Source organism: Diplotaxodon limnothrissa, linkage group LG14, assembly GCF_057381915.1.
Source record: "Diplotaxodon limnothrissa isolate DT_005_m linkage group LG14, D_limnothrissa_male_GT1.1, whole genome shotgun sequence".
Lineage (NCBI taxonomy): Eukaryota > Metazoa > Chordata > Actinopteri > Cichliformes > Cichlidae > Diplotaxodon > Diplotaxodon limnothrissa.
This window is the reverse complement of record NC_140609.1, coordinates 26928979-27073157: the sequence shown is the minus strand read 5'-3', so window position 1 is coordinate 27073157 and position 144179 is coordinate 26928979. Positions and strand designations below refer to the sequence as shown.

At 40.9% G+C, this 144179-nt stretch overlaps 8 protein-coding genes and 2 pseudogenes across 10 annotated transcripts; 2 read left to right on the top strand and 8 right to left on the bottom strand.

Annotated features, from left to right (window-relative positions):
- Positions 1–634: 634 nt before the first annotated feature.
- LOC146618981 (extracellular calcium-sensing receptor-like) lies at positions 635–14024 on the bottom strand (annotated as a pseudogene).
- Positions 14025–15942: 1918 nt separating this feature from the next.
- On the top strand, positions 15943–20796 carry LOC146618980 (uncharacterized; annotated as a pseudogene).
- Positions 20797–23597: 2801 nt separating this feature from the next.
- On the bottom strand, positions 23598–34597 carry LOC146618979 (extracellular calcium-sensing receptor-like). 2 transcript variants are annotated; one of them, XM_085370623.1, is made up of 6 exons: positions 34407–34597; positions 33972–34269; positions 33096–33890; positions 32717–32944; positions 32417–32540; positions 23598–24511 (listed from the first exon to the last, which is right to left on the bottom strand). In XM_085370623.1, the coding sequence occupies exons 1-6, from the start codon at positions 34580–34582 to the stop codon at positions 23598–23600; spliced, it is 2535 nt and encodes an 844-aa protein (XP_085226749.1). In that variant the 5' UTR covers positions 34583–34597. The 2 variants fall into 2 exon arrangements, with proteins under 2 accessions (XP_085226749.1, XP_085226748.1); XM_085370622.1 differs by lacking the exon at positions 34407–34597 and having other exon boundaries at positions 33972–34235.
- Positions 34598–57476: 22879 nt separating this feature from the next.
- LOC146618978 (extracellular calcium-sensing receptor-like) lies at positions 57477–61141 on the bottom strand. Its single transcript, XM_085370147.1, has 6 exons — positions 60966–61141; positions 60448–60745; positions 59509–60303; positions 59191–59418; positions 58917–59040; positions 57477–58381 (listed from the first exon to the last, which is right to left on the bottom strand). The coding sequence occupies exons 1-6, from the start codon at positions 61040–61042 to the stop codon at positions 57477–57479; spliced, it is 2427 nt and encodes an 808-aa protein (XP_085226273.1). The 5' UTR covers positions 61043–61141.
- A 4578-nt stretch (positions 61142–65719) lies between these two features.
- Positions 65720–69862, bottom strand: LOC146618977 (extracellular calcium-sensing receptor-like). Its single transcript, XM_085370146.1, has 7 exons — positions 69823–69862; positions 69403–69571; positions 68936–69233; positions 67900–68694; positions 67519–67746; positions 67198–67321; positions 65720–66636 (listed from the first exon to the last, which is right to left on the bottom strand). Exons 1-7 carry the CDS (start codon positions 69824–69826, stop codon positions 65720–65722), a joined length of 2535 nt encoding a protein of 844 aa, XP_085226272.1. The 5' UTR covers positions 69827–69862.
- Positions 69863–78780: 8918 nt separating this feature from the next.
- Positions 78781–82751, bottom strand: LOC146618976 (extracellular calcium-sensing receptor-like). Its single transcript, XM_085370143.1, has 7 exons — positions 82728–82751; positions 82404–82588; positions 81926–82223; positions 80902–81693; positions 80584–80811; positions 80263–80386; positions 78781–79694 (listed from the first exon to the last, which is right to left on the bottom strand). Exons 1-7 carry the CDS (start codon positions 82749–82751, stop codon positions 78781–78783), a joined length of 2565 nt encoding a protein of 854 aa, XP_085226269.1.
- Positions 82752–84814: 2063 nt separating this feature from the next.
- Positions 84815–88002, bottom strand: LOC146618975 (extracellular calcium-sensing receptor-like). 2 transcript variants are annotated; one of them, XM_085371686.1, is made up of 6 exons: positions 87797–87942; positions 87382–87667; positions 86442–87266; positions 86117–86347; positions 85861–85984; positions 84815–85728 (listed from the first exon to the last, which is right to left on the bottom strand). In XM_085371686.1, the coding sequence occupies exons 2-6, from the start codon at positions 87631–87633 to the stop codon at positions 84815–84817; spliced, it is 2346 nt and encodes a 781-aa protein (XP_085227812.1). In that variant the 5' UTR covers positions 87634–87667; positions 87797–87942. The 2 variants fall into 2 exon arrangements, with proteins under 2 accessions (XP_085227812.1, XP_085227811.1); XM_085371685.1 differs by having other exon boundaries at positions 84815–85984; positions 87797–88002.
- A 452-nt stretch (positions 88003–88454) lies between these two features.
- LOC146618974 (extracellular calcium-sensing receptor-like) lies at positions 88455–91914 on the bottom strand. Its single transcript, XM_085370446.1, has 6 exons — positions 91757–91914; positions 91383–91671; positions 90332–91138; positions 90010–90237; positions 89484–89607; positions 88455–89353 (listed from the first exon to the last, which is right to left on the bottom strand). Exons 1-6 carry the CDS (start codon positions 91891–91893, stop codon positions 88455–88457), a joined length of 2484 nt encoding a protein of 827 aa, XP_085226572.1. The 5' UTR covers positions 91894–91914.
- A 4659-nt stretch (positions 91915–96573) lies between these two features.
- LOC146618973 (extracellular calcium-sensing receptor-like) lies at positions 96574–101595 on the bottom strand. Its single transcript, XM_085370142.1, has 7 exons — positions 101562–101595; positions 99386–99545; positions 99020–99308; positions 98165–98920; positions 97835–98062; positions 97628–97751; positions 96574–97481 (listed from the first exon to the last, which is right to left on the bottom strand). The coding sequence occupies exons 1-7, from the start codon at positions 101593–101595 to the stop codon at positions 96574–96576; spliced, it is 2499 nt and encodes an 832-aa protein (XP_085226268.1).
- A 12946-nt stretch (positions 101596–114541) lies between these two features.
- LOC146618972 (extracellular calcium-sensing receptor-like) lies at positions 114542–119063 on the top strand. Its single transcript, XM_085370141.1, has 10 exons — positions 114542–114810; positions 115681–115978; positions 116203–116289; positions 116408–116515; positions 116646–116812; positions 116924–117401; positions 117480–117710; positions 117815–117938; positions 118049–118521; positions 118620–119063. The coding sequence occupies exons 1-10, from the start codon at positions 114542–114544 to the stop codon at positions 119061–119063; spliced, it is 2679 nt and encodes an 892-aa protein (XP_085226267.1).
- The last annotated feature ends 25116 nt before the right edge of the window (positions 119064–144179 follow it).

The following is a 144179-nucleotide window of genomic DNA, read 5'->3' as shown; positions in this document are numbered from 1 at the left end:
CAATAAATTACAGTAATAAAATAAACTACTAACTCTTTTACGCTGTGTCCACACCTACATGGGTATTTTTGAAAACGCAGCTATTTCTATGCGTTTGGGACTGTATTTTGTTCTGATCTTATATCAAGGAAGAGCTTAACTGTTATTGCTATTATCATTAAATTAAGAGAAAAAAGTTAAACTTTTCTGATTTCATTAGCCATGTATCTATGTGTAGCTGCTCTTTGAGAATCATGCATAAAACGCATACATGGACAAAGCAAAGCAACTACTGTAATCAAGACTGTGCTGCACACTAAAATTCAACAGTGGTTGGAGGCCTCTTGATATGGAGAATGAACAGGTTACAGAATAATACATACTCTTACTAATTTTATCTGCAGTGGCATGTCATTCAAATAACAAATTTCCAGAGTTTGACAGAACAAAATAAAAGCACGTCATGATGAATGTGTGAATGACTCAATAACCTTTAGCTATCAGTCACTTGGTATGTTTTTTTTTTTTGTTTGAGTAAATTACAAAGTAAGTAATGAAAATGCATCAGAAAGAAGAAGCAGTTTCTACAAAGCCAGTATCAATGGACTATATCCTGCTGGCAGCTTATTTATATTCTGAAAGGATGATGACCCAATTATGTAAAAATAATAATAACATTAAAATTCCATTTTACTGCATTCAGTTTTGAAAGTGACTATGGTGCCTTCTTCCCCATAATATGTTTTTTTGTATTATTTTCTGGTTTCAGTAAGATGATATAACATTTGGGTATGAAGATGCAAATTAGCAGTCCAAAACTGGAAGCAAGTATAGCAAATATTTCTACAGCAACACTGAACTTCCCAGGAGAGCTAACATATGCTGGGATAAATGTAATCCACACTGCACAGAATATCAGCATGCTGAAAGTGATAAACTTGGCCTCATTGAAATTATCGGGTAGTTTTCGAGCTAAAAATGCAAAAATAAAACATAAAATAGCCAGAAGTCCTATATAACCAAGAACAGCCCAAAAGCCTACAGCTGAGCCGAGGGCACACTCTAAAGTGATTTTATCTTTGATTTCCTTAAAATTCTTAAACGGAAAAGGAGGAGAAGTTGTTAACCAGATGATACAAATATTAACTTGTATAAGAGTGAATGCTGTAACACAGAGTCTCTGCTGTGTCTGCCCAAACCATTTTTTAACATTACTACCTGGACGTGTAGCTCTGAAGGCCATTAAAACAACTATTGTTTTTCCCAGAAGACAAGAGATACAGAGGACAAAGGTGATGCCAAATGCTACATGTCGGAGCATACAGGACCAATCAGAGGGCTGACCAATGAAGGTCAGAGAACACAGGAAGCACAGAATTAAGGAGAAGAGCAGCAGGAAGCTCAGTTCAGAGTTGTTTGCCCTGACAATAGGAGTTTTCCTATACTTGAAGAAAATGAGTATCACAATAATTGTCATGCATGCCCCAAATAAAGATGCTGCAGTGAGCAGTGCTCCCATAATTTCTTCATATGACAGAAACACTGCTTCCTTCTTTATACAGGCATCTCTTCTTTCATTTGACCAAAACTCAGGTAGACATCTCACACAGGTGATAGAATCTGGAAATTAATATTGAAGCAGATGTTACACTTAATGAATACAATTTTTTATGCCTCTGCTATGATATATTCTACTGGTGTTGAATTAGAAGTGCATAAACAACATTATTATTGAATGGCTGCCACACTGTTTTGTGATCAAATGACGATTTAAAGATATAACTTCTAGAGCATTCATCAGAGTTTATGAATGTGGTATACTTGTCCTTTGCATTTTAGAAGCAATGTGCAAATAATTCTAAATATTTAGTAGCAAGCACAAATGCAGAAAGATACACAATTTTACATAATACATTTCCCAAAGTTTTTTTTGCTAGGCACCCCTTTGTTTTACAAGAAAATTTTGCCCCCCCCACCTAAACCCCATCCCCCAGCACAAATAGATCCTCTAACCACACACACCCATATTTTTTGTTTTCAAACTCAATTGCAGTTTATTTCACACCTCAAACATTTAGTAAACAAACAAATACATTAAAGTGCAATAAATTATAGGTAGCAATAAAATGAACTTTTAACTCTTTTACGCTACGTCCACACATACACGGATATTTTTGAAAAAGCAGGTTTTTTATGCATTTATGCATGGAGCTTTTGTCCACAGGTAAACGGCGTTTCGGATCACCGCAAACTGAGATTTTTAAAAACTCCTGTCAGGTTGGAGATTTTCAAAAACTCAGTTTTCACGCAACATCAAAGGTATTTGCCTTTTTTGACATCACGCTGTGCGCCATGTTCTTGTTTACATGAGATGAATTTCTACAATGGCGAATAGAGACAAAATACTGTTAATCTTACTATCTGCAGTTGTTACATGCTTACATATACACACACAGTTACTGTCCCTCCATTTAGAAAGGCAGAGGCGTCAGAATGTAATTATTTTACGTGTAGTTGTTTTTCTTCCTGTGTAATAATATTCAACATAGCTATCAATACATTTTTCAAAAAATGCCTCTATGCAAAATGGTTTTAAAAACATAAACAACTGTGGGATACTGTTTGTCCTTGATTTGGAAAGCCCAGCGCATGCTCCCGACGCATGGGAAACAAATTCTGTCAGGGAGACCTACCTTCGCACTTGTGCAGGTGAAGCCAAAGGTAAGATATGCTTCATCATATTTTCTAGTCTTTGGGTTGGGAAGTTGGTTTGGAAGCATATTTTGCGATGCTTCATCTTCTGCTTTGCGTTTCTGTGGGAGCCCTGTCAAAAACCTGTCCATTATGCTAGCAGTGTCCAAGCGTTCTTTTTTTAAAAAATTCATACCACAATGACACTGCGGTATTTCTTAGGCATGTCCCCCACTTTGGGAACCTCTGTGTTACAAGATCAAACATGTCTCTCTCTTTCTAATAATACATAGTTTTCTATGGCAGCACTTTTTATTACAGCTCGGCATTTGTAAGTAATACCACTCAATTACTGGTGGTAGTTTCTGTGTAATAAGCAGAAACAGAAATACAAAATGCAAAAAACTGCCTTTCTGTTTAATAACATATTAGAAAGTCTTTAGAATCTTTTTCTTCAATTGATCTTTCTTAGTTAACTTCAGTAATTAATTCCTCCAAACCATCAACATGTCTTCCTGACTGCATTCATACAAGACTGCACAAAGAAGTCCTGCTATTAATTAATGTGTCAATCTTAAATATGATCAACCTATCTCTAATAATTTGCTATGTAGGCCTTCAAGCTTATGGAACGCCAGGACTGCCATAATGAATTAATTAAATACACCATTAAATAATTAATTAAATGTGTCAATAATTAATTAAAATTTGAATTAATTAATTAAATAAATAGTTATGACACATGTAATTAATTAATTATTGACACATTTAATTAATTATTTATGTATTTCACATTTTAATTAATTATTGACACATTTAATTAATTAATTATTGACACATTTAATTAATTAATTATTGACATATTTAATTAATTAATTATTGACACATTTAATTAATTATTTATGTATTTTGCATTTTAATTAATTATTGACACATTTAATTAATTATTTAATGATATATTTATTTATTTCATTTTGGCAGTCCTGGTGCCTGGCTCTCATCATGAAATAATTTTATCTGTCAGCCTCACCCATCAAACTCAGGGGGCGGGGTTAACGCTGCCCATGCAGCTTCTCTAACATTTGATTGGTTGCCGTGCAAAGTAAGTCAAAACAGGTCGATCCTAGATAATCGATTGCTTGTGTAGACTTGGGGCAGCCAGGTATCCCAGAATGCAGATCAAATCACAGGCAGCAATGGTGGTGGAGTAATTTTAAAATACCCCGTTTTTCTGTCACCAGCTACACTTTTAACAGTGTTTTAGCCGCGAATGTCGCGCCATACGTCTGGTCAGGTTGTCAACATAGAACATGTTTGCAAAAGTGCTCAGATGTTTTCAGAGATTTTACTAGCTCTGCTAACAATTAGCATGCAGAGTGCACCCAGGGGGTTACGTTAACCGGTTTGTTTACATATTCCACTCTCCGTGTTCCACATGTTGCATTCGCAGATTCTCATTTTCACCGAACGATTGTCTCTTTCCGCCTGGTCTTGTGTCTCTGTGCTTCTGTAACATAAAGAACGAGCTGACATTTTTCTCACGAAACCAGCGATCAGCTCAACAGACCCTCAGTTTACCTGCATGCATCCCCCTCCTCACCTGTCAGCTGTTTAACACCTGCTGCTAAGGAAGAGTACCCAGCCACTGGTACAGATACGTGGACGACACCTGGGTCAAAATCAAGACACAAGAAGTGGAATCCTTCACTGCGCACATTAACGTTGTGGATAAAAACATCAAGTTCACCAGGGAAGACACAAAGGGCAATTGTTTGCCTTTCCTGGACTGTGCTGTGCACATTGAAGAGAACGGCAAACTCAACATCGAAGTTTACCGGAAGCCCACACACACGGACCAGTACCTCCTCTTTGACTCCCATCACCCTTTGGAACACAAACTTGGAGTAATTAGGACCCTACACCAGCGGGCAGAACATGTTCCCTCTAAGCCTGAAGGAAAAAAGAAGGAACACACACATGTAAAGGAAGCACTCAAAACGTGCGGCTATCCTAAATGGGCGTTCTTAAAGTCAGCAAAGAGGCACAGAAAAGAAGACCAGACACCAGCGAGGGAGGATAAGAAGGACAGACGCAACAACATTGTCATCCCCTATGTAGCCGGTGTATCAGAGAAACTCAGGAGAGTTTTCTCCAAGCATGACATCCCAGTATATTTCAGACCCAGCAACACGCTCAGACAAAAACTGGTTCACCCGAAAGACAAAACGCCAAAACACAAACTTAACAATGTGGTGTATGCTGTACAGTGCAGCGAGGAATGCTCAGACCTCTACATTGGAGAGACCAAACAGCCACTTCACAAGCGCATGGCACAACACAGAAGAGCCACCTCCACAGGACAAGACTCAGCAGTCCATCTGCATCTTAAGGATAAAGGACACTCTTTCGAGGATGCCAATGTTCACATTTTGGACAGGGAGGACAGATGGTTTGAAAGAGGAGTGAAAGAAGCCATCTATGTCCACTGTGAGCGACCATCTTTGAACAGAGGCGGGGGTTTACGACACCAACTCTCTGCCATCTATAATCCAGTTTTGAGATCCCTTCCCAGACGCCTTAACGCCCACTCACATCCTGGGCCATCTGCCCTCAGGAATTCGCATGATAAGGTGGGGCCAGGTTTCACAATGAACACACCCGAAACTCTGGCTGATTGGGACCCACACCCAGTTACACACCTAGGCTCAGGCGATTAGAGGATCATCAGGGGGTCCTTTTGTCCCTCTGTGGGGGGTTTCTCCCACTAGGTTTATATCTGGGACTCTACACCATTTGACCTTAGAACTGAAGAAGCTTCTCGGATGAGAGGTGAAACGTCTTCAAGCAACTTAAAGAAGTCCAGACGCTTTTCTTTGCAAGCTCCTTTGACTACGATGACCTGGATGACTGAGAACCTTCACAGACATTTTTCCTTACAGAGCACTTTATAGGCGAGCCAGCTTTATCAGCGGCTGATGTCCAATCACACAGCTTTGAAACCTCAGCTGAGTTTTAGCTCTCAGTGGTTAAACGCTGGACTTCATTCACTCAGGTTCTGTCTGTCGGGTCACGTTTACTTCGCTGTTTTATTTACAACTGAGCAAATCGGTTTGGCTGGGGTTAGAGTTATGTTTCATAACTGCATAGTTTCACAGACGTTTAATGGTTCACTGGCACATGTGTTAGACTGAACTATCATCTAAATATCATCTGATTTTTAATAGTTATTCAACTGTATTCTAAGCACCAGCTGTCTGTTAGAATGTGATTTTTTTTCTCTCTCTGTTGGCAGAGATATAAAAATGCGCAGGAAAATCTGACGTGCATGGCGAACTTCACCGACGATATTTAGGGAGTAATAAAAACACATCAAACATAAATAAACCATTTGCCTGTCCCCATTATTGAGAGCATTTTCTCTTCTTATGTCAACACTCTCTCTCTTTTTTTTTTTTTTTTTGGCTTTTTCGGTCATGTTATGTTTACCTGTCAAAGGCTTGTTACAAACTATGAAACACATCGTGCAGACTTCTGGATGTTAGAAGAAAACTAATACTGCTCATGAAGGAGACTAAAGGCAGGAAGGTGTCCTTTAAAACTAAACATGTTAATAGAACCTCCCTATTTATATCATAGTTTATGATATAGCACGTGTATTTCAGTAATAGCCTGCTGATTTCAGTGTAGTGGTGAACAGTCACACAGCTGACGTAGGCGTTATCTGTGATACTCCTTAACTATAATTTATCCAAGTTAACTTCAGTTAACCATTCAGACAGTTCTTTTGCAATGAAAAACATAAACACCCATGCTGCCGGTAGGTTTTCTCAGTGCCAGCTGTTAACATTATAGCTGCTTATGCAGTAACCATGGTAACCACGGACTCTGAGCGGCTGGATCGACGGAGGTCAGACAACAATTTTACATGTATGATCTTAAAACAGGACACAGCCACTATACGTGCTTGCCTCACATTTGTTTATATCTAATCTTCCTTTTCAAACATTTAAACAGCAGCGAGTCTGCAGCTGAGGGAATACAAACTCAAATTGTCGGAACAGGTTTGCTCGTTTCTTGGATTCATTTGATGATTTATTAAATCTATAACTGTTATTCTAATCTGCTGCTGAGTCTCTTGCACTTTTCTTTATGCTGTATATTTTCACGTCTCTGGAATAGTTGGCAGTTAGATAGTCAGCTGGGAAACTTTGTGTTAACTCATGGAGCTGAGGATATCGTGGATATGCTGACCTCGCTCCGTGGTGTACAGGGCCGTTTACCCTCATGATTAATATTCACAATAAAAATATTAGCCGAACATCATGAAGTCTGTATGTGTTTCATAGCGTCGAACAACCTTTGTACAGTTAAAGCCAGCAGTTACTACATGACAGAAACACCAACGTTATCTCTTTTATGCGTTTATACACAGGTCACGCTGATTACTGAACCAAAACCCAAAGATCAGATGTTAAACAGATTTATTTGCTCTCTCTCCTCCTTAAACATTTTTTTAATGTTAGTTATAATTCAGAATTGGCGACTGAAACACGTAGGACACATAAGAACTTCAGGAAATAAAACACCGATAAATATAACCTCAGTAAAAGAAGTCAGCGGGGGTTACTACAGCTGTGTACCGGGGCCTGCGCTTTGTCGGTGGGATTGCTTGCGAGGCGAGCGGGTCTATCCCATGCTTTGCCGTGAGACTGGGCAGACATCTCCGACATCATCGAAGCACTTTTTGCAAAGAGGCTGTATCTTGACAAACCGACCAGACACATGAAGATTAAACCACTACATTCTCGGCTAAAAAAATATTAAAACGGTATTTGGTGACACACAAACAGGGTTTTTCAAAGTTCAGTTCTGTTAGCTTCCACGTGCCGGTTGTTGTGTGCTAGAAACAATGGCCACCAGGCCAAAGCAATGGTTTTGACTCGATCAGCGTTAACCCCGCCCCCTGAGTTTGATGGGTGAGGCTGACAGATAAAATTTTTTTCATGATGAGAGCCAGGCGCCAGGACTGCCAAAATGAAATAAATAAATATATCATTAAATAATTAATTAAATGTGTCAATAATTAATTAAATGTGTCAAATAATTAATTAAAATGTGAAATACATAAATAATTAATTAAATGTGTCAATAATTAATTAATTACATGTGTCAATAATTAATTAAAATGTGAAATACATAAATAATTAATTAAATGTGTCAATAATTAATTAATTACATGTGTCATATCTTTATTTAATTAATTAATTCCAATTTAATATCCCCTTGGCTTGCTGCCGGTATTGTTGGGGTTTTTCCCGGTGGATGAGAGGGTTTGTTCCCTGCGCCTGTAACCCGTTCCCCTGTGTCGGGGAACGGGTCCTGACCGCTTATGCGCCGAGTGGCAGTTCAGAGTACCCAGCATTCTTAGAGTCCCTGGGGGGGGGGGGGGGGGGGGTGCTGTTGTCCTGCTGGGAGACTTCAATGCTCATGTGAGTAACGACAGCGAGACCTGGAGGGGTGTGATTGGGAGGAACGGCCTCCCTGATCTGAACCCGAGCGATGTTTTGTTATTGGATTTCTGTGCAAATCACAGTTTGGCCATAACGAACACCTGGTTCGAACATAAGAGTGTCCATAAGTGCACGTGGCACCAGGACGCTCTAGGCCGTAGGTTGATGATCGATTTTGTAATCGTATCACCACACCTGTGACCATATGTTCTGGACACTTGGGTAAAGAGAGGGGCTGAGCTGTCAACTGATCACCACCTGGTGGTGAGTTGGATCAGGTGGCGGGGGAGGACGCTGGACAGACCCGGTGCACCTAAACGCGTAGTGAGGGTGTGCTGGGAACGTCTAGCAGAGGCCCCAGTCTGCGAGATCTTCAACGCACACCTCCGGCAGAGCTTCAACAGCATTCCGAGGGAGACTGGGGACATTGAGTCCAAATGGACCATGTTCAGCGTCCCCATTGCCGAAGCTGCTGCATTGAGCTGCGGCCGCAAGGTGGTTAGTGCCTACCGTGGTGTAATCCCCAAACCAAATGGTGGACACCAGAGGTGAAGGGAGCCACCAGGCTGAAGAAGGAGTCCTATCGGGCTTGGTTAGCCTGTGGGACTCCGGAGGCAGCCTACAGGTATCGACAGGCCAAGCGGAATGTGGCTTGGGCAGTGGCTGAAGCAAAAACTCGGGTGTGGGGGGAGTTCGGAGAGGCCATGGAAAAAGACTTTCGGACTGCCTCGAAGAGATTCTGGCAAACCGTCAGGCGTCTCGGGAGGGGAAAGTGGTGCTCTACCTACACTGTGTATAGTGCTGGCGGAGTGCTGCTGACGTCGACTGAGAAAATTGTTAGGCGGTGGAAGGAATACTTTGAGGACCTCCTTAATCCCACTGACATGTCTTCTGAGGAGGAAGCAGAGTCTGGGGATGAGGGGAATGACTCGCCAATTTCCGGGGGCGAGGTCACTGAGGCAGTTAAACAACTCCTTGGTGGCAGAGCCCCTGGTGTTGATGAGGTCCGCCCCGAGTTCCTGAAGGCTCTGGACGTTGTAGGGCTGTCCCGGTTGACATGCCTCTACAATGTTGCGTGGAGATCAGGGGCAGTACCCCTGGACTGGCAGACCGGGGTGGTGGTCCACATCTTTAAGAAGGGAGACCGGAGGGTGTGTTCCAACTACAGGGGGATCACACTCCTCAGCCTCCCTGGGAAAGTCTATGCCAGGGTGCTGGAAACAATGCGGTTTTCGTCCTGGTCGCGGAACACTGGACCAGCTCTTTATCCTCTCAAGGATACTTGAGGGTGCATGGGAGTTTGCCCAACCAGTCTACATGTGTTTTGTGGACTTGGAGAAGGCATTCGACTGTGTCCCTTGGGGTGTCCTGTGGAAGGTGTTGCGGGAGTATGGGGTGTCTGGCCCATTGCTACGGGCCATTCGATCCATATACAACCGTTGCAAGAGCTTGGATCGCATTGCCGGCAATAAGTCGGACTCGTTCCCGGTGGGTGATGGGCTCCGCCAGGGCTGCCCTTTGTCACCGGTTCTGTTCATAATTTTTATGGACAGGATTTCTAGGCGCAGCCAAGTGGCGGAGGGCTTTCACTTTGGTGGCCTCAGAATCTCATCTCTGCTTTTTGCGGATGATGTGGTTCTGTTGGCTTCATTGGGTGGGGGCCTCCAGCTCGCACTGGAACGGTTCGCAGCCGAGTGTGAAGCAGCAATAATGAGGATCAGCACGTCCAAATCTGAGGCCATGGTTCTCAGCCGGAAAAGGATCGGGGATGAGTTCCTGCCCCAAGTGGAGGAGTTCAAGTATCTCGGGGTCTTGTTCGCGAGTGATGGGAGAAGGGAGCCGGAGATCGACAGACGGATTGGGGCTGCAGCTGCAGTAATGCGGACGCTGCACCGGTCCGTCGTGGTGAAGAGGGAGCTGAGTATAAAAGCGAAGCTCTCAATTTACCGGTCGATCTACGTCCCTACCCTCACCTATGGCCACGAGCTGTGGGTAGTGACCGAAAGAACAAGATCGCGGATATAAGTGGCAGAAATGAGCTTCCTCCGAAGGGTGGCTGGCCTCTCCCTTAGAGATAGGGTGAGAGGTTCGGCCATCCGGGAGGGGCTCAGAGTAGAGCCGCTGCTGCTCAACATCGAAAGGAGCCAGCTGAGGTGGTTCGGGCATCTGACAAGGATGCCTCATGGGCGCCTCCTAGGTGAGGTGTTCCGGGCATGTCCCACCGGGAGGAGGCCCCAGGACAGACCCAGGACACGCTGGAGAGATTATATCTCTTGGCTGGCCTGGGAACGCCTTGGTGTTCCCCCGGATAAGCTGGAGGAGGTGGCTGGGGAGAGGGAGGTCTGGGCCTCTCTGCTTAGGCTGCTGCCCCCGCGACCCGGCCTCGGATAAAGCGGATGAAGATGGATGGATGGATAATTAAAAATTGAATGGGAGGGAGAGTATTCAGTTTTCAGGCCCCTGAAACCACCTTCTATAGAACCAGCTTCCAGTTTGGATTCAGGAGACAGACACTATCTCTACTCTTAAGATTAGGCTTAAAACTTTCCTTTTTGCATATAGTTAGGGCTGCATCTCGTGACCTTGAGTCCTCCCTTACCTATGCTGAAATAGGTGTAGGCTGCTTGGGGATTCCAATGATGCATTCAGTAGTTCTTCTTCAGTTACCTTTCTCACTCCCTATGTGTTAATAGACCTCTCTACATTGAATCATACTTGTTATTAATCTCAGGCTCTTCTCCACAGCTTATCTTTTATCCTGTCTTCCTTCTCTCACCCCAACCGCCCCTCCCTGAGCCTGGTTCTTCCAGAGGTTTCTTCCTGTTAAAAAGGTGGTTTTCCTTCCCACTGTCACCAAAGTGCTTGTTCATAGGGGGCCATGTGATTGTTGGGGTTTTTCTCTGTATGCATTGTTCTAGGGCCTACCTTATAATGTAAAGTGGCTTGAGATTACTATTGTTTTGATTTGGCATTGAATTGAATTGAAAAACGCAAAAGGTGTTTCCTGGTAGTCATTACTATTCTTTAAGTGTGATTATTAATATGTTATTAGATAGAAACAGGCAGTTTTGCATTTTGCAGCTCTGTTTCCTGATTATTACACAAACACTCAAACAGTAATTGAGTGCTAATAAATTAGAAAGTACCATATTATTACATTCTTGTTTCTGCCTTGTTACCCTACTATTTCCACTTTTTTACCAAGCTGTAGTTCCACATTATTACCCCTAGATTTTGGGACTTACTATCCATTTACATAAATTTCAGCATTTTATTATTATATTATGCTACCATGATATTACTTCGATATTAAGTGGTTATCACTTTATAAGTGAGCTGTAATAACAAATGCAAACATATATACTATTCTGTGGCAATGTGTTAAATATTTTTTAATATTTCAATCAGGCAATCTAGATGGAGATTATCTCTGCATAAAAACATTCATCAAAATGCTTAAATAGTTCTCGTATGGCGTTCCTACATACATAACTTTGCTTTGTAATGCACCAAAGTTAGAATGAAATATCACCGCACCTGTAACGTTGCTGATTTCTCCCTCTGCACATCTTATACAGTCATAGCAGCAAACAGGCCTTCCTTTCTGGAGTACCTTGTGTGTTCCTGGGGGACATTTCTCATTGCAAACTGACACAGGCACCTGAATGATCAAGAACATTTAACCGTGTATAGACACTGAGAAAAAATTGTGTCTATGGTGTTCTATGTCAAACGATTTCTTAATTTTGAAGCATTAAAACCAAAATAAACAATTTAAGTACATATACATACAATAAAAAAGGAATTGTATGATAGCTTACCTGCTTTGAGTTTCTTGCCCAAATTAAAGACTTGTTTTGCAGTTTTAGCTGTTTCTCTGTAGTTAATGATATACCATAAAGACCAACTATGACAAACTCCACAACGCCGTTTTCTCTTGGCTGCCAGTTTATAATGTCATACTTTGCTGCTGGATCTCCATTCTCATTAAAGTAAACTTCATCTCCTTCCTTAGTTGTGAAATGGATCTTTCGTATGTGTTGCAGAACCTAAGAGGTATGTCATAATTCAATTCATAGCATGACAAAGATATTACACACCTACTGACTGAAAAATATGCAAGAATCAATTTTTAATTAAAAATCTTAATGTGAACACTGTCATGTAAATTAGCAAAAAGCTCACCATAAATGGATCTAGCTGCACATTTTTGTTACATGTTTTATTACAGCTGAGGATATTGTGAAGTGCATGGGCCACTGCATACACTCCTTTGTAGACATTGTTAAAGATAGGCATGAGAGACATGTCAATGAAGTTATTTTGAACTCCAGTCATATCTTCATGTCCAGTACACTCTCTCTGAATGTCTGCTGATGACTTCAACTCCTTGAATTTACAACTAAATGTTGTCTCCCAGAACTCAGTAAACAATTCATTATTAGATGGATTAATTGGCTTCTTATTCAGTATGAACTCTCTCAGGCCAGTGACATGTGCTTTGGGAATGGAAACACCAATGGCACCATCCAGTATGTGATGCATATCCATTTCTGCTGTTTGTGAATCAAATATCCAAGACTCACTGCCTACCCACTGGTACCCAGATAAGTTATGGTATGAAAACTCGGGTAGCAGGACATTAAAATCTGCGCGGGCAAGGAATGCAACAATCACCTTGGAGGTTGAAGCCTTTATAATTTCAATTATCTTTTGTATTTTCACATATGGATCTGTCCTAAAAAAAGATACAGAATACTCCAGACAGATGCCCAGCTGCTGTGCAGTTTCTGTGAATGTGGCCATGCCATTATTTCCATAATCATTATTGGATCTGATAGCTCCAACCCAAGTCCATCCAAAATACTTGACCAAATGGGCCAGGGCTCTGCTCTGGTAGTAGTCACTGGGTATTGTTCTGAGGAAGGATGGGTACTTGGTTTTGTCACTGAGACAAGCACATGTGGCAAAGTGACTAATCTAGAATTAAAAATAAAAAAAATATAAATGAAAAAGACACAGAATGAAAAAAGATGAAACTGTTAAAAATAAAACGTTCAAATATAATGCAAAATTACAAAAAGAACAATTCTACTCGGTACTTGTACATAAGATGCACCAGGCAAATATATATAATACCCACCACTGGAATAAAAAAAGGTCCAATGACAGTAGCTACTGCTACGGTTGTAGAAGAAGATGTTGTTCCTATAATGGCCTGCACATGTGCAGGTCTGGTACATGATGTCTTGGATGGTACAGACACATTTTCATTACCATTAGCCAAAGCTAATGTAACTCCTACACTTCTGGCAACAGATCCACAATTATCATAGATTTTATAACCCACAGAGAGTCCTGACAGTAGGTCTGTACTGTTATTAATCTCCTCAATGGCAAAAAGCATAGCCTGGGCAAACTGCAAATCTCTGAAATTTAAACTTAATTGAGACAATTATGATTAATTTGCATTGCATTGTGTTTCTTAAAGCAGACATAAATAATCTGGATAAATCTCAAAATATAAAAAAAAGCATTTCAAATTAAAGCATTCAATGGAAGGAAATGAAATAACTGAGAAAATCAAAATACATTTTACTCCTCTTTTGATAGCCAACAGATTCCTTAAATGTAAATTGATTTGTATTGTGTCATTTACCTGATACATTGTAGTGGCAGAGGTTGGTTCATGTAGGAATCTCTTCTGTCTTTCCAGCTTGTGTGAAAAGAAAAGATAGCACCCAATATAATATCCCCATTCTTAGACAGCAGTGGGTTCTCAGGATCTCCTCGCTGCCTGCACACTGGCTCCTCAGCATGAGAGAGAGATGCCACCAACAACAGATGCAGAAATGCCCATCCATGCTCTGGCAATCTCTGTGTCGATGTCATTTCTTGAGCTAAACTCTTAGTAGCATTAAAGCACCACAATGTAGATGAAGGTATTTATACCTTTTGGTGCAGCAAAAGAAAAAATAGAATAGAGACAGATCATTCCCATTTGATGTACAGGTTCAGCAAACGGAGGGACTCGCCCAAATTTGCAATTTAATGTTGGTTCATATACAGAAAATAACGATACACTGTTAGCCTTTGCAGTAATTTCCATAGCTTAGTACTGCAAAATCAACAGTAAAAAACTCTAAAGGATGTTAGCAGTTTAGTACTGTAATTTGCATGTAATTGTGGGAAAATTCCATGAGATTACATTATTTTTACGGTAACTCACCGTACCCATGGAAACAGCTGTAAAATACAGCAAATGTAACAATTGGTGATGTTACTGAGATTACTATTACACCATCCGGATTTCTGTTGTTTTCTACTGTAGATCTAAGAGTAATTACTTAAATCCTCATTCAGAGTGTATTACTATAAAATGCGATTCACTGTGAAAGTAGTATAACATATAAACTACAATATACAGCGTAATTTTTAACTGAAGGAGTAAGTTACAGCCACACTAAAATTTAATTCCTTGAACTGAATGGAACCTCATATATTAATAAATGTATTTGTTTATTCAAACAATGTGAAACATTATTAATACTGTAAGGTTAGTATTGTGATAGAGTCGAGTATATTTAATTATACTCTTGTAGACATTATGACATTATGCTAGTACATTTATGGTGAACAAAAAGTACATCTAAAAGTTAATTTCAAGAATACTGTTATGTACTAAAACGGGGGCCAATATAATCCCAAGAAGCATTATTAGTATACGTACTAGGTAAGGTATACTTGGGAAATATAATTGAAGTATACTTATTTTTTGTATGGCCAGCAACAAAAACTAATGGCTACATTTAGAGTAATGTTTAAAAATGACTTCATTTAGCAGGGTGTTCCTTTGTTCTCTTCTTATTCTTTCTTATACTGGACCTTCATTTGGTTTGTATAAGGTGGTACTTTTTAAGACACCTCTGCCTAACTACAGTGAACTAACCTAATAATATGCTCTGGTCATCATTTTACTCAAGTTAAGGTGTCACATCCATGAAACTTACACCACTAACCAGCATCAGTCCTACAACTTCACTCTCAAAATTAATAAATTCTGGGACAAGCAGAAACTGTATTTTTAGCGGTGCATTTTGTGGCAGGCCAGACTGCTATTAAATGCACTCTCCTAAACAAATAATTCCTTTGTAGCACCACTTCGTCTTGGTTCAGAAGAGATGTCCTGGATATACGTGATAATGTAACACGGGTGTTTATGTTTGTTCATGTTTAGCGCGTTGGGTTGTGTTTTTAAAGCGATTGTTACGTTTTTGAAGCTTTGTAATGCGACAGGTGCGATAGCCGACACCACACCTTCACCTGACGTACAACGTGACGTATGACGCACACGTCGGGTATTCACTTTCAAAACAACAATGGGGATAGAAAATATTGCTCGAGGTGGTTAATGCTCCTTTCGCTGGTTGCCAACCACCATTAAATAACAACAAGAGGAAAATATTGATCTGTTTCTCAAGTTTTGCACGTTTAAGTCGCAATTCAGACTCAAACAAAGCTGCAAAGCAGGAGAACAACATAACCATCAACTATTGATGAATAGATGGTTAACATGTGCAACTTAGAAGTAGTCAGAGTTAACTGGATGTTCAATCGGGTTAAATGCAAGGTTGATTGGATTATATCTGAAGATCGTATGCTATTCGTGATAACTCTGCTAGACTCCAAATTGCTCGTCCATGCGGGAGTATCTCAAAATTAAATGAAACCATATAACACTTTTTCCCTAAAACGGACTGACATGGAACACATTAAAGTTGGATTGACACCAGCTAATCAGTCTGAAGGTAAGTGTTTTTTTCTCTTATTCGAGAGAAGTCAGAAATGCGTTCTTAGTACTGTTTGTTTTGACTTTCAAGCTACCCTACCAGGATATTTTCAGTCAAATGCTAAGAAAAAATGTCAATATCTATGAATGTGGAGACTCAAGAGACTAGTTAGGTAATAGTTGCCAATGGATTTATGAGACTTGATAGAAACTTGGACGTTTGCAACAGGTGAATCGGTGAACTACCGAGGTTGCGCCCAAATGCTTAAAGCTGTTAGCTGGTCAGTGTTTTCAGGTGTGCTTGTACTACCTGTACGGTGCGGGGTGCTGACTAAGTCATGTTAAACCCATTAAAGAGTCGAGCTCAAATATCTTTTCATTTTTGTGCACTGCTCTCTTGTCGGCACACATTTTCTGTTTATTGAAGCCTTTTGTGAATAATTTTGATCATGTAAAAACTGGGAATTGGTCCCTATTGACAATACTCTTACTTTTTGCATTGCATATGTCATTTAGGAAAGGTAATTGGTCACTGAACTTTTTGCAACTATGTGTATTTCTAAATTTTGTGGCATCAGTGCACGCAAATATATATTGTTCAGTTTGCATGTTAAAAGCCACAAACATGTAGCTAACTATAGGCTTTCTTGTGGAACTGAGAACTGCCCTGCCACTTTCAGAACATTTTCTGCCTTCATTCACATATGCCTAGGAATCACAGAACAAGAAGGGAGACCACTAAGGAGGAGTTTTATATGTTCACTGGTGACCTCGGCTGTCAAGTTCCTGGATGTGGGTATGCTGCGCAAAACTTCACAGCTCTTTGTGCCCCTCTCAGATTTCATATCAAAGATGGGGGAGAAAGTATTATGTCCATTTGAAGGTTGCTCTAAATACTTCAGTGTCCGAACATCATTTTCCAGCCATATTTCTCGAAAACATAAGTAGACAGTTCAGCAGTCAAGGCAACAAGAAATTGGAGGATTTGCCATAATACAAGGAGAGGACACAGTTAATCTATTAGAAGACAGTTGACTTTGTGTCATTTAAAAATGCAGGCTAAAATGCTCTTGCCAACCAGCACTATACAGAGCATCATAGAGGATTTTCAGGATCTTTGCAGCTGTAACAAAAGTAGACACTGAATCTAACACCATCTCTCTTTTTTTTAGATGGCAGACCAAAGAATTTGAATGACACCATTACTCTGGAGCTTGGGAATGATTTCCACTCCAACTGTCCCATGCAATCACAAGAGGAGACAGAGGTCATCCAGAGGACAGAAGTATGGTTAGAAATTGTTGTGGAGGCCATGCAAGTTAACTGCAGAAACCCTAAACGTGCATCTTGTGAAGAGGTTGCTAAGATCATTATAAACAGATACCCTCAAACATTTGCAGATTTTACTGAAAAGGGAGAAAGACTGGGTTGTGGATATTATTCACTACTAAGAAGCATCAAATCTAGAGTTCAACATGTTAATCGAGATAATACAACACATAGACTTCGTCAAACAAAGAGAACCAGGAATGAGGAAGACTGCAGTCCCAACAGTAATGCAACCTCACATAAAAAAGTTAGATGCCTTGCAGATAGCTATGGCTGTATAAATTGGCAGCCAGTTGAACTTCCTCAGGGGGAAACGCCAGCTTCTTTAGAGGAAAAGAAACACATCTTGTTAACAATTTTTAATTCAGAAGGACCTGGAGCTGTGGAGAGACCTGATGTGGATGACTTCATGTGCATCACATATATTTCTCAGCGGCAGCTTATCAACAGTTGTCCCTCACTTTCAGTAGCTGAAATTCAGGAGCAGTGGCCATTCTTGTTTACTCGGAAAGGTCTTTCGAACCACTTTTACAAACTCACAGGCATCGATGTCAGTGAGTGCTTAGGTCAGGCCCTCGTAACCAAAGGCAGAAGGATTGTTAACTATTTCTCCACCCAGAAGCTCAAATGGAACCTTGGTATAAGGACACTCATCCAGCAGATAGAAAGTGAGGGAGTTTTGACCAACAACAAGGTTGGCACAGCAGCCATACTTCTCATGATGAAGTATTACAAGGAAGATGAAGACTCCCTCTTTGTCTTAGCAAATGTAAGCTTTTTTCATACAGCTCTACAGGGAGTGCAGAATTATTAGGCAAGTTGTATTTTTGAGGAATAATTTTATTATTGAACAACAACCATGTTCTCAATGAACCCAAAAAACTCATTAATATCAAAGCTGAATGTTTTTGGAAGTAGTTTTTAGTTTGTTTTTAGTTTTAGCTATTTTAGGGGGATATCTGTGTGTGCAGGTGACTATTACTGTGCATAATTATTAGGCAACTTAACAAAAAACAAATATATACCCATTTCAATTATTTATTTTTACCAGTGACACCAATATAACATCTCCACATTCACAAATATACATTTCTGACATTCAAAAACAAAAAACAAAAAACAAAAAAATCAGCGACCAATATAGCCACCTTTCTTTGCAAGGACACTCAAAAGCCTGCCATCCATGGATTCTGTCAGTGTTTTGATCTGTTCACCATCAACATTGCGTGCAGCAGCAACCACAGCCTCCCAGACACTGTTCAGAGAGGTGTACTGTTTTCCCTCCTTGTAAATCTCACATTTGATGATGGACCACAGGTTCTCAATGGGGTTCAGATCAGGTGAACAAGGTGGCCATGTCATTAGTTTTTCTTCTTTTATACCCTTTCTTGCCAGCCACGCTGTGGAGTACTTGGACGCGTGTGATGGAGCATTGTCCTGCATGAAAATCATGTTTTTCTTGAAGGATGCAGACTTCTTCCTGTACCACTGCTTGAAGAAGGTGTCTTCCAGAAACTGGCAGCAGGACTGGGAGTTGAGCTTGACTCCATCCTCAACCCGAAAAGGCCCCACAAGCTCATCTTTGATGATACCAGCCCAAACCAGTACTCCACCTCCACCTTGCTGGCGTCTGAGTCGGACTGGAGCTCTCTCCCCTTTACCAATCCAGCCACGGGCCTAATCCATCTGGCCCATCAAGACTCACTCTCATTTCATCAGTCCATAAAACCTTAGAAAAACCAGTCTTGAGATATTTCTTGGCCCAGTCTTGACGTTTCAGCTTGTGTGTCTTGTGCAGTAGTGGTCGTCTTTCAGCCTTTCTTACCTTGGCCATGTCTCTGAGTATTGCACACCTTGTGCTTTTGGGCACTCCAGTGATGTTGCAGCTCTGAAATATGGCCAAACTGGTGGCAAGTGGCATCTTGGCAGCTGCACGCTTGACTTTTCTCAGTTCATGGGCAGTTATTTTGCGCCTTGGTTTTTCCACACGTTTCTTGCGACCCTGTTGACTATTTTGAATGAAACGCTTGATTGTTCGATGATCACGCTTCAGAAGCTTTGCAATTTTGAGACTGCTGCATCCCTCTGCAAGATATCTCACTATTTTTGACTTTTCTGAGCCTGTCAAGTCCTTCTTTTGACCCATTTTGCCAAAGGAATGGAAGTTGTCTAATAATTATACACACCTGATATAGGGTGTTGATGTCATTAGACCACACCCCTTCTCATTACAGAGTTGCACATCACCTAATATGCTTAATTGGTAGTAGGCTTTCGAGCCTATACAGCTTGGAGTAAGACAACATGCATGAAGAGGATGTGGACAAAATACTCATTTGCCTAATAATTCTGCACTCCCTGTATGTTTAATGCTGTTGCTTGCTGTCCTGTTATATTTTTTTTATTTGTTACATAAAATGTCTTGGTCCTTTTTCTGGCAGGAAACATCTACCAGGATGTCCCTTGAAGCAGAGAGCAACCTGCCCATCACCCCAAGGCTGATTATGCTTGGTAAGAAGTCATTTATGAAATAGAGCTGATTAGACCATATTAGAATTTCTGTTTGGCACAGGAGCTTTTCGTGGACACAGGTATCCAGTGTCTGTTTTGTTAGCTCAAATTTCTGTAATTTCCTTTATAAACCAAGGTTGTTGGACAAGTGTCTCAGTGAATCCAGCAAAGTAACAATATCAAATTTCACAATACATATTACTGATCAACGTAGTAGTCTAGCTACACCAACAGCAGAAATACTGAAGTCAATACTGTAAAGTTTAACAGCAGCACAAACTATGAACTCCAAAATAACCATAGAGTTGATTCATCTCTGGTAATTTAACTGGGCTGACTGTTTGTTAGGTGTGTTTAATGTGCAGAATAATTCCCAATTATGTACAATTATAATATGTTAAAACGGACTTATGTACATAAGGCCATTAATAATTAACAGTACGTAGCTATTTGCTTTATGACTATCTAGACAGTGTGAAGAAGTGAAGTATTGAAATTATTTTATGTTGCATAATGACAACATGTTGCCCCTATACATTTAAGGACAAAGTTCAATGACCGCCACCTGCTGGATGGTGAGTGCAGAGGGGCGTGTAATTGTTGAGCTGGACAAAGAGAACACCTTTGCTGATGCAATGTCAGTCTCTGACATTGATGTATTCAACCTGGAATACCAGGAGTCAGCGTGTGCAAGTTTTTTGTAAGGATAAACCCTGAAGAGGGAACAAAATGTACCTCCAAGGTTGGGACAAGCAGAAAGACTGGGACCACTGTGAAGCGAAAGGTTGTTTACATTAACCCTCATGTCACAACTTTCCTCCAGCGGCTTACTGAATTTGAGTGGAGAACTTCAAATTAGGTAACTGTTGCCATTTTTAGTGAATTTCTTGTATAATTTAAGTGACCAATGTGTTGTTACCTGTGTCTCCACAGATGATCCATGGCCCATGCTTTCTGGACATTTACACAAGACGAACAACAATGAAGACAAGCTCTCTTGCCATCTTGCAAGACGCTGTCTCTGTCCAATAGGTTTTTTGAGTGCAACAGTTTTGATTTTTTTTCCCTTCTTTTACCTGTTTGTTAAAAATTATTTCAGCTACTTACACTTTAATTGTCACATGTATTGGCTCACCCTACAAATCAATGAACTCAGTCCACAAAGCAAGATCAGGGTTCAGTGCAGGTCAGTCAAGTTCCTTCACACCACACACGCTCATCCATGTCGTGGACCCTGTTTTGTGCAATGATTTGGTGGTGTGAGCCAGTATTTTGGACAAAGTGTATATAAAGGCAGAAGTGTGGGGCTTGATATTATATTCATTACAATTCACTTTATTTGTATGGTGCCAACAAAATGAATGCCAAGGCACTTCAAAACCCTACAAAATATAACTAAGAAAACCCAACACTTGAGCATATGTTGTCTGCCATGATATGGATATGACATAATATCGTTATTGTTTGTACAACCATCTGAGAAAATAATGTATTACATGGTTTAGTAAAAACAAGTGCTTCCTCAATGAAAATGTTTTCAGTTCTTTTTAGTTTTTGATTTTGGAAATGTGTATTTCAGCAGGGAAAAATCAGTGATAATAAATAAAGTGGTGTAAAGCACATGAATTATATTTTGTGTGTGTGTATCTATCTATCTATCTATCTATCTATCTATCTATCTATCCATCCATCCATCCATCCATCCATCCATCCATCCAATTTTTTTTTGGAACCCTCCAGTCTCTTACAGTATGTTACTGTTAACTGAAATTTCGGTAAAATTACGACCTGTTAAACGGTAAATGACCGCCTGTTGGGACACGGTATCCTCTAGCAGAGATGAATATTTTTGGTACTGATGATGCGTGATAACGGTAAGTTACTGGTTAATAAATTGCAGTTTATTACCTTGCAGCGGGCTTACAGTGGCATACCGTGAATAAACAGTAGTATACCAATTTTTTAATCACAGTATGATGTTACTTTGTTGACGTAATTTACGACATAACGACATAACGGTATCTCACTGGCGTCACTGTTGCCAGTGAGATACCGTAAAAAAGGCTACGGCGTGTTACCATAATTTGTCCAAGAGTATTATACCACACCAGCAAAAAACTGTATCATCCTGCAGAGCAGTAAGCTACCGTAACACAGCACAGTGAGGCCAGTATGTTACCGTAAAGTGGCGATGAAAAGTCTAACAGTGTATACAAAGGCCCATTTAAATATAAATTAACAATGGAAAGAACAATTCACTACAAATAATGTACTAAAAAAATCTTTTTCCTATACAGTACTTTTATACTCTTAGAACTTTATACAAGTTACAGTCATCCATTCACTTACACTTTCACATCTGTGATGCATAGATGTGATATTAAGATCTGTCATCAGTCTGATACTAATTCAGTCTGAAGTTAATAGGAAATGGTAAGGAAAATTTACACCATTGAACCCTACTCTAAAAACATGTCATGGACTTAACAATGTCTTTGAAGTATGGTTTAAGAAAGTGTTTAAAGATTTTACAGCATGTGTAGCGCCATCTTGTATCAGTACAGAACTTGATATCACTGGGTTGGTTGGTTGGTGTTACATTTTTTGCTTGGTGTACTGAAATAGGGCAATCCACCTGTGGCCCTAATGCTTGGGTTTGTAGACCCACTTTGCAAATGACAGTTGTGTGGATAAGTGCGTCTTTGCGCCAGCTGCAGATGAAGAGGTAACAGAGAACAAAGGCAACAGCAAATAATCAGCAGTTTAGAGATATTTCAAACATCTGACACCAAAAGATTTATTTGTTTATTTACTGTAACTTGTGTTTACACTAAAAACTCATCTTTTAAAGTACCACATATTATATTTTAATCCTATACAAAGGAAGAGCTTTACTGTTATTGCTTTTACTGATATAGTAAGAGATTTTTTTTTCATCCATCCATCCATTCGCTTATCCTTTTCAGGGTCGCGGGAGCCTATCCCAGCTGTCATAGGGCAAGAGGCGGGGTACACCCTGGACAGGTCGCCAGTCTGTCGCAGGGCCAACACACAGGGACAGACAACCATTTGCACTCTCATTCACTCGCACATTCACACAATGGCAATTTGGATTTTCCAATTAACCTATCCCCTCAAGCTGCATGTCTTTGGACGGTGGGAGGAAGCCGGAGTACCCGGAGGGAACCCACGCAAACACGGGGAGAACATGCAAACTCCACACAGAAAGACCCCGGCCTGATGTTGGAATTGAACTCAGGACCTTCTTGCTGTGCGGCAACAGTGCTAACCACCGTGCCACCGTGCTGCCCCAGATTTTTTTTTACTTTCCTTATTTCATTTGCCATATATATGTGTAGCTGCTCTTTGAGAACCATGCATTAAACACATACATGCACAAAGCAAAACAATTGATGGAGTTGCATTGTGGTGCGCACAAAAATTTGATAATGGCAATGGAAACCTCTTGAAAATGAAAATGAACAGGTTATAGAAGAACAGGTACTCTTACTGATTTTATCTGCAGTGGCATGTAATTCAAATTTCAAACTTCCAGGGTTTGACATAAAATAAAGACAAAATAAAGGCATGCCATGATAAATATATGATTGACTCAATAACCTCTAGCTATCAGTGCCTTGGTATGCTTTTTTTTTTACCTAGTTGCAAACTAAGTAATGAAAATGCATCAGGAAGGAGAAGGAGCTTATTCATATTCTGACAGGATGGTGACAAACTAATTTGGGAAAAATAATAAGAGTAAAATACCATTTTACTAAATTCAATTTTCAAAGTGAATTTGGTACCTTCTTCCCCATCATATTCCTTTTTGTATTTTTCTCTGGCTTCAGTAAGATTATATAACATTTGGGTATGAAGATGCAAATTAGCAGTCCAAAACTAGATGCAAGTATAGCAAATATTTCTACAGCAACACTGAACTTCCCAGGGGAGCTAACGTATGCTGGGATAAATGTAATCCATACTGCACAGAATATCAGCATGCTGAAAGTGATAAACTTGGCCTCATTGAAATTATCGGGTAGTTTTCTTGCTAAAAATGCAAAAATAAAACATAAAATAGCCAGAAGTCCTATATAACCAAGAACAGCCCAAAAGCCTACAGCTGAGCCAAGGGCACACTCTAAGATGATTTTATCTTTGAATTGTAACAAATTCTTAGATGGAAAAGGAGGAAAAGTTGTTAACCAGATGATACAAATGACAACTTGTATAAGAGTGAATGCTGTAACACAGAGTCTCTGCTGTGTCTGCCCAAACCATTTTTTAACATTACTACCTGGACGTGTAGCTCTGAAAGCCATTAAAACAACTATTGTTTTTCCCAGAAGACAAGAGATACAGAGGACAAAGGTGATGCCAAATGCTACATGTCGGAGCATACAGGACCAATCAGAGGGCTGACCAATGAAGGTCAGAGAACACAGGAAGCACAGAATTAAGGAGAAGAGCAGCAGGAAGCTCAATTCAGAGTTGTTTGCCCTCACTATAGGAGATTTCCTATACTTGAAGAAAATGAGTATCACACCAATTGTCATGCATGCCCCAAATAAAGATGCTGCAGTGAGCAGTGCTCCCATAATTTCTTCATATGACAGAAACACTGCTTCCTTCTTGATACAGGAATCTCTTCTTTCATTTGACCAAAACTCAGGTAGACATCTCACACAGGTGACAGAATCTGGAAATTAATATTGATGCAGATGTTACAAGTTGTTAAATTTAATGAGCACAATTTCATATGTGTTTGCATTTAAAACATCCATGAAACATCCTACTGATGCTGTACAATTACAAGGTGATAAACAATATGTTTATTAAGTTAAGCACACAGGTATACTGGTTTGTGATCAAGTAAGGATTAACAGATGTGATGTCTAGAGAGGAGACGGCATGCATCCCACTTTGGATGGAGCAGCTCTCATTTCTAGAAGTCTTGCCAAATGTATTAATTCCCCCCAAAACCTGACTATCCAGAGTTGGGACCCAGAAGCAGAGTTGCAGTCTTACACGCCTCTTTGCAGCTTCTCTCCTCCCATTATTCCCCAAAACCCCATCTCCTCAGAGACAGTGTCAGCTCCCAAACAGACAAAAAAACAAACTAAAAACCGGCAAAAAACAACTTAAACATAAAAAATCGCAAAGAAGGGACAATAAAATAATGCGCTTCTACAACAAAGAGTAAAACAGTAAAATGTGGATTATTAAATATTAGGTCTCTCTCTTCCAAGTCTTTTAGTCTGTTCGTACATTAATTAATAATTGATTAACAAATTGATTTACTCTGCCTTACAGAAACCTGGTTACAGCAGAATAATTACGTTAGTTTAAATGAATCAACACCCCTGAGCCATAGTAACTATCAGGGCTGAGGGGTCGGTGTGGCAGCAGTTTTCCACATCAACTTATTAATCAACCAAAGACCAAGACAGACTTTTAATTCATTTGAAAGCCTGATGCTTAGCCTTGTTCAAAACTCAAAAAACAGTCTTATTTGTTATTATCTTCCACCTGGGCCTTATACAGAGTTTCTGTCTAATTTCTCAGACTTTTTATCTGATTTACTGGTCAGATCAAATAAAATAATTATTGCTGGTGATTTTAACATCCATGTAAATGCTAAATATGACAGACTCAACACAACATGTCTGAAACTAGCACCACTGAATGAACAATGGGCTGGGAGGTCCATTCCTTGATCATTAATATGCAAATTCTCATGACCATTGATCAATCAATCAAATTTATTTATATAGCACATTTAAAGTCCGAAGTACACCAAAGTGCTTTCCAGTAAAACCATGATACAGGTAAAATCACAATATGAAATATAAATTACAGATATAAAATATAAAATAATTACATAATCTAAATGCAGAGCCAGATGTAAATTATCCTAATTAGCCTCGAATGCCAGGTTAACACCAGGCTAAGCAAAGAAACCCTCCCTCTCCTCAGCCACCTCCTTCAGCTTGTCCGGGAAAACACCAAGGTGTTCCCAGGCCAGCCGAGAGATATAATCTCTCCAGCGAGTCCTGGGTCTGCCCCGGGGTCTCCTCCCAGTGGGACATGACCGTAACACCTCATCCAGGAGGTGCCCAGGAGGCATCCTTATCAGATGCATGAACCATCTCAACTGGCTCCTTTCAATGTGGAGGAGCAGCGGCTTTACTCTGAGCCCCTCCCAGATGGCTGAACTTCTCACCCTCTCTAAGGGAGAGGCAAGGGAGAGCAATCTCGTTCTTTCAGTCGCTACCCACAGCTCATGACCATAGGGTGAGGGTAGGGACGTAGATCGACCGGTAAATTGAGAGCTTCCCTTTTACGCTCAGCTCTCTCTGCTTCCTTCTCCCGTGACTCATGAAGAAGACCCCGAGATACTTAAACTCCTCCACTTGGGGCAGGAACTCTTTTTCAGCCTTTTCCAGGTCCATGGCCTCAGATTTGGAGGTACTGATTTTCATTCCTACCGCTTCACACTTGGCTGCAAACCATTCCAGCACGAGCTGAAGGCCATCACCTGATGAAACCAACAGAACCACATCATCCACAAAAAGCAAAGATGAGATTCTGAGACCACTCAAATAAAAGCCTTCCGACACTTGGCTACGCCTAGAAATTCTGTCTATAAAAATTACAAACAGAACCTGTGACAAAAGCAGCCCTGGCGGAGCCCATCACCCATCTGAAATGAGACCAACTTTTTGCCGGCTATGTGGACCAATCTCTTGCAACAGTTGAATAAGGATTGAATGGCATGTAGCCATGGGAGAGATACCCCATACTCTGTTAACATCTCCCACAGGACACTCCGAGGGACATGGTCGAATGCCTTCTCCAAATACACAAAACACACGTGGACTGGTTGGGCAAACTCCCATGCACCCTCAAGTATCCTCGAGTGGATAAAGAGTTGGTCCAGTGTTCCATGACAAAACCGCACTGTTCCTCCTGTATCTGAGGTCCAGCTAACGGATGGACTCTTCTTTCCAGCACCCTGGCATAGACTTTCCCAGGGAAGCTGAGGAGTATGATCCCCCTGTAATTGGAACACACCCTCTGGTGGGAACCACCATCCGGTCTGCCATTCCAGAGGTAACGCACAACATTGAAGAGGTGTGTCAGCCAAGACAGCCTTAAAAAATCCAGAGCATTCAGGAACTCAGGGCAATTTTCTCAGTCGAAGTTAGCAGCGCTACACCCGCACTATGCACAGTGCAGGTAGAGTACCACTTTCCCCTTCTGAGTCGCCTGACGGTTTGCCAAAATCTCTTTGAGGCAGTCCAATATCCGTGCAGTGACGAGTCCCGAGCCATGTTCTGCTTGGCCTGTCCGTACCTATCAGCTGCCTCTGAAGTCCCACAGGCTAACCAAGCCTGATAGGACTCCTCCTTCAGCCTGGTGGCTCCTTCATCTCTGGTGTCCACGATTTGGTTCAGGGGTTACCAGCATGACATTCACCAACCACCTTGCAGCACAGTGCAGTGATTTTGGTAATGGAGGTGCTGAATATGGTCTATTTGGACTCAATGTCCACAGATTCCCTCAGAATGCTGTTGAAGCTCTGCCAGAGGTGTGCATTGAAGATCTTGTGGACTGGGGCCTCTGCCAGGCGTTCCCAGTGCACACTCACTATATGTTTAGGTCTGTCCAGCGTCCTCCACCTGATCCAACTCACTACCAGGTGGTGATCAGTTGACAGCTCAGCCCGTCTCTTTACCTGAGTGTCCAGAACATATGGCCGCAGGTCTGGTAATACGATTATAAAATCAATCATCGACTTCCAGCCTAGAGCATTCTAGTGCCACGTGCACTTATGAACACTTATGTTCGAACATGGTGTTTGTTATGGTCAAACTGGGGTTTGCACAGAAGTCCGCGGTTAGGTCTAGAGAAGCTTTTCCTCCCAGTTATGCCCCCCGAGTCTCACTGTCATTGCCCACATGAGCATTGAAACCCCCACCCCAAGAGGGACTCCAAAGGGCTGGGTACTTTGAACTGCCACTTGGCACATAAGCATAGATGACGGTCAGGACCCATTCCACGACCTGAAGGCGCAGGAGTAAACCCTCTTGTCCACCGGGAGAAACCCCAATGTACAGGCAGCAAGCCAAGGTGATACTATGGATACCCACCCCAGCCTGCTGCCTCTCACCAGGGGCAGCTCCAGACTGAGAAACTCTCCAGGTCCGCCAGAGCCTCCGCTCCTGGCCGCCACCCAGCACCCAACCCCTACCCCATCTCCTGCAGGTGGTGGCCTGCAGGACGGTGGACCCATGTCCCCTTTTTGGGCTGTGCCTGGCAGGCCCCATGGGCTAAGGCCCATTAACCAGACACCCTTGGGCACCCTCACCGGGCCTTGCTCCTGGGCAGGGCCCCGGTAACCCTATCCCGGGCAGGGTTAACTGTTCCCTTGATGTTCTACTCATAGGGGTTTTCTGAATCACTCTTTGGTCCCTCACCCAGGACCAATTTGCCATGGGAGACCCTACTAGGGGATACAAGCCCCCGGACAACATAGCCCCTGGGGTCCCTGGGACACATAAACCCTCCACCACGACAAATACAATTGTAACCATTGGAGAAAAAAAATTTACTCATAATCATCTCAAAGATTGTAACATTATCTACAGCTACTTTCAGTACCACTGGTACTTATTTTGAGTATTTTTCTCCAATTGATCTTTCTGAGTTAACTTCAGTAATTACTTCCCATTTGCACATAGAAGCCCTACCATTAATAATGCATCAGTCTTAAATATGATCAACCTATCTCTAATAATCAGCTATGTACCACAGGCCTTCAATCTGCCAATAGTTAAACCATTACTTGGAAAGACATCTCTTGACCCTGCTGGCCAATCTCCTACCTTTGTTTCTTTTCAAAAATTCTTGAATGAGTAGTTATCAAACAGCTAACTGATCATCTACAGAGGAATGGCTTATTTGAAGAGTTTCAGTCAGGATTCAGTGCTCATCACAGTACAGAAACAGAAAGCTTTAGTGAAGGTTACAAATTATCTTCTTATGGCCTCAGACAATGCATTCATCTCTGTGCTTGTCCGGTTAGACCTCAGTGCAATGTTTGATAATGTAGACCATAATATTCTATTACAACGATTAGAGTGTGCTGTAGACATTACAGGTACTGCATTGCAGTGGTTTGTATCATAGCTATCAAGTAAACGGAGAGTCCTCTTCACACAGTAAGGTCAATTATGGAGTTCCACATGGTTCTAATTGTGTTTACATTACACATGCTTCCCTTAGGAGGTATAATCAGAAGGCATAGCATACATTTTCACCGCTATGCAGATGACACCCAACTTTATCTATCCATGAAGCCAGATACCAATTAGTTTGACCGAAAGGAATGTCTTAAAAGACAAAGACCTGGATGACCTCTAATTTTCTACTTCTAAATTCAAATAAAACTGAGGTTATTGCACTGGCCTGAAAATCAAAGACATATGGTATCTAACCAGATTCTTGTTCTGGATGGCATTACCTTAGCCTCCAGTAACACTGTGAGGAAACTTGAAGTCAAATATTAAACAAATATGTAGGACTGCTTTTTACCATTTGCTCAATATCTCTAAAATTAGAAATATCCTATCTCAGAGTGACACTAAAAAACTAGTGCATGCATTTAGTACATCTACGCTGGAGTATTTTTAATTGGTTTGTCATTAGGATGTCCTAAAAACTCCCTGAAAAGCCTCCACGTAATCCAAAATACTGCAGCAAGATTATGGACAGGAACTAGAAAGAGAGTGTACTGTATATTTCTCCAATATTGGCTTCCCTTCCCTGTTAAATCCAGAATTGAATTTAAAATCGGGCTTCTCATTTTTAAGCTCTTGAATACTCAGGTCGCATCTTATCTTAATAACCATATCACCCTATTAGAGCACTTCACTCTTGGACTGCAAGCTTACTTGTGGTTTCTGGAGTATTTAAAAGTAGAATGGGAGCCAGAGCCTTTGGTTTTCAGGCTTCTTTTTCTACTTTTGAACCAGCTTTCAACAACAACAACAGCCTCAAGGCAACAGTTGTTGCAATTTAGAGCTGTATGACTAAAATTGAATTAAATTAAATTGAGCATCCATCAGTGTTTGTGATTGTGGCATACTTTTTATTTAAATTTTACAAGGAGTTATAATAGATTTTCTATACTTTCCAGATATTATTCCAAATATTATTTAGTGTTTAATATTTAGCCTCAGTGGTGTTATCAGATAGAGAAAAACATTTATTGAGTATTAATCACCATTAATTGTATTAACTCTAAGTTTAGAACAAAGGATTGTGGTAAATATTAAACACTGACTATAACTGAGAGGCTAACATAAGAGTTACTTTACAGAAAAAAAGCAGACTATGTATAATCATGGTTTTGTAAGGCATTAAAATATATTGTAATGGACTGGATTACAAGTTAATCCAATTGTTGTGTTATTACTGTTTTCAGAATTGCCACACAGTTTTGGCAGATATGCTCCACACCTGCAAAGAAGTAATTTACTGAGTATCCTTGAAGGTGTAATAGTCTAAAACAGGAGTCTCAAACTCAAATGAGCCACGGGCCACTGCTGGCACCACCATCTCATTGGAGGGCCACTTTCATGTTCAAGTAGTACAAAAAACCCAAACAAACCAGAAAACACCCACTAATATTTCCTAAAATGTTGTATTTTGTTTGTTTGTTTTAAATTTCAAATATTGTATAACAAGACAAAACTGCAAACATGAAAGGAATTCTTTTTCTCACTCTTAACTGAAGCCTTTCATTGAACTACCAAATAAACAAATTGGTACGCTCTTTCTGGCCAAACACGTGACAGCACTTCTGCTATAATTTTGTTCATATTTAACAAAATAAAAATGCAGACGTAAGTGTACACATTAGTTTTTGACTCTCATTGAACTGGCACAGCCAATCCTTCCACGTGTGTGTACTCTCTTGCTACCTCAGCCAGGTCAACGGCTCCATACCGTAGTAAAGAGACCTCTGGCTAATATGTCGGGTTCTGTGTTGGGCTCATAGCCAGGAACTAGCTTTACTGTCTGGGTCAACTTTGCTAGTGAGAGACAGAGAGAGGTGTTGAAAGGCTGCTCCAACTGAACTCTATTGTTTCGGAGGAAAACACGAACACAGCGTACAGTCTAGTCTTAACAGCTTACTTACAACTGGGCTCGTCAAGCATTCTTTTTGGCTGGAGTGGTTGTTATTATATTTACATGCTTCCATCTCCTGTTTCTGGTCGGTGAGAACTCATACTTTTTGACTCCCCTTTTTCTCCCTCGCTCACACTCACACACATAACGGAGAGGCAGTCCCACACTATCTCCCTAAAGCACAGACTACACTGGCTACATTCTTAAAGGGCAATACCTGTAACACTCTGCTCACATTGCCTTCATATTAAATTATGTTTTGAATAATAATTTAAATTCTTCACATCAATATGCAGTCCGCAAGTAGAGGGGCCGCAAGTTTGAGAACCCTGGTCTAGAGGCTGTTAAGCCTGTCAATTATATCAGCTACCTATGACAGAGAGTCTGTAGAACAACATGTGTTACTGTTCCAAATAAACTCAGAAACAGAATAACCGACTGTCTCTGTCTTCTGTTGGAGAGACACTACAATATAAATAAAAAGACCTGATGAAATTTGGCACAGACTATATCTTTATATTTCTATTTTGACTTGTAAGTTGTGCATGTTATTGCGGGTCTCTGTGTGTAAAATTTATTATTATTTCTATTATTATTATTAGCAACAACAAGACTAAATACAACGTCTTGAATAAACCTGTTCTTTTTTTCCATGTAAACTTTTATCTAATTCTTTTTATCAATTCTACTTCATGACCGAGACATGGATAAGCAGCAGAAAATGAATGGATGATTTCTTCTTCATCATATTGGTTACTAGTTTCATGTATTTTAAATTATGAGTATATATGTGAAAAAATGCACATATAGTTCTATGCAGCTCTGTAAAAATCCAAAACCGTCAACTGAAACAATGCCCAACATAAATCTGTCTCCTTACTGTTGAAATGTTATGATTCTGTGACTATTAGTTAAATAGTTTTACTTCGTTTGAGAAGGAAATCGAAATTACGGAGCCCCGCAGGGGACATGGGAGGGATCTCGCAAAACTTTTGCGAGATCTCGCAAAAGTTTTAGCCGCATTCTTCCCGCTAGCTCGAAGCTAACGGGAGGTCGAGACCTACTACAGCCGGGAGGAACACCGCTTTCCCGGCACATCGTGCCTCGACCTCCCGGTCGGCTTCGAGCCGGCATCCGAAGAATGCGGCTAAAAGTTTTGCGAGATCCCGAGTTTCTTTTGCGAGATCTCGCAAAACTTTTGCGAGATCCCGAGTTAGTTTTGCGAGATCTCGCAAAAGTCCGTCTTAATTTTTTTTTCTCCCATGTCCCCTGCAGGGCTCCGTACTAAATGCATATTATGTCTGCATAAAAACAAACATCACGATTATTAAATAGTTCTCGTATGACCGTCCTACATGGCTAACTTTGCTTTGTAATGCACCAAAGTTAAAATGAAATGTCACCACACCTGTAACATTGCTGATCTGTCCCTCTGCACATCTTATACAGTCATAGCAGCAAACAGGCCTTCCTTTCTGGAGAACCTTGCGTGTTCCTGGGGGACATTTCTCACTGCAAACTGACACAGGAACCTGCATGATCAAGAAAATTAAACTGCATATGGACTTTAAGAAAAAAATGAAGTTCTCTGTCAAACAATTTCTTAATTTTGAAAGATCAAAACCAAAATACTGTAAAACAAATTAAATACATATTTATAAATTGAAAAAAATAAAACAAAAAACCCCAAAGTTGTATGAATGTGTACCTGCTTTGTGTTTCTTGCCCAAATTAAAGCCTTGTTTTGCAAATTTAGCTGTTTTTCTGGAGCCAATGATGTATCATAAAGACCAACTGTGACAAACTCCACAACGCCGTTTTCTCTTGGCTGCCAGTTTATAATTTCATACTTTGCTGCTGGATCTCCATTCTCATTAAAGTAAACCTCATCTCTTTCCTTTGTTGTGATGTGAATCTTTCGTATGTGTTGCAAAACCTAAGATAACATGCCAAAACTCAGTTACTTGCAATAGAGATATCTTGGACACCTAATGGTCAAAGATTATGAAAGACAAAATATTTTTTTAATTATGACAACAATGTTCGTGCTAATGTGATTTAATCTTTTAAGTTGGTGTAAAGCTCACCGTGAATGGATCTAGCTGCACATTTTTGTTACATGTTTTATTACAGCTGAGGATATTGTGAAGTGCATGTGCCACTGCATACACTGCTTTATATACATTATTAAAGATAGGCATGAGAGACATATCAGTGAAGCTGTTTTGAACTCCGTTCAGATCTTCATGTCCAGTACACTCTCTCTGAATGTCTGCTGATGATTTCAACTCCTTGAACTTACAACTAAATAGTGTCTCCCAGAACTCAATAAAGAGTTCATTATTAGATGAATTCAGTGGCTTAACATCCAGTATGAACTCTCTCAGGCCAGTGACATGTGCTTTAGGAATGGAAAGACCTATGGCACCATTCAGTATGTGATGTATATCCATTTTTGCTGTTTGTGAATCAAATATCCACGACTCAGTGCCTACCCACTGGTACCCAGACAAGTTATGGTATGAAAACTCATGTAGCAGCACATCCAGATCCACATGGGAAAGGAATGCAACAATTACCCTGGAGGTTGAAGCCTTTATAATTTCAATTATCTTTTGTATTTTCACATATGGATCTGTCCTAAAAAAAGATACAGAATACTCCAGACAGATGCCCAGCTGCTGTGCAGTTTCTGTGAAGGTGGCCATGCCATTATTTCCATAATCATTATTGGTTCGAATAGCTCCAACCCAAGTCCATCCAAAATGCTTGACCAAATGTGCCAGGGCTCTGCTCTGGTAGTAGTCACTGGGTATTGTTCTGAGGAAGGATGGGTACTTAGTTTTGTCACTGAGACAAGCACATGTGGCAAAGTGACTGATCTAAGAGAATAAAAATATTTTTTAAACATTATATATATCTTTATATATATATAAAATGTATAAAGAAAGAAGCCTACCCACCACTGGCAGAACAAATGGTCCAATAACAGTAGCTACTGCAATGGATGGAGAAGAAGAGGTCTCTCCTATTATCGCCTGCACATGTGCAGGTCTGGTACATGGTGCCTTCGGGGGTACAGACACAATTTCATTTCCATTAGCCAAAGCCAGTGTGACACCTACACTTCTGGCCACAGATCCACAAGTATCATAGATTTTATAGCCCACAGAGATTCCTGGCAGTAGGTCTGTACTGTTATTAATCTCCTCAATTGCAAAAAGCATAGTCTGTGCAAATTGGAAATCTCTGAAATTTAAACTTGAGACATTTACAAATAATTGGAATTGCATCACATTTTCCCTTAAAACTTGGAAAAAACATTTCAAAGGATGTTTAAAGCCAAGAATTGATGAATTTCTTAAATGACTGTATTAAATTCATTTCTTATCATTTACCTGGTACATTGTAGTGGCATTGGTTTGTGTGTGTAGTTGTCCATTCTGTCTTCCCAGCTGCTGTGAAAAGAGAACATCCCCCCTAATATAAAATCCCCATCTTTTGATAGGACTGGGTTCCCAGAATCACCTCTCTGCGTGCACACTGGGTCCTCAGCTTGAGAAAAAGAAGCCATCAATAATAATTGGAGAAGTGCCCACCCCTGCTCTGGCCATCTGTGTGAGGATGCCAAGTCTAGAGCTAAACCACTTAATGCCATTATAAATGCCTTCGTGTAAATGAAAGACTTGCACTGATATTTATACCTTCTGGTGCAACCTAAGATGTAATAACAGAAGAGAGATGATGCATTCTCAGGTTGAGGAAGAGGAGGAACATGTCCAATTATACAATTTTATGGAGGTTACTTTTTGTAAAAGAAGGAAATGCAGTTTAGGTGTGTAGGTATGTAATATGTAGTTATAATACAAAAAGTGATTCACTATAAATAAATATGCACTGAAAAATTATGAAATTATAGTGGCTTCTTCCTACAGTAAGTGACAAAAAAGTTGTTATTATTACTTTCTTAGAAAACACATACTTATTTATTAATTCAATTAAAATAATTGAGCTGCCTACTTTATTTACTTCACTTTATATTGTATTTTCAGGCTGCTCTGAGAGCTTTGTGTAAGTCACATTCACCCATTCACACACCTACATTCATATTAGTGATGCAATATTATATATCAATCTTAAAACAACTGTATTTCTCACAGTTGGGCAACTGATGGGTCAGATCGATTCAGTTTGATGTTTTTCTGTGTTTTCTACAATAAAGATTACCAGCAGTCTACCAGTTGCTAGAAGGGGAGAAGCTAATACTAAAAAATCGACAGTTTGGAGGTATTTCAGGCTGTCAGTATTAACAATTTCACTTTTTCTTTATAGTAATTTGTGTTTACAGTGGTTCCCTCTCCAACTGCAACAACTAGCTACCAATTTGATTTTCTTCACTTCACCCGTCTTTTGTCTGTGTGAGGAAGTAAAATCACAATGAAACTGAGAAGAGAAAGAGTATAAATTTAGCAATAAAGACTCACACTCTTAGTTGCAATGAAACACTTAAAAATAAAAATTACAAAAATGTAATTTTAACGATTGCTTTCTTAAAAAAAATTTCTAATCTACTTGTGTTCATAAAGTGTAACAGCAACTGCAATATTTTATATCATTACAAAACAGCATAGTACCTTATTCCACATCTTAGTTGTATTTCACACATAATGATAAAATAACACTGTTAATAACATTTAACCAGAAAGAAAAAAATATAATTCTTGTGTTTAATCCAGGCTAACTTTCTAAAGCACCAAATTCTGCTGCATCCATTTTTCTGTTTTCTCTTTTCTTCTTTCTTTTCCAACAATGCCTAGCACCCTCTTTTGGTCATTTGGAAAATTGTGGTCTTACACCTACCCTACCCTACCTACCTACCTACTAGCGTAATTTAATACGTTATAATAATATACAACATAATGTTTTATAGTATTTCTGGTTACACAATGAAAATTGTTTACATAGTCACATTACTAAAATTTTTTTTAACACATACTGTTTTGAATGTGAATAAATCATAAAGCAACAATCTGTTACATTTAAAAAAATTAATAAATAAAAGAAAAAAAAGCATCAAAGGACTTGAAAGTGTGCATAAGACAACTAAACTGCGTGCTGACAGAATTATTTCCATGGTAATGAAAAACTGAAGACAACACAACATCTAACCAAATTAAGAAAGCTCTCGAGTAGGTTGGTGCATTATTATTAGTGTCTAGGAACGGGACTTAAGAACAGATTCCCAGAAGTCCAGTTCCTTGGAACTGTTAAGTCTGCTTGTCTCTCGATCCCGTTTATTGATTCCACTTGTACTTCTGCTACAGTGAGCTAATTTGAGTTTCTGCTCCAGAGAAGGAAAATAGCGGCACAGTCTACAGTATGGATATGTACATTACTTTTATTTTTATCATACAAAAAGATGAGAGCACAACAGTAATGTGCAAACATTTTCAGAAAAAAAAACAATACAATTTTGACTCTTTGCTAGCACCTGCACAGTGAGCATCATGTTGAATATTATTACACAGGAAAAAAACAACTACAGGGAGTGCAGAATTATTAGGCAAATGAGTATTTTGTCCACATCATCCTCTTCATGCATGTTGTCTTACTCCAAGCTGTATAGGCTCGAAAGCCTACTACCAATTAAGCATATTAGGTGATGTGCATGTCTGTAATGAGAAGGGGTGTGGTCTAATGACATCAACACCCTATATCAGGTGTGCATAATTATTAGACAACTTCCATTCCTTTGGCAAAATGGGTCAAAAGAAGGACTTGACAGGCACAGAAAAGTCAAAAATAGTGAGATATCTTGCAGAGGGATGCAGCAGTGTCAGAATTGCAAAGCTTCTGAAGCGTGATCATCGAACAATCAAGCGTTTCATTCAAAATAGTCAACAGGGTCGCAAGAACCGTGTGGAAAAATCAAGGCGCAAAATAACTGCCCATGAACTGAGAAAAGTCAAGCGTGCAGCTGCCAAGATGCCACTTGCCACCAGTTTGGCCATATTTCAGAGCTGCAACATCACTGGAGTGCCCAAAAGCACAAGGTGTGCAATACTCAGAGACATGGCCAAGGTAAGAAAGGCTGAAAGACGACCACCACTGAACAAGACACACAACCTGAAACGTCAAGACTGGGCCAAGAAATATCTCAACACTGGTTTTTCTAAGGTTTTATGGACTGATAAAATGAGAGTGAGTCTTGATGGGCCAGATGGATGGGCCCGTGGCTGGATTGGTAAAGGGCAGAGAGCTCCAGTCCGACTCAGACGCCAGCAAGGTGGAGGTGGAGTACTGGTTTGGGCTGGTATCATCAAAGATGAGCTTGTGGGGCCTTTTCGGGTTGAGGATGGAGTCAAGCTCAACTCCCAGTCCCACTGCCAGTTTCTGGAAGACACCTTCTTCAAGCAGTGGTACAGGAAGAAGTCTGCATCCTTCAAGAAAAACATGATTTCCATGCAGGACAATGCTCCATCACACGCGTCCAAGTACTCCACAGCGTGGCTGGCAAGAAAGGGTATAAAAGAAGAAAAACTAATGACATGGCCACCTTGTTCACCTGATCTGAACCCCATTGAGAACCTGTGGTCCATCATCAAATGTGAGATTTACAAGGAGGGAAAACAGTACACCTCTCTGAACAGTGTCTGGGAGGCTGTGGTTGCAGTTTTCAAAAATACCCATGTAGGTGCAGACGTAGCGTAAAAGAGTTAGTAGTTTATTTTCTTACTACCTGTAGATTACTTGTATTTGCTTATTTGTTTACTAAATGTTTGAGGTGTGAAATAAACCACAATTGAGCAAAATATGCGTGTGTGTGGTTGGAGGATGTGCGTGTGCGTGCGAGGGGGGCGCGAACATTTTTCTGTAAAACAAAGGGGGGCCCAGCGAAAAAAGTTTGGGAACCCCTGGCCTAACCTAACATATGAAACAGGAAAAGGCCGCCGTGTAATCTCTTTATTTCAAAAAAGCATGTGTATTCTGAATACCACCTTTTTAAACTGTAAATGTAACAGAATACAGTTACTCATATATTGTATTTTAAATACATAACGGCGGTACATGTATTCCGTTACTCCTAATGTAAAGAGTCACTTTGACCATGAGCACCACAGCAGCCATTGTGTTCCAGTCCAACACAGTGCTTTATTTTGAATCCATTACTGCTTACCCTGCACTAAACTCCATGCAACCTTTAAATAAAAATCTACCTGCAGCACGTCTTACAACATGAAAAAACATAATGTCACATGTACAGACACAAAGTCCAAAACACGAGGACTTACTAATAAGGTTTAAATTTCCAATAATCAAATACCAATCAGAATGTCTCTTCTTCCTCTCCTGTCCTGTCTTTCTTATCTTACTCTATATCAAACTTTTTTCGTTAGGCCCTCCTTTCTTTTACAAGAAAAATGTTTGTTTTTTTTGAAAACGCAGCTTTTTCTGTCATGGTTTGCTGTGTGGCAGGCAGGAGAAGGACCCAAGATGCAGACTCACAGACATGGGGATAAACTCAAAAAACACAGCTTTATTGCTGGCCACGAGAAGTAATACAAAATAACCTAAAACTGGGAAAACTAAAGCATGAGCTGTACAAGGAACCGAACCACGGGGAGAATTACACACAACATGAGGGAGAACGCGACGCCGAACAGAGGGAGACTCAGACAGAAATACACAGAGGGTAAACGAGGAAAGTGGGCACACACGGGGAACACAGGTGACACTGATAATCATAACGAGACAGGGCGGGGTGAACTGAACATGACATGTACCGGCACAGAGGTTCAGACAGGAGGAGAGAGAGCACGGGGAAAACACAGACATAACGGGCTGGGGAAACATGAAACAACCACAAAGGGAGACGAGGGCTCATAAATACATAGAGGGCACACAGGGGGGAGAGAGAGCACGGGGAGAACTTAGACATAATGGGCAGGGGAAACATGGAATAAAACATAAGGAGAGACGAGGGCTCACAGATACACAGAGGGGCACACAGGGGGTAAAAGCCATGAAGGGAAAACACTTAGGGAACAACACAACAGGGCAACTCACAAAACATGGCCTAAATAAGGAACGAAATACAAAAATACAAGGAACTAAGAATACTGGGCCCACATGGCCCAGGACCATGACATCACCCCCCCCTAAAGGGCTGGCTCCCGACAGCCCAAACCCGAAAAACAAAACAAAAACAGAAAACAACCCACCCAGGGCGGGAGGCGGGGGACCAGGATGGAGGGACCAGAACGGGAAACAAAACAAACAACAGAAAACACAGGAGCACATGACCATAGTCCAAATAAAGTTCAGGGGGCCGACCCAGAGCCCACAGGCACAAGAGTTCACGGGTCACACGGTCGGGGGGCCGACCAGGCGGGTGGCACAGGTGACAGAGCTGGTCCGGAGGCCGGCCGTGCGGGAAGGCAGCGGCGGCGGCGAAGGAGACGACGGAGCAGTTCAGGGGGCCGACCGCGCCGAAGGCAGCGGCGGCGGCGAAGGAGACGACGGAGCAGTTCAGGGGGCCGGCCGCACGGAAGGCAGCGGCGGCGGCGAAGGAGACGACGGAGCAGTTCAGGGGGCCGGCCGCGCCGAAGGCAGCGGCGGCTCTCCAGTCTCAGGCGTGCTGGCCGTGGCCTGGTGGGCACAGGACCAGACGAGGCAGGACCAGACGGTGGCGATGCGGGGGCCGGACCAGGCGTCGCTGCAGAGGCTGGGGCCGGACCCGGCGATGATAACGACGCGGATGAAGCTGGACCAGGCGAAGCACAGGCTGAGGCTGGGCCAGACGAGGACGAAGACTCTGAGGCTGGAGCTGCAGCAGACGAAGACTCGGAGGCTGGAGCTGCAGCAGACGAAGACTCGGAGGCTGGAGTTGCAGCAGACGAAGACTCGGAGGCTGGAGCTGCAGCAGACGAAGCACAGGCTGGAGCTGCAGCTGACGAAGCACAGGCTGGAGCTGCAGCTGACGAAGCACAGGCTGGAGCTGCAGCTGACGAAGCACAGGCTGGAGCTGGACCAGGAGGAGCAGAAGCAGAAGGTGGCTGGGTGGGCTCCTCGGGCCCTCCAGCTGACGTGACGCGAAGCGGTGGCGTCGCCGCAGGGTGCCAGATAGGCACACCTGGGAGTCCAACAGCAGACGCAGGACAAACAGTTATGAAGGCCCCTGGCTGGACTAGGAGCTGAGGAAACACAGGCTGCTGAGGCACAAACCCAGAGAGAGAGAGAGCAGGTAAAAAACAGTCCATAGGACTTAACAGCTTAACACAAGAAACCATGAAGTGGACAGTGGTAGGGACCACCAGTTCTGAGCCAGCAATCATTAGGTTCCCAGAGTCTACATCAGTCCGAAGGGGCTCAGAGGTTACTAGCCCAGTCTGTGTAGTCCTAGGAGAGGTCAACATAAGCTGGTTGGACTCAACCGGTGGTAGTGTGCGGCTCAGAGGAGCTGGTTCGACCATACGGAAAACAAGGACCGCCACTCGATCCACAAAAACAAAGCTTAGATCACCAGGAGCTGACTCCTGGAAAAACAGTAGATACACAGATATGGACCTAACCATTGGCACCGTGGTAGCATGACTGTGGTGTGTTGGATGGACGTGTTTGTTGGAACCCGTACCCGCAGTGATCTGTGGCTGCAGAGTGTTAACCCTATTGAGTGGAGAGACAGATACAGGTGAAACGGTACGTGAACCATTAACTGAAGCAGGTGACGCTTCAGGCTGAGAGAGGGTGGTTATGACATTGTTCGGGGCCAAAACCCTATCTAGTGACGAGTTCATAGAGGCAGGAGAAAATGGTGTCACATAAATCCTGACCCCAGCTTCCATCTCCTGAGTGGTGGTTATGGTGCTGGAGCAAAACAGTTCAGAACCACCTGGTTTGTTATCTATGGGGAGACAGGAGACGTGTTGCGACATTACAGTGTCCTGGTCACCATGATCTGCTGTTATGTGTGCATCTTGGTAACATGCTAGGGGTTCATGACCAGTGTTCACAGTCTCTGGTTTGTGAAAAGCAAGTGTAGCTAGGCACACCGGAGCACTAGCTATGCTTTCGTTGCCTTCATTCAGTGACTGATGGAGGAGCAGGGCCGGCTCAGGAGGGAAGAGAGAAACCACAGGCAACTCAGATTTAGTTGGAACTGCAGACACGGAAAGAGACACCAAAGGAAACACCTCCCTACTGCTATTAAAACCAAAGGCGGTGGGAAACCTTGTCAGTCTGTGAATCGAGTCTGTGGTCCCTGCCGGGTTGAGTGAAGCGGGAGCGGAACTGTCTCTGGCCTGCGGCTCGGTGAACGGCTCATTGCTAGCCACCTCACCGGCTAAGTCCGTAGCCTCCTCACATGCCTTCTGCTCAGAGGTAACTTGGAGCGACTGGACAGTTTCACTCACCTCCGAGCGTCGGGCGATGCGGTGGCGACGCGAACGCCGTTTTCTTTTGGCCGTGGGCCCCGTAGACGTGGGAGATGGAGGCTCCTGAGGCGTCGCAGCGGCTGAGGAGGCGGTAGTTAGCGGAGTGGCAGGCGGAAGTCCCAGGCAACTCCGGGGGCCCCCAAGGGCTAGCCGTGTCCCGCGGAAAACCTCATCGTAGGGGGGAGCGAGCCATGGCTCCTCTCGTAGCTCTTCCTCCGGTTGCGCGCATACGGCGCGCTGCCGCTCCTCGAGGTCGGAATCCGCGCCCCCCACAGCCACCTCGTGTTGCTCAGTGGAGGGCAGAACGGGCCGTGGCGGTGCGCGACAGCGGCGGGAACGCCGTTTCCTCTTAGGGGCGGCCGTGGGCTCAGCCTGGCCTTCCGTGGCGACCGGCTCCTCGCCCTCAGACCACATCCGTGCCAGGCAGGAAGCAGGAGACGAGTAGCCCGATCGCGGCGGCGAGGGGGGGTGGTCGGTCTGTGGTGGGACAGCTGACGAGAGCTCCTCCTCGGTGATAAGCCAGGGCTTCCAACGGAGCTCGTCCTCCCGATACGCCCGTAACACCTGCTGCCGCTCCTCTTCACCGAAGTCGCTGGCCTCTGGCATCTCCGTGCGCCACGTAGTGTAGACAGGCGGTGGCGGAGATGTAGAAGCCGATGAGAAGCGAACAGGCGGCGTAACGGTGGTGAGCCCCATGGTCCCGATCCTGACCGTTTCTGGTTCTTTCTGGGACAGCTGCCCCGGACGGATGCCCACGGCGGACACAAGAAAGTCCCGGATGTGGGGGCGCAGCGCGCCGAATAGCCACGGGAGCCCGGACACCATCCGCTGAAGACGGACGGCTACGGTCTCCCGGTATTCGCCTCGAGGTAGCGTCGCCCATTCCTCACAGTGGTATTCCACCGTGTAGACCAAGTCGTCCTGGAGGTCCGCGGAGGGGTTGTGAGCTGCTGGGTCCAGTTCGGGGTCGCGTTCTTCTGTCATGGTTTGCTGTGTGGCAGGCAGGAGAAGGACCCAAGATGCAGACTCACAGACACGGGGATAAACTCAAAAAACACAGCTTTATTGCTGGCCACGAGAAGTAATACAAAATAACCTAAAACTGGGAAAACTAAAGCATGAGCTGTACAAGGAACCGAACCACGGGGAGAATTACACACAACATGAGGGAGAACGCGACGCCGAACAGAGGGAGACTCAGACAGAAATACACAGAGGGTAAACGAGGAAAGTGGGCACACACGGGGAACACAGGTGACACTGATAATCATAACGAGACAGGGCGGGGTGAACTGAACATGACATGTACCGGCACAGAGGTTCAGACAGGAGGAGAGAGAGCACGGGGAAAACACAGACATAATGGGCTGGGGAAACATGAAACAACCACAAAAGGAGACGAGGGCTCATAAATACATAGAGGGCACACAGGGGGGAGAGAGAGCACGGGGAGAACTTAGACATAATGGGCAGGGGAAACATGGAATAAAACATAAGGAGAGACGAGGGCTCACAGATACACAGAGGGGCACACAGGGGGTAAAAGCCATGAAGGGAAAACACTTAGGGAACAACACAACAGGGCAACTCACAAAACATGGCCTAAATAAGGAACGAAATACAAAAATACAAGGAACTAAGAATACTGGGCCCACATGGCCCAGGACCATGACATTTTCTATGCGTTTGGGACTTTCGTCCACACATAAACGGCGTTTCGAATCACCGAAAACTGAGATTTTTTTAAAACTCCTTTTTTGCGTTTACGTGTGAACGAGGAATACAGAGTTCGTCACACAACCTCAAAGGTGTGTGCCTTTTTTCACGTCATGCTGTGCGCACGTTATTGTTTACATGAGATGAATTGCAGAATGGCAGATAGAGACAAAATATTGTTACTGTTAATCTGACTATCTTCAGGTTTTACACGCTTACATATACACACGCAGTTACTGTCCCCCCATTTAGAAAGGCAGAGGCATCATGGTGTAATTATTTTATGTGTAGTTGTTTTTTTCCTGTGTAATAATATTCAACATTGCTATCAATACATTTTTCAACATATGCCTCTCTGTGCAACATGGGCTTAAAAACGTCAACAACTGTAGGATACTGTTTAGACAGACGGGACAAATCGTGACAGGATCAGCCTGATATTATTTGTATCCCACTGTAACTTTACTGTATAAAGACTTAACATCTCCAAAATGTCAGGAGTAGTTAGTTATTACAACAAGTGATTGTGAACTAAAAACCAAGAATGTGGGATACTGTTTGTCTGTGATTTGAACAGCCCAACGCGTGCTCCCGACGCAGGGAAAACCAATTAAGCAGGGGAGACCTACCTTGGCACTTGTGCAGGTGAAGCCAAAGGGAAGGTATGCTTCACAATATTTTCTAGTCTTTGGCTTAGAATGAAGTTGGTTTGGAAACATATTCAGCTATGCTTCATCTCCTGCTTTGCGTTTGTGTGGGCGCCCCGTGCTAGCAGTGTCCAAGCAATTGTTTGTTTGTTTTTTTTCCTTTTTTGACCAGCCCACAACCCCCCCACCCTCACCTTCACTACAGAGTCCAATCCCCACTCTCCTACCTCCCTCGCTTCCCCCCCTTCCTGACACCATGACACCCCCCTCCTCCAATCCCTCTCTCAGCAGCAAGACATCTCCCCCCCTCCCCTCTTCCCAAACATCTCCCAGTGTCACAGTGGATCAGGTCAGGAGACAACTGAGGAAGCTTCGCCCCAGAAAGGCAGCAGGCCCAGACAAGGTGTGTCCTAGGATGCTAAAGGCGTGTGCTGCTGAACTTGGGGAGCCGCTACAACGAGTCTTCAACCTCAGTCTGCGACTGGGGAGAGTGCCCGCCCTATGGAAGACATCCTGCATCGTCCCGGTCCCCAAAAAGAACCGGCCCAATGAGCTGAATGACTTCCGACCGGTGGCACTGACGTCACATCTTATGAAGACTCTAGAGCGGCTCTTCCTCAACAACCTCCGACCACAGGTACAACATGCCCAGGACCCACTACAGTTTGCATACAAGGCGGGTGTCGGAGTGGAGGATGCCATCCTGTACCTCCTACACAGAGCCCACTCACACCTGGATGGGGGAAAAGGCACGGTCAGGATCCTGTTTCTTGACTTTTCCAGTGCCTTTAATACCATCCGGCCCTGTATGCTTCAAGAAAAACTGAACAGGATGGAGGTGGACCCCTGCCTGGTGGCTTGGATCTCCGACTACCTCACCGACAGACCACAGTACGTCAGGCTGAAGGACATCACGTCTGACACTGTGGTCAGCAGCACAGGAGCACCACAGGGAACTGTGCTGTCCCCTCTTCTCTTCACCCTGTACACCTCTGACTTCTGCTACAACTCTGAATTATGCCACATTCAGAAGTTTGCAGACGACACAGCCATCATGGGGTGTATCTGGGATGATCAGGAAGAGGAGTACAGAAGTCTGGTGAGGAACTTTGTCGCATGGAGTCACACAAACCACCTGCAACTCAACACCTCAAAGACTAAGGAACTGGTTGTGGACTTCGGGAGGTCTAGAGCAGGTCCACTGCCGGTTCAGATAGAGGGGGAGGAGGTGGAGGTGGTCAACAAGTACAAGTACCTCGGGCTGTGGGTGGACAATAAACTGGACTGGTCATGCAACACAGAGCACCTGTATAAAAAAGCCCAAATCCGACTGTACTTCCTCAGGAGGCTGAGGTCTTTTAACATCTGCAGGAAGCTCCTGAGGATGTTTTACCAGTCGGTGGTTGCTGGAGTACTTTTCTATGCTGTGGTGTGCTGGGGGAGCAGCACAGCAAAGAAGGACTCATCCAGGCTGGAGAAACTGATCAGGAGGGCTAGCTCTGTGGTCGGCATGAAGCTGGACACTCTGGTGACAGTGGCAGAGAAAAGGACATTAAAGAAACTGATGGACATTATGGACAATGCCAGGCATCCTCTGCACACGGCCATTAACAACCAGAAGAGTCTGTTCAGTGACAGGTTGCTTCTCCCAAAGACAAGAACTAACAGACTTAAAAACTCCTTTGTCCCACACGCCATCAGACTGTTTAACTCCTCTCTGGAGGGGAGAGGGAGGGGAAACAGGAGGACAAAGGAGGGGGGAACAACTAAGCTGTAGTGCCTCTTCACCTCACTGTGCAATACCTTTTGTGCAATACTTTTGTAAATAGTCAACGGTGCAATAGACTCAATACTTGAAATGTGCAATTCACTTGTATTTTTATTTTTATTCCTATTTATTCTATTTATCCCCTTCGTATATTTTATTTATATTGTCTCTGTATTTATATATATGTGTGTGTGTATAACTCTGTAACTTCTGTCGGTGCTGTGCTTTTTTGGAAATCGAATTTCCCAGAGGAACCCACCCGAGGGATTAATAAAGTTCTATCTTATCTATCTTATCTTATCTTATCTTATCTTTTTCATAGCGCCGCCTCCCCCCCCCCTCCTGCAATGGCTCGGGCGGGCTTTGGAAAGCTCTGCTCTACAGTATCTCTGAGTGAAGTTACTTCTTTTTCTTTTTGCTCCCTGTGAAATAGTGATGGTAAATTTGATTCTTTTTACTGAATCGAGTTTTAATGAATCACTCACCAAAGTGAATCTGTTTTTTTGAGTCACTGAGTCAGTCGACCAGAGAGTGCAAAAAATATACATTTTCACTCAAACTTAATTTGTTTCTCTTTTCATGTAAATCCTACTGCTAAGATGAATGATTCTAAAAGAAAACAACTATTTTATAGAGCAAAAAAGAGCAAAAACATTTCTAAAATTAAGCAATTTCGTATCAAAATTGCTTAATAAACATTTATTTATTTTTATTTTAATATATTTTTATTTTTTATTTTATTAGTATTTTCCTTAAATGTGTTAAATATATATTTTCTCATCTAAATGTCCACTGAGCTGTGAGCCAGGGGGCGGTAATGTGCCTTAACAGTGGTTGCCAACCAAGAAGAAGAAGAAGCTGTGAGCCAGGAGGGAGGGGGTGAGTGATTCGTTCGCTCTATGATTCAGCACAGGAGGGAGGGGGTGAGCGAGTCCTGAGTGATTCGCTTACGATTCAACACAGGAGGGAGGGGGTTAGCGAGTGAGTGATTCATTCGCTCTATGATTCAGCACAGGAGGGAGGGGGTGAGCGAGTCCTGAGTGATTTGCTTACGCTTACGATTCAGCACAGGAGGTAGGGGGTTAGTGAGTCCTGAGTGATTCGCTTAGGCTTACGATTCAGCACAGGAAGGGAGGGGGTGAGTAGCTCAAATGTGCTGTTAGCATGTTAGCAGAGCGATGCTACTGTGAACCGAGGAGCTATTTTCTTGATGTGAGCTTGTACTCAGGGTTTTTTCTTCAAGTTCAGAGCAGAATTTTTTTTGTTATGTTACTGGATGTTGTGTTTTTCTCCACAATTTTAATTATAAGCTAGATACATTGCTGCTAACAGCAACAGGGATGAGTCAGTGAGTTAGTTGGGCTTGTGAATCATGATTCATGAGTCAGTAAAGTGATTCTCGAGTATTGAACGATTCGTTCATGATTCGCGCATCACTACTGTGAAATACAGCTGCTGTAAATTTAGCTAGCAGACACACAGTGCAACAAACAGAAATGCTCCATTTGAAATTACCTGCTACTTTTTGCTCCTCTCACTCCTATTTTGAAGCGCTAGTTGAATGCAACTGTACGTTGGCCCCTAGAGACAAAGCACGTAAAAACTCCAAAACACTTGCAAACTAAAAAACACATGCAAACTCCAAAACACGTACAAACTCCAAAACACTTGCAAACTAAAAACACATGCAAACTCCAAAACACGTACAAACTCCAAAACACTTGCAAAATCCAAAACACTTGCAAACTCCAAAACACGTACAAACTCCAAAACACTTGCAAAATCCAAAACACTTGCAAACTAAAAAACACGTACAAACTCCAAAACACTTGCAAAATCCAAAACACTTGCAAACTCCAAAACACGTACAAACTCCAAAACACTTGCAAAATCCAAAACACGTACAAACTCCAAAACACTTGCAAAATCCAAAAGACTTGCAAACTCCAAAACACGTACAAACTCCAAAACACTTGGAAAATCCAAAACACTTGCAAACTAAAAAACACATGCAAACTCCAAAACACGTACAAACTCCAAAACACTTGGGGTTTCTGGAATATTATGTTTTTGTTCCTGCAAACACTTTTTATGCAGTTTTTGCAAAGCTATATGTGGAAGGAAACCGTGACCTAGGACAAGCTGATGGCATAAGATGTAAGTACAACTCCTCCGGTTTCATATGCAAAAAAAATTATTGCGCTAGCTTATGTGGTTGCAGTGCTACCGCGATTTAAAAATAGTTATGCAAAACAGAGCGTGCCCGCTCCGACTGGTTTTAAAGGGTTAAGAAAAGTGTTTTGTGTAATTTGTGTAATACATTACTTTTGTAACGGTCATGGGTTGGTGACCCAGTGTTTTGTGTTATTATTAATATTTGATTTCATCATAGTTTATTATTAATTGTGTGGTTTTTTCCCATATTACTAACATGCCAATTTGTTTGTTGTGATTTATTATCAGCCAGACTCATATTTGCTTTAAATGACAAATTTATTTAAGACGGAGTGATTTATCTAAGTCTGGGATGGTATGTGTTAACGGCCGCTCATAGATCCTACCTGCCGGATCTTCTTTTCATTGATATCGCTGTTATGACTGATGAAGCCGAGCTGGTGAGTTTCTGTGTTAACCAAGTAACGTGTTAAAGCTATAAATATGACTATTACTAAACTGTACTGTCATTAATAGTGTTGCTTTGTTAATGTTGTATGGTTGTTTTATTTTGTGTCTTTCAGTTGATTACCTGGCATCTGTAAAGGCACGGTTACTGTACTGGTGTTAGTTTATGGTTGTGGAATAAACTTATAAAAGGCAGCAATCAGATGTCCGAGCCTGAGTACGACACAGTTTCATCAGTTAAAACACACCCTTACGGTGGGAGTTTGCTAAATTAAAGGTAGTTAACTTAGTAAAAACCGTACAGTAATCAACACTTAGCCACCCCCCGCGACGGAGAAGTGGAGGAGGGTCTGTGTCGACTACGGAGAATCCAGCAATTAGACGGAGCCCGGCCGATCGTCACGGCCGATCGACGTGACTTCGTTCTCAAAACACCGTCAAGCCCTCGTACGTGAGAGACTGTGTGTGGATTTCTTTGCTGGGACTATTAGGGCGCTGGCATAGGATAAGCCGGCCGCCGAAAACGAACTTTTAATTCAGTTACTAGCCGCTAAGCGACCGGAAGTGGGTCGCCGCCATCTTTGTTGAGGGCAAAGGAATAACGCCGGTAATAAACAAGAAGGAAAAGTCAGTATGGCATCCCGAGAAGAATTAAAGAAAAGGCGGTCCTCTGCGCAAGCAGTTTTTACTAGGAAAGCCAATTCCATTGCCTTTAACATTGACCTTCTGACTGAACATGACCTCATGTGTGAAAGTAGGACACTCAAAGACAGTTATAGTGAGGTTTGTGATAGCAGTTTTGATTACATCGCTGCTATGGAAGAAGAAGATGCAAGTGGGCTTGCAGCAGAAATAGCTGAGGTGGAGAAGAAGCTGCAGGACTGCCGCTCAAAATACCAGACCACAGAAATGAAGCTAAAGGAAGCGTCATGGTCTCGTTGTGCATCAGGTCAGTTTGACAGTCTAAGAGTTGACCTAAAAGATATGATTAGCCAGGTGGAAGCGCTCAAAACGGGTCAAATAAAACAGGATCAGTTTGATTCAATGCTCCCTGCTGTGGAAGGCCGAGAGGAAGCTCTGAGTGAGTTTGTGCATAAGTGGGATCGTTATGTTCCAGAGAAAGAAGTGAACGTTATGCGAGCTTGTCTCAAAGAGTTCAAGGAAAGGAGGAGAGTGGCTATGGTGATGCTGGCTACCACCCTAGATGGAAGAAGGAGATCTGGGTGTGGCGACCTTAGAAGCAGGACTAGCAGTGAAGGTGAAAGCAGTGATGAAGGTGGCGCTGACGGTGGAGTGACGACCAGCACTAGCAAGCCCAGTGGGCCCGCTGCGACCGGTGGAGATGATGGCCCAGCGCGTGCCAGTGGTGCGCTAGATGCTGACGTGCACCCTGCTGCATGCCAAAGTGCCGCAGTGGGCAGTAGTAACCAGGTTATTGATGAAGGTGGCCCCGATGGAGCACGAGCTGCAAGTCCTTCCATTGCAGCCCTTCAAGCGCCACCACAGGGACCACTATACCAGGGTCTGGGGAGTCCTGTGTTCAACCCTGGCCTCTCAGGCACGCCACAGCAGCTTCGAGGAGTGCATGGTGTGAGACCCAATGGCGCTGGGGCAGGACAGAGCACGTCTACCGTCTCTCAAGGATCACTCGGAACAAGGATCGCACTCGCACCCCTGAGCCTACCAAAGTTCTTTGGGGACAGGAGAAGCTACTGGCGCTGGAAGAGTAACTGGGGGATCCTCCAAGCGTTAGCGGAACCCACAGGTTCCCCGGAGTGCAGGCTCTTCCACCTGATGGACAGTATTGCTGATCCAGTAAAATGTGAACTTAGGCTGTCTCACTGCCGTACAGCGAGTGAGGTTTTCCGAGTTTTAGAGGACTGTTATGGTGACGTATCACAGATAGCAGATGACATTGTACTTGAGCTACAGGAGTTACCGGGTGTGCGCAACAACAAACCCAGAGAGGTTTTACAGTTGATCCAAGCTGTAGAGAGGGCGCTGTTGGACTTAATAGACCTAGGTTGTGAAGATGCCATAAAAAATCAGTTAGTGATCCGGTCACTTGAGAGTAAGCTGCCGGACAGTATGAAAGAAAGGTGGCTTTTGTACCGATGTGATCCTGTCAATGATGTCAGTCCACAGAACCGGTTTGATAAGCTATGGCAGTTCCTGAAAGATCAGAAGACAGTTCTGGTGCAACTGGAGCAGTTGCAATCCATCAGACAGTCTAATACTGCCAGGGCAGCCGATCCGAGCCCCCGCGAGAAACCAAAAGAGAGGCCTGATCGGAGGATAGAGAGACGTTCGTTCACCAAGGCTACTGCGAGCGAGACGAGAGGTGAGCTGTCACAGAATCCTTGCTGTTTGTGTGGCGAAGAGGGTCACACAGGGCGTTTATACCGCTGTAAGACGTTTAAAAAGGCCAACCCGTCAGAGCGGAGAGTTTACGTGAAAAAGACAAAAGTATGTCCCAGGTGTCTGGACTCTCATGGGAGTGATGACCCGTGTAGTAAAAACTTTCTGTGTCGTAATGAAGGATGCAGAAGGGGTGATGCCTCATCGGATCACCATTTCTTCCTGTGTCTTAAGATCCCAACTAGGAAAGATGCAGCTAGGCAAGGGATAAAAGGGGATAAAAGGAGAGAACCCCGAGGCCCGACGGAAGAGCAAGAGGCTGTGTTTGCTGGCCTAGGTCTGTCCCCGGAGCAGCTGGAGGCTGTTCGAAGGGCTTGCACAAACAAAGTAACTTCAAAGTTGTGGGCTGGCAGAGGCTCAGAAGATGAGAGTTGTCTGAAGGAGCTCCCGGTCCTCATGATGTTGTTGGACGTCACCACCAAGAGGGGAGACTGGATTGGAGCACTCATCGATTTAGCCTCTGACACGAATTATATCACCCACGAGGCAGCGGAGAGGCTTGGTCTGCCTGGTGAACCAATCACCTTAGTTGTTCATGGTGTTGGTGGCATGGAGGAAAAAGTAGAGACAAAGAGATACCTGGTGAGCATAAAAGTAGCCACAAAGAAGGGAACATGGCGACTCCATGAGATGGTTTGCTATGGATTAGAAGAGATTGCCAATGTGGGTCACGTCGTGGACTCGGGGCGCCTGGAGAAGTTTTTCCCAGGCTCCGTCGAACCCGGGGAACTGATTCGCCCGGAAAAGATTGAGCTACTCATCAGCACCCGGGAGGGTCGTCTAGCCCCCCAGAGAATGATGAGGTGCGGTGACTTGGTTCTGTGGGATGGTCCGTTGGGGAAAACCATCAGTGGTGCACACCCAGATCTGTTTGAAGATGTGGAGGTGACTGCACGACTCTCATCGACCCATTTTGCATGCTCCATGAGGGCGGAGTCTCAGAGAGTTGTGGCCCTCCATAACTGCTGCCCAAAACCAAAGAACGGCGTAGAAGTCGGTACCACGGCTACATCCAACACTGAGATCATCAAATGGCTGCAGTGGGACAGTATTGGTGCCGCCTGTGATCCCATGTGTGGCGGGTGCCGCTGCGGGAAGTGCGCCCCTGGAGGGAAAGAAATGTCACTTGCTGATGAAAGAGAGTTGGAGATCATCAGAGGAGGTCTAACCTTCAAGCTGAGTGACAATCATAGTGACAAACCCCATTGGGATGCTAAATATCCCTGGAAAGAGGACCCTGCGACCCTGCCTAACAACCGCAAAGCTGTGGAGGCGACTTTCCTGAAGTCAGAAAAGCGCCTCGAGAAAGATCCGCTATGGAAGGCAGCTTATGCTAAGCAGGTGTGCGACATGCTGGCTAGGGGGGCCGCTATCCAGCTTTCCCAGACGGTGTTGGACGAGTGGAAAGGAGCGGTGTGGTGGATAAACCATCTGATGGCGCCCAACCCACACTCCAACACCACGCCGGTGAGGCTCGTTTGGGACAGCAGCCAGGTGTACAGAGGTGTTAGTTTGAACAGCATCTTGATGAAAGGCCCAGATGTCCTGAATCCCATTAGGGCAGTGCTGCTCCATTTCCGGGAGGGAGAGCATGCGGCAATAGGGGATGTCTCCAAAATGTATAACTCTGTATGGCTGGAGGATCAAGAGGTGCATGTTCACCGCTTCTTGTGGAGGCATTCCCTGGAGGAGGACATCAAGGATTATGCTGTGGTGCGTGTGAACATGGGTGACAAGCCTGCAGGTTGTATCGCTCAGGTTGCCATGCGAGAGACTGCCCTTCTGCCACAGTTTGTCAACAGAGTGGAAGAAAGACGTGTCATTGAAGAGGATACTTACGTGGATGACATCCTTGTGTCCCACAACGACCTTGAGAGACTGAGCGAGATCCTTGAGGGGGTTGAAACCATTCTCAAGCATGGTGGGTTTTACCTCAAGCCTTGGGTGCGGTCTGGCTTTAGTGGGAGGCAAGGTGCTGTTCCTGCCGAACCAGAAACCATCATGTTGCCCAACCAGCTGCGGACCGAGGACAACAAGGCCTTGGGTGTGGGTTATCTCGTGGAAGAAGACAAGCTCTTCCTCATGGTGGCTATTAACTTCTCCGCAAGAAAGAAAAAGATGCGTACTCAAGTAGACCTCACTGAGGAGAACATAGGGGAGAAGACGCCAAATCCCCTCACCCGCCGTATGCTTCTAAGTCAGGTAGCAGGGCTCTATGACCCCCTTGGTCTGGCGACGCCCCTGAAGCAGAAAGGTGTTATTCTTGTCAGAAGAGCCTTTCAGGAGGCCGGGATACTGACTAAGGATACGTGGGATAAGCCGCTGTCTAGTGAACTACGTGGGAGAGCGATCAAGCTCTTTGAGGAGTACGCGCGGCTGAGTACCATCACCTTTCCTAGGAGTATTACACCATCCGGCTGGGTGGGTAAACCCTGGGGGATCACGTTCTCTGATGGAAGTTGTGACTCATACGGAGCGGTCCTCTACCTGCGCTGGGAAACATCTGGAGGGGTTAAGACCCGGCTCGTGGAGTCCAAGGCCAAATTGACTCCAATTGAACAAAAGGGAGATGCTGTCAAGGCAGAGATTTGTGGAGCTGTTTTTGCCACTCGCCTGAAAGGTTACTTTCTGAAGTACAGTCGGTTGGAAATAGATCGTTGGTACCATTTTCTGGACAGTCAGACTGTGTTAGGTGCCATCCAACGGGAGAGTTACGGGTTCCAGACCTTCTTTGCCAATCGAGTGGGAGAGATACAGAAGGCTGGGCCTGTGACCGACTGGTGGTGGCTTCCTGGCCAGTTCAACGTGGCTGACCTGGTCACAAGAGGATGTTCCCCTGAGCAGCTTGGTGAGGGCTCTTCATGGCAGACCGGTCCCATGTTCCTAACCAAGCCAGTAGAGGAATGGCCCATAAAGTCAGCTGCAGAGGTGGCCTCTGGGACTAGAGAAGTCGTCAGTCGACTCCAAAGAAAGGCTTTTTCTGCCATCTTAACAAGGTCGCAGGAAAGGGCGCAGACTACTCCAGATGGTTTTGATAGCGTCAAAGCCGTGGTCGGCGGCCGAGTAAGTCCAGAGCTTTTACCATTCAGCAACAAGGTTACGTCTTTTGAGACTAAGGGGTCTCCTTCTGTTGCTTCTAATGTCTGCAGGATCAAGGAGTGCTGGGGTTCAGCCTTGATAAATCAAGTAGATCTTTCACGGTTCAATTCTCTAGCCAAGCTCTGTGGGGTCATAGCTTATGTCCACAGAGCCTTGCGCTTTTGGTTATCTGGCAGGGGTCGAATTGCTGTAGGATCAAAGTGGGAGGCAGTGCCCACGGCTCAGGAGCGAGTAGAGGCGTTTCAGGACTTATGCCTCGCCGCCCAAGCAGGTGTGACTTTCCCTACGACGACGCTCAACCGCCTGGTTGTGCGCAAGGGTAAAACAACGGGGCTCTTGATGTGCTATGGTCGGATTCAATCCGTTGAGGAGGAGAGGTCCGGGGTCCCTTTGATCCCCTACAAGTGTCGGTTAAGCTCTCTCCTCGCTGAGGACGCCCATCGTGTCAACCACGAAGGTGTTTCTGCCACCCTTCTTCGGATGAGGAAGAGGGGCTGGGTAGTTCAAGGTCCCAGGATCGTACGGAAGGTGATTGATTCGTGCGTAAGTTGCAGAAAATGCAGGGCCAAGCTATGCACTCAGGTGATGAGTGATCTTCCTCCCGTACGTACTACGCCAGCAGCCCCTTTTGAGTACACTACTTTGGACTTGTTTGGTCCATATTTTGTCAGAGACTCAGTAAGACGACGAGTGAAGAAGAAAGTTTGGGGCGTGGTTTTTAGCTGTATGGCCTCAAGAGCAGTTCATGCAGACATAGTTGAAGATCTGTCAACTGAGGGCTTCCTGAAGGCATACCAGCGGTTTACTGCCCTGAGGGGTCACCCCAAGAAACTCTGGTCTGACCAGGGGACCAATTTCGTGGGAGCTAAACCTGCGCTGAAGGAGCTCTATGATTTCCTTGCGGGTATCGACAAAGACGAGATCCAAAGAAAGGCAGCCGTAGTTGGGTCTGACTGGATGTGGGAGTTTAGTCCAGCGGACTCCCCACACCGGAATGGAGCAGCAGAGGCAGCTGTTCGCGTGTTGAAAAGGGCGTTGAGTAACGTTGGTGAGGAGGGAAACTTGACTGCTCTGGAATTCCAAACCCTCCTCTATTTGGCGGCCAACCTCACCAATGAGAGGCCTATCGGGGCCAGAGCTCAAATTCAGGAAGAAATTGTAGATGTGTTGACACCAAACTCTTTGTTGTTGGGTCGGGCAGGGCCCAGGGGCGACAACATGGGTTTTGAGTTCCCTGCCTACCCATTCAGTCGTCTACGTGCAGTCCAGGTGGAAGTGGACAAGTTTTGGAGACGCTGGAGTCAGTTGGCCGGGCCGCACCTGTTTGTTCGGCAAAAATGGCATGCCCCGGCGAGAAATGTTTCTGTTGGGGACCTTGTCTGGGTGGCAGATCAGAACGCACTTAGGGGTCGTTTCAAGCTGGGCCGCGTGGAGGAGGCAGATCCGGATCACCTAGGTGTTGTTCGAGATGTCAAAGTAAGGATTTGTTGTAGTCGTCCCATCAACTGGTCTCAGGCAAGGAAGGACAGGGAACCATGTCATTCCACCATTCTCCACAGGGACGTAAGGAGGTTGGTGGTGTTACTGCCAGTAGAGGAGCAAGAGGAACGTGGTTCATCCCCCTGAGTACCCAGGAGATACTTGCAGATTGGGGACTCTTGGGTGTGGGGACCAGGCCCAACCTGTTTAAAACACTGTTATAAGACTTTTTGTTTTCTATATTAGTGTTTATTGCTACTGGTTATTGTGGCCTACTTAGTCTGGCACGTAGCCCAAGTGGGAGGTGTGTGGTTTTTTCCCATATTACTAACATGCCAATTTGTTTGTTGTGATTTATTATCAGCCAGACTCATATTTGCTTTAAATGACAAATTTATTTAAGACGGAGTGATTTATCTAAGTCTGGGATGGTATGTGTTAACGGCCGCTCATAGATCCTACCTGCCGGATCTTCTTTTCATTGATATCGCTGTTATGACTGATGAAGCCGAGCTGGTGAGTTTCTGTGTTAACCAAGTAACGTGTTAAAGCTATAAATATGACTATTACTAAACTGTACTGTCATTAATAGTGTTGCTTTGTTAATGTTGTATGGTTGTTTTATTTTGTGTCTTTCAGTTGATTACCTGGCATCTGTAAAGGCACGGTTACTGTACTGGTGTTAGTTTATGGTTGTGGAATAAACTTATAAAAGGCAGCAATCAGATGTCCGAGCCTGAGTACGACACAGTTTCATCAGTTAAAACACACCCTTACGGTGGGAGTTTGCTAAATTAAAGGTAGTTAACTTAGTAAAAACCGTACATTAATAGTCTTTTTGGTTTATGGTATTGTATTTCTAGCTATCTAGTTCTTCTTTGGGGTTTCTAGTTCTTGGGTTTTGTTCCTGTGCCCCTCATGTTTAGTGTAGGCGTAGTTCTGTCTTCATGTTTATTTTCTTGTTCCCCAGTTAATCCTGTCCCCGTGCTCCATGTTCCCTCTGTTCAGTGTCAAGTCCATGCCTCTGTGCCTGTCATATGTTTCCTGTTTTCTTTTGATATTCCCTGTACTGTGTGCACTGTGTCTGGTTTTGCTTCCCTTGTCTCGTTAGGTCTGACTTGTCCCAGTTGTGTTACCCATATGGAAAAGATATATATAAATCTTATAAAGTTTGTATCTGTCTTGTGTGAAACTTGTATGAAAAGCATATAAGTGTGAAAACAGATATAAGATCCCTTGAAAAATTATATAATGAAACTTGTATGTTTTGGATACTTACTAAAACAATATATGAAAGTAATGCGAAAGTGGCCACTTTCATGAGTAAATCACGTAAGCCTTATATGATTTACTCATGAAAGTGGCCACTTTCATGAGTAAATCACGTAAGCCTTATATGATTTACTCATGAAAGTGGCCACTTTCATGAGTAATCACATATAAGTTTTTACTATTTCTTTTCCGTATGGGTACCACCTGTTCCCCATCCTCTTGTTGTCCTGCTTGTGTATTTAAGTCCTGTGTTTCTTTCTGTTAGTTGTTGTGTTGTACCTTCATTGTGCTGCGTTTTCTCCTCTGTGCTTATGGTAACATTCTGGTTCTCTGTTCCTGGTTTTCTTTTCTAGTTTTCCCAGCTGTCTGATTAGAGTTTTGTGCTTTGAGTTTCTAGTTTGAGTTATCTTGTATTTCATGTTTGAGTTTTTCTAGCAAATAAAGCTGTCGCTTTGAGTTTAATTTTTGGGCCTGCATTTGGGTCCTTCCTCCTGCCTTTCACAGAGCGCACACCATGACAACTTTTTTGAGCAATGACTCTAACAACACTCACAATAAAGAGGAGAAATACCTCCACGTGGACAAACTTGTGCTATGTCTTTGATATCCTGCTTTGAGATGGTGGTGACTCTTAAAGTAGAGCCAAGTAGAGTAGGTTTGGGAAAGCTGAAGTCAGCTGAGAGTGAAGAAGTCACTTGGATGAGTGACAAAACATTTCTCCTACTGAAAACACTATGTCCAATGAACAGAATCAACTTTTTGATAGTAGATGGTAGAAGCAGTCTGCATGCCTACATGCATGGTTATATACACCTGTGATTGAAACACCTAAATTCAATAATTTCGATGAGTGAGCGTGAATACTTTTCGCAATATGACCATATTAATGTCACTGGTATATTCATATGCATTTTAAAAATACAATCTTTGTAACCGAAGGATGAAGTGAACTGTTGTTTGAATATCCAAACCATTGCTTACATATTGTTTTATTTATTTTTTTCAGAAAGATGATTATGGAGCTCCCTTTCCCATCATGTTCTTTTTTGTGTTCCTTTCTGGTTTCAGTAAGATGATATAACATTTGGGGAAAAAAATGCAAATCAGCAGTCCAAAACTGGAGGCAAGAATAGCAAATATTTCTACAGCAACACTGAACTTCCCTGGAGAGCTGACATACGCTGGGATAAATGTGATCCACACTGCACAAAATATCAGCATGCTAAAGGTGATAAACTTGGCTTCATTAAAATTATCAGGCAGTTTCCGAGCCAGAAAAGCAAAAATAAAACATAAGAGAGACAAAAGTCCAATGTAGCCAAGCACAGCCCAATAACCTACAACAGAGCCCAAAGCACACTCTAAGGTAATCTTATCTTTAAATTCTTTGAAATTCTTAAATGGAAAAGGCGGAGAAATTGTTAGCCAGATGACACATATGAATACTTGTATAAGAGTGAAACCTGTAACACAGAGTCTCTGCTGTGCAGGTCCAAACCATTTCATTACATTGCTCCCTGGACGTGAAGTCCGGAAAGCCACTAAAACAACCATTGTTTTCCCCAGAACACAAGAGATACAAAGGACAAAGGTGATGCCAAATGCTACATGTCGCAGCATGCAAGACCATTCAGAGGGCTGACCAATGAATGTCAGAGAACACAGGAAACACAATGTCAAAGAGAAGAGCAGCAGGAAGCTCAGCTCAGAATTGTTTGCCCTCACAATAGGAGTTTTCCTGTATTTGAAGAATATTAATGCCACACCAGTAGTCATGCATGTTCCAAATAAAGATGCAGCAGTCAGGAGTGCTCCCATAATTTCTTCATATGATAGAAACACTGCCTCTTTCTTAATACAGGCATCTTTTTTCTGATTTGGCCAAAACTCAGGGAGGCATCTCACACAGCTGACAGAATCTGCAAATTGATAATGAACCAGATGTTACACTTCATGAGTAGATTTTTCACTTTTCCCCAAGTGCATAATTTTCAGTGTTTACATCTACTTTATCCTATATCATTTATACAATTACTCTAGTAAGCTACTGATGTCACACAATCATAAAGAGAAGAAGCAACATGTTTCCTGACATTTCTTCACTTTCTCATCAACATAGCAGATGATGCATTTCTTACATTGCTCCAGTTTCTACTCTGCACCTAGCCAAATATAGAGCATACAAAAATGAAAAGAGATCAACCTACAAACCCATGTTATCTGCTGAGTTGACTGTTTTGTTATATTTTTTTTATTTCTATTAACGTTGAAGATTTGGTGTCACCTGGAGTTGACTCTTGAACTGTGAAAAGACATCTGGCATAGGTCTTTTTGTCTGTTTCTTTTTTATAAGGTGTATAAGGTGTATTTTACTGGCTTTGGGGGATATGTGAATTAAACAAAAATGCAAAGCCTGCCTCACTAACTTCTAAAGTTTCTGTTAGAGCACAAAACCTGTAATGTTGCTGATCTCGCCATCTGCACATCTTATACAGTCATAGCAGCAAACAGGCCTTCCTTTCTGGAGAACCTTGCGTGTTCCTGGGGGACATTTCTCACTGCAAACTGACACAGGCACCTGTATGGATAAATGCACAATGACTACAACAAAAGTCCCTGTATCATTTGAGCTTTATTTTTCATTGCCTCAAATTCAAACCAAATTCAAACATTCAAAATTGAAATTGTAGCTTTTAATTACGGTTTTAATTATTTTCTAATACCTTACCTGCTTTGTGTTACTTTCCCAAATTAATGAGTTATTTTGCAAAGTCAGCTGTTTGTCTGGAGAAAGTGATGCATCGTAAAGACCAACTGTCACAAACTCCACAATACTGTTTTTTCTTGGCTGCCAGTTTATAATTTCATACTTTGCTGCTGGATCTCCATTCTCATCAAAGTAAACCTCATCACCTTCTTTTGTTTTGAAATAAATTTTTAGAATGCGCTGCAAAATCTAAGAAGACAAGCAGTCTGTTAATTTATTGAATCTCATTTTGTAACACAGACAGCACAACTGCTACTTTTTGTTCAAATGTAACCTCACCATGAATGGATCTAGCTGCACATTTTTGTTACATGTTTCATTACAGCTGAGGATTTTGTGAAGTGCATGGGCCACAGCATACACTCCTTTGTAGACATTGTTAAAGATAGACATAAGTGACATATCAGTGAAACTGTTTTGAACTCCAGTCATATCTTCATGTCCAGTGCACTCCCTCGGATTTTCTGCTGTTGAGTTCAACTCCTTGAACTTACAACTAAATAGTGTCTCCCAGAACTCAATAAAGAGTTCATTATTAGATGAATTCAGTGATTTTACATTCAGTATAAACTCTTTCAAGCCACTGACATGTGCTTTTGGAATTGAAAGACCAATGGCACCATCTAGTATGTGATGTATATCCATTGCAGCTATTTGGGAATCAGATATCCAAGACTCACTGCCTACCCACTGGTACCCAGTTAGGCCATGGACAGACAGTTTATTTATTAGCACATCCATATCCATGTGTGAAAGAAAGGCAATGATCACCTTGGAGGTTGAAGCCTTTATAGTTTCAATGATCTTTTGAATTTTTTCATAGGGATCTGTCCTAAAAAAAGATACAGAATACTCTAGACAGATGCCCAGCTGCTGTGCAGTTTCTGTGAATGTGGCCATGCCATTATTTCCATAATCATCATTGGTTCGAATAGCTCCAACCCAAGTCCATCCAAAGTACTTGACCAAATGGGCCAGGGCTCTGCTCTGGTAGTAGTCACTTGGTATTGTTCTGAGGAAGGATGGGTACTTGGTTTTGTCACTGAGACAAGCACATGTGGCAAAGTGACTGATCTAAAAGAAAGGAAAAAGAACTCATTCACATGGAAAAACACAAAGAATGATATATATTGATAAAGTGGAACAATAAAGGCAAATGGTTTTTGTTGGGGGTTTTTTTTTTCCAGAAATTCTTACATTTCTACCAATCCTACCTACCATTGGTATATAAAATGGCCCAATTACAGTTGATATTGCCATGCAAGGAGATGAAGAAGTCTCTCCCAAAATGGTCTGCACTGATGCAGGTCTGGTACAGGGTACTCCAGACACTGCAGAAAAAATTTCATTACCATTTACTAAGGCAAGTGCAACTTTTATACCTCTGGCAATGGAGCCACAAGTATCATACATTTTATAGCCCAGAGAGACTCCTGGCAGTAGATCTGAACTGTTGTTAATCTCCTCAATGGCAAAACGCATAGCCTGGGCAAACTGGAACTCTCTGAAATTCAAACTTGATCCAAACAGTAAATAATTGATATAATATTTAGTTTCACATTGAAGAAGACACAGAACATTGTTAAATGTCACTCAGTTAAAATCAATCCGTCAGTAACACAACTGAAATACATGAATATCTAAACCAGAATGAGACAAAAGACCTGACACCTTTTTTTTTTTTGGAGACCACTTTTAGATATTTCAAAATTGAATAAATTTTTGCAATGTTATACCTGGTACATTGCAGTGGTAGTGGTTTCTGCATGTAGTTATCCTTTCTGTCTTTCCAGCTGCTGTGAAAAGAGAACATCCCTCCTAGTATAATATCCCCATTCTTAGACAGTTGGGGGTTCTCAGGGTCCCCTCTTCTCTTGCATATCTCCTCACTATGAGAGAAACACGCTACCAATAACAGTTGTAAAAATGCCCACCCCTGTTCTGGCCATTTCTGCGTAGATGGCATGCTGTCTGGAAAACCTAAACCACTGGGTGGCATTATATGGCACTGTATACAGTAAGACTTGTATTTATACATTTTAAAGTAGCAAAAATTAATCCCTGTGGAACAAAAAGGTGGGGTGAGAGGAGTAACTCTGTGATATACTATAGTCTTATTCAAAATATATTCTATATGTGCTTAAATCCCAAATACGTATTTGTTATCAATTTTTTAATTGACTGAGATACAGTTTAAACTACATTTTCTTTAACTTTAATTAGACTCAAGAGAATCTGATTTAGTGCTGGCTCAAAACAACAACCTGCTTTCTGATTTAGGGCTGGCTCAAAACAACAACTTGCTTTGTTATCTTATATGCAATGTTTTTCTAAACAAAGGAATATCCTGCTAGTGTTGTAGTTTAGCTTGTACTTGTCTGCTGTCTGGAGGCAGAAGGGTTGCATGTCTAATCTGCTAACAATAAATAACTTTATCAGGGTTAAATATGCGTGTTTATGCATATTTGTGTGTTTGAGCCTTGTTCAAAACATGAAGCTTGAGGTGAGAAGGACAATTAGGATGTTGTTGGCCTTCTCTCACCCTTCTGTATGATTCTTCATATATTGAGTCTGTTCTGTTCTTTAAAATAAATACAACCTGTAGCCACTTCTAACATGTTTCCTTACATATTGTAACGCACTCGATTACAAGTTAGTTGATTGTTGTGTTATTGTGTTCACATTGCCACTCACTTATGGCATAGCTGCTCCACAGTCTAGAGGCCGTTAAGCCTATCAGTCATATCAGCTAACTATGACAGAGTAGCAGAGCATGCTTGTGGCTGGCTGAGAGCATTTGGGGAGTGGGAGCATACTTGCCAACCTTGAGACCTCATAATTAGGGAGACATTCAAAAGGGCTGTTGTGGGGCCATCTCACACTTCATCCATGGAAGCCATGACAGTGGGATTAAGGAGGTCCTCAAAATATTCTTTCCATAGCTTGAATATTTTCTCAGCTGAAGTCCGCAGCGCTCCACCAACACTATACACAGTGTAGGTAGAGCAATCGCTTTCCCCTCCTAAGTCGCCTGACAGTGTGCCAGAATCTCTTTGAGGCAGTCCGAAAGTCTTTTTCTGTGGCCTCTTCGAACTCCTCCCACACCCAAAATTTTGCTTCAGCCACTGCCCAAGCCGTGTTCCACTTGGCCTGTTGGTAGCTATCAGCTGCCTCCAAATTCCCACAGGCTAACCAAGCCCGTTACCATGTTCAAACACGGTGTTCCTTATGGCCAAACTGTGTTTTGCACAGAAGTCCAACAACAATCAGATCCGGGAGGCCGTTTGCGCCCCTTCAGGTCTCACTGTCATTGCCCACATGAGCATTGAAGTCTCCCAGTAGGAACACAGAGTCCCCAGGTGGAGCACCCTCTACCACCCCACCCAGGGACTCCAAGATGCTGGGTACTCTGAACCGCCACTTGGTGCATAAGTGCAGACGATGGTCAAGACCCGTTACCCGACCCGAAGGCGCAGGGAACGAACCCTCTTGTCCACTTGAAGAAAGCCCAATGTACGGACAGGAAGCCGAGGAGATACTAGGATACCCGCTCCAGTCCACCACCTCTCTCCAGGAGACTGGTTCTAGAGCCCAAGCCGTGCATTTAGGTGAGCCCGACTATATCCAGCTGGTACCTCTCAACCTCACACACTAACTCAGCCTCTGTCCCCATCAGAGAGGTAAAATTCAATTTCCCAATTGCCAGTCTTGGTATCCAGGTATCAGTCCGCCAGGGCCTCTGCTCCTGACCACCACCCAGCTCACAATGCACCCATGACCCCTACGGTGCCTCCTGCAGGACGATGGGCCCATGTCCTTTTTTTGGGCTGTGCCTGGCCAAGCCCCATGGACTAAGGCCTGGCTTGCCCTTGGGCACCCTCCCTGGGCCTGGCTTTAGGGAGGGGCCCCGGCAACCCTATCATGGGCAGGGTGAACTGTTCCCTAAGTGTTCTTCTCATAGGGGCCTTCTGAATCACTCTGTGTTTGATCTAATCCCTCACCCAGAAGACCCTAGGTGAGGGATTTCCAGGTACGTCGAGGCCTGTGTATTTTAGCTCTGTGTTTGTCTTTGCTCAGTGTCGCGTCGTACAATCAGATTTTGCCTGTGTGTTCTAGTTTGTGTTTTTCCCTGGTTTGATTTCTGTTTTCTGCAGTCAGTGTTCAGTTCATGTTTTGTTTTTATCGCCAGCTATAAAGCTATGGTTTTCAGCGAGTCCTGCTTTTGGATCCTCACCTCTGCCTACCCGCACACAGAGCCCTGACAGAATGAAAAGGAAATTAACAAAACAGGCCAAGCAGATGGTCACAACACCTATGGATTTGAAGACTAAGATAAAAACATGCAGTAGCAGCAGCACTGGCATCACAACAACAGCTGAATCCACCAGGTCTTTGGGGGCCCCCTCCAAACCAGCCCACAATGGATTATCAGCAAATACCATTGCGAGGAAGATGAACTAATGATTTTATATGTTATTACAAATTACTTTTGCTACAGTGAATGAATGTCATTTCTGTTAATCATCAGCCTAATAATTAGGTCTGATCTTGTCATATTGCCTTGACCTGACTGTCTCATTAATGCTGTTGTTACTGAACATCACCAGCAAATGCTATTGTATCATTACTGAGAGAAATCATGATGTGTAAAGAATTAAAAGGTTTACACTGCATGATTGCTTTGCACATGAGTCACACCCCTGCTAAATGTTATGTTCTGAGTTCTTTGTTTTCAGAGCGTCCAACATGACCACACCACCCAACTAAATGCCAAAGGAGGGTAATTATACATGTTTACTATAATGCAACAGAGGTAGGTGAAGTGCAGCAAAGCTTTCATGGTTTAATAAAATAATAAACATTGTGAATTGGTCCAATACCAGATACCTATTTCCAAGTCTGATCTATTGTGGTTCTGTGGAGGAAAAGACTTGGATTTCCTGCTTGGATGTGGTTAGGAACCTGTACAATGGTAAGACTAGTGCTTCCAGTGACTGTAATAGGGTACTGGTCAAACCTAACTCCAATACTTTTGTGGTTAAGATGATTCCTCAATTTTAATATTGATTTCATAAAGATTGTGATACAAATTGGTGTTATTGAAGTTCTAAGATGTGTGTCTAATGAGCATGTGTTACCTAATTAAATTGTAAACGTGTTTACATTCATCCTGTTGGGGAATCCCTAATAACATGTGGACCACACTATAATATCCAATTGGCTAACTTAATCTGATGATAACATTGCAGGTCCATTTGAAAAATTTGTTTTCAAGTCAGTGAGGGTGGTATAGAACAGGAAGTCCTTAGACTTCCCCTCTCCGCTCTTGGCGTGTTTGGTATTGTGTGCTGCACTCTCATTCCTAAAAACATAGCTTCAGATGCCATTGTTAGAGTATGGCAGAGGACCTGAAAAGTGAAGACGACAGTCAAGGAAGCCAGAAGGAAGGTACTGAGAGAGGAAACTTCGGTTTTTTGTTCTTTTTCCCTCCAACATTCAGGTCATCAGGCTTGTCCAGAGGACCTCATTTTGCACTCTCCTGATGGGAAAGGATGATGGCCTGTAAGGTCCATTAACTTTTATTAGAAGAGTGACAAATTTTTCTCACCTTCTGGGGACTTCTGAAACAGGTTTAAGAGAGGAAGACCACTCTGGTCCAATATCACATTGATACCAAGAAAGGACATGAGGCTTTAAGATGGATTATGGATTTACATGTTAAAAGGTGTGAAAGTAGAGATTTGTTTTAATTTTTTTAAACAAATTTTTAATATGTGTGCCCCATTGTCTTACATATTACAATTACCTCACAATTTTTATCACGCACTTATATTTTATCTAAAATAACACATTTATATCTTATCTTTTATTACACAAATCGGTGTTGTAGAATAGAGTGTTGAAAAGATAATGTCACGCCCATCCAAAACCAGACTGCTTAAAAAATACCACAAGGAATAAGTTTTCTGTTTAGACAGTCGGTGGTTTTTTATCTGTTCTTCTCATTGCAGAAGGAGATATCCATACCAGGGTGTATGGTGATCCATGGAATGGACCCAAGGCAAATAATGGGAAACAAGTCCACGACCACAACCTCCCCCGAAAAATTTTGGCCAATCAAATTAACATTTTGTTTTTCTATCTCATAATAAAAGTGTTTACTACCTGGGTGCTCTTTATTCGTACAGATTGCTGAGCTGTCTTCTCTCATAAGATTGAACCCAACAGTAGTGAGAACTGTGCACTATGAATTAAGTGTGTGTCAATCATAATATACTCAAAAAAAAATTTATTTTATTGAATCATAAATGTTAAAGTCAGGCATTGTCTGAATGTTTGCTTAGTCATTCTGACCACACGCTAAACACCTCAGACAAGATCTGAGCAGTGTGCTATGTTTGCATTCTCTGCTGGTACAAAAAAAAAAAAAAAAAACAGCACAGAAGCACACACACAAACTTAATATTTTAATTAAATAACTTATTTATTTTCATGATGGTGGTCGTGGAGCACCCTTCCCCATCATGTTCTTTTTTGTGTTCCTTTCTGGTTTCAGTAAGATGATATAACACTTTGGAAAAAAAATGCAAATCAGCAGTCCAAAGCTGGAGGCAAGAATAGCAAATATTTCTACAGCAACACTGAACTTCCCCGGAGAGCTGACATATGCTGGAATAAATGTGATCCACACTGCACAAAATATCAGCATGCTAAAGGTGATAAACTTGGCTTCATTGAAATTATCAGGCAGTTTTCGAGCCAGAAAAGCAAAAATAAAACATAAGACAGACAAAAGTCCAATGTAGCCAAGCACAGCCCAGTAGCCCACAGATGTGCCCAGAGCACACTCTAAGGTGATCTTATCTTTAAATTCCTTAAAGTTTTTAAATGGAAAAGGAGGCGAAACTGTTAACCAAATTATACACATGATAAGTTGTATAAGAGTAAAACTTGTAACACAGAGTCTCTGCTGTGTAGGTCCAAACCATTTCTGAACATTACTACCTGGACGCGTTGCCCGGAAAGCCATCAAAACAACCATTGTTTTCCCCAGAACACAAGAGATGCAGAGCACAAAGGTGATCCCAAAAGCTACATGTCGCAGCATGCAGGACCATTCAGAGGGCTGACCAATGAATGTCAGAGAACACAGGAAACACAATGTCAAAGAGAAGAGCAGCAGGAAGCTCAGCTCAGAATTGTTTGCCCTCACAATAGGAGTTTTCCTGTATTTGAAGAATATTAATGCCACACCAGTAGTCATGCATGTTCCAAATAAAGATGCAGCAGTCAGGAGTGCTCCCATAATTTCTTCATATGATAGAAACACTGCTTCCTTCTTTATGCACGTGTCTCTTCTTTCATTTGACCAAAATTCAGGGGGACATCTCAAACAGGTAACAGAATCTGCAAATTAATGTTAACACAATGTTAGAATTCTGGAGATTTACTAGATTTATGCGTTTGAATCTACTTTACAGCATATTATACTCACTAGCACACTAACTATTACTCTACATTGGTCAGGCTACTGCTAAAGCTACACAATGAGAAGATGAGAAAAAATGCGTTGACAATGCTTTTGCACAGTCAATATGAAAAATGGTAAATAAGTCACTTCAAACATCGTTGACCATTTTTCAGTAAAACTGACACTGTTTCTGAACAAACTGCAGCATCAAGAAATTACATGCTGTGGTATAAAGCAACTGGTGCTGGAACAACAGCGAAAGTTATGATAGATAGGGCAGGTTTTGAAGCAGGGAGTGTGCTCATATTATTCACAGTAGGCTGAAACAGCCCCATATTTCACTCTTCATTTGCTTTATGTATAGAAAAAAAGAGCAAAATTATTCAAATTTCTGAGGGGTTTCCTCAATGTTGCGAAAGAATGAAAAAATATGCTGGAACATGAACAGTTATATTGCTTGTAGTTCATTAAAGTTTTTTATTGAAATATTACCACACCTGTAGTGTTGCTTATCTCTCCCTCTGCACATCTTATACAGTCATAGCAGCAAACAGGCCTTCCTTTCTGGAGAACCTTGCGTGTTCCTGGGGGACATTTCTCACTGCAAACTGACACAGGCACCTGTATGGATAAATGTACAATAATAACCATGGATAAACTGCATGTATGATGATCTTTACAATCATTTCTTAATTTTATATGCATATTTTATATTTATATGCATGAAGTTCAAATGTTTTAAAATAACACCTGGTTATAATTAATTCTTTATTCTTAATAAGCTTATTATTTGTACTCATTGTTTATTGATCACTCACCTGCTTTGAGTTTCTTGCCCAGATTAAAGAGTTATTTTGCAGAGTCAGCTGTTTGCCTGGAGAAAGTGATGCATCATAAAGGCCAACTGTCACAAACTCCACAATGCCGTTTTTTCTTGGCTGCCAGTTTATAATTTCATACTTTGCTGCTGGATCTCCATTCTCATCAAAGTAAACCTCATCTCCTTCTTTTGTTTTGAAGTAAATTTTTAGAATGCGCTGCAAAATCTAAAAACATATGTAATAAGGCAGTTAATACACTGACGGATATTTAATAGATCTGCTGGCTTAATGACATTATCAACATATGTTGTCTTCAAATTTAAACAATTCTTCTTGTAACTCGATTTGAACAATAAAATTTTAGATTTTTAGGCTCACCATGAATGGATCTAGCTGCACATTTTTCTCACATGTTTTATTACAATTGAGGATATTGTGAAGGGCATGGGCCACTGCATACACTCCTTTATATACATTGTTAAACATAGGCATGAGAGACATGTCAGTGAAGCTATTTTGAACTCCAGTAAGATCTTCATGTCCGGTACACTCTCTTGGATTTTCTGCTGTTGACTTCAACTCCTTGAACTTACAGTTAAATAATGCCTCCCAGAACTCAGTAAACAAATCATTATTAGATGAATTAAGAAGTTTCACATTCAGCATGAACTCCTTCAGGCCAGTGACGTGTGATTTGGGAATGTAAAGACCAATGGCACCATCCAGTATGTGATGTATATCCATTTTTGCGGTTTGAGAATCAAATATCCAAGACTCACTACCTACCCACTGATAACCAGTCAGATTGTTGAGAGAAAACTCATGTAATAGCACATCCATATCAAAGTGGGACAGAAAGCCAACAATCACCTTGGAGGTTGAAGCTTTTATAATGTCAATGATCTTTTGAATTTTTTCATAGGGATCTGTCCTAAAAAAAGATACAGAATATTCCAGACAGATGCCCAGCTGCTGTGCAGTTTCTGTGAATGTTGCCATGCCTTTATTTCCATAATCATCATTGGTTCGAATAGCTCCAACCCAAGTCCATCCAAAGTACTTTACTAAATAGACCAGGGCTCTGCTCTGGTAGTAGTCACTGGGTATTGTTCTGAGGAAGGATGGGTACTTGGTTTTGTCACTGAGACAAGCACATGTGGCCAAATGGCTGATCTAAGAGGGGGGGGAAAGGCCATGAAAAAGACAAAGAACGAGATAAAATTAAAGATGTTACAAGGAATAATAATGACAATAGTCACATTGACCATTAAAAATGAAAAACATTTTTTGCACACATCCACATTTAATTTCAGTTTTCACTGTGTTAAGCACATTATATCCCCACAAAGAGGCCTATCTAAAATGAGTCACATTTGTGTTTCCAGAAAAAAATATTTTTAGCTATTCTACCCACCATTGGTATATAAAATGGCCCAATTACGGTAGCTATTGCCATGCAAGGAGAGGAAGACGTCTCTCCAATTATAGCCTGCACTTGTGCTGGTTTGGTACAAGGGGCCTCAGGTGCTGTGAAAATAATTTGATTACCATTCATCAAGGCTAGTGCAACTTTTATGCTTTGGGCAATGGAACCACAAGTATCATACATTTTATAGCCCAGAGAGACTCCTGGCAGTAGGTCTGTACTGTTATTAATCTCCTCAATGGCAAAAAGCATAGCCTGGGCGACCCGGAATTCTCTGGAATTCAAACTTCATTCAAACAGTGAAAAAGTTGACAATAGATTACTAACACATAAGATACTGAAATCAGTCAGTTATATTAATAGGAAAAAAACAAGAAACAAGAAAAAAATGTTTGGGGTTTTTTTCATCTTAGATCATTCATCCTTTCTAAATTTATTTTTATAATGTTATTTACCTCGTGCATTGAAGTGGCAGTGGTTTCTGCATGTAGGTATCCTTTCTGTCATTCCAGCTACTGTGAAAAGAGAACATCCCCCCCAGTATAATGTCCCCATCCCTAGATAACTGGGGGTTCTCAGGGTCCCCTCTTTGCATGCACACAGATTCTTTAGCCTGAGAGAAAGATGCCACCAGTAACAGTCGGAAAAGTGCCCACCCCAATTCTGGCCACTTCTGAGTAAATGACATGCTGTCTGTAAAAACTGAACCACTGGGTGGCATTGCAAGTAACCTAGTCTAAGTGAAACATGCAGACTTTATTTATACATTTTGAAGCAGCAAAAATGAATAACAGAACCATCATGCTTCTTCTATGTGGAAGGAAAAGGAGGGGCCAGAGGAGTGGCCCTGCAAAACACTACACTACTATACAATATCATTATTGATTGAATCAGATGCAATATAACATTTATAGTTTCAATAGGTCCATGAAGATTCAAGAAAACCTTTATTATCTTTTAAGATTATATTTGGAAATGTTTTAATTTGATAAATGAAACCATATGATCTCCTTTCTTTCACTGTTGTATTTTCAATCAGTTTTTCCAATATTTGCACAACGAGCAAACAGGAAGAAAAAAAAATCAGACATGTTTATATTCTGGTTTCAGTTTGTGTACAGTGAGGAAAAACAGCCATCTACAGTTTTTGAGGAGTGAAGCTATTCAGTTCTATTCAGTTCAGTTGATATTTATTTATACTCTTTCTCTGCAATTGATCTCTCTGGGTTAACTTGAGAAATCACCTTCTCCAAACCATCAAAATTTTTCAGACCTTATTCCTACAAGACTGCTCAAAGAAGTCCTACCACTTGTTAATGTTCCAGTCTTAAATATAATCAGTCTATCTCCATTAATGGGTTATATACCACAGGCATTTTGGGGGGCAGTGATTAAACCATTACTTTAAAAGCCATCACATAACCCAGCTGTCTTAACTAAAGACACCACCAGGTTCAGCAGACACGTCTCCTCCTCCGTCGGCCCTGGTCGCAGCCATTTCGCCGCCGCCTCCTCCAGCTGACGAGCCCAAGTGAATGGCTGCTCCCCCGCTGACATCCAGCTTGCTTGAAACCGCCTCCGGTGGTCCTCCGGGGTAAGCCCGAGCCGATCTAGCACTGCCCTGCAGACATTGACGAAGACGCTCGGGGACGCAGGGGGCAGGCTGAGGGCCGCCATCTGCGCCTCCCCTGGCAGCAGCGGCAGCAGCCTGGGAGCCCACTCCTCCTCAGGCCACCGGCAGGCAAGCACCGTGGCCTGGAATGTCTCAATGAATGTCAGCGGATCCTCCCCATCACCCATCCGGTCCAGCATCACCAACAGTGGGGGAGGCTGAGGCGGCGCAGCCGGACCTCCCAGCGACTGTTGCAGCGCCGCCGTCTGCTGTACCGCTTGCTGGCGAAGCAAAGACAGCTGCTGGTCCTGGACCGCCGCCTGCCGAGCAGACATAGCAGCCAGATCCTGCATTATCTGCCCCAGAATCTGCAATGGCTGGACAGGTGGCTGGGCGGCAGGCTGGGCGGCAGGCTGGGCGGCGGGCTGACCTGGCAGGGGTCCGACATGGTAAATGGTAAATGGCCTGTATTTATATAGCGCTTTACTAGTCCCTAAGGACCCCAAAGCGCTTTACATATCCAGTCACCCACCCATTCACACTCGCATTCACACACTGGTGATGGCAGCTACATTGTATTTAAAACAATTCTGATCATTTAAACATTAAATTATTGGTACATGTGGTAATGCTAAACAAGACTTTGTTCATGAAATAAGAGAAATGTGGAAACAATGTGCTCAAGCACATGTTCTTATGTTTCAGGTACATGGGCCAGACGTGGCCGTCAAAAAGGCCAGGTGGGTCTGGTACCAGGTAGTTTCTTGAGCACACTCACACCCGTCACCTTGATTCTGGGAGGGAAGAACCCATGTTATGTGGACCAGTACTGTGACATTTCCACCACTGTGCAGCGCATTGCTTGGGCACGTTTTCATAATGCTGGACAGAGTTTGGTGGCTCCTGACTACATTTTATTTTGTAGTCAGTACATTTTATTGTGATGTAGACATCACGGCGTACACCTGGGTTTCGACACCACTTGTGACACAGGACCCACATACACACACGTCTGGGTTGTGCTTGTAACTGTGCTTTATTCAAAATACAGTGTCTTTTCCTCCTGCGGTTTCCGGGATCAGCCTTGGACGCAGCCACTCCGTCACTCCCCGTGTGTCAGCTCCTTCTCAGTGCCAAAGACATAAGACAGGTCTCCCTCATTAAACAGTTCTGCACACCTGTTCCCTCCCCACCTCCGTGCTGCCCTGTGCACTCACTGCGCCACCCCTCCTTTGCAGCAGGGCAAAGACAACGCCCCGCCACTGTGGATTTAGGGCATGTCTTGCTAGATATCAGTTTAGCGCTCGATGCTGTTGATCACGGTATTTATTACAAAGATTAGAGTATGCCATAGGAATTAAATGTACAGCATGGCAGTGGTTGGAATCATGTCTATCTAATAGACTCCAGTTTGTTTTTATAAATGGGGTGACTTCTTTACACTGTGAAGTAAATTATGGAGTTCCACAGGATTTCATGCTATGAAAAATTCTATTTATATTATGCATGCTTCCATTGGACAGTATCATTTTAAGGCATTGCTATGCAGATGATACCTAGCTCTGTCTAACTATGGGGCAAGATGACACACGCCAGTTAGTTAAACTGTAGTAATGTCTTAAAGACTTGAAGACCTTGATGAGCTATAAGTTCCAGGCTTGAATTTCTGTGTAAATGGTAAATGGCCTGTATTTGTATAGCGCTTTACTAGTCCCTAAGGACCCCAAAGCGCTTTACACATCCAGTCACCCACCCATTCACACACTGGTGATGGCAAGCTATATAGTAGCCACAGCCACCCTGGGGCGCACTGACAGAGGCTGCTGGACACTGGCACCATCAGGCCCTCTGACCACCACCAGTAGGCAACGGGTCAAGTGTCTTGCCGAAGGACACAACGACCAAGACTGTCCAAGCTGGGGCTCGAACCGGCAACCTTCCGATTCAAGACAAACTCCCAAGTCTTGAGCCACGATCGAAGCTTGATAGGCTTCACTGAATCATGGATGCACCCAATGACAGTGCATCTATGAAAGGCTTCCACACTGTTCAGGCCAACTGGACAGCACTGTGAGCAGTAAGCAGAACGAAGAGGGGCTTGTCATTGTTGTTAACAATAGGTGGTGTAACCCTGCTCAAATAAAAATCAAAGAGCGGATTTGTTGCCCGGAAACTGAACTGTGCACTGTTGGACTCAGGCCATATTAATTGTCCAGGGAATTTACCCAGTAATCTTGGTGGCTCTTTATGTTTCTCCCTCTGCTAAACCCACAGCTGTATGTGAGATTATCCACTCTGCTATAGCCCGATTACAGACTCAGGCTATGTCCACACTAATCATTTTCTCTCCGTTTTGGCCTCTCGTCCAGACTGAGATGGCATTTTCGCTCATGGAAAACGCAACGTGTTGAAAACGCTCTGGATAACGCATACAATTGGAAACGGTGCTTTCACGTCGCAGTGTTGTAACAGTCACAATGGTGTGTTGTCTCTTTAAGACAACCCAAGTCGAGGGTTAATGTTGTCATCTATATGCGCCACTGACTCTCTCTGTGATTGTGTGGACATGTGCTTGCATGCTAGTGCATGAGGAGGGACGGATGTTATGTTTTACCTCTCCAGACACCTTTGTTTGCAACGTTATGGGTTGTACGAACACTCTGCGCTATGTTTGTTAAGCTGCAGCCGTTCAACCGGGCTTATATGGTTGATGAAGAGAAGGTATATTAAAGAACACGCTGTGGAATTCCCAATGCCAGTGTGAGTGTGTATTCTTTTGGCTACCCTGCTAAGTGTTTTGCCGCCTCATGGGGCTACATTACATCCTGCAACAGAGGTGTGGACTCGAGTCACATGACTTGGACTCGAGTCAGACTCGAGTCATTAATTTTATGACTTTAGACTTGACTTGAAAAAATGTTCTAAGACTTGTGACTTGACTTGGACTTTTACACCAATGACTTGGGACTTGAATTGGACTTGAACCGGTTTACTTGAAAAGACTTGATATTTTACCCCAAATATAAAATTTAACATGCATATTATATAGAGATTGAAAATGTGACGTCATTCACGGGTAGAACCGCAAAGGATTCTGGGAACTCGTGGCAAGCGGTACTAGCGCACGCAGGCTTTCAATTAAAATCAGTTATACAGCGATAAAAAGAAACACAAAAATGTCAAGAAGCCGTTGTATTATTAACTGCAATAGCCGGTCGCATGACAGCCACGGGAAGCCGACGGGTAAAGAGATCGGTTGTTATCGGATTACGTCGTTGAAGAGAAATTGTTCAAGCCATGTTTCCGAAGTAACAAAGACGCGACGGATGGCCTGGATTGCAGCCATTCAAAGATCAAATATAACGTCCCAGAACACTCCAGCTCACAGGTTAGTCTGCTCCAAGCATTTACACGAAGGTCAGTGTTTTTTTAGTAGTTAATACGTCATTTTCATAACATAATTAGTGATATAGGTTACAAGCAAGTCTGGCGCTGAACAGAAATTGTCGCGCTATGCTCCTTTATTTATTGTGCATAAATAGTGAATTGTCCTGACACAATATTGCGTTTCGCTTCTGTTATTATGGTACATTGACAAAAACATATACTTTTATTCACAGGATAAAACAGGTTTTTTGTATCACTAATTGCCCAGTACGATTACAGCATACAATATTGTTGTCACTGCTACATTTCTGTGATGGGTACCAGAAATTATTTCCACTACTAATTAATTACCATTGAGCTCAAAGGTGCTATTAATAAACGGTTAACAAATGTGTATTTATGACGACAATTTGTGAGACTGGTAAACTTATGATACGTACGATGGTCTTTCGTTCTACACGGTGCATTTCAAGGTCCTGCACCCATCCGTCGGTAAACTGTACCTGGGCTTGTTGCAGTGACCGGAAGTTACTAAACTTCACGAGTGTGTGCACTCACTCCAAGAACCGTATGATTATAAATATGCATATAAATATGCTAAGATGAGATAGCTGACTTCATCTAACTAGCAAATGTTTTCCAGGCTACGTTGGTGATACAGTTTTTTTTTAATGTGTATGATATTTTTGTCATGCGATTTTAAAGCTGGTCCTACAACCGCATCCAAGAATAACATGCGGCTTATCTCAGAACTGTCGGTGAAAATTATTCTTGGAGCTAGGTTTAATTGAGCTGCATTTTAAAGAGGTGCAATTTCACAATTTGTGTATATTTTCTAAGTTCACTATTTTGTCATGTGTTGAGAAAAACACAGATTTTAAAATTACATGGTCTAATATTTACATTTAGCATATAACTGCAACATTATTTTTCCGTATTTTTTTTTTTAAAGACTCGAAAGGACTTGAAATTCAAAGTTTCAGACTTGTGACTTGGCTCGGACTTTTACACCAGTGACTTGAGACTCGACTCTGACTTGCCTGACATTACTTGAGACTTGACTTGAGACTTGAGGATAAAGACTTGAGACTTACTTGAGACTTGCAAAACAATGACTTGGTCCCACCTCTGTCCTGCAACACCTCGACCGCCCAGGAACTTATGCCAGGGTCCTGTTTGTGGACTTTAGTTCGGCTTTTAACACCATTGTGCCTGAACTTCTCTCCTCCAAACTCTCCCAGCTCAGCGTGTCACCAGCTACCTGTCAGTGGATCACCAGCTTCCTGACAGACAGAAAGCAACAAGTGAGGCTGGGGGAGATCACCTCTGAAACTCGGTCCCTCAGTATTGGCGCCCCTCAAGGATGTGTCCTCTCACCACTACTGTTCTCCCTCTACACTAACGACTGCACCTCCAAGAACTCGGCTGTTAAACTCCTAAAGTTTGCAGATGACACCACTGTCATTGGCCTCATTCAGGATGGTGATGAATCTGCATACCGGCAGGAAGTTGAGCGGCTGGTACTCTGGTGCAGTCAGCACAATCTGAAGCTGAACACTCTTAAAACTGTAGAGATGACAGTGGACTTCAGGAGACATTCCTCAACTCTGCTCCCCCTCACCATATCAGACAGCCCTGTGTCGACTGTGAAGATCTTCAAGTTCCTGGGTACAACCATCTCCCAGGACCTGAAGTGGGAGACCAACATCAACTCCATCCTCAAAAAGACCCAGCAGAGGATGTACTTCCTGAGACAACTGGGGAAGTACAGTCTTCCACAGGAGCTGCTGATCCAGTTCTACACTGCGGTCATTGAGTCTGTCCTGTGCTCCTCCATCACAGTCTGGTATGGTGCAGCCACTAAACAGGACAGGAGCAGACTGCAGCGGACTGTACGGGCAGCAGAAAGGATCATCGGCGCCCCCCTGCCCTCCATCCAGGATCTGTACCTCTCAAGAACCAGGAAACAGGCAGGGAAAATCATGACAGACCCCTCACACCCTGGACACAGACTTTTTGATCTGCTGCCCTCTGGCAGACGGTACAGTAGCCTGCAGACCAGGACCACCCGACATAGGAACAGTTTCTTTCCCCTCGCCATCTCCCTTCTAAACAGTTGACCTGTCGCACTGCTCCCACTGCCAGACTGCAACTGCACGTTATGTACATTCTGTAGTATTCATTCCACCTCATTTGATTTCTGTACTTTATGTATATAAGTTCTTTATAGTTGGTTTACACAGCTTTGTGTATGTATGTGTATGTATGTGTATATATAGACACGTTTGCGTGTGTGTGTGTGTGTGTGTGTGCGCGCGCGCGCGCGCGCGCGCGTGTGTGTGTGTGTGTGTGTGATTTACATTGCTGTGCTTGAGAGCCACCATCTACCGGAACCAAATTCCTTGTATGTGTCTCCACATATACTTGGCCAATAAACACGATTCTGATTCTGAGTTGTTTTGTTTGCTACGAACTTTGACAGCCCTATTAAAGATTAATATCAGTCTGTACATGCTGCTGATAGCTTTTCTTCAGATTCTTTAATTCTCACTCGCTTTTGCAACTTTGTACTTATGTGTTACTCGCAGCAACAACTCCACCTCATTGTTAGTCCATTTAAAAAACTCAGTGCTTTTCCTCAGCATTCTGCCGCGAAATTTTAAAGAGCCGGAAAGTAAATAAGTGGCAGAATAAATGCGTTTCATGCATGTGCATTACTGGAAGGTAAGTGTTTTCGGCTGTTTCAATGTGGACACACAACTCTGTGAAAACCACTGAAAACGATAGTGTGTACACGGAGCGTTTTCAGATGAAAATGCCATTTTCAAATCTATACGGGCTAGTGTGGACGTAGCCTCAGCACCCGAGTGCCTTCATTGCTATCTTTGGTGAGTTCAACCATGTCCCCTAGGGCGCTACACAGCCAACTTACACACTATGTGGTTTGTCCCACCAAGAGGGAGAGGAATTTGGACCTACTGTATGCTAACGTCAAGGATGCATGCAGTTCTTCCCCCCACTGGGTAGGTCAGATGATCACCATATCCACCGCTATGTGCTTATGGTGAAGAAGGAGCCTGTGACTACTAGGAGTATTAGGAGGTGGTAGGGAGAGGCTTTAGCAGAACTACAGGGCGGTTTTTGAGATGACAGACTGGGAGACACTCTGTGAACCCAAGGGTGAGGACATCAATGGACTTAATGAGTGTATCACTGACTACATAACCTTCTGCACCAACTCCATTGTCTCAGCTCAAACTGTCCATTGTTACCCAAATAATCTTATAGAATTCAACATTAGGTGAGAAGGAAAATGGTGATATTTTATTAAGCTGTAAGTGGCATTGTCTCCTACCTTCTGTATGTCTCGTCATACCTTGGGTCTGAACGATCAGTCACAATTTGTGAATGAAAAGAAATTCCGTTCTTTGAAATCAACAAAACCTGTAACTACTACTAAAAAGTTTCTTTAAATATATTGTCGACCTGTAAAACCAGCACCCCAATACAGGAAGTCTGGATTGACTCTGTTTAAAACCTACTGTGTATTACTCAGTAGGTTGTGCAGAGCTTAGAGCCGATGGGTGAAGGGACTTCCTCCAGACTAACTGCCTCTAACCCCCAGGTTTCTACCCTGCCTACTCTGATAAAAAAAAAAAAACCCTGGAGCTAAAAGTAGCCTTGCAGGCCCAGTATTTACCAGCAACACCTGTTGCGGCAGCTTTCATCTAGATCAATGCTCTTGGAATATGGCTGAGTTTGATTAGTGGTCTGAACAGTTTGCCCCAGGGGTCTGTTACTTTTAAAAGGCTGGAGTAACCTGTAGTATTTATACTAATGTAGATTAATACTCAGATTTTTAATATTACTGTTTCACAGTGGGTTAAAAAGGAAATGTCCGCAATTTACTTTTTAAATGTGGGATATTTTTATTAAAGCAATTTAGCAGGAGCAATGAAAAAGCAGATTCAAATAATATCAATTGAATATTAATATTAATATTATCTCTTCAGTGTAACTATAACCCATTAGGAGAGGAGCCAAGTCCAGTAGGAAACAATGGAAATGCAAATCCTCTTGCATGTATACTCTAACACAACAAAAATGAGCAGAAAAAAGTCAAAAATTATAAATCAAATTAGTGAGTCCACAGACCGAATCTTCAGATGATGTTGTCTGCTCATTGCGAGAACTAGAAGAAGACACAGCTCCAAATGTTCCTGGGTACCCCCTTTTATACTCATTTGTCAATTTGATTTGCATACCCCTCTCTCTCTCCCTCTCTCTAGACATCCAATCACAGATTCTGACATACAATCACTCAATGTCAGTCTCTCTGAATTTTCACCCGCTTTTAATGAGGACAAAGGTTACTTCATTAATATGAATTCATCACATTTTTTTTCTTTTCTATTTGCTGCTTTAATAAGAAAAGTCAATAATTCCATGTGAATGTTCAGTTACATATTAATATTCTCACTTCATGTCTTGTTCAATTTATGCTATTATCTTCAGTCAGATTTACCATTAGCTCAATCTCACATGAGCCTCCATTTCAACATGATCTTCTTTTAATTCATGTACAAAGGAATACTTTTTGTCACTTTTTCTCTTCAAAACTCTCTGTTTGTCAATCATAATATGGTCTCTTTTTTTAAATTAAATCATGCATGTTAAAGGCAGACATTGTTAAAATATTTGCTTAGTCATTTTGACCAAGCATGTCTGAGCAATGTGTTATGGTTGCATTTTTGCATTCTCTGCTGGTACAAACAAACCAAGCACAGAAGCACGTACACACACACAAACAAAATAATTATTTATTTATTTATTTTCATGATGGCGATCGTGGACCCTTCCCCATCATGTTCTTTTTCGTGTTCTTTTCTGGTTTCAGTAAGATGATATAACACTTTGGAAAAAAAATGCAAATCAGCAGTCCAAAGCTGGAGGCAAGAATAGCAAATATTTCTACAGCAACACTGAACTTCCCCGGAGAGCTGACATATGCTGGAATAAATGTGATCCACACTGCACAGAATATCAACATGCTAAAGGTGATAAACTTGGCTTCATTGAAATTATCAGGCAGTTTTCGAGCCAGAAAAGCAAAAATGAAACATAAGACAGACAAAAGTCCAATGTAGCCAAGCACAGCCCAGTAGCCCACAGATGTGCCCAGAGCACACTCTAAAGTGATCTTGTCTTTAAATTCCTTAAAATTCTTAAATGGAAAAGGAGGCGAAACTGTTAACCAAATGATACATATGATAACTTGTATAAGAGTAAAACTTGTAACACAGAGTCTCTGCTGTGTAGGTCCAAACCATTTCTGAACATTACTACCTGGACGTGTTGCCCGGAAAGCCATCAAAACAACCATTGTTTTCCCCAGAACACAAGAGATGCAGAGCACAAAGGTGATCCCAAAAGCTACATGTCGCAGCATGCAGGACCATTCAGAGGGCTGACCAATGAATGTCAGAGAACACAGGAAACATAATGTCAAAGAGAAGAGCAGCAGGAAGCTCAGCTCAGAATTGTTTGCCCTCACAATAGGAGTTTTCCTGTATTTGAAGAATATTAATGCCACACCAGTAGTCATGCATGTTCCAAATAAAGATGCAGCAGTCAGGAGTGCTCCCATAATTTCTTCATATGATAGAAACACTGCTTCCTTCTTTATGCACGTGTCTCTTCTTTCATTTGACCAAAATTCAGGGGGACATCTCAAACAGGTAACAGAATCTGCAAATTAATGTTAACACAATGTTAGAATTCTGGAGATTTACTAGATTTATGCGTTTGAATCTACTTTACAGCATATTATACTCACTAGCACACTAACTACAGTATTACTCTACATTGGTCAGGCTACTGCTAAAGCTACACAATGAGAAGATGAGAAAAAATGTGTTGACAATGCTTTTGCACAGTCAATATGAAAAATGGTAAATAAGTCACTTCAAACATCGTTGACCATTTTTCAGTAAAACTGACACTGTTTCTGAACAAACTGCAGCATCAAGAAATTACATGCTGTGGTATAAAGCAACTGGTGCTGGAACAACAGCGAAAGTTATGATAGATAGGGCAGGTTTTGAAGCAGGGAGTGTGCTCATATTATTCACAGTAGGCTGAAACAGCCCCATATTTCACTCTTCATTTGCTTTATGTATAGAAAAAAAGAGCATAATTATTCAAATTTTTTGAGGGGTTTCCTCAATGTTGCGAAAGAATGAAAAAATATGCTGGAACATGAACAGTAATATTGCTTGTAGTTCATTAAAGTTTTTTTATTGAAATATTACCACACCTGTAGTGTTGCTTATCTCTCCCTCTGCACATCTTATACAGTCATAGCAGCAAACAGGCCTTCCTTTCTGGAGAACCTTGCGTGTTCCTGGGGGACATTTCTCACTGCAAACTGACACAGGCACCTGCATGAATAAATGTACAATAATAACCATGGATAAACTGCATGTATGATGATCTTTACAATCATTTCTTAATTTTATATGCATATTTTATATTTATATGCATGAAGTTCAAATGTTTTAAAATAACACCTGGTTATAATTAATTCTTTATTCTTAATAAGCTTATTATTTGTACTCATTGTTTATTGATCACTCACCTGCTTTGAGTTTCTTGCCCAGATTAAAGAGTTATTTTGCAGAGTCAGCTGTTTGCCTGGAGAAAGTGATGCATCATAAAGGCCAACTGTCACAAACTCCACAATGCTGTTTTTTCTTGGCTGCCAGTTTATAATTTCATACTTTGCTGCTGGATCTCCATTCTCATCAAAGTAAACCTCATCTCCTTCTTTTGTTTTGAAGTAAATTTTTAGAATGCGCTGCAAAATCTAAGAAGACAGGCAGTCTGTTAATTTATTGAATCTCATTTTGTAACACAGACAGCACAACTGCTACTTTTTGTTTAAATGTAACCTCACCATGAATGGATCTAGTTGCACATTTTTCTCACATGTTTTATTACAATTGAGGATATTGTGAAGGGCATGGGCCACTGCATACACTCCTTTATATACATTGTTAAAGATAGGCATGAGTGACATATCAGTGAAACTGTTTTTAACTCCAGTAAGATCTTCATGTCCGGTACACTCTCTCGGATTTTCTGCTGTTGACTTCAACTCCTTGAACTTACAGTTAAATAATGCCTCCCAGAACTCAGTAAACAAATCATTAGATGAATTAAGAAGTTTCACATTCAGCATGAACTCCTTCAGGCCAGTGACGTGTGATTTGGGAATGGAAAGACCAATGGCACCATCCAGTATGTGATGTATATCCATTTCTGCGGTTTGAGAATCAAATATCCAAGACTCACTGCCTATCCACTGATAACCAGTGAGGTTGTTGAGAGAAAACTCATGTAATAGCACATCCATATCAAAGTGGGACAGAAAGCCAACAATCACCTTGGAGGTTGAAGCTTTTATAATGTCAATGATCTTTTGAATTTTTTCATAGGGATCTGTCCTAAAAAAAGATACAGAATATTCCAGACAGATGCCCAGCTGCTGTGCAGTTTCTGTGAATGTTGCCATGCCTTTATTTCCATAATCATCATTGGTTCGAATAGCTCCAACCCAAGTCCATCCAAAGTACTTTACTAAATAGACCAGGGCTCTGCTCTGGTAGTAGTCACTGGGTATTGTTCTGAGGAAGGATGGGTACTTGGTTTTGTCACTGAGACAAGCACATGTGGCAAAGTGACTCATCTAAGCAAAAAGAAAAAAAGAAAAGAAAGAGAGATTATAGTCACACTGACCATTAAAAATAGAAAAAAAATGTTGCACACATCCACATTTAATTTCAGTTTTCACTGTGTTAAGCACATTATATCCCTGCAAAGAGGGTTATCTAAAATGGAAAAATACAAAGAAAGCAGAACTTTTAAAGAGTCACATTTGTGTTTCCAGAAAAAAAAATATTTTTAGCTATTCTACCCACCATTGGTATATAAAATGGCCCAATTACGGTAGCTATTGCCATGCAAGGAGAGGAAGAAGTCTCTCCCATTATAGCCTGCACTTGTGCTGGTTTGGTACAAGGGGCCTCAGGTGCTGTGAAAATAATTTGATTACCATTCATCAAGGCTAGTGCAACTTTTATGCTTTGGGCAATGGAACCACAAGTATCATACATTTTATAGCCCAGAGAGACTCCTGGCAGTAGGTCTGTACTGTTATTAATCTCCTCAATGGCAAAAAGCATAGCCTGGGCGACCTGAAATTCCCTGAAATTCAAACTTCATTGAAAAAATGAAAAAGTTGACATAAAGACAATAGATTACTAACACATAAAATACTGAAATCAGTCAGTTATATGAAAATTGAAAAACAAGATAAAAGCAAGAAATAAAAGGATGAATTGTTTTATGTCTTAGATCATTTATCTATTTTAAATTTATTTTTATAATGTTATTTACCTCGTGCATTGAAGTGGCAGTGGTTTCTGCATGTAGGTATCCTTTCTGTCATTCCAGCTACTGTGAAAAGAGAACATCCCCCCCAGTATAATGTCCCCATCCCTAGATAACTGGGGATTCTCAGGATCCCCTCTTCGTATGCACACAGGTTCTTTTGCCTGAGAGAAAGATGCCACCAATAACAGTTGGAAAAGTGCCCACCCCTGTTCTGGCCACTTCTGTGTAAATGACATGCTGTCTGTAAAAAATAAACCACTGGGTGGCATTGCAAGTAACCTAGTCTAAGTGAAACATGCAGACTTTATTTATACATTTTGAAGCAGCAAAAATGAATAACAGAACCATCATGCTTCTTCTATGTGGAACAAAAGGAGGGGCCAGAGGAGTGGCCCTGCAAAACACTACTGAATTATTGTAAATGTCCTCTCTGTATTACCATGCCCATAAATTACCATAAATTCATTGTTTTCAACTTTCATTGATTCGGATGCAATATAATATTTATCATTTCAATAGGTCCATGTAGATTCGAGAAAATCAGACGTTTGTGAGCCTGATAAAGTTAGCCATATGATTTCCTTTCCTTTTACTTCAACATTTTCAATTGGTTTTTCAATTATTTGTACAATAGGCAAACAGGAAGAAAAATTTCAGACATGTTTTTATTCTGGTTTATACAGCTTTTGAGGAGTGAAGCTCTTCAGTTCAGTTTAACTCAGTTGATACCTAGTATGATACCTAGTAGTTCACTAAGCGTGAACCATGTCAGGCCCTGGTGCTGTCCAACTCTTCATACTGGAGACCCTGTCTTGGATATCTGCCACTGTGATGGTTACTGGTCCCTGTCTCAGATCCCCTAGCCACTGAGCGTATTTTAAGTCGCGTCCTTCTCCCATATGTTCTTTCAGTATTGTTCCGACTCCATCATCCTATCTTTCAAGTCAGTTCCTTTCGCACTGATGATGTCTTCCCCCTGACCTGTCATCCTGGCTACCCCTTACCATAGCATGTGCATTGTACCTTGTCAATCTCTAACGGTAAGTATACGGTAGGCTTGCTTAGTATTATTCTTATAATTCTCAATTCTTATAATTTGCTTTGTTTCTTGTTTCTTGCATTTTACACACCACTGTTCCTTGTGAAGTTTGCACACAAGAATTTCACTCACATGTACAGTGTACCAGTAATGTGAAGTGACAATAAAAGTGATTTGATTTGATTTGATCCTGGACAGGGAGGAACGCTGGTTTGAGCGGGAAGTCAAGGGAAGCCATTTACGTGAAAAGGGAAAGACCATCTCTGAATCAACTCTGAATTGTACTCATGGCCATTGATCATTGGTCTTTGATCAATGGTCGTTGATCAGTAGTTGTTGATCAATACAACTTTTGTAATAAACCATCAAGATTTCTATTGGACCCTATTACTACAAGACTGCTCACAGAAGTCTTACCACTACTTAATGCTTCAATCTTAAATATGATCAGTCTATCTCTATTAATGGGCTATATGCCCTAGTCATTTTTCAGGGCAGTAATTAAACTATTACTTTAAATGTCATCACGCGATCATTTGAACTAATTGAAGGCCAATCTCAAGCCTTCCTTTTTTCAATTATTTAAAAAAGATTAGTTGTTAAAGACCTAACTGATAATCTGCAGTGGGATAGTTTATTGAAAGAGTGATAGTCATGTTTCAGAACTCACCACAGTAAGGAAATAAACCTCGGCTCCTGGTGGCTTTCTCATGATGCATGTAGTGTTTTTTCTGCACACACTATGTGTTTATACACCACTCTGCATTTAATCATTAATTATAATGAATCTCTGACTCTCTTCCACAGGTTGTTTGTTAAAGAGTGTTTTTTCCTTATCACTGTCACCAGGTGGTTGTTGAATTGTTGGGGTTTTCTCTCCATTATTGCAGGGTCTTTACATTATATTATATAAAGTACCATGAAGTGACTGTTGTTGTGATTTGGCACTATATAAATAAAACTGACTTGAATTGAATGGAATTTTGATACATACACAGTCTTGGAGTCTGTCATTATTCACTTTTTATGGGTGCGCAAAATAACACAACGGAACATTCAGAATTTATCAAAACTTTATTTGTACAAATATTAATTAAGGGAAAGAAAAATGTAAAAAAAAAATCAACGGAACTTTTTACATGGAAAAGAAATTACAGATTTTGTTGGGAATATTTAATATACGATATAGAGCTTGTAGGAAGGACTATAGTTATTTGCTTCTTTCTTTCCTTCTTTCATGTAGTGAACCAGCATTTGTTTTTGAAACAATTAATTGCTGTGTTTTCTTAGATGTCAGTGGGTTTTGAATTATTTGAACAATATTTAAACTATAGAAAGGACAGATTCAATTTTGGTTTTTTTTTTTAGCAACCTCTCAGATCGTTCTTGAGGTCCCTTTACTCATCAGGTGTTTCTTTGTATTGTTTTCAGGTTTTAATAAAATAATGTAACACTTTGGCAAAAAAATGCAAAATAACATTCCATAGCTTGAGGCCAGAATAGCAAATATTTCCACAGCAACTGTGAATTTCCCAGGAGAGCTGACATAAGCAGGTATAAAGGTTAACCACACTGCACAGAATATCAACATGCTGAAAGTGATAAATTTAGCTTCATTGAAATTATCAGGCAGCTTTCGAGCTAAAAAAGCAAGTACAAAACATAACATAGCCAGCAGCCCTATGTATCCTAACACAGTCCAGAACCCTAGAGGTGATCCCAGGGCACATTCAAGTATAATTTTATCTTTGTAGTAGTTCATATTTTTGTAGGGGAATGGTGGATTTATTGCTAACCAAACTAAGCAAATCAAAATCTGTATGAGAGTGAATGCTAGAACACTCAGTCTTTGCTGTACAGGTCCAAACCACTTCTTAACATTACTGCCTGGAAGTGTAGCCTTGAATGCCATTACAACCACTATCGTTTTCCCCAGCATACAAGAGATGCAGAGCACAAAAGTTATGCCAAATGCTGTGTGTCGAAGCATGCAGGACCATTCGGAGGGCCGGCCAATGAAGGTCACAGAACACAGGAAACACAGAGTCAAGGAGAAGAGCAGCAAAAAGCTGAGCTCAGAGTTGTTTGCTCTGACAATAGGAGTGTGTCTGTATTGGAAAAATATTAGGGCTACAGTCATTGAGATGCACGCACCAAAGAGAGAAAAGGAGACCAACAGTATACCCAATAATTCTGTGAACGTGAGGAACTCAATAGCTTTCATTTCACAATTATTTCTCTCTTCATTGGACTTGAATTCAGGAGGGCATTTGTCACATTTCACTGCATCTGAAAACATAAATATCTTCATGATGTACACCACATACATCTTTAAATAGACCAGTAAAGTGCTGGCAGTGATTTTGCCCAACAGAAACACAATGAGCACAAGAGTAAAGGCTAGAAATCCAGCTGTCTCACTTGTAGTGTTGCTGAACTCCCCATCAGCGCAGGTGATGCAATCAAAACAGCAGATTGGCTTGCCCTTAACAAAAGCCTGACGGGTCCCAGGCAAACAACTCTTACTGCAAACAGACCTTGGCACCTGCATTATAGGGACAATATTAAAAACAATTTACTTCCAGATTTACAATTGTATACATTTAGTGTGATTGTAAAAGATCAAGCGTCAGAACTTTAGGGTTAGAAAGGAACAGTATTATCTGTGTTGTTTTACCTCGAAATTCTCTCCTGCCCAGATGGCTCTCACACCTGCTTTCATCTTAAACTCCTGACCCTCAGGCTGGGATGCATCATAGTAACCAATTGTCTTAAAAAGTATGTAACCTTTTTCACCCATCTGCCAGTTCACCAATGCATAACGTGCCACAGGTTCACCTAACTCATCAAAGACCACTTCTTCACCAGTCTTAGTTGTAAAATTGACCTTGGTTAGGTAATGCAGTACCTACAGACAAACATTAATGTTATCTGACTATGTAACAATAGTCATTAAAAATAACATTTTGCATTTAGACACAGTAGTTTCTTTTTATGTTTACCTGCCATGGTTGTACATTTTCCGTATCAGCACAAGTATTGTTCTTAAAAGGCTCCCTTTCATCTTTGCAAGTAAATAGCATATGTAGAGCATGAGCAACAGCATATGTGGCTTTGTACACATTATTTAGCAGGCTGGCATCTGACACATCTGTGAAACGTGTCTTCACATGCAGGAGAGACTCCTTTCCAGTGCAGGCTATTGTCAGATCTTCAGCATGAGTCTCTGTTTGAGGAGACAGGTTGCACCTGAACACTGTCTCCCACAATTCCACAAGGCCCTGATTCCCAGGTACGGTGGAAGGCCTGCTGCTGGCTAGGAACTCTTGCAGTCCAGGAATGTGAGCATTTAATGCTGCAAAGCCAACTGCCCCCTGAACCACAGCGTAATTTACTGGAGAGGCAATATAACGGTATGTGATCCAGCCTTCACTCCCAACCCACTGCAGGCCTGTCACATTTTGAGCATGAAGCTCTTTAAAAAGTATGTCAAGGTCTGTGCCATCAGCAAATGCCACTATTACCTTAGAGGTGGATTTCTTTATAATATTTACCACATCTAAGAACCACTTCCTTGGATTAGTTCGGTAAATGGCCACTGAGTACTCAACACACACACCTTCCCTTTCTGCTGCTTCCAAGAAAGTGGCCATACCACCATTCCCATAATCATTATTAGTTCTGATAGCTCCTACCCAGGTCCAGCCAAAATGTTTCACAAGCTTTGCTAATGCTTTGCTTTGGTAAATGTCACTAGGTATGGTTCTAAAAAAAGAAGGATAGTCTCTTCTGTTGCTAAGACATGCACAAGAAGCTGAATGACTGATCTGGAAAACAATAACATGGTTAAATGTCATATTGAGCATTGAAGACATTTAATGAAGATTATTGAATCTCAGGAAGTTTATGTGTGCATTGAGCATGCATGCCCCCAACACTCACCACGGGTATATGGAATGGTCCCATGGTGCGTGCAATGCCTATCGTGGAGGTGGATGTGGTTTCTCCTATGACAGCATGTACGTTGGAAAGTTTGTTACAGCTCCCTGCTCCACTTTCATATCTATTCATCAAGTTTAGTGATGCCCTAATAGACAAAGGTATACTGGGGCAGGAATCAAAGATCCTATAACCAAGTGTCACTCCTGGCAGCAGCCCTGAGCTGTTATTAATTTCTTCTATAGCAAACATCATAGTGTATGCATACTGAAGCTCTCCTGGGTCCAGTCTGGACAAAGAAGAAGGACCAAAGTTTTCATAGCAGAAATAAGCAAAGAGGAAGATTATATTTAAAATATAAACAAACAACCCATATTGTAATAGGATTTATAGATAAATTATTTCATCCCAGTCTTACCCTTCACACTGTATTTTTCCTGGATTGACTTCAAAAGTTGGATAAACAGTGATGGGGTTCTGATGGAAAGAAAAAATTCCTCCAATGTTGATTTCTCCCTCCTTAGAAAACTGAGACAGTTCTTTTGTCCCATAGGTCTGACACACAGGCTTCCCTTCTCTCACAGCCAGACAGGAAAGAAGTAGTAGGTTGGCTATCAGCAGCATAGTTCCTCAGCTGAATGCTTCCTAACAAATGCTCAAAGATAAGCCTCCTCAACACTGCTTTTAATATGACTTTTATGTCACAAAGCCACAGGGACTTATGGGTGACAGCTGTGTTTATTGTCTTTGTCTCTACCAATGATATTGGTTCTGCTGTGACTGACCAGTGAATAGGGATGTTAATGGGCTTAGAGGGCCTCCTACGAAAGTAATATCTTTTCATTCAACATAACCACTCTTTATACTAAGTTATTATTGTTTATTACATATTCCATCTGTGGTTCACATTTTAACATCGTACTAAAGAGTAAAACATAAACAAATGCAATACATATTTGAATTACTGGTTTCCAGGACCAATATATAAAGTAATAAATTGATCAATGATTGTATACAAATTAAAATAAACAAATCTTAAAGATGGAGTAAGCAAACCCTTGTGCATTTATTATTTTTTAATGGTTTCTCCCCATCATATGTCTTTTTGTATTTCTTTCGGGTTTCACTAATAAAATATAACATTTTGGAGCAAATATACTGAAAAATAACCCAAAGCTTGAGGCCAGAATAGCAAATATCTCTACAGCTACAGTAAATTTACCAGGAGAACTGACATATGCTGGGATAAAAGTGACCCAGACTGCACAGAATATCAACATACTGAAGGTGATGAATTTGGCCTCATTAAAATTATCAGGCAGCTTTCGAGACAGAAAAGCAAGGATAAAGCATAGCAAACTGAGAAGTCCTATATATCCTAAAACAGCCCAGAATCCTAAAGGTGAACCTAAATTACACTCTAGTATAATCTTTTCAGTGGCATGGACTGTGTTTTTGTAGGGGAATGGTGGAGCAAAAATTAACCACAGCACACAAATCAGCAGCTGGAGTAAAGTAAAGCTGAGCACACTTGTTCTCTGAAGTGCAGCAGAACACTGAGGAACTGTTTTTGCTGGCCTTGTAGCCTTAAAGGCAATCACCACTGTTATAGTTTTAGCCAAAATGCATGACATACACAAGGCAAAGCTTGCGCCAAAAGCTGTGTGGCGTAGCATGCATGACCACTCAGTAGGCTGGCCAATGAAGGTCAGAGAACACAAGAAACACAGAGTTAAGGAGAAGAGCAGCAGGAAGCTCAGTTCAGAATTACTGGCTTTGACAAGAGGTGTGTGACGAAACCGAAAGAAAACACATGACACTGCCAATGTTAAACTTGCTCCAAACAATGAGAAAGCGGCGAGTAGGCCCCCCATAGTTTCTCCAAAAGACAGGAACTCAATCACCTTTGGAACACAGTGGCTGCGATCTTCATCCGACCAGCACTCCAGCGGACATAGTAAACACACTGCAGAATCTGAGTAGAAAGTGTCAAACATAAAAAAGTATTTTGATACACCTAATACTGAAATAAACACTTCCTAGTAATGTATCAACTTATTAACACTTTTTTACATAGTAAAAATGACAGGAAATTTTCTACACACTGTTTGAGTTGCTAATCTCTCCAGCAGCACAGGCAATACAGGAAAAACAGCAGATGGGTTTGCCTTTAATTGCAGCCTGGCGGAAACCTGGCGGACAGCTCTCACTGCAGACAGACAATGGCTTCTGTAACAACACCACAACTCAAAGGTCACAGTTTGTTCCTCTTGTAATCCACATACTGAATTTAGATTGTTCAATTTATTTCACATTAATAATATTGAAGAAAGAAAAACATACAAACATGCATTTAACCTTCAGACCATTATTTTACTCATTATTCTGCATCAGAGGGGAAAATTAACATAAAAATAGTTCTGAAGCTGTTATGTTAACATTGTTATTGAAAATTAACATTGAAAATTAAGGATTATACATATCTGTGTATGTGGGAGAGATTGTTTTTATTTGCTAAAGTTCAATATTAAAAAACTTTCTGAATGACAGTTTTTATTAATAAAATTTTAATTTTAATCAACCTGCAAAATAAGTATTAAATAAATATTCCTTGCTCTCAAATAGACTTACCATTCGGGATTCAGAAACCCATGTTATATTGATTCCATTCACGGCAAGCTGACTTTCATTTGGTAGTGAAGCATCATAGCTCCCTACAGCCACAAAAATTATATCTCCTGCTTGGTTTCTCTGCCAGTTCACAAGTTCATACATTGCTGAAGGGTCTCCATTTTCATCAAAATATACTCTTTCTCCCGACTGAAGAGTGAAATTGACATCTTGGAGGTGTTTCACAATCTACCAATCCAAAACGAGGGTTGGTAACTTAGCATATATAGAATTCTAGATCAAATAAATACTTTTTCTACGATTTTGTAAGGTAATGTCTTACCTTTTTTGGCTCTAAATGATCCTTCCATATACATGACTGATTCATGGCTTTAGCACTTTGACCACAATTTAACAAGTTATGCATAGCATGAGCTATGGCATACACAGCCTTGTACACATTGTTAGATATCCTTAGTTGTGATACATCCGTAAAAGGATTGTTTATGTCCTCTAACTTCTCAGAGCCAGAGCACTGAATCTGACCAGGCAGCCTGGATTGAAAACTGCAGCCAAAAACCGTTTCCCAGAACTCTCTTAGCACACTATTCTGAGGATCCTGACTTGGGTTAACCTGTAAAAGAAATTCTCGCAGGCCTGCAATCTTTGCCTTTTTGATAGTGAAGCCCAGAGACCCTGTCAGTATGCCAGAGTACCTCTTAGTAGTCAAATGACTTGCTGTTATCCACGATTCACTGCCCACCCACTGCAACCCAGTCAAGTTCTGCTTCAGAGCTTCCTCCAGCAAAATGTCCATCTCACCCTGGGCAAGAAAGGCAATCAAAACTCTTGCACTGCCACTACGAATCACTTCAATCACCCTTGCAACCTCCTCACTAGAGTCAGTCCTTGAAATGGCCTCTGAATATTCAACACAAACCCCTTCCTGACTTGCTGCTGTGATAAAAGTTGCCATCCCATTGTTGCCATAATCATTGTCACTTCTGACTGCCCCAACCCATGTCCATCCAAAATATTTTACCAGTTTTGCCAGGGCCCTGCTCTGATAGTAATCACTGGGGATGGTTCTGAAGAATGAAGGGTAATCCTTTCTGTTACTCAGACAAGCACATGTGGCAAAATGGCTGATCTGAAATGAAGTAAAAGAGAAAAACAAAAACAAATTGACAAGTAAGTGGGAAGAGATTTACAGTTGGGTCTTCAGAGACAAAACAAAATGTTGTTTCTGGCTTGTAACTAAATTTAATGTAAAGCTTGGAAGCCTTAAATCTAAGATTCACATAAACCTGTAAGTGACCAAAAAAGTTACTAAACTTCAATTTTTGGAGAGAGTCACATTATAAAAAATTGACACAAATATTATAAATACTTACTACTGGTATTTGGAAGGTCCCACAAATTTGTAGCATCACAATGGTTGAGGAAGACTCAGAAGCTCCAATGATGACATGAACAGATGAATGACTGCTGCAGGTTTTCTCTGCTGTCCTTTCCTGTCCATTTAGTAAACCCATCACTGCACGTGTTGAAGGCAGTGTTGAACCACAGCTGTCAAATATCTTATAACCAACTGAAATATTAGGCAGTAAAGTGCTGCTATTGTTGATCTCTTCTACTGCAAAAATCATTGTTTGGGCAAAACAAAATTCTCTCAAATTTATCCTGAAAAGAGTAAAAAAAAGTGTTTTAAAAAGTGTAATGTAAAGCTCTTCAAGTCATGAACCCTGCAAAGGGAAAAAAGACAAACCTGGAGCATGTGAGAGTTTCTGGAGTATGAGTCAGGGAGAACGAAGGCTTTGAGATTTGGCTATGGATAGAAAAAGCTCCTCCAATAGTAATATCCCCTTTCTTAGTCAAAAGAGGAACCTCTGGACTTCCCAGCATTTCACAGAGAACAGTATTTTCCTCTGCTCTGCAGACTCCCATAAATAAACCCCAAAATAACACTCTGAATGTGCAGTCATACATCTTTTACAGACAACCACACTCATGCATGTACAGCCCTGTACTCTGTTTTGATATTACTGACCAAGCATGTGTATTCTTTAATGGGCAGAGCTTTATAGAGCTATAATTGATGAAGCCTGAGGTCCTCCTATCATATCACAGTATGACATACATTGTCACACTGTTTTGCGATTTTTATGGGAGACAGCTTTTTTTTTTTGAGTCACCCTTACCAGAAAATGCATATATTTTAAGCTGTCTTCTTTGGAAACATTTGATATAATAATAGTGTAAATTGTTTTGTAAATTGTGTAAATTGTTATAATAGTGGTAATTGAAACGATTTAATAATTTAAAAACATTAAATTTTTGAATGACACAAGACTCCACGTGGGACCATACAACTCAACACACACAGAGCTAGATATTCTAATTCAGCTGCACAGTTTTCTTTATTAATTGATGGTTCAAAACAGGAACCATTTGGCAGTGTGATAAAATCAACACAATTTAAAATAAATACTTAATACTTAAACAGCTGTCAAACTTCTATTTAAGATATTTTAGGTGGCAACATTCCATAACCTTTGTGGTAACTAAATAAAGACTCTAAACAAGACATATATGTAAATATTTGTTTTGTAAACACACTCACACACTCACACACTTATATAGACTGATTAGTAACCCACTGGCAACCAAAAGTTGCTAGTGAAATCTGAAATTCATGAGTAGTTACTGGAGATTGCTAGCAGTCATGAAACTGGTCACAAACCGTTATGGCACTGCAGCATACGTAGCTACGGCTGGCTAGTTCCCACATTTGAAAGTTAGTATGAACGATAAAGATAAGCAAGTGACTTGCCAAGCTCTAGTTACACTGGGAAAAGGGTGAAGCAAACCAGTATGGGGCGTCGTTTGTAAACTGAAACATGCTGAAATTAACGGCAAAATTTTTCCACATATAGCTTAAAACCTTACAAAAACATGTTTTTTCGAGTCACTTTTACAACATTTACTAAAACATTTGTAACTTTTTATATTTAAAACACAATTTTAAATGTTAAATCTACATGTTAAATACTAAATCTAAATATTGTATTTAAATTTAAATGTTAAATCTAAATGTTACGGGAAACTAAATATTTAGCTAACATGCAAATTTATTGTACAGGTCAACAGAAAACCAAAATAAAAGCTTTACAAAAACCTCCGGCGCTAAAGTGTGCCGGTAGTGGTCAGGTTGTTTGTCTGCTCTTGCCTGACAGTCACATCTAACCGCCATGGGCTGCTTCACTTCTTGCCTACCAACATGTCCAGCGATTTAGCTGAAAACATCGAAAGAGCCATTTTGTTGGCCATCCAAAGGTTCAGCAGTAGTCACACTAAGCAACTGCAGTGTCCACTTTACAATCACCGCAGCATATGTCCAGCTAAATCTCTGGACATGCTGGTAGTTAATTTCAGCATGCTTCAGTTTACAAACGGCGCCCCATAAACCAGAAACAGAGAACATTTACCTTTAAAGTTTTACCTCTTGAAACATGTTGATTATAGTTATGAAGCACAACCTTTACTTTGAGGGCAAATATTCTACATTTCTGGCCTGCATCACACTTTTTCAGGTTTCGCTGTATGTCTGAGAGTACATGGTAAATGACTACTAACAGGTTGCTGCGTTTGATTCAAAATGTGGGTGACTGTGGCAATCAGCTAGAGAAAAAAGCAATCACAAGGAGCTTTACAACTGAAATCATGTTTATAAGTGAGTACAAAATGTATTGTTGACATCTTTGGACTTTATTGTAACTCGTTCACATAGATACTGTAGTTAGTTGCATAGCCACTGTGACTGACAGGTGTCCTGACAGCAGTGGTGAGTGAAATGTTAGCATTATTATAGCATTAACACAGAAGTCACATTAATCTTGAGGTTTTAAAATGCAGTCCAAAACTAATGGGTGACATCATGGTATCATAGTGGCGATGTCTATGGCTGACATTTTTTCTCTCTTTTCTCTCTGTGTGGACATGTGTGTGAGATGGTATCGTAGAAACCCATACTTTATCCACAATAGCGTAAACAAATTTTAAACAGATTTTGTACAATATCCCAATATTTTCAGAATTGGGCTTGTATGATAAATACTAACACTGAATATGGTCCGTAAACTGTTGTCTGATATACAGTGGGGCAAAAAAGTATTTAGCCAGCCACCTATTGTGCAAGTTCCCCCACCTAAAATGATGACAGAGGTCAGTAATTTGCACCAGAGGTACACTTCAACTGTGAGAGACAGAATGTGAAAAAAAAAATCCATGAATCCACATGGTAGGATTTGTAAAGAATTTATTCGTAAAGTAGGGTGGAAAATAAGTATTTGGTCAATAACAAAAATACAACTCAATACTTTGTAACACAACCTTTGTTGGCAATAACAGAGGTCAAACGTTTACTATAGGTCTTTACCAGGTTTGCACACACAGTAGCTGGTATTTTGGCCCATTCCTCCATGCAGATCTTCTCGAGAGCAGTGATGTTTTGGGGCTGTCGCCGAGCAACACGGACTTTTAACTCCCGCCACAGATTTTCTATGGGGTTGAGGTCTGGAGACTGGCTAGGCCACTCCAGGACTTTCAAATGCTTCTTACGGAGCCACTCCTTTGTTGCCCGGGCGGTGTGTTTTGGATCATTGTCATGTTGGAAGACCCAGCCTCGTTCCATCTTCAAAGTTCTCACTGATGGAAGGAGGTTTTGGCTCAAAATCTCACGATACATGGCCCCATTCATTCTGTCCTTAACACGGATCAGTCGTCCTGTCCCCTTGGCAGAAAAACAGCCCCATAGCATGATGTTTCCACCCCCATGCTTCACAGTAGGTATGGTGTTCTTGGGATGCAACTCAGTATTCTTCTTCCTCCAAACACGACGAGTTGAGTTTATACCAAAAAGTTCTACTTTGGTTTCATCTGACCACATGACATTCTCCCAATCCTCTGCTGTATCATCCATGTGCTCTCTGGCAAACTTCAGACGGGCCTGGACATGCACTGGCTTCAGCAGAGGAACACGTCTGGCACTGCGGGATTTGATTCCCTGCCGTTGTAGTGTGTTACTGATGGTGACCTTTGTTACTTTGGTCCCAGCTCTCTGCAGGTCATTCACCAGGTCCCCCCGTGTGGTTCTGGGATCTTTGCTCACCGTTCTCATGATCATTTTGACCCCACGGGATGAGATCTTGCGTGGAGCCCCAGATCGAGGGAGATTATCAGTGGTCTTGTATGTCTTCCATTTTCTGATGATTGCTCCCACAGTTGATTTTTTCACACCAAGCTGCTTGCCTATTGTAGATTCACTCTTCCCAGTCTGGTGCAGGTCTACAATACTTTTCCTGGTGTCCTTCGAAAGCTCTTTGGTCTTGGCCATGGCGGAGTTTGGAGTCTGACTGTTTGAGGCTGTGGACAGGTGTCTTTTATACAGATGATGAGTTCAAACAGGTGCCATTCATACAGGTAACGAGTGGGGGACAGAAAAGCTTCTTACAGAAGACGTTACAGGTCTGTGAGAGCCAGAGATTTTCCTTGTTTGAGGTGACCAAATACTTATTTTCCACCCTAATTTACGAATAAATTCTTTACAAATCCTACATGTGAATTCATGGATTTTTTTTTCACATTCTGTCTCTCACAGTTGAAGTGTACCTCTGGTGCAAATTACTAACCTCTGTCATCATTTTAAGTGGGGGAACTTGCACAATCGGTGGCTGACTAAATACTTTTTTGCCCCACTGTACCTTGTACTTTTCTGTCAGTGAGGCTGTACTGTGTCCAACAAACTTGATCAGTGCTGAGGAGTGATTGTTTTTAAAAGGTTGAGTGTGAACAGGTCATGCCTGAGAAAGAGGCCTGGTTCACAAGTGCATACTGCAATATTTGAAAAAATTACTTTTAACATATTAAACACAGAACTCAGTTCAGAACTGATTCAATTTAATTTTATTTATATAACAGCAATTCACAATAACAGTTGCTTCAAGGTGCTTTATATTATAAGGTAAAAAGACCCTGCAATAATCCAACAATTTGCAGGATCAGGTTCAGGTTTATGTGTTTTTTCAAGCATTTTTATTTTGTAATGACAAAGCTTTTTGACTCATGTGTACATGATAAAGGTTTGCAAATCAGAAGGCATTGTCTATACTGTAGACTATACCTATGCTAATAATAAAGTGTGACAAGTAGTTTTTTTTAGTTTAATTTATTCATATTAAACTAAAGAACGTTATATTCACTTAATTCCCAATTTAATAATGAACCAAAAAAAGTGTATCAAATTTTTATTACACATTTTTATTGTTGATTGTTATTGTTAATATTACTGACAGTGTTAGAATTAGTACACTATAAAATTATCAAAATCAATACAAAAAAGAAAACTCTACATTCTACAGAAAACATCGTACATTCACTTTGTACAATTTTTTGAAGATTTTTGAAAAACTAGAAAATACAAATACAATACATGTGAAAATGAATGTCACACCAAAACGTAAGGGTAAGTAGTGAAATCAAAAAGTATACGACTAAATGCATTTGAAATAAAACTGGTGCCTTGATTTATTTTGATTGTATTTTTCCCATCAAATGTTTCTTTGTGTTCAGTTCAGGTTTAATTACAATAATATAGCATTTTGGTGCAAAAATACAAAAGAGTAGCCCATAACTTGATGCCAGAATAGCAAATATTTCCACAGCAACTGTGAATTTTCCAGGGGAGCTGACATAAGCTGGTATAAAGGTTAACCACACTGCACAGAATATCAACATGCTGAAAGTGATAAATTTAGCTTCATTGAAATTATCAGGCAGCTTTCGAGCTAAAAAAGCAAGTACAAAACATAACATAGCCAGCAGCCCTATGTATCCTAACACAGCCCAGAAACCTACAGGTGATCCCAGGGCACATTCAAGTATAATTTTCTCTTTGTAATGATTCATATTTTTGTAGGGGAATGGTGGGTTTATTGTTAGCCAAAGAATGCAAATCAATACCTGTATGAGAGTGAATGCTAGAACACTCAGTCTCTGCTGTACAGGTCCAAACCATTTCATGACATTACTCCCTGGAAGTGTAGCTTTAAAGGCCATCAGTACTACTATTGTTTTCCCCAGAATACAAGAGATACAGAGCACAAAAGTTATGCCAAATGCTGTGTGTCGAAGCATGCAGGACCACTCGGAGGGCTGACCAATGAAAGTTAGAGAACACAGGAAACACAGAGTCAAGGAGAAGAGCAGCAGGAAGCTCAGCTCAGAATTGTTGGCCTTTATCAGTGGAGTGTCCTTCTTGATTAAGAATAGAGCAGCCACTATCAAATTAAGGAGAACACCAAAGAAAGTAAAAAACACAATAATCTTTCCCATAAATTCTGTGAAGGAAAGAAACTCAACATTTTTTAATATACATGCATCTCTGTTTTGATTGGACCAATATTCTCCAGGACACTTTTTGCAGTCATTAGAATCTGTAATGAAAATAGTGTTGCCGTTATTGGTATTAAATCAGTGTAACTGTAAATCAGTAACTGTACCACAGAAGACTTAAACATGACACATAAAATGTAGAAAGCAAACAGTGTATGCACGTTGCTGTAATTCAGGACTGTGATACCTGTGGTGTTGCTGATTTCTCCTTCTGCACATGGCATACAGTCATAGCAGCAGACTGGCTTTCCTTTTTGAAGAACTTTATGTGTTCCTGGATGGCAGCTGACACTGCACACTGAGACAGGCAACTTCAGATCCAATAAAGAGGAATATGTGAAAGTTTTTGAAGAGACGCATTTTTAACTGTTGTTTTATCAGTTAAAATATTTACCTCTTTGCTTCCTCCAGGCCACACAATGGCTTCCGTTTTAAGAACAAACCTCTGACCAGGAGGTAGAGAAGCATCATAATAGCCAACTGGTATAAACTGAACAGATCCATCTGGTCCATGCTGCCAGTTTACCACCTCGTACCTGGCAGCAGTTGCTCCAGTGCTGTCAAACCACACTCGATCCCCATTCTTAATAGTAAAGTTCACTTGCTTTAGGGACTCCACTACCTGAAGACCAGAAAACTAAACTGTGTCATATATTGCCATTATATTAATATCACTATTTTGATGTACAAAACAAAGAAAAGTTTAGTCATTAGTTTAGTTTACCTGCCTATGAGTAACATGAACTTTCTTGTCACACCCTTGAATGTTTGAGCACTTTAGGATATTATGCAGAGAATAGGCTACAGCATAGACTGCTTTGTAAATGTTACTGGAGTATCTCAGCTCTGCCACATCATCATCATAATCTATCAGCTCCATTAGATCCTGATTTTCTTTGCAAAATGTAGTATTTATCATACTGTCCTGGTTTGCCTCCTTACACTGAAATTCTGTCTCCCAAAAGCCTTTGACTAAAAAATCTTCCATGCCACTGATATTAGCCTTTTGCACTGCAAAGCCCAGTGAGCCTCCCAATACAGCAAAGCTGGTAGGAGTCACAAGGCTGTTAGCAGTAATCCAGGCCTCCACTCCAATGAATTGTCTGCCAGTGATGTTGTGCAGACTCAATTGCTCCAGAAGGTTGTTCATCTCTACATGGGCCAGGAAACCAACAATAACCCGGGCAGTGCTCTTACGGATCACATCAACCACTTTTAGAAGTTTTTCTGGTTCTGCCCTGTGAAACCTCTCTCTGTATTCCACACATACTCCTTCTTCTTGGGCCGCAGCGAGGAAGATAGCCATGCCATTGTTACCATAGTCACTATCACTATTGACTGCTCCAACCCAGGTCCAGCCAAAGTGCTTGACCAGTTGAGCGAGGGCTCGACTTTGATAAAAGTCACTGGCAATGGTTCGAAAAAAAGAAGGATATTCTGTCCTGCTACTCAAACACTCACAAGTAGCTGAATGACTTATCTGAGTACACACAATAGAAAGATGCAAGAAAGAGAGACAGAATAAGGAAAGTTTACATTTCATATGCATACATGGAATATCCATCAACATCCCTCTTACCACTGGTATTTTAAATGGTCCAGTAGTTTGTGACAGAACAATGGTTGAAGAGGATTCAGACTCCCCAATAATAGCATGCACAGCTGATTGGCCAGAGCAGCTCTTTCCCAGCATCCATTCATCACCATTAATCAGGGCCATAACTGCACGCATTGAGGACAGTGTTGAGCCACAGTTGTCATAAATACGATATCCAATAGAAACATTGCGAAGAAGAGAACTGTTTTTGTTTATTTCCTCAATAGCAAATATCATCGTCTGTGCAAATCGAAACTCCCTAAGGTTGACACTGAGAAATGACAAGGAAATATAAACTTGTGTTTACTGTCACAAAACTCAGTATTTTTGTTAATAGCATAAAATTACCTGGAACACCTGAGGCGTTTGGGTTTCTCTGTAAAGACAAGTGAAGGCGATGTTATTTTGCTGTGGATGGAAAAGGCTCCACCGATCATAACATCTCCTTCTTTTGACATCATAGGAAACTCTGGACTCCCCAGTATTTGACACAGAGAAGCTTTCTCCTCTACAGTTTGAAATGCAAAAAATCCAATGAACACTAGCCCTGTTATCAATGACAACATCTTCTATGTATGCATTATGGTGGGAAAAAGCTACTCTTGTCTGGGTTAGAGCAGAATTTTATCTTAGACCATGGCAGGATACGTTAGTTTTTACCAACCAATCAGAGACAGGAAAACTTTCATTGGGCCTCGTCATGATATTATGTGTTGATAATGATTTGTTACAATTTTAGGTTTTTTAGATTTCCAAATTTATATTAAACAAATGAAACAAATTATAACTTCAGACCAACAAACATAAAGTCCAGTGGATATCAATGCATAATTATACACAATTTGAGGATTTAACATAAAATATTAGATAAAACTTGTGCATTTTGAAAAAAAATCCATAAATACTTAAAATTTTAATTTAATCCCACTATGCAAAGTGATGTCAGAGTAACCTTTTTAATATGTCACTTTTGGACATCCAGTTTTGGTCCACTGGAGGGGTTGTTTTGTAATGCCAGGTGACATTTTTTTCTCAACGTCTACAGAACATCTAGTGTAGATGTCTGTAGGACCTCCATGTACAGGCTATTTATAGTCAAACTGTGGTTGTTGTGGACATCTTCTCAATGCCAAACTTAACAAAACTTAGCCTAAAGCCTAAAGCCTGTTTAAATGTTGTTTTTATACTGTTGTTATCCGGTCTTTAAGTCTGACGTCACTAGCCGTGTCTGGGCTCAAACTCCAGGTCCATAAATCAAATGATCACTGTGGCATCACTGAGAGCTGAAAAACTGTCTAAAGTTTTTCATCTGTAATAAAATGATCAGTGTTCTGCTCTACCAGGTGTAACAATTGAGTTTAACATCCGGGCATCCATGAAAACGGAATTTATGACATTTAACGGAGTTAGAAATTAGCAGAAAGTTAGCTCGCTAGCTTCCATCTAAATACTGACTGATGGATTTTGGAAACAAATTCAAACGTACGGCTCTTCTATCACATCCAACATAAATGAAGTCAGAACAGCAGTGACGTTTGTAGGGTTACTGAAGTTTGGCTAGCTGGTATATAATGATTTGCTACGTGACCGCTAGTGACACAGCTATGTGAGCATAATAATAATAATAATAATAATAATAATAATAATAATGGATTGGATTTATATAGCGCTTTTCAAGGCACCCAAAGCACTTTATTCATTCACTCTGGCATTCACACACACATAATATAAACAAGCTAACTTTTTTCCACTCGATAAAAGTTAACGTGAGTGTTCTCGGTGGTCAGGAACAAATGTAATCGCATGGCAGGATGCTGTAAAAGGACCAAACTTCAGCCAGGAGAACAACTGAGATAATCCATCCATAATACAAGGTTAGTCATTCATATACTGCTGCATGGGCTGGGCTGTAGTTACATCCTAAGGTTTTAAAAACTGAGCTTAAATAAATGATTAGCAGTAATGAAAGCCGAGGGAGGTCAACAGTGATCACTGACTGTTTTAGGAGCTTTTTGAGATTAAATAGAAGAAAATACATAACATTAAACATGTTAACAACACAAAAGCCATATTAAACACAGACTACTTTAGGCCCGGAAGCAGGATTCGTCACGTCATCACTTAAAGACCGGATAGTGTCAGTAGTCACATATTTTCAGAGGGTAAAGGACATGTTTTCTATAGACTACCAGTTAATCTTTTTGTTGCTTTGTTTACACTTTTGTATCCGTCTATAGCTATCATTTGTGGCTGAGACAATCAAATGAAGTTATTGGAAAATGATCTGGAACAGTATGCCACCTTCTGAAATGGGTCTAGATCATAACATTTATGTACAAAGAAATGCAGAGTGATCAGTGCACATCTCCAAGATGCCGCAGGCTCTTGAAGCTAAAACAAAAGTGAGCAGCTGCTCGGTGGACATGTCCCCAGCTTCTCACAGTTTGGAAAATGTGCGCGTTGACAAAGACTGTCGAGCAGATAGTCCAGTTCATACATATACACTTTCACAAACTTCTCCTACTTGTCATTGCAACTTCTCTACCAATCACAACCATGTTCACTTCCTCTTACAACCATAAGCTCTTTGTAATAAAACACATTTGTAATTAAAAAATGATTTAAAAAAATGTATAAATAATGTACATTTCCTGCACCTGTCATAGACACATAATGTCCAGAAATATTACCCAGTCCAAAGCTCAAACGTTGAACATCATATTGACGTCCAAGTTTGGACGTCCAAGATCTGGACCTGCTTTGGACATTAATCCATGACCAGAATTGATGGACCCAATATAGATATGATGTTTAGTGGGATTTGATTTATGAGTAAAATGTACTATTTGGCTATTTTCACACAGAGTTATGGCCAGCAGGCCTTGATTTCAAAATGTAGAGATGATGAATGCTACCGTATGTTTAACTTGAAAGTGTTCAGATACCCTTTCTTTCATTCAGTTTATTTTATTTTATACATATGATTGTACACACTCTGTTTGCTGTAATGAAAATAATGAGAATATATGTCTTCAAAAAACAATTACAAGAGTATTTTATCCATACATGTATTTGTGAATATCTTCAATTATACCCGATTTACTTATTCCACTGTATTAACAGTGTTCCAATAACCGCAGTGCTAAAACAATAATATATAGATCCATATCATTGCAAATGAAAAACAGAAGTTTACAAGTGAATTAAACACAGACTTGTGAAAACACAAGTAATACCATATCTTGTGTAACTGTAGCTCAATAAGATTACATTTTTAGAGTTAGTTAATTTATACATCAGTGTACATACAGTTCCTCAAAATGTAAAGGTATGAAAAGTGGGGACCATAATTAAATATAGTATATGGTTTGCAGTTGTTCATCTTGGGGACTTATACAAACAAGGCACTTCCATTTTGCAGGGCTTCAAAATGCTGCAAAGTTTTAATATTGACTATTTTAGATCACATAGGAAATTTGTGTTCCAGCATACAAATGGTAGTATTACTGCTGAACACTGTCATAACCGTGTACATTATTCCTGGTAATGTGACCCAAATATCTGCCTTTTTCATTACACTTAATATTGTAACATGACATACCAAGTAAGTCATTTTTTTCAGAAAACAACTAGTGCAGTAGTTTTCGATAGTAACTATTGTTTTTTTGTAAACTGTTATGAACAGTTGGGGAAGATGATTTGAAAGTCTTTTTGACTAACAAAACCTCAGCTGGATGAACATAGTGATGTGGAATCCTACATCTAGTAATCTAGAAATCTGGGCTAATATGTTGTTGTTTTTTTAATCGGTCAATTTCTTTCTTTCTTTGTTCTGTCTGCTTTGAACAGAAAGTTTGAATGTGAAATAAAAACAAAAGAAACAAACAAAAAACAACATTATATATTGCATGGGGATTTACACATAATCATTCTTGATTTGAATTTGTGCTAAATGCTTTTGGCATGTTTACCTTGTATTTTCAGTTATTTCCCTGTGTGGCACTTTAAGAAGGTATTGCATTTGGATTAGGGGATTAAAGTTACACTTTTGACAAGGAAGCAAAATAAACAATTTAGCATAACTGATTTAGCAGTGTATTGAGCCTTGCAATAATTAATTTTGTTATTGTTGCCTTTCAGCCAAAGGGATGTTCAGTAGCAGCTGGTGTGCCTCTTGGGCCCTTTTGAATTACCAAAAGATATTGTTAATTTTGTTTATGCAAAGTTAAATTGGTGTTTCAGTCACGGTTGTTTACCTTTGGGTATTGATTAAGTTCAAACACAGGTGCTGAAGTGCAGGTGCCTAAGGCCTGACCATGACCTACACCTGTGGCTCATCCCAGTAACAAGCACAATAACAAACTGAGAAATTCCCTCCAGAATACACTCAGCTCACACACCTATCCTCTTAGCAGATACTTGTTTCCAGGAGTGTTGCATCATGATACCCTTATGATGTCCACTGGAGAGCTGGTGCCGTCAAGGCCAAAGTCTATGATTGATCTTACTTTTTGAACTTGATGAAATGAATGAAAGTCAGAAGGTAACTTCGTATATGTTTTTTTTTAGTGTCAAAAGACATATTATCAATCAACTGGATCTGAACTTTTTATACACCTAGGCTTATTCTCTTTGGTATTATGAGGGTTGTTGCAGGGTAGGTTAGCAAAACATTGACAAATAATAAATATTTAAGCTACATTTCGATAACAATCCAAAAACGATCTGCTTCCTTTGGTACACTTATGTAGTATTTATAAGTTTGTAGCAGTGCAGCAGATGATTATTACCTGTGTTCTTTTTTTAATGGGGATCAGGTCAGATCTCTGTGCAGTCCAGTGATGTTCTTTATTATTACTAAATGATCTTTATATTCAGGAGAGCATTTTAGTGTTGCAAGAGTGAACGGCCTACACTAAAGTGTTAGAGTTAGTCTTGGAAGGTCAGTATTACCATAACAGGGAACTTAGAATACAAGTCAGCTAAATTATGGGGTAGAACATGGAAAGAGAGAAATAAATAAGAAATTATAAAAGCTGAAACCTAATTTTGTTCTTATACAGAACACATCTGGGACAGCAATACAGTATGTAGTGCAAGATTTAAATCAATGAAAATAAAAGAAAAAAAGTAAAATACTTTTCCTAACAAATTACACATACACACAATCACAAATCAGTGATTTCTTTGTACCTCCATTGGATCACCATACCATGGACAATACTGTCATCTGCTGGTAGTATTGTGGAATTACTGAAAACCATACTAATTCCAGTTATGGTGTATATTTTGCTGCTGCAGTAGCAGCAGCAGCAGCAGCAGCAGCATATTATTATTATTATTATTATTATTATTATTATTATTATTATTATTAGTAGTAGTAGTAGTAGTAGTAGTAGTAGTAGTAACTAAAAAACTGTATACAGCCAATATTACTAGTCCATACACACACTGTAAGGGGACAAAAATGCATATAAATACAAACATATACAACAATTACAGAACAAAAAGTAGACCAACACATGAGGGAAATATAAAGAAATTCAACATAAGCACAGTGACAAGTTAAATATATATATATATATATATATATATATATATATATATATATATATATATATATATATATATATATATATATATTTATTTATTTATTTATTTATTTATTTTTTTTTTTTTTACGTGGCATGGCCACAGACACACCAATATTGACACTGGCTGTGTGTTCTTATTATAGATTGAAACTTAATTTCTTAATTTCTTAACCTCAATGATGATAAGCCCTAAAATTCAATGTTGTGTCTTTAATTAAAACCAATTAAGGGACTTGTTCAGTCAGACTGTGCAATGTTTAAAGACATTGCAAAAACACCTAAGAGTCACATCTCAGACTCTATAGGCCCAAGTTGGCATGTTAAGTATTGAAGTTCATGACAGTACAATTAGAAAAAAGCCTTAACAAGTATGGCAACACCCTAATAAACCACAATACCTCTGGAATAATATCCTTTCAAAAGCAGAGAAGAAAATGGAAATGTCTAACCATAATGCATGTTTGTTAGAAACCAAATCCAGCACATCAGCACAGACGCCTCATACCACATATCAAGCACATTGGTAGAGGGGTGATGTTTTGGGCCCATTTCACCACAGAATCTGAGCACATTGATACCAAAGTATTGTAGAGTCTAATGTGAGATCATCTATCCGAGAGCTAAAGCTTGGCCTAAACTACATCATGTAACAGAGCAGTGATCCAAAGCACAGCAGCAAATCATAATGCCTGAGAAAGTAAAGAATCAAGGTGACAGACCTCACCCTGGCCAGAATGCTATCACTGGGAAAAAAAATGCCCACAAATATCAATAATCTGAAGCAATAGTGTTAATAGTATTGGGTTGAAATTCCTCTTCAGTGATGTGAGGGATTGGTAAAGATATGCAGAACATTACTTCAAGTTTATGTTGCTAAAGGTGGTTCTTGAGTCATCTTGATAGTTTCTGACTCATTGTTTGTTCATTCTGGGATAGTTTTTGTTAAAAACAAAAATGATATACTGTATGTAATATGTATGTTAGATTATTTATTGCTGTGTACCTCAAAATGTGTTGAAATAATTTTTGAACCTGGTAAGGACCAGATGGTTTATTTATTTTTTGTTATGTCCAGATACATAAAACCTTAGAACTGAAAGAAGATGTACTTTCTTTTCTCATGACTCTATAAGGTCACAGTAGTTTCTCTTACAGGGACAATCTTAAGAGTAAATCCAAATGTTTGCAAAATATCACTGGGCTTCAGGTATAACGGTGACATTCAGTAATAATGAGAAACATCTTCTGATGTGAAGTGCAAACTCACAAAAGGACTGAAATCAAACAATTGCTTTGTTTGCCAAAATTCAATGGAACCAATAGGGGTACTTGGTTATGGTCATCTTTGGCGGCAAGTCTTTTCCCACTGCCCTGATTTCTGCTGCATACTAGGAGATAGTCACAGGCCCAAGTGTCCATATCAAAATATGACATTTACCAAAGAATTGATGATGACGTGTGGATACTTTTTAAAAGGCTGCAACGAGGGAAATTCTAAAGATGACTGTGCTCATAGAAGAAAAAGACTATATTTCCCAGTTCTGCCTAAAAGGTTTTACAGCTAGATAACTGAATTACAATTAAATTGTGGGTAGATGACAATCAAATAGAAGATATTCAGCAGAATTAGAGTTACAATGAAGTCTGAAAGTCATGATGGAGATTTGAGTGGCCTGAATACAGCCAATGTTATTTGAACTCATACTGATATTTTTAATCCTTGTAAACCTAATGAATATAAATATATATGTACAGCATTAGCTTGAACATAAATTAGATAAACTACTTTGAAATGTAATGTTTAATTTCAAATTGTGAAAACAATGACACCCTTGAATAGAAACCTTTATACTTTGTATACCTTTGTACTCAGTATGTGTGTATGTTTCTTAAAGTTAACTTAGAAGAGTTTTTTTTTCTTCTCTTCAATATTAAACTAATAATTGCAGGTGACAGTAACTAATGTCTCACTGCCATCTCACTAATTAATGGCATCAATGCTAATTGTTTTGAGAGAAACAAGGTAACCTTCAATTAAAAAAATTCTAAATTAATTAGTTTTCAACGCAACACCTGGTGAACGCTTGTTTTCTATCCTAAGGGCCAGATGTCATCAGTCTTGTCGAAAACACTTGCTTGTCTTTTCTTGCCCAGTTTGCCCCTTGTCTACCTCTCACCCCTCTGGGAAAAAGGTAAATTGGCAGGTTTAGGTTGATGTCATAACATAGTTTCCCTTTCATAATATGCTCACAAACAAGTTTAAGTGCTTCCCAAGTGCACACACTTATGCTTCAATGCATGTTGTTATTCATTCAGATTAAGACAACACATGTTGTTTTCATCATCTACAAGTTCACAAACAAGTGACATGCAAACATCAAAAAAACTTGCCACAAGTGAAGGATATTTAAAAACTTTTGTGTCTGTGAATATGTGTGACATATTTCATGTTATACATAAGCGTATGCATATATATTTTAAATCGTATATTATATCTATACATTTATAAGATGGCACTGAGTCTAAATTGTGATGTGACCACTACCCCTTAAATGACTTTTATCGAGCTGCACCACACCAAATGCTCCTGGTAGACAGCAACAACCTTCTAGCATAATTCTGGTTGGATAACTGACAACTCTTTACTTTATAACTTTATCAGTTTCAAAATCACTTTTGATGTTTGTTGTCTTGGAACAACCAGTTGTTTTTAAGTTGAAGCTGTTGATTTGAGGTGATGTTAATTATTTCATTGACTTTGTGCAATGTACTAGCAAAATAACCCGAGAGCATGATACCACCACCATGCTTAATAACTGGTACTCGTACTCCAAAAATACCTCTTGTCAATTTGGCTAAATAGTTTGATCTTTTTCTTGTTTGACCATAAAGCATTTCTCCCAGAAATCATTTGGCTTGTCAATTTGGGCAGCTGAATATTGATTTGAAAGTGGCAATTTTGAACCATTCAGTCCATGGTTATGTAAAACTGGCTTCTTGTGGACAGTGACACTACTTTTTCAGCAGTTTCTAGTTTCTGGCAGGCTTGGTGGTTCCTGGGTTGTTGCTGAACATCCTAACCAATTTCCCTTTCTTCTTATTGTGACATTTTGGGTCTTCTTCCAAACGTTAGCAAAGTGGTGCTCTATCCAAATAGCTTGTACAACTGTGTGTATGCCACCCAATTGTTCCTTCTTACTATAGCCTGTAGTATGTATAGGATTTGAGATATGAGATTTATTTTAGGAAAATCAAAAGTTGTGGTGTTTAACTGAAGTTTGCTTAATAGTTACCATTTTAATTAATAACAAGAATTTTCAAAATTTTCCATAACTCCTGTGGCATTCTGACAGGACAAGCAAGGCAAGCAATGCTGTCTAAAAATACATATATAATAATGTGTACCATAGGAAACCAACCTCTTTCTTTTGATCTCAGACAATGCTGTCACTGTCAGAGATCTTCGCGCCTGTCAATTAACATGTGCATCCATCCTTTATATTGCTGCCATCTTGTGGCTGCAGTCAGCTTCACTTGTGTCAATCTCAGAAAAAACCCAGTTCTCTCTGTTTTGGGGACGTGTCCATTCTCCATTAAAAATTACTTTAACTGGACAAGCTGAAAGGCCAGCTGTGTTTTTCTTGTAATTTGCACGTGCACATTATGGATAAACCACTGGTCTTTGATGGTAATCTGATGGGAGAGTAGGTACACTTTCGAAGTAGCATCTATGAAATTATCTGAATATGTTTAACCAGCTGCTTTGTCAACACATCAGATTCATTTTTCATTCATATTTTCAATCCCCACTGTGTAGATATTTACAGTTAACTTTGTCTGCTCAAGCCTCTTAATTCAGCTGATTCTTTATTATTATTTTATTATAATAATAAGAAAAGTTGCCCCACACCACTGGCTTTAAGTTGATTTTGTGGGAAAAAATATTCATGCTAAAAATGCTGAAAATCAAACAGCAAAGTTTGAAGTAACCTTCATTCTCTGAACAGACTATTAGCCTGGAGACTGAATATTCTGAAGACTCTAATAGGCCACAGGTCTCTTACTTCTTCCAGTACAAAAGGAAATGATTTTTGCATGACAGTGAGAGGCAGTGAAATTTTGCTCAATATTCACTGTGTGAGAAACAACAAGGAATTGCTTGATCTGCATAGTGAATCAAGCCCTATACCATCATATCACAACCAGAGGTTCTTTATTTTTCCATATATATCCAACAGAGTGCATGTAGAGTATAGGCATACATATTGCCTGGATCATTTTCATTTTCCTTAGAACAGCAGAGAAAATGTGTTTCCAGGCCAGCTAGAATTTGTAATTCTATGTTCTTAATCTCTTCTGTGTGCTCGATACAGCCATGTAATTTTTGCACTTATTATACTCAATGTTATTCCTGATTTCTGAGCTCTTCACCTTCCAGGCATTCTGCAAATCCAGCTTATACTTAAAAGCTGAAGCCACAGGTAATACTTTAAATTCAAATTGACTGCTAAATCCAGAGTGTTTCCTTTACTGTCATGTTATGTCCCTTCTAGGATGAGGCTGAGAAAGAGATCGTTCTAGCTGAAAATATCAGACAAACAAATCTAAGGAATTAGATATGTGTGACATGCATTCCATGATAGATAGATTCACTCGCTGGGCCCACGTCCTCATATGAGGTTTTACATCGTTTTAGTAGATAAAGGTGAATGGCTTGGACATAAATTGAGCTACGGTTTGGGAAAGGCCTCGAAGGGGACTGGCGGAGGTTCCCGGGCCTGGCAGATCCCCATGTACTAAATAGAAGTGAAGACGTTAACGAATTGTAAAGGGCTGGGACGGTGGGGCATGTAAACTTGGGGGACATATATAGATGAGAACCGGAATGAGCATGTTTGGAGGCATGGTCCTGCTCCTGAAATTCAGATATTTTATCTCCAATTAGATCAAGATATCCTAACCAAAAGAAAGAAACTACACTACACCTAACCTCACTACCTAACGTAAAGATGAGAAAAAGAAGTCAGATAAATAGATAGATTGGATTTGGATTAGCTGATTATCAAACTAGTTGTTTGTAGCCCTTTACATCAATATAACGGCGCAAAAATGACATCTAATAAGGAAGAAAGAAAATGAACAAGTTGTTCTCTATCGAGCTGATAATATCTGCAGACTCAGACTGATGGGACAGAGATGACTGTAAATTAAGCAAGACCTCCGAAACTTTCAATTTATGCTCCTTTCAGCAATCAGCCTGTCACCAGAGGGATGATATGGAGGAGCAACACACATGAAACGTGATGCAGCCTAGAAAGGCGTCCCAAGAAAGATATAATTTCATCATTTTTATATAATTTCTCCTAGAGTTTCTCCAAGATTTAGTGTTGCATGTCACTGATTTGTCACTCTACCAGGCGGGGTCCAGTGAAATGAGCTTGTAAGGTAAATCCAACAAAGGGAAGCATCAGTGAAAAAGTGTGGTTACAATTCCCACATTAATGCTGAGACAGAACTAATCTGTCTGTGGAATTTAATCTTCATCCTTCTCAATTGCGACCAATACCCAAAGCTACTTCAGACCACTTGTAGCAGTGACTTTCTCCAAAACAGAAAAGATAAAACAATCTGTTTTCATAGTTGTGGGTCTGCGACCTAGCATTTATGTGTTTGGACCTTTGATTTTGTTTTATTTAATATTCTGCAGTTAAGATTCTGTTCCAGGTTTTGGTTCTTATTGTAGTTGTAATCCCTCTGTTTTATATTTATTTATTTTTTCTGTTGTATTATCTAGTCTTTAGATTTCATTCCTCCCATGTCCTTCCTCATGAAGTCAGTTGTGTCTCTGTTTGTTTACCTTTCTTGTCCATGTCAAGTTCGTGTCTTTGTCTCTGTCTCAGTGGTTATGCTTTCTGTTTTATTGTGGTGGCCGGTGTCTCTTGTGCATTATGTTCAGCTTTGCTTCACCTGTGTCGTTACTCCTGATTTGCCCCCGCTGTGTTCCCAGCTGTCTCCACTTCCCCATCTCCTCCTGTGTATGTATTGACTGCATCTCTCTGGCTGTGTCCCAATCCAGCGACCGCACGCTTCGTAGTACACGCAGTTCGCTGGATCAGTGTTTCAATATTTATATCTTCTATCAGCTGTACATGTAGTTTGGTTATTTGCCTTTTGGTTGAAAGTACACTGAGAGAGGACTTTTTCATTAGTGATCATAATAGTATTTTTTTTTCATATTAATGTAATTTTTTCATTTAATTGAATACAATCTATTTGTGTATGATTGTCAGTCCAAAGAGGGAGAGAGGAAAGAGGGGAACGTGAGGAGAAATTACAAGGTCAGGAAGAACCAGGTAAGAAAACAGACAGGGAATAGTGACAGGCAAAACAGACACTTTTAAACTGCTTGAGAGAGTTGACCACCAAAAGTGATAGACAGATGTGCTAACCTCAAGGTGAGGCGAAATAGGTTAAAATGAAATAAAAACATCTGCAGAGCCATAGTAGTATCTGCAATAAAGATCTTTTCATACATAGTATACATTGTACCATTGGCAAAGTTGCCTCCATTTTTATAATTGTTTTAAATTAATATTTTGTACATTTGTACATTTCAAGGACTTCTATTTTTGAAGTGTATTTTTATGTATCTGTATTATATTTTACATACACATTAAAAATGTGTATGTAAAAAGTAAAGTGATTAAGTAAATCACTCACTATGAGCATCATTCATTATTCTCCCCCAGTAATTAAGGTTAGGATATGTATTTGTTTTTATTCCAATCCATTCTTCTTTTGCAGCATTTAAATAACCATGATTAGATTTGATGGTTTTGTTACAGACTTTTCAAAAAAGTGTTTTGCTTTTCTTTCACAAGTCTGGAGATTAAATTGTATTAAGATGTACAAAACAGTGATGTCATGTTTTGTGACGAGGACCCAGGCACAGAGAGACTTGATGAATTTAAGAATCTTATGATTTAATAAAGAAATTTGCAGACTTGAACAGAGATGGTAAAATTATGATGACTGATAACGGAGACGAAGACAACAGATGATGAGGACAGGGAGGAACAGGGTTTAAATGCACCAAGGAGACAATCAGAAAGAACTCGGGAAAACTGGAGACATTTAGGAATGCAGGGACTGACAGAGACAGGGAAGAAGTCTCATCGTGACGAGTAAAGTTTATCTTGCCTGGCTGCGCAGCTGTCTGGGTGCTCAGCATCCCCAAAGCTCTGATCCTAGAATCACCCCTGGTTCCCAGGACACATGTGTGATTCTTGTGATTAAAGCATCTTTCTTTCAGCTTAACGAGTGAAACGTCAGCTCGTTCAAACACATGTTAAAGTCTGTTTGGCTCGACACCACCGAACAGAGGCAGCAATATAACATAGCAAACATTAACAATGCAGTGAATCCTGCTTGTGCCGTGATATTCACGACTGCAAACCGAGCAGCATCACTGACTTTCAGCTTGTGTTTGTGGATATATGACTGACTTTAATTATCTATAAAATCATCACATTCTCTGTAAGATTAAGTCAACTATTGAACAGCGTATATTTTAAAGTAAAAGCTTTAAAACCAAGTTGACGCTGAAAGTACAAACATCACTAATGACACATATATTTGCCAACATGTGGCCAACAGTAATGTTTTAATGTTCTTCATTATTAAACATACATCGCACATAAATAAGTGACATAATATTCAGTACTTACTTTTGGAAGTTTACTCTTTGGCGGCCACGCTTCAGGCATCCGCCGTTTTTTTCGAAACAAAATATCCACACCCACCGCCGCGCTATGAATTGTGGGATATATGGGACCACAAAGTCTACACCGGTCTACACTTCAAATTTGGGGAAATGAACTGCGCATTTGTCCAGCATATGGGTCTTACCTGTCTGCTTCACAGTCAACACATGACACTTCACTGGCCTCAAACATGAAGGTATCAACCCTCATCTGGATTCCTTCATATGCCACTAACAACCATCCATTCATGTATTGTTAAAAGTCAGTGTCCAGTAAGGGCCAACAAAATCATCTATCTGAGGAACAGTAAGTTAATTTGTTATATATGAGCTAGCAACTCTGTGTGTGTGTGTGTGTGTGTGTGTGTGTGTGTGTGTGTGTGTGTGTATAATGATATATGTGCATATATGTATGTGTGTCTGTCTGATTTATGATGGGAGATGTAAGGTACAAGGATGGAATGTTAAAGTCAAATGACAGAAATGTGTGGTAACGGTGTTGCATACCAGTCTATTTTGTTCTCGCCACCATGTTAGTGAATCATAATCATTCAGAACCAATAGCCTGGTGCGATCTCCATACAGTTTGCCCTGCCCGATTTCTCACACGCTTAACTCCAGCTGTTGCAGAGAAAATGGTGACGATGTTGCAAGTGAGAACTCCTAAAATAATCAAAGAAAACAGAAAAACCGCCCCTACATATCATAGTAAGTGCCTTGGCAACATTGGAAAAGAAAAACTCCTTTTTAACAGGAAGAAATCTCCAGCAGAACCAGGCTCAGCGAGGGGCTGCCAGTTGGGGTGAGGGGAGGAAGGCAAGACAAAGATCTTAACTGTGACTCAGTATTTTCTTTCTGTTCTTCCTTTTTTAGAAAGTTGATTCATTTATATTGTCTTTGTATTGTTATAAGAGAGGAACTTCACTTACCATGATACCCATCTCCCAGCGAGGATAGCTTTTAACTACAGTCTATTTTTTTTCTTTTCATCAAGTTGTTTTTAGAATAAAATAATGTTAATCCTTTCCCATGAGAGTATTTGATCCTTTGAGCCCAAGGTCTTGTTAAAAAGCTCAACTAAACAATACAGAGATTATCGTATCCTAATACTAAACACTGTCTCCTAGGACACCATCCTTCCACTTCTGAGCATCACTCAGGGACATATTAGGTGCATAACACAATCGCATGGCCTGAGGCAGCACAACATACAACATGTGATATTCATTCTGCTTTGCTGTGTTTTGTAGCCTGCAGAGTTTGTCTTGATAACAATATGCAAAACACACCAATGACTCATTAATAATCACTAAATTACTCCAGAGTCTGACCTTTCTTTTAGGCACCAAAAGTAAGTCAGAACATAAATCCTAAAAGCATAAAAATCAAATTATGGCTGAATTATGGTTATTTTAAATGTACCTTAAAAGTTTAGGGAATTGTAGGAGAAAGGGTTCAGGGTTAGAGTAAATCAGTGTAAGTCAATTTAATGTATTTTATATTGATAAAAGTACAGCTGTGTGTATGTTCTAAAAGTAATGTATTCACGTGTGATGTAGTGTAGAAGCCCTGTCTAACACTGCACTACTATGTGCCTTTCCTTATCCCTGAAGGATGAATACCTAGTCAGGCATAACACTAAGACATGAGACAGCTCATGTCTTTCTTCATTATGGTCAGGTGCCCATCCCAGTTCCTTGTTGTTGTTGTTACTTGTTGTGAACCTCATGTTCTGTTTCCTTTGATCATAAGTTCCAGGGAGATAGTGCCAATCTGACAGTTGCAGCATGAGACAGAGAGCATATATATCATACAGGGCAGCATCTCTTACTTGATGCCAAAGACTATACAGTTATTTGTGCACCACTGGTAGGGGTGGAAGATACAGCAGATTGATAGAAAGTATTTTAACTACTAGATTGAGCTTATATTAATCAACTTATGTTGGCCAAATACTGTATGTTAAATTTCTTTAAATGTTGTGTTTGTGTCAGCATAAGTTAATGATGTAATGATGCATTCTTCATGCTTTTTCTTAACAAGTTAACTGTTTTTTAATTTATTAGTTTTTTTTGGTCATGGTCAAATTTCTATAAGTTTTGCAAAATTTACTATCAGATGTATATAGTTATTTATTTTCCAGAAAGGATGAACCCTTTATGGATGACACTGACATTAACAAAGTTTAGTCTTTCATGGAGAAGAGCAAGGCTTGTCCTCTTTAGTCTTTTGTGGACAGGGATTTTTGCCTATGACTCGTACCAAGATCAATGTGAGATAATTCCTGGCACGATGAGCCTGCCTGCACTGGAAAAAAAAGGGGACATCATATTAGGAGGACTCTTCTCCCTTCATGACATGGTGGTGGAGCCCAGTCTGTCTTTCACTTCTACACCTCCGTCTACCCAGTGCACGAGGTAAGAGTTCTTTAAATATCCTTAACATTGCTGTTTGGAACTTCACATTAAGGATGTTGAAATATAGTGTTACTTGGGAATATCATTTTTGCTGATTCCGAAGAGCTATAATTAAAAGCATGTACAAATAAAAATAAACTTTTAATGCAAAATATTTTGTTTATTATGGATACAAAATAACTTAAGCTTTACAATTTCCCCCAAACTGCAATACGTTGGAGAATCTTCTCTCACTGAACCAACTGAAAATAAAGTTATTTTAAGAACAATTAACTGTAATTAATGCACACACTGTACCCCCAGCTTTACACAGGTGCAACACGTTTATGTAACAAAACAAATGTCAGTTGCTGACATAATTTTCCAGAATGTTTATAAATTGACCAAATAACAGGACACTGATCATTTCCTCTGTTTTAACTTGTTTCCATTATTTTCCTTATAATTAGTGATCCTTTGTGCATACTGAGGCTGCTGGGTTGTGACTAGATCAACCCATTTGACTTCTTGTTAGCTTTAGCTTGTGCCACATTGCCTTTGTTAGAAATCTTTAATCTTTAAGATAATTTAAGTGTCACAAATGTTAGTTGACAGGATTATTTTCATTGTAGTCCCCTACCTGATAGCTTTGGTGAACTTTGTGTCTACTCTCACAGAAAGGAGCTTGTATCCTAGCAACATGGTACCATGTAACAAGTAACTATTTGCTTGCATCACTGTGCATGTGTTGTACATGCATGACGTGAGACTACGTGAGACTGGTATGCCAGTTACCAGTCCTGACTCAGAACAATGGAAATCATCCAGTTCTAGTCCCTGGCCAGTCAACCCGTGCATCTCAAATGTAAATTTCTTGCTGTTTTCTTCCAGGTTTAATTTTCGGACATTCCGTTGGATGCAAACTATGATCTTTGCCATTGAGGAAATTAACAGAAAGGGCAATCTCCTTCCCAACATCACACTGGGCTATAAGATATATGATTCATGCAGTACACCCCATCAGGCTCTAAAGGCTGTATTAGAGTTAAGGGGTACAGAGAACAATTCAGCAGGAAATACACACCAGCAAGGAGTCTGTCATGAGTCCATACCAGCAGTGATTGGAGATGGGGGCTCTACTCAGTCTCTTGTAGTAGCTCATTTCTTGGGAGTCTTTCATGTGCCACAGGTAGGTTTCTCACAGCTTGTAAAATATTCTGTAATCGACATAGTAGTGTGCATTGCTTATTGTCATTTTTTTTTTTTTTGAATTACCACTAGGGTAGGTCAGGCCTGTGAATTAAATCCAACAGACTAATTTAAGAGTCTTTTAAGGTTCAATACCGGTCATCATCAAGGTTTTATTTTACATTGAAATTTATGGGATTTTTTTTGTTTGTTTTGTTTTTATAGGTTAGCTATTTCTCAAGCTGTGCATGTCTCAGTGACAAAAACAAGTTCCCTGCCTTTTTAAGGACCATGCCCAGTGACTTCTTCCAGGTTCACTGCAACACTCAAACAAAAATATATTTTGCATTGTTTTTTGTTGTTGTTTTATTTTATATTTGTTTTTTGTTTTGGTTCTCTGTGCTAGTCTTGGTTTTTTTTCTACTGCCAGGTAGATGCACTACTACAACTTGTCAAGCATTTTGGCTGGACTTGGGTGGGTGTGATTGCAGGGGATGATGATTATGGTCGTGGTGGGGCTAATATCTTTGTAAATGAGGTGAGTCAGACAATTACAAATAAAGGTATTCATAATAAAATTGCATTCTTTTCCTTTTCTTTGAGTATCTTACTAAAATAACTATGAAAATGATATTTACTGTTATTTATCTTCTTTATTGCTCTCTTAGGTTACAAAGTTGGGTGCTTGTGTTGCTCTTCATGAAATTATACCTAAGAACAGAGCGCAGAGCACGATATCATCTATTGTTTCCAACATCCAATCATCTGGGGTTTGGGTGATTCTGGTGTTTGCCGTGGAACAAGACGCAGCAGCTCTGTTTGATGAAGTGCTCAGGTTGGATTCTTCCACAAGTCCTCAGTATCATCTGTTTTATTTGCTGACTTTAAGTCTATAATGTTTTTTTATCACTGTAAAAACACAAATCTACATGTTTCATGAATTCAGAATGGAGCTTGCTGGGATACAATGGCTGGCCAGTGAGGCTTGGAGCACAGCTGCCATTCTTTCCACCCCTAGAAAGTACCATCACATCCTCCAGGGTTCGATGGGATTTGCCATTCGGCGAGCAGACATACCTGGATTGCGAGATTTCCTTCTTCGTTTGAATCCCTTAAGCTCAGATGCAAGTAATGATCCCTTCCTGGCACCCTTCTGGGAAGAGGTGTTTCAGTGCAGTCTGGGTGTAGAGGCTGAAGATCAAAAATATAATACTGAGGGTAATCCTCCATGCTCTGGAACAGAAGAGTTGGGGAGCATAGCAAATATCTATTCAGATGTGTCACAGCTAAGGATTTCCTACAATGTCTATAATGCTGTGTATGCCCTTGCCCATGCAATCAAGGCTATGAGAAGCTGTGTGAAAGGAAAAGGACCATTTCTTCAGCAAGCATGTCCAGATATGGACAGTATAAAGCCATGGCAGGTACTACTTTGTTTAATAATTCATTATAAATTTACAGAAGTCACTTTACTCAAATGATCATATCTACTTTTTTTCTAGCTGCTTCATTATATAAAACAGGTAAAATATTTCAACACTTTTGGTGACGAAACAAAGTTTGATGGGAATGGTGACCCTAGAGCCATGTATGACCTTGTTAACTGGCAGCTGAAGCCAAATGGAAAAATGGATTTTGTCACTGTCGGTAAATTTGATGAGACAACTGCAGCTTCACACCATAAACTTCAAATCCAGGAAGAGAACATTTTATGGACTGGTAACCAAACCAAAGTAAGGGTCTCAGCAGAATACAACAACAATTTTCTGAACTGTAATTTGTATATTCAGGTTTTCATTATGTGACCAGTGTAGTTTGTGATTCCACGTTGCCTTAGGTTCCCTTGTCAGTATGCAGCAATGTTTGTCCCCCAGGGACCCGGAAAGCAATCAGACCTAACTTCCCTATTTGCTGCCATGATTGTGTGGTTTGTGCAGCTGGGGAGATTAGCAATCAGACTGGTGAGGAAATGCCATTTGGCCACATTACTGTTTACAATGTGACTTACCCAGTGCATTTGCTGTGGAAAAGTCACAATATGGCAGTTAAGGCCTTTCTGTCTTTCCTTTAGATGCCATAGAGTGTATCCAATGCCTGCCAGAGTTCTGGTCCAGTGCTGAGAAGACTGCCTGCATCCCCAAACAGATGGAGTTCCTTTCCTTTAGTGACACTATGGGAATCATTCTGATGGTTATTTCCCTCACTGGCATCTTCAGCACCTGCTTTGTGGCCTTCATATTCTACTGTCACAGAAGCACCCCCATTGTTAGGGCTAATAACTCTGAACTGAGCTTCCTGCTACTCTTGTCTTTGACTCTGTGTTTCCTGTGTTCCCTGATCTTCATCAGTCAGCCCTCTAAGTTGTCCTGCCTGCTGCGCCACACAGCATTTGGAATTACCTTTGTCCTCTGTATCTCCTGCATTCTGGGGAAAACCATAGTGGTCCTAATTGCCTTTAAGGCTACACTTCCAGGCAGTCATGTCATAAAATGGTTTGGGCCTTTGCAGCAAAGGATAATCATTACCTGTTGTACACTTGTCCAGGTAAAGAATTTTTACTTTTTATTAAGATAAGAATAATTATGGAGCATTTCTTTAAAAAGTTGAAATACTAAACATGTACTTTTTTTTTTAAAATAAAGGTAATCATCTGTACAGTATGGCTGGTTGTTGCTCCCCCAATGCCACAAAAACTAATGCCACGTGATAGCCCTATTGTCATTCTTCTCTGTGACAAAGGTTCCCATCTAGCATATGCTCTGGTCCTGGGCTACATTGGCCTGCTGGCTTTTCTCTGTCTTGTCTTGGCTTTTCTGGCCAGGAAACTTCCGGACAATTTCAATGAGGCCAGAATCATCACATTCAGTATGATAATTTTTTGTGCTGTGTGGATAGCGTTTATTCCTGCCTACATCAGCTCTCCTGGAAAGTACTCCACAGTCACAGAGGTGTTTGCTATCTTGGCCTCGAGTTATGGATTGCTGGGCTGCATCTTTGCCCCCAAGTGCTACATAATTCTACTAAGGCCAGAAAAGAACACAAGGAAACATCTCATGTCCAAAACATCCACATCCAAAAGATTTTAGAACATTGTATTAATTTTATTTCTGAACTTACAGTCACTCACTATTTTTCACATAGTTTAAACTAATTAATCAGCAAACAGTTGTGTGTATTTGATTGGTAAATAAATGCAAGTGGTGGCATCAGTGTTTTGCCACCAGATGGTGGTAGTGTGCTGTCAATTGTCTCTTCTGCTGTTTATCATATCAGGAAATGTCAGATACCTTTATTCTTTCTAAGAACTTTTCCAAGTGTCTCAGTGTGTCTGTCTCACACACACACACACACACACACACACACACACACACACACACACACACACACACACACACACACACACACACACACACCATCCATCATCAGAACACCGCCAAAATAATGGACACAAATCATGGTCATCCAGTCAGTGCTGACTACATGGGTTTTACGTGTTCATTATCCTGTTAACTGAATGCATGAACACTATTTTTTCTTCTTCTTCTTTTTCTTTACAATCCCACAGTTGTATTTTTCAGGCTACACACTTCTTTGACATCTTCAGTGGAAATTTGAAGGACAAGTCATTGCCAGACATGAATGGGTTTTGGCAATGGTGTCCATGCTGATTTGACCTGAGATAGAATAATGAGGCCCAGGGTATCTGAGGTATGCTCTCTAGAAATCCCAGCTGTCATTTGTTAATTAAATCCTACTCCTGGGGCCTTTACATATAAACATCACGCTTGGCTGTTCCTTACAATAACAAACTAAAGCATTAGACATTTTCCTGGCTTACCCAGCTGCTCTCAAACTAACATTGATTATCCAACACTGATTGATCTGTTGTTCCTCCCAAGGCAGAGGAATACTTTGGGAAATGGAGAAATGGTGGGCCTCTGTCATTCATTTGAGATAGACAGGGAAAACAAGTGAGTGGGAGTGGCACATAGACAAAAGTGCCTCACTGATTTACATTTATTAACTATTTTTTAATCTACACCCTGTTTACACTTAGCCTTTGTATCTTCTCTGTATGCAAATTCCAATACAACTCCTCTTCAAAGTGCACTGCCTGCCTGATTAATTTCAGAGTAATCATTTAGATCATAACTGTGTTTGCTAGATGTAATTGAAGAAACCAGAATAAACAATCTCCATTGGAAGGTTAAATAATTAATTTGGTTTAAAAGGAGAAAACTTCAATAAAATGAATGGTCTTTAAATATCCAGACATACAGAATTAATTTGAAGTGTGGCTTGGTGTTAAAAATATAAGTGACTGTGAAGAATGCACACATCCAGGATTCGAGTAAATCCATTAATAAAAATACTGACAAAATGTTAGGATGAGAGCATGAATTCTTCATAGATACAGCTATTTTCTATGTACAGCTATTTACTCTCATCATTTATCACTGTTTGTTTTTTGGGGTTTTTTTGTTATGTGGTAAATGCAGATTAAATGTTTATCAGATTACCCAAGAGTTTACAGTGACAGAGATTAGAATAATTATTAGTAAGATTGTATCATTATTATGAAGTGCTTAAAATAAGATATACGGTTGGCAAGATGGCGTCGTAGCGCGAACACCCGTCTCGCTGTGCTCCGGTGAGGTCCCCCGATTATCCGTCTAAAATACGTGTTCACCTGGTGAAACGTTATAAATGTGCGTGGGAGTAACTCTATAATGAGTCTGGACGACTATTTTTCTAAAATGCCTAACGTCAGGTCTAAGAAAAAGACAGCTCCGGTTGTGCAAGCTAGCGACATTGTGGGTCCTATGGCGGCTGAGCCTGAAGAAGCTAACGCCAGCGACACAGAAATCTCCGCTGACGCTGAGGAAACTGGGAGTGATATCGACCCGAATATCCTTGCGGCTCTGAGTAAGATAACTGACAGCATTACAACTTTATTGGATGTTAAAGTTGATACTGTGCTGGCCGCAATCCGTGAACAGACGTCTCGGATCCAGGCTCTGGCGACACGGGTGGGAGACGCCGAGATACGGATGTCAGGCGTGGAAGACACGGCAGGTGTATTGCAGGCGAAAGTGACTGACATGGCAGACCACATGGACGATTTAGAGAACCGCAGCCGCAGATGTAACCTTCGCCTGGTCGGGCTTCCCGAGGGCACGGAGGGAAATGATGTTGTCGCCTTCATGGAGTCATGGCTCCCCTCCTATCTCGAGCTCACAACTAAAAATGGGAAGATCAAACTAGACCGCGCTCACCGCTCTCTAGCACCGAGGCCGGGCCCCAGCCAGCGCGCCAGACCCATCATTATGAAGCTTCACAACTTTGCTGATAAACAACGTGTGATGGCCGCAGCTCGGCGCCTGGCTACGCAGCCGAACCAACCAACAAGTCGGATCAAAGTCTCCTTCTTTAATGATTATTCAGCGGCGGTAGCCAAGAAACGCAAGGCTTTCGACGAGGTGAAAAGCTGCCTGAGGAAGAAGAATGTGGATTATGCGCTTCTCTACCCCGCCACACTGAGGCTGTTTGCCAACGGCAAGGAGAAGAGATTTAACACACCGGAGGCAGCTGCGTCCTACGCGGACTCGCTGCCCTGAATCCCCGTAACCACCGGAGTACTCCTTGTCTTCACACTATGCCTTAATTAACCGGTGTGAGTACTTGCCGAATCTAGGCGTATATGATTCTTTTTTTTCGTCCTCGCTGCTTATAAGCGACCAGGTGAAATCTTCCACCCCATCGGGCACCGGACGGACTGTGTTTTCGTCTATGGGTAGGCGTGAGTTACGCGCGTGCAATGCCCTTCGGCTTTCCCGACGGGCAGGAGGAGATTGGTTTTTCCCTACATGTTTAGTAGGGCTGTTGCCAAATCACTGTTCTTTGAATGTTCCGTCACACAGCTCTTTCATGCCTTTTTTATTTTTATTTTATTTATTTATTTTTTCAACCAGGGTGTGGTGAACCCTTTGGCTCAATATGCTTTGTGTGATACATGAATAAGTCTAATAATGAGTAGGCTGCGAATATGCACCTGGAATGTACGAGGGGTTCACAGCCCTATTAAGAGGAGGAAGATATTTACTTGTCTAAGGAAGGACGGTGTAGATGTTGCTATGTTACAAGAGACACATCTTGATAATAATGAACACTTGAAGTTGCAACAAGGATTATATGGACAAGTGTTTTTTTCATCCTTCACTACAAGAAGTAGAGGAGTGGCAGTGTTGATTAGGAAAAATGTACCTTTTGTAGTAACTGATTGCGTTAAGGATCTGAAGGGCCGCTACGTGATAGTCAAAGGGATTTTGCAAGGCCAAAATATCTTATTACTGAATGTTTATTTTCCACCTGCCCACCCAACTACCTTTCTTACCAAAATGTTTCTGGAATTAGCCCCATTTCTTCCTAACTCTACCGTTATTATTGGTGGTGATTTCAACTTAATGTTAAATCCGCTTATGGACAGATTTCCACACAGCATTGCAACTCCTTCTCCTCAGGCCAAAGCGCTTCATGCTCTATGCGACGAGTTTGGACTTGTGGATGCTTGGAGATATACTCACCCCTCCGATAAGCAATACACATTTTTTTCGGCTCCGCATAGGTCCCAAACTAGAATTGATTACTTTTTTCTCCCGAAAACTGACTTAGGTTCAGTAGTATCGTGCGACATAACAAGTATAATCATCTCAGATCACGCTAGGGTAATCATGGATCTCGATCTTAAAGCTGCGCTTCATAGGTCCCGCCACTGGAGGCTTAATACCATTATTCTTAAGGATGAGGAATTTACCTCTCACTTCTCTGCAGAATTTAAAGCGTTTTTGGATATCAACACCCCCTCAGCTACTACTGCCTCTGTTTTGTGGGAAACATGCAAAGCTTATGCGAGGGGCTTAATTATTTCGTATTCTGCGACAAAGAAGCGACAACGGATGGAGGAACAAAAATCTTTAGAGAGCGAATTGATGGATAAGGAGAAAACATATATTGCCTCCCCATCACCACCATTATGGCAAGAAATAACCGCACTCAGGTCAGCGCTGAATTGCCTTCTTACCAGAGATGCAGAGAAGAAACTTAAATACACCAGACAGAGGTTCTACGAGCATGGAGATAAGGCCGGTAAATGTCTGGCGTACTATGTTAAGAAGCGCGCAGAATCGAATACCATTGCAGCGATATCTGATGAAGGTGGCCACAAGATATATGAAAACAAACTGATAAATGACTGTGTTAAGAAGTTCTACGAAGCCTTGTACTCTTCTCAACAAGTCCCGGAGGGGGTGCAGCTGATGCATAATTTCTTCACCCAATTCGACTTACCAAATTTGTCAGAGGAACAGAAGACTGCCCTTAACAGCCCTATAACTAAGACCGAAGTGTTTAAGGCTATTAAATCACTGCGAAGTGGAAAGTCGCCAGGGCCTGATGGCTTCTGTTGTGAATTTTATAAACAGTTTCGGGATATTATTGTGGAACCGCTTCTTGATATGTTCAACCACTCCTTCATTACGGGTGAATTCCCGCAGACACTGAAGGAAGCCAACATTTCCCTAATTCTAAAGAAAGGGAAGTGTCCTGATTTGTGCGGATCCTATAGACCTATAGCCCTCTTGAATGTAGATAGGAAACTGCTTTCTAAAATTCTGGCCACCCGCTTAGAAATTTTTTTACCTGTGCTGATAAGGGAGGACCAGACAGGCTTTATAAAGGGTCGAAACTCAGCCACCAATGTTAGACGCTTACTGAACGCTATTGTAGCTTTCAAGCAAAAATCTATTGACGGCCTGGTGCTTTCTCTCGATGCGGAGAAAGCATTTGACAGAATTGAGTGGTCTTATTTGTTGTATACTCTGGGCAAATTCGGCTTAGGGGAGAATTTTATAAAATGGGTCAAAGTTATCTACAATAATCCACAGGCAGCAGTCCTGACTAATGGACTTAGGTCTGATTACTTCAACACTCATAGGGGAGTTATGCAGGGCTGCCCCTTATCGCCCCTTCTATTCGCTCTGGCCATAGAGCCTCTTGCTGAGGCCATAAGGGCGACGCCCACAATACGTAGTTTAGAGATTGGACAGCTGTGTCATAAAATAACCTTATACGCGGACGACATCTTGATTCTTTTGACTAACCCTGTAACATCCGTACCCAGTCTCATTGAGGTGATTGACAGGTTTAGCCATTTCTCTGGCTATAGAATCAATTTGGCTAAGTCAGAGGCCATGCCTCTCGGTACTCTTTTCACAATGCCGGCTACTGTTCCTTCCTTTCCTTTTAAATGGTCTCCTAATGGATTTGTGTATTTGGGGATCTTTATTACCCCGTCTCTCGACCAATTGTACAAAGCCAACTTCACACCCTTATTTGGCAAACTCAAACAGGACCTAGAGCGGTGGGCGTCACTTCCTGTCTCCTGGCTAGGACGCATTGCCCTGATCAAAATGAATGTGCTGCCCAGGCTATTGTATCCTATCCAAATGATCCCGGTCTTGTTCTCTAAGAGAGTACTGAAGGACATAAATGGTTGGCTCACCTCTTTCATCTGGAACAAGCGCAGACCCAGACTCAAGATGGCAGTGTTGCATCTGCCAAGCTCCAGGGGCGGCTTGGATCTACCTAATATTAGATTGTATCAGCTTTCTGCCCATTTAAGATTTGTGAGCGACTGGGTTAGGGGTAAAACCTCAATCTGGTCGGATATTGAGACAGCTCTGTCACAATGCAAACTGAGCGATCTATTATTTTGTAATGATTTTAACGGAATTAAGGCCCTTTGTACAAATCCTGTAACAATCAACACCCTAAAAGCGTGGCGAATTGTCCGCCGTCTTGAGGGAAGATCGAGAATAACATCAACCTTTACCCCTATAATGAATAACCCTGCTTTCCCTCCGGGTTCTTTGGACCCCGGCTTTCAACGATGGTCTGATAAGAATATTAAGTCTCTTGGTGACCTTTTCTCGGGTGGTGAACTCATGTCGTTTGAACAACTTACCAACAGTTACGGCTTGCCTAGACAGGATTTCTTTCGTTTTTTGCAAATACGACACTATATCACTCACAATACAACCCTTGCTGAGCACCCTGAAGTATCTGATGTTGAGAGGGTTTTGTTTGGGCAACAGCTGACGGTGTCTCTGAGTTCATTTTACCATGTGCTTAATGCTTTGACTACCACTGATGCGCAGGGGATTAGAGGTGTGTGGGAGAGGGAACTGTCGGTAACCATAGATGAAGATAAGTGGGATACCGTTTGGTCTCTCGCAAAAAGGATTTCAATTTGTACTCGGACAAGAGCAATCCAATTTAAGATTTTACACAGATTACACGTATCCCCTCACCGCAGACACCTCTTCAGCCGCTCTCTTTCCCCTGTGTGTCTTAAGTGCAAAACTGATGTAGGGACTTTAACTCACTGTTTTTGGTCCTGTTACAAGCTTCAAGAATACTGGGCTGACATTACAGGTGAACTGGGGAAAATCTTCCACGTTGATATAGAGATGGACCCTTTGTCCCTGATTCTAGGTCTTCCAAGTGACCGCCTAAAAGCGGCGGCCAACAAAAGATTGTATAACACTCTAACATTTGCAGCCAGGAAAAATATCCTCTTACAATGGATCAACGATAGGACTCCCACTGTCTGTGGCTGGTGCAAAATAGTTTTTGAACTGGTTCCTCTGGAATACCTCACACACGTTATACACCACAGTGTGGGTCAGTTCTATGGGATGTGGCACCCCTTTTTGGACTATATTGGACCGGACCTTTCCGCTATCTTATTCAAAGGACTACTACACACGTGATCACCACCCGGGCGCTGTAAGACTGACTCACCACCTCTTGTATGTTATATTTTGTATTTTGTATCTTGTATTATGCCTTATTTAAGAGCTGTTGTGTACGTTTTGTGTTTGTACTGTTTTGTTGTTCTGTGTCTACTGTCGAGACACTGTCGTGTTAAAGGAAAATCTGCAATAAAAACAATGATGAAAAAAAAAAAAAAAGATATACTGTAAGTATTAGAAATGACTGAACTTGAGATAAACGTATGACTAAATTCACTATAAATTCCAGCAGCCCTACATTAAGTAACAGCATGATGCTGCGGTTCGTTACATTATACTTTAAGGGAGCTGTTTGTAAAGTTGGGTAAATACTCTGTTATTATGTCAAAAAGCTGGAACTGTTGAGAATCTGACTTTGTTGATTAATACTCAGCAAACTTTTACTTAAAGGGTTGTAAGCAATAAAAGCAGCAATCAGCCTTTCGTCTCACAGACTCCATTAAGACAAGCCATCAAAGCAACATATTTGGCAGAGATGAAAAAAAATGTCATATCTCTTTCCTGGATTGCTAGAAGGGAAATGTTCTACAAAATTCAGACATTATATGGATAATAAAAAAGAACAGATTAACAGAAGAAAAAGTTAATCACAACAAACCCCTTGCCTGCATTTGAGGAAGTGCAAATCACTGGATATTTGTGCAAAACTATATTTTTAAAAGATAAAAGCTTCTGAGAGTCATTTTGCGTAGATGCAGATCTGTTGCATTTTATTGTTAGGTGCAGTCTTTCTATTATCCACTTTTTTTCAAATGCGCCATTGTTACCGATGACATCAAAGGACACGATGTATTGATGTAATGAATATGAAAAACTATTTTAATGAAGTAGGTAAGGAAGGTAAGTCTATATATTTGTCACACTGTATAACCATTGTGCACCATGACCTCAAATCTATTTTTGTGATGATGGTCTTTCTTTTGCTATATTCCCAAAGCTTTCTGTAGTTCTCTGCTCCTCACACCAACTCTTTTGAGGTTGCTTTTTCTTTCTTTTACCTATTATGTAGTAAGAGAAATAGTCACATGGGAGATGGGCACCATAGTAACTGCAGCAGAAACTAATGGTCTCTTCCATAATAGCACCATTCACCGGAGCCCACATCGTTGCCTCCATTATATAGGACACCAAATGATTAGAGGGTTTTAGAAAAAATCCTCTGAAATTGAAGAAGCAAGTGTGATGATGTCTTTTTTTTTGATATAGTATGAGTCACCATGTTAATCTAATTAGGTACCAGATTCATTTTTGGAGCAGTTCAAAATGGGAGGACAGATAAGAAATGTGTTGACAGAATGAACACGAGAGACAGCAATACAGTTTCTCACACTGAATAATATGTGACAGAGCAAACAATTCCCACAATGTGCAGCACACTCGCACGTGAGCTCTGATGAATGTTTATTGGACTGTCATATGAGTAGCACCAAATGAGCTCATGAGCTGATAGTATGATAAAATTTCTGTTCTATTTATGCAGAAATACATACTCCTCCTTAGAGTAAGGTAAGCTGAAAATGGACAGATCAATCTCATTTTATCTGACCATTAGGGAATGGTGTCATGATAAATACATCGCATTTTGTAAAGGGTCAGTACTTGGTCAGATTTTGCTTCACTTTTGTTTTAAGTCTGTTATGTTCTTTCCTATCGATCAATGTGTCATGCTATTAGGACATCAAGATTTATTCTTGTTTGTTTGATTGATTCCTAGTTTTGTTTGGTTTTTTTGTAAGTGTATGTGTGTTTTGTCTCAGGCATCAGAAGAAGAATAAAAAAAGACTTTGGTGCAATACAGAACAGAGTGCTTTAACTTCAGTACAGTGCAAATACCTTCTTTATGCAAGTATCAGTTCCAGGAAAACTAAGGTACTGCTGGCACAAAGGCCACTTACAGAAGATCAGCATACTGAAGGTGATTAGTTTGGCTTCATTAAAATCAGGACATTTGTTGGCTAGAAGGCCAGGAGGAGGCAGACAAAGGCCAGTAGACCAATGTAGCCCAAAACTAGTGAGAGGCACTATACTGACCCCACTGCACATTCAGTAATGATCTTGGTTCCCTATTGTCCATGATGTCTGTTTCTGCTGGCTGATGAGCAGGCAAGGTCAGCCACAGTGCACAGATCAGTGCCTGTGAAAATAAGGTTGACTGAGGAAATGAAAAGGGAAATATGTTTAGAATACAAATCATATTAGGAAATTCAAATTGTGAATATAAAGCAGTTTGCAATGCACAGGGCTTTGAACAAGACTAAATCTCTGTTGCATGTCCTCATATGGGCACTAGTATGAAAAGTACGCCAATCACTACAGACCTAAAGAAGTGCTATGTTTTAAACATAGGATCACCTCTACAGAGGGCAAATTCCCAACCTCTGCTGACAACACATCAGGTTCTCCTGTGGTACCACAGAATGAAAAGCCACCAGGACCACCGAAGCTCAACTCAGCAGGCAGCAGATAGACAACATAAATCAGACTGCAACTAATATCTGGCCACAATAGACCAAAATGCAGGCTCCCCAAAGAAAACCCCCTCGGAAAAGAAGCAAATTCAGTGAAAGCAGGAGCATGAAGTTCATTTCTGGGTGATTAGCTCACACCTCAAATTAAGGGAGATTTTTTTTTTTTTTTAAAAAGGAAGACTTTATGAATGACAGAACTGCATTATGATTATATAATAATTATATTTTTTGGCATGGTAAAAAAAAGATGCCGTTTTTTCAAAAATGTAATTTAATACCTGTGGTGGTGCTACACTTTGCTGGCACATCTTTTCCTGAATTGGTTATTTATACTAACAACACACACCTATGGCAATCTCTGCTCATTTGTCAGTGCAGCCTAAGCTGTGACAGTCGAATGAATGATGGTGTTTTTTTGGAGAAAAAAAAATTATCTGTGAAAACACAAAGAGAAAGGCAGCACACAAGAGAGATCGATAACAGTTATGTTTAGGCTTTTCCTTATGTTAAGTAACAAAACCTAATGACTCATAAAATGCAGAAAGACAAGAACAATTGGAGGTTATGACAAGGAGGAGGAGTAGCACTATTATAGTAATGACTTACACGTTGTAGGGAAACCGCATGTACAGGACATTTCCCTAAAGTTTCCTTTAATTTTCTATTCTGTGAACTTTAAAGGAAATATTTCAATGAAAAAAAGTGCTTCTCATTAAGATTTTAAAGGCCTAAATAATTAACAGTTACCGTGGAGCTACATGAAATTATTATATTAAAATACCTTATGATTCCACATTTCACCTTAATATTAATATGACAACTTGAAGGAATTTTGAAGTGTGAAATTTAGTTTTTACTGATACATAAAATGAATGGAAAACTTTTTTAAAGAAAGGCTATGGATATGGGTTGGTCTATAGCACAAGACACACATTATTTATGTATTTCATTTCTCTTAAATGCATGTGAAGAAGAGCTATTTTCCAGTTATTATTATGTATTTATTCAAACACTATTTCAGTATAATGAATCCTGAAAAGTACCCTTTTCTCTCTCAGCACAAGGCCAGCAGTCAAGGAAACATGTAAGTCAGCACTGCTCTCCTTGAACCAGGAGGACAAGGACTACCACATATACACCCAGGCACCCAGGACCAGTTAACATGGTAATATTACATCAGACTCTGAGAATTCAAAAGAAGTCACATTCAGACTTCAGAACAAGATTCTGAGTGCGTAAAAGAGATTCAGGGGGTAAGTCAACTTTTCTCACTTTATGGGAATTGCTTCCTTACAACCACTCAGTCAGTGTCAATGTGTAACTGATGCTCGCATCACAAGATGACCAACAGTGTCAAACTATTGTTTCATATCCTGTCAGAGACCATTCAATGTCATATGAGACTGTCCAGAGGTCAGGTTCAGTTTGTACCTGTAAATGAAATTCTACAATCTTGAGAAGGCACAGATGTTATCAGTTTTAGAAGTGAAAAGAACCAATCCTGTCCTGTCTCAGATAGCACTATCTGCAAGAAGTGGCACGATATTTTTAAGAGACTAGTTGAACCCCACTGTAGTCATGCAGTCATGCGTTTCTTTTTGAGCTTCAAAGGCATGTGCATCTTTTATTTCATTGCTTTTGAAATTCTTAGTTGAGGCACATTTGTGTACACATGCATTTCAATGCCTAAATGTCTCTCCTTGCAAATAATGCAAATAAATAGTACAATCCCTGAAAAAAGATAGGACACTGTGCAAAATGTTAACAGAAATGTAATTAAGAACAGAATGCAATGATTTGCAAATCACAGATTTTATTTACAATAAAACATAGAAATCATAACCCAGAGTCATATTGAATTTGATGGCATTAACACATCTCAAAATCTGTAATACAGCCATATTTACTACTGTGTAGCATTAATTTTTCTTTTAGCAAAAGCCTGTTTATGTCTGAGAACTATGGAGAGCAGTTACTGTTACTTTTGTCCTATTATTGTCTGATCAAGGATTCTAGCTTTTTTGACAGTCCTGGCCGTACTTTGTTGTATTTTTTTTGTTTCATGATTTGTCAGCACATCACAGGCAGCACGGTGGAACAGTGGTTAGCACTGTTGCCTCACAGCAAGAAGGTCCTGATTTTTGTTTTCGCCACCTGGCTGTGTGGAGTTTACATGTTCTCCCTGTGCTTGTCTCCGGGTACTCCAGCTTCCTCCCACAGTCCAAAGATGCAGTTAATAGGGTCAGGTTAACTGGTAATTCTAAGCTGCCCATAGGTGTGATTATGAGTGCAAAAGGTTGTCTGTCTCTCTGTGTTAGGCTCCACTCCCCACCCCCCGCCACAAGTGATAAGTGGAATAGAATGGATAGATGGATGGATGGATGGATAGATGGATGGAAGCCTATGTTACTCTTAAATGAATTCTTAAACCTTTCAATATGGAGGGTTGCTTTCCAGATCTGCAAACTGACAATTCAATTTAAAGTAATCGTGCACCCATACCATCAGGGATTTATGCTTTTGAACTGAGTTCTGATAGCAAGGTGGATCCATGTTTTGCGTAACAGAGCTTTAACTAGTAATTTAAGGTGGTGAACTGTGTTCATAGACAGTGCCTTCTGGAAGTTTTCCTGAGCCTATGCAGTGATTTCCATGAATTATGGAATTATTTTTGTTTTAACACAGTGCTGCCAGTGGTCTTAAATAACACTGGCATCCAATTAGGGTTGCCAACTCCCTGAAAAATAAATAAGGGACACCTCGTGGCCAGGGCCGGGCAACCCAGTTCACCCTTCACAGTGTGGTGAATTTTGTAGCTCTTTTTTTGTGTGTGAAATTATTTTTTAACCATTTGACTTGAATTTGATTTAAGCAGATGCATATTCTTTGTGATATGACCATATGGGAAACAAATGATCATTTAGCCATTTATTTTTAGCTCAAAATGACAACATTAACACAGTAAAACAGGTCTCTTTCTTAAACAGAAGCCTGTCATGCTTAACTTTTGAGAATATAAGTAAATCTTTCTTTAAAAGAACTCTGTCCTGCTTAACTTAAAATTATATAAATTAATAGAAAACAATAGAACGAAAAATATTCTTGTAACAGTGCACATATAGTGCATTTAGTACAATTGGCTTCAGTTGAGGTATTATTTCAAATCTTTTTTACGCACACACAAATCTTTTTTACGCACACACAAATCTTTTTTACACATACAAATCTTTTTTACACGTACAAAATATTTATGACCACATTTTGAGCCCATAGTGGTGTGCGTGTCTGTGTGAGTGAAAGACAGAGAGAGGGAGAGCGACAGATTTTCTGTTATAACCTTCATTTTATGGAGACACAGTGTGCGCACTCAGGTCGCATCAGAGCATCGGGCGGTATAGTGTGAGAACCTGCATCGTGACCTACGAACTTCTAACCCCTGCGAGTCAATCGTGCAGTTTGAGCAGGAGCTGAATAACGTGACTGAAAAAAATCGCACAGTGTTTGCCCAGCTTCAGGTGTACTGTCGTCCGAGACTTGCACCGCAGTGTCGGCGTTTGTTTCCCTGTTGGCCATGCTTGTTGTTGTGGTCATCTGTTGTCTTCCGGTATTTTCTCCGTAAGCGACCTTTCCTCGACCAATGAGATGAGCGGTAATCTGAATTGTCATACTCGAATTGTCATAAGTGTGCTGTCAGCTCATGTGTCACAAAGCAGGAGAGGGGCTGGGAATTATGTTTTCAAACAAAGCGTTAATTCCATTAAAAGTTATAGACTACTTTTGATTCTCACTGTATTACGGGACAAAGTGCGTCCCTTATTAGCTCAATACGGGACGTGAACTTTTGTTTCTAAATACGGGACGATTCCGTTTTTTTAAGGGACGGTTGGCAACCCTACATCCAATACTGTTGGCACTTAAGCTAATTAGCCACTAAATGTCAATCAAGTTGTATCTGTTCAGTAGCACTTACTTTTTAGCCTATTGTTGCCCCCGTCCAGCTTTATTGAGAATCTTGCTATCATTGAATTCAACACAAGCTAATATTACATGAAAAAGCAAAATGTCATTTAGTAGATATTCTGTTCTACTGTGAATAAAATATCAGTTTATGACATTTACAAATCATTGAATTCTGTTTTCATGTCTTTTTCTTTAAAAAAAAGAAAGAAAGAAAGAAAGAAAGAAGCCAGTTGATGCCAGTTCGGGCATTTGACAAGGATGCCTCCTGGTTGCATCCTAGGTGAGGTATTCTAGGCATGTCCTACAAGGAGGAGGCCCCTGGTCAGACCCAAGGCTTGCTGGAAAGATTATATCTCTCAGCTGGATGGGGAACATCTTGGCGTCCCCCCGGATCAGCTGGAGAAGGGGGCTGGGGTGAGAGAATCCTGGCCTTTTCGGCTCAGACTGTTGTCCCCAGAACTCCAACCCAGATAAGCAGCAAAAAAATGGATTAATTAATTAATTGCATTTTCTTTCCATGTCAGCACTAAGAGAGCAACCGCACAGCGTTCCTTGGAGATAGTTTTATGAAAGGATCAGAACTGAGGTGCATGAAGTTCACGAGGCATCCTTTCTGTGTTAAAAGCCAGAGATATCAACCTTCCACAAAGCAAATAGTATTGTCCTATCAAATGAGAGGACATTACATGGGATGCAAACAGTAATCTATATGACTCAAGCCTCATTACCGATTCACAGCTTAAGTACCCGAAGAGCTGAGAAGCAGAGGTGTATTATGTAGAGTTCAAGCTTTCAGCAATGCTTTCCATTACCACCTTTGGTTAGTCCTTTGAATAAAAACGGGAACTGGAGGCTTTAAGAATACAGAGGAGGAACTCATAGAACTACTTTAATAAGGAGGCATTGCTTTGAGTTTGTTTGCAACCCCCTGAATCCTAAATCTGCCAGAATCATCATATGCATACAGCAATTCCACCCAAGTCCATCCCATCAAGGGCAGCAGCTCAACTATGGCTCATGCTTGTGCAGCATCACTGGGCAATGAAGGCTAGGTAGCTCATCTGTGAAGAATAGCAGTGGTTAGAGTGACAGATGATAGAAAGAGAAAGAAAGACAGTTTAAAAAGACAGAGACAGTGAGTATGAAAAAATGGAAATTGACACATCAGTTGAGTTATAAAATATGAGTAATCCTAGAGAAAGACTTCATTTTTGAGGCCACTGCTTTTGTCAAAGGCAATTGTGGGAGCATGTCTAATACCTAACAGTGATGCCTTTGATTTGTGGGAAATTAGGAGCGGTCAGAGGAAAGCCATATGAAAACTGGGGAAACTTGAAAGTTGAACATATAGAGCCTGCAAGCTTGTTATTGAGGTAGCAGTGCAACACAGTGTAATTCAAACACAAATGTGTAACGCTTCATTACTGGTATGAGCAACAAAGTAACAAAACAGTCAGTGTGTTGACAGCAATATTGTCGCTGACTTGCAATTGAAGTGTTGCTCTGACCCATGTGGACATTATCCAGGGGCTTGTGTCTACCTGCAAACTTGGAAGCATGATTGTTTGACCTTTCATCACTTCTACAGTGGAACGTTTGGGGCATGAACTTAATCTCTAGTTACCATAGACATGGCTGCTAACAGAGTGGTGCCCTTTGCTAGGCAACTCTCAGCTTTCAGACAGTCAAGGGTGACGCTGAACAGGAGGTCTGAGTTACTGTTCATTTCCTTCACTGCGAAGGTCGTATCCCCAAGGCGTTGACAAGCTGACTGGTTAAAACTGCTACATGAGTCACACAGGAAAATAACACCAAGAAAGATCAACATCAGAAATAAAGCCATACAATGAAAAATGCGTAGTATTAATAGACCTCTCTGCATTGAATCATATCTGTTATTAACCTCTGTCTCTCTTCCACAGCATGTCTTTTATCCTGTCTTCCTTCTCTCACCCCAACCGGTCGCAGCAGATGGCCGCCCCTCCCTGAGCCTGGTTCTGCCGGAGGTTTCTTCCTGTTAAAAGGGAGTTTTTCCTTCCAACTGTCACCAAAGTGCTTGCTCATAGGGGGTCATATGATTGTTGGGTTTTTCTCTGTATCTATGAAGCGCCTTGAGGCGACTTTTGTTGTGATTTGGCGCTATATAAATAAAATTGAATTGAATTGAATTGAATTAGCTAATATTAAGGAAAAGAAAACATTACATCCTTTAAAGTCCAATGTTTTAGGGGAAGCACTAGCTTTCTCAGTCTGAAATTCCAGCTCAGGCTGTGCTGCTCCCACATGAACACAGATGAGGCCATCAATCAATAACCTACCTACCTGATAAACACTACCTGGAATATATTTTACCACTGGCAAGAGTTCCTACTTCTCTCCATAAAGGTTATTGTCAGCAAAGCAGCCATGGAGCTGAAATGCATATTTGATAGAAAAAAGTGCAGTAAGAGAAATTCAAAGAATATCCAAAGTTGATTAGTTAGTACAACAGATATGCGCATGAAAATACTTCACATAAATCCTCTAATCACAAATCAACAATACAAATGAACAGTTACTTTGAGCAACAGTGGTTTCAAGTAATCTTTGTCACACTAAAGGAAAGAGGAGGAAAACAATGTAGCTAATATATAAGAATCACTGCAGCAAGGATGGAAAGTCTGATCAAGGCTTAGCAGGAGGAGAAAGAGATTACAGGCTAATATGGAGTTAACACAGGAATGGCGTAACACCCAGGTGTGCACATTCAGATCACCAGGGAAAGAGGTTTTAAAATATAGATGCTATATTTACATTTCACCTCAAAGTAAGTTGTTGCAGCAATGGTGTAAAATCATTGGAAACAGCTGTGTCAATTTCATCAACACCCACACTTTGCACTGACAGCAGACGTTGGGCACTTTCATGTAATCTTGCAATCAGCCTAACCTCATACTTTTCAGATCTCAGCATACAGACTCTGGGCCATATGTTAGCAGGTGAGGGTGCTGGATCTACAATTAGAAGGGGGGACTAGAGGGGTATTAACAATGAAAGGGCTTAGCCAGAGAAAAAGAGCTGTCATTTTCAGAAGGACAGCCTGTCAGTTGCAAGTGCTCATCCAATTACACCATGAGTGCCGTCTCTTTTGCGTTCTCGTTTTCTTCCCTTCCTCTGAATCTTCCTGTGCCCTCTGCTTTCCAGGGCACATGATCTCACTTTTCCTCTGCTCTCCTCCTTCATCCTTTGTTGGGTCTTAAAAGGTCTCCAGTAATTACTGCTCCTCTCCTCCACTCCTCTCTCCTTCTCTCGTCGACACGCCTATTTCTATCAACGTACAAAACAAAATCTGTTTCCACATCAGTTGGCATATTGCATCCAATGTGATTATTGTGCAGAAAACACAAAGTGTGGAAATGACTGACTGTGGTTTTACTGACAAGTAACCTGCCCAGACTCTGGGGAGCCACAGCTCCTGGTCAAGAAATAGTCCTGCACACTCCAAACCTTTTTTAAAAAATATATTTACACATGGTTTGTAAGAATCAAATTGATTTTAATATTTAAATATTAATAATCAGTTTCTTGTATGTTTTGGCTAATCTGTGTAGAAAAAAAAACAGACAGGACAAAATCCACAAAAGAAACCGTTCAGAAAAATGTGTTTTATCTCACGTTGCTCTAATATTGACCCAGAGTATTGAGCTGCTGGAGAGTCAGAATACACTCTAGAGACAACATTGCCAGCCTCAGCTGTAACAGTTTCTCCCGGGAGGATAAGAGAGGAGAAGACCAGGGCCCACCACAGCTGGGACTTGGTCCATAGAGAAAACAATGTGACAGCCACTGCATCACTTCCAAAAAAAATAAATAAATAAAAATAAAGGAAAATTTAAATGTTCTGTTGGTAATATAAAGTGTATTGTGAATGTTGGGTAGAGGAGAACAGGCTAAAATCAAATGGGACTGAAGAAGGGCTAAAGATGGATTGTATTCCAACTCCACCAGATTTGTTTCACCCTGCTCTGCCGGATGCCAACATCAAGCCCTCACAGCATCACAACAAAAAGATTAGAACAGAGAGAAGTGCCATGTCCAGGCGAGGTAAGACACACACGTACTACCCAGAAATGAGACACAACATTGGGTGGGGGGGGGGGCTCCGTTTAATAAATTTTTCCTCAACCACTCATCACATTGATATTGTTTCTCTATTTGTCTCTAGTTGTGGGTCCAACAGATTCATCCTACAAACTATTCCCTGTTCTGTTGATCGTAGGATGGATTCTCGGTTGCATAGCTGTTGTCTACTTCGTCTTCATTTTTGCTTGGGTATCTGATTTCTCTTTAAAATGTATGACATGCTTAAATGTAATACAGCAATAATGTATGTATTTGCTAGATGTTTTTAAATGTGAATACTTTTGAATAAGTTGTGAATGCCAGTGGCTTGTCGGTCAGTCAGACTTTCAGCCCACCACTCTGACTCAGACTGAACTATCTCAAAAAATATTTGATAGGTTACCATGGGGCTTTGCATAGACCTGCAAGCCCCAAGACAATGATTTGCTGTGACTTAGCTGATCCCCTGATTTTCCTTTTTAGCACTACGTCATGGTTTCAGTTTAAAACAGAAATGGCTGGATGGCTTAAAATTTAGAAAATTTAAGATAGACATGGATGGCTCAATCTGGGTGAAATATTTTATCCTTGGCAACCACTTAATATTTCACATTTCATCAGATCAAGATGACATGTATACACAAGAGGAAAAGTACCTCAAAGAAAAAATAGTGACAAGAGATTATGTTTCAAAACCTACAAGCCAGCCTGAAGTCTCATCCTGTGTGTTGTCTAAGGGGCTTGGAAAGAAAAGCGTCTGGACTTCTTTGAGTTGCTTGAAGACGTTTCACTTCTCATCCGAGAAGCTTCTTCAGTTCTAAGGGTCAAATGGTGGAGAGTCCCAGATTTAAACCCAGTGGGAGTATCCCCCCAAAGAGGGACAAAGGACCCCCTGATGATTCTCTACCTAATCACATGAGTCAAGGTGTGAAAGCAGGTGTGGGTCACAATCAGCCAGGGTTTCGGGTGAGCTCATTATGAAACCTGGCCCCACCCTATCATGTGATTTCCTGAGATCAGATGGCCCAGGATGTGAGTGGGCGTTAAGGCATCTGGGAAGGGAACTCAAAACTGGATTATAGATGGCAGACAGTTGGTGTCGTAAACCACCGCCTCTGTTCAAAGATGGTCGCTCACAGTGGACATAGATGGCTTCTTTCACTCCTCTACACTACAATAGGTGACACGGGGGAGCCCATGAAAGATAGACGCAACAACATTGTCATCCCCTATGTAGCCGGTGTATCAGAGAAACTCAGGAGAGTTTTCTCCAAGCACGGCATCCCAGTGTATTTCAGACCCAGCAACACACTCAGACAGAAACTGGTTCACCCGAAAGACAAAACTCCTAAACACAAACTTAACAATGTGGTGTATGCTGTACAGTGCAGCGAGGAATGCTCAGACCTCTACATTGGAGAGACCAAACAGCCACTTCACAAGCGCATGGCCCAACATAGAAGAGCCACCTCCACAGGACAAGACTCAGCAGTCCATCTGCATCTAAAGGGCAAAGGTCACTCTTTCGAGGATGCTAACGTTCACATTTTGGACAGAGAGGATGGTTTGAAAGAGGAGTGAAAGAAGCCATCTATGTCCACTGTGAGCGACCATCTTTGAACAGAGGCGGTGGTTTACGACACCAACTGTCTGCCATCTATAATCCAGTTTTGAGTTCCCTCCCCAGACCCCTTAACGGCCACTCACATCCTGGGCCATCTGACCTCAGGAAATCGCATGATAAGGTGGGGCCAGGTTTCACAATGAGCTCACCCGAAACTCTGGCTGATTGTGACCCACACCCGCTTTCACACCTTGGCTCATGTGATTAGGTAGAGGATCATCAGGGGGTCTTTTTGTCCCTCTTTGGGGGAAACTCCCACTGGGTTTATATCTGGGACTCTCCACCTTTTGACCTTAGAACTGAAGAAGCTTCTCGGATGAGAAGTGAAACGTCTTCAAGCAATTCAAAGAAGTCCAGACGCTTTTCTTTGCAAGCTCCTTTGACTACGATGACCTGGATGACTGAGAACCTTCACAGACATCCTGTGTGTTTGTTTTACTAATGCATTTTGATTTTCTTTGTTTGGCAGAAAAGTGGTATGTGAGGAAGAAATTCAATTCATCACAGAAAATAACTTCTCCTTCCAGAGGGCACGGGGAAGAAAAGATCATCTGTACGCTTCAATATTAATTTTCTATCAGATACGGTCTGGACAGACAAGAAAATGTTTGTATGAAATTAGGGAACGGTTCCCTACTGTGATTGTTTGATAATAATGTTCACATGAATAATTCTCTGTCCTGTCATATATTGTTTTTTTCAAATAAACACATTTCTGCAATTATCTCCCATTCAATTGCAGTATTTATATTATACTGTAATCACTACAACATGAATTAAAACACTTTCAGGCATCTGGGATTGAAATCCATTAACTCCACAATCAAGTAGATATCCTATTGAGAACACCAGCTGTTTTTTGTCAGATAGTGTTAAATGTGAAACATTTGCATATTTAGGCTGCTGAACTTCACTTTGTAAACCATTTCAACTTTAAAAAGAATAATGCTTCATGTTAAAAAAAACAAAGCCAAAAAAAAAAAAAACAGGAATATACTGTATTGTCAGTGTCACATAGCCACATTACTGGGACATGCCAAGTTCTGCTCAATTATAGTCTACAGTGAATGTATATAGCTGGGTGTAATTTCTGCTAAAATGATGCACCCCATTTGGTGCTTGTTCCAAAAAGTTGTCTGTGTGTGCATGTGCACGTGAGCCCTCTCTGTATATTCCTGTCATACAGCTGTGCATCAAAATTCTTTCTTAGTCTTAGGACTAGCAATATTGTTACCATGGCTACCACAAGTCTCTTTTTTTTTTAGCAGTCCCGCACTCTCAATGGCTGTGAAACCATAACTCTTGAGAGATTAGACATCTGAGGAGTACTTTTTGTTCATAATTTGTTCTAAGAAATGTAAGCACCTGATGAACTGTTGCACACTACTGAATTCAGGCAGAATTTACTGTAGCACGTCAGGAAATGTTTGAAGCCAGTATTTGGACTTCAGCTATGAGTGATCAAACATCTTAGCTCATAAGTTAAAATGACCAAACTCTGCAATGGCGCTGTCAGCTTAAAGAGGCATTTTAAAGACTGCATTTAATAAGAGGCTATTACACTGTCTGGTTTTTTACTGCAAGTTGTGTCACATCCACTTTCCAGTAAGCAAGAGGTGTAAGCCTTATAATCGGGCACAGGCCAAATAAGCCTGTACATTGAGTGTCATGTTCAATATGTGCACCAGATGCAAACATCAGTCTAAAGGGTAATGAGGCTGAGATGGAAACTTTGTATACCACAACACCGTAATAGCAGAAACACATGTAAATTATAGTGACTCGCACACACATCTTCATGCTGACAAACATGCAAACACATGCAATTACTCTGCATCCTACTTATACACATATAACCTTTCATTAAACACGCATACAATGATTTGTAGTAATTTAATAGCGTCAGGTTGCTCGTAACAGATATTTTGCAGAATAATCATGCTTTATGCTGTTAACACACCCACTGTGCTCACTTCACAGCAAACCTGCCTTACACCACCTCACATCGAGATACGCATTCTTCACAAAACTTGCAGCCAGCCTCACTTTGGCATGCCTTCCCACTAATAGATCACTTTACAGGTACACCACATGGTGCTGTGCAAAAACATGTCTTCCAGGTGTGGTACATTAACTCTAAATTAATTCTATGTGTCTACACTTGACATTACACAATTACCACCTTGTTGTTTTGCCCTTGTTTAGTAGAAAAACATAAAACATGCATGAGTGGAACGCAAAACTGAGATCATTCTAATAAGATGCATCGTTCCTGTCAAACCTTACTGTAAGTATTGGATGGTAACAGCAATAATATTGCTTATTGTTTCCAATAATACCTGTAATTGTAACGTTATAGTGATGTAAGAGTCTTTTTTAGGCTTTAGGCTGATTTTGGCAGTAAATTTAACACCACTAATGATGCTGGCAATACGGCTGCAGTTCTCCTATATATAACCCTGGAACCACCTGGCCTAACAGAGGCTGTTTGATACCACCACCACCTGGGGCAAAGCCAGGTCCATTTTGGTCTTAAACTTATTTTGGGATGGGAAAAAAGTAGCTTGTATGTGGATCTAATGCTCTTGAAAGACTCATGGGGAATAAATGCATTTGTTTTAACAGTAGCTGTGGGCCAATTCAGCTGTAGTTAAGAAATCAATAGCTTCTTAAAATAAACACGGAAAATGACAGTTAAACTTGAGTCAAATCTTGTTGTGGAGTTGATACATAGTGAACAAGCCAAATATATAAAAGCACTGCCTTAACATAAGCACCATGACCAGCCAAGACAAGAGATTAAAGTAGAACTGATGGTTTTTCTTGATAATTAAAGACGGAGGTTGAAAGAATGCACATCATGTTTTAATTGTCTGATTTAATCCAAATATCTAGCAGCTGATGATTTGATGATATTTTATCAAGAGTGTTTAACAAAGCAACTATCTGGCCAGCAAAATCAGCAAACCAGCAAAATGGAAAGACTGCATTCCCAGAAAGCCCTACAAAGTGCTGCATGTCGAACTGGCATTTCTGATTGTGACAGATAATAGTGTTTCATCAGTTGAACCAATTAAGTGCTGTGACCTGTGTGCCAGTGTCTTGAAGCAGTTAATAAGAAATGCGTGGTCCACTTAGTGAGACAAAATGTAAAATTAATGGAACTGATCTTTCACCTGTTATCTGCTAAAAGAAGATCAATGGTTAGTTTAATGGCAGAACACACTAGAGTAGACATGGTTGAAACATGAAAGGGAGAGGGGGGGAAAGCATATGTGGCTGTCTTCAGATAACTGAAGTGGATGCCTAGCTGTCAGCTCAAGGGTCGATTAGAGCGAGCTACAACATGCAGTTTCACCTGCGAAAGAGAAACAAGATCCAGTGTGGAAAGTTGTGTGCAGCCAAAGTAATCAGTAATCCTCATCGGATTAAACTTTTAAACTTTTGCAGCTATCTATCCAAATGGACTCAGCTAAAAAACAAATAATAATAGGTAAACAAACAAAGAAAAAGATATTTAAAAACAAAAACAGATTTACTGAACAACCACAGGAGGTCACTGTTTTATATTAATTATGAAGTGAGCACAGACACTAATGTGAAGCCTTAAAGCTCTTGATGCAAAAAATATTTTTTAAAGTTTTATCATGTCCTTTTTTCAAATATTTTAAACTGTATTTACACATTGTCTATGCTGAGTACTTGAGGCAAACTAATACACATATGTCTTTTTTAATTCTTAAATTCTTGACAATATTTTTAGAAAAGGCATTAAACAGTTTCTTTTGATATATCTGCACTCACTAATGTGAAGCTGAAGAATTTTATATGTTAATTTATGTATTAAATGAAAACCACTAGCGACAGTGAATTGTTCCCGTGCCCGTGTGATCTTATGAATTCTTTTCTTTTATACTAATGCATGAAAAAGTAAAGAGCCATATAAAAAAAACTTCAGGGAAAACTCAACCAGTTTGAACTCAAAATGGGTGGCTATCAGCAGCCATTAAAAACAAGAGCACAGCAAGAGGGCACTTCATAATAAGAGCTCCTTTTGAATCAAGTGAGCAATAACAAGATGTGATTTCCTACCTGAAACACTTTCTCACTTATGATTCTCCTAACATATTATTTGCACGTGGCAGTGTGCCTATGCACATGTGCTTTTGTGCATACACCGTGCAGTGCCCCAAGCACTAACACACACAAGCATTCCAGAGACTGGAAGAGACACCCCCCCCCCCAAGATACACACGCAAACACACACATACCCACACACATACCAGTAGACCCACCATTAAGGTCACCCAAAGGGCGCACGATGGAAAACTGAGTAGTTTTATGACCAGAGGGCAACAGAAGGGAACTTTGTAGTGGGAGCGAAAACAAAAGAAGAGCTGGCACTGGTGACTTTCTTAAAGTTGAAATGGCAGTAGGCTTTAACATTTTAAGCCCAGAAGTGCTAGTTGTGTTGTGAAATATAAAATAAAATAATAACAGCAAATTAAAAAAAACAAAAAACAAAAAAAAACTCAAGTCACTCTTTAATGTGTTTTCGTTTAATATCCCCCCTCTGGGTTACCACAGCAGTCTACAATGTTCACAGTGCAAAATAAACTGTTCAGCCTCCTAGGAACATGCTGAGGTGTTGTAATGTTAGCTGTGATGTTAGCTAGTGTAGCTGCTAATGACTGGGAAGGTGAGAGCACGAGGAAAGTGGGTGGTGTGAACTTTCAGCTAACTGCCAAAGTGTTACAGCCAGTGGGAGCAAAAGGGGGAATCTTGGCAGTAAATAATCTACTGCAACTAATATTCTACTGAAAACAGTAACTGAATGAATCTCAGATAGGGCAGAAATGTGTTAACCAGAAGCAGCAGGTGAAAATATCTTTGTTGGCTGTTTGTTGTTTTATGCAGTCAAGAAACACTAAATAAAGTTTGTCCTTGCTTTTTAAAGTCACCCTGTTTGACACACTGGCGACATTTTGTAGACTCCAGCATAACCCCCAAATACTTCTGGTCTGCTCTGCCAATGAGAAGCATGCACTCACGTGAAAGTTTTTATAGTGTGGTAAAGAAGAACTACAAAAATGAAGACATAAACAAAATAATTCCAGGCTTTACTTTTTGTCTATTTGCACAAGTATGTGTTTTTTGGCCCTTGCCCCTGCAGCAGCACTCTCCCCTTTCTTAAGATATTTTTGACACTTTTCTTCAGAGTTTGGTCATATTTCCTGTGCTCCTACTTGGCATCCCTGTCCCTCACATCATGTGCGTTATAATTCTCTTTGGCTCACCTCTGAACTTCTGAAGTGTTGTTTTCCTTCTTCTTCTTCTTCTTCTCATTCCCTGTACGTCCCTGACAGTTTCCCTCTCTAGTCTCAGCCAAGGTGCAAGCCATCCCCGTGCCAGGAAATGTGCTTGCTAGTTCATTGCAGCATGGGGTATATTTACTAGCAGGCAGCTTGGGAGCTGCTATAAAGATATTGCACATTCATTTGTTTGCATTGTGACTAACTTTTGGCTGGCTTCACACTCAGCTCCTACTCCCCCAATTCTTATAGGCCTAATTAGTGGGGGAAGCTGCATTTAGATTAAATATTTGCCCTCTCTGTGGAAATTTCAAAAATAAACCACTTTATTCATAATACACGCATCAAGTCAACAATATTGTGTGAGTGGAATGTAATGTATGTCCATACTTTAATCTTTACAAGGCCATCAGGGAAATGCAGATTTCAAGCTTTGATGTAGAATATTTGAATGATTTTCTGCACAATTTTATTAGGTACGCCTGTTAAACTGCTCTTTATCACAAATATTTAATCAACCAATTACATGGCAGCACTTATGTAGACATGGTCAAACCGAGCATTAGAATAGATAAGAAGAAGTTGACTTGTTGGTTTCAGATAGTATGGTCAGACTTAAACAACATAAAAACATTGATCCATCCCGGTTATGTCAGTTCAGGCTGTAGTGGTGTAGGAGATATTCTCTTGGCATCCTATCATGTCAATATGAACCAAAATTGCTAAGTAAGGTTTCCAGTGCTTTGTTTATTCTAAGAATTAGGCATTTCTGAAAAACTGAGAAGAAGAGGAAAAAAAAAAAAACATATCATCAGCTAATTATTGTAGTAAATGACTTCAGCTTCGCCCAAAATTTTGATTTCTT

Excerpts from the sequence above, each read along its gene's own strand:
- LOC146618979 (XM_085370623.1), bottom strand. The coding sequence starts at position 34,582 with ATGGCTTCTTTTTCTCAAGCTGAGGACCCAGTGTGCACGCAGAGAGGT. Across the intron at positions 32,945-33,095 it reads TGCAGCTAGATCCATTCACG|GTTTTGCAACACATACGAAA; the intron begins GTGAGCTTTACA and ends ATGTTATCTTAG. Across the intron at positions 24,512-32,416 it reads ACAGATCAGCAATGTTACAG|ATTCTGTCACCTGTGTGAGA; the intron begins GTGTGGTGACAT and ends ATTAATTTCCAG.
- LOC146618978 (XM_085370147.1), bottom strand. The coding sequence starts at position 61,042 with ATGTTCTCTTTTCACAGCAGCTGGAAAGACAGAAAGGATAACTACATG. Across the intron at positions 60,746-60,965 it reads CTACCACTGCAATGTACCAG|TTTGAATTTCAGAGAGTTCC; the intron begins GTATAACATTGC and ends GTTTGGATCAAG. Across the intron at positions 58,382-58,916 it reads CGAGATCAGCAACATTACAG|ATTCTGTCAGCTGTGTGAGA; the intron begins GTTTTGTGCTCT and ends ATCAATTTGCAG.
- LOC146618977 (XM_085370146.1), bottom strand. Across the intron at positions 68,695-68,935 it reads GGCCATTTTATATACCAATG|ATCAGCCATTTGGCCACATG; the intron begins GTGGGTAGAATA and ends CCCCCCTCTTAG. Across the intron at positions 67,747-67,899 it reads TGCAGCTAGATCCATTCATG|ATTTTGCAGCGCATTCTAAA; the intron begins GTGAGCCTAAAA and ends ATATGTTTTTAG.
- LOC146618976 (XM_085370143.1), bottom strand. The coding sequence starts at position 82,751 with ATGATGGTTCTGTTATTCATTTTT. Across the intron at positions 82,589-82,727 it reads TGGTTCTGTTATTCATTTTT|CTGTTATTGGTGGCATCTTT; the intron begins GCTGCTTCAAAA and ends GCACTTTTCCAA. Across the intron at positions 81,694-81,925 it reads GGCCATTTTATATACCAATG|ATGAGTCACTTTGCCACATG; the intron begins GTGGGTAGAATA and ends CTTTTTGCTTAG.
- LOC146618975 (XM_085371685.1), bottom strand. The coding sequence starts at position 88,002 with ATGCTGCTGATAGCCAACCTACTACTTCTTTCCTGTCTGGCTGTGAGA. Across the intron at positions 87,267-87,381 it reads GACCATTCCATATACCCGTG|ATCAGTCATTCAGCTTCTTG; the intron begins GTGAGTGTTGGG and ends ATTGTTTTCCAG. Across the intron at positions 85,985-86,116 it reads GGGCAGGAGAGAATTTCGAG|GTGCCAAGGTCTGTTTGCAG; the intron begins GTAAAACAACAC and ends CCTATAATGCAG.
- LOC146618974 (XM_085370446.1), bottom strand. The coding sequence starts at position 91,893 with ATGCTGGGAAGTCCAGAGGTTCCTCTTTTGACTAAGAAAGGGGATATT. Across the intron at positions 89,608-90,009 it reads GGGTTTCTGAATCCCGAATG|AAGCCATTGTCTGTCTGCAG; the intron begins GTAAGTCTATTT and ends GTGTTGTTACAG. Across the intron at positions 89,354-89,483 it reads AGAGATTAGCAACTCAAACA|ATTCTGCAGTGTGTTTACTA; the intron begins GTGTGTAGAAAA and ends CTTTCTACTCAG.
- LOC146618973 (XM_085370142.1), bottom strand. The coding sequence starts at position 101,595 with ATGGTTGTGATTGGTAGAGAAGTTGCAATGACAA. Across the intron at positions 97,752-97,834 it reads GGCCTGGAGGAAGCAAAGAG|TTGCCTGTCTCAGTGTGCAG; the intron begins GTAAATATTTTA and ends TTGGATCTGAAG. Across the intron at positions 97,482-97,627 it reads AGAAATCAGCAACACCACAG|ATTCTAATGACTGCAAAAAG; the intron begins GTATCACAGTCC and ends TTTTCATTACAG.
- LOC146618972 (XM_085370141.1), top strand. The coding sequence starts at position 114,542 with ATGAACCCTTTATGGATGACACTGACATTAACAAAGTTTAGTCTTTCA. Across the intron at positions 116,813-116,923 it reads CTGTTTGATGAAGTGCTCAG|AATGGAGCTTGCTGGGATAC; the intron begins GTTGGATTCTTC and ends TCATGAATTCAG. Across the intron at positions 117,939-118,048 it reads GGAGATTAGCAATCAGACTG|ATGCCATAGAGTGTATCCAA; the intron begins GTGAGGAAATGC and ends TCTTTCCTTTAG.